We start from the raw sequence: 144,179 nt of genomic DNA, 5'->3' as shown, positions 1-144,179 counted from the left end.
GAGGCAGAAAAATGATTCAGCCGCAACATTTCCCTTCCATCTGGAGCTCTTTCAGAGTGTGATATAAAGCTTGATATTCAGGTCATGTCTGCAGGGGCTTCTGGGCTGGCAATTTGGACTAATTTGAGAATCCATCAGAACTGTTATCAAAAAATTGATTTTCTTAAACTAAGAGAACTAGAATAGTTACTGCTTTTGAGAAAGAAAGAAGAAACTGACACTCATGAGCTTTGTCTCCGTGGCAAGGATAACAGTAAAAATTGGGAAAACATGTGGGACTGGTAACACATCATCTGAGGTAAAATTCTAGTGCAGTGTGAGGCGTGAATCTGGCAAGTCAAGAGCAAGCTCATTGGGCGGGACCAGGACAGCGTCGTCACCCCAGTGACCAGATGGGAGGACCACAGCTTCAGGCCACACACAGGACTGGGACAGGACTGGGAGGGGTACCTACAGGTGTGGGGTACAGGCTGGGGGATACCCAGAGGGCTGGTGTCTGTGAGTGAGTCTCTGGGATAGACCAGCGTGTGAGTCAATAACTGAGCAAGGAGCCCAGGCGATTGCTCAACAGAGAAACAGGAGTGCTGGCGTTTCTCACATACACACCCAGTGATGCCCAGACCCAGGCCGGGCCTGGGGAGAAATGCTGTGGTCTGGAAGCATTTTGTTGAACCTTCTGTAGTGAGAACTCAAGGCAGTGCCAGGGTCAGAATGTGCAGAGCGTGACTGAGGGCCATGGAGCCAAATGCTGAGACGCTAGTGAAGCCTTTTACAAAATGCTGCATTTTCAGAAATCTTGATGACAGAAAACAATGGTTTGTGGCAAATTAGGGGCGTTCGTGAGTCTGAGTTAAGATTCAGAAAAGGCGGATTCTGTGAAGACATTCTAAGGGGAGAGCCTTTGTCAATGTGTGATTATTACACATATGCACATATATGTGCAAAGAGCTGTGTGGATTACAGACTTGTATCTACACAGCTTTTAAGAGCTCTTCAGAAGGTTCAAATTAGAATTTGGGGAGTTCTCATCGATATTTTCAAAATTAAATACTTGCTTGGTGGGTTTATCTTAGTCTCTGAAAAAAAAATTAAGCCTAAACAAATCCAGCTTCAGGCATAGGAGAGGAGACTCTCAAATGGATGGAACTCGCCCACTTGTAAAGTCAGTTCTGTAAGTCGGTGCTTATTCAAACACCATAGAAATCAGCCTTTCTGTTGATAAATATGGATTGTGTGTCTCCTACTTGACTCGGATAGACTCCTAGTCATATCAAGATGATTTGTGGAGATAAGTTTTAAATGCTCTTCTGGGTATTAGAAGTATTGACTTAGAATTTATGGTAAGACAGAAATCAGCTTATAAAAAATATATAAGAACTGTCATATCCAGGAATTAAATGAATCCACTGATAAATAAAAAGTTATTGACATCCACCTACTAGAAAAGAGACACTCAGGCCCTTTCTTATCAACACAGATACCAGAGAGGCTCTAACAAAAATGTTTTCTGTAGCCAAACGCTGTGCTTCAGGGAAAAGGGAAACAAATCTCATTTATACCTAATATTTCATGATTCACAATTAAGAAGCTTGCTAAATAGTCTTTCCCCCATTTCTTTAAATACCTGAGTTGTGCTTTAAGATTGAAAGTATTGGAGTTCCCTTGTGGCACAGTGGAAATGAAGCCATGAGGATGTGGGTTCGATCCCTAGCGTCTCTCAGTGGATTAAGGATCCGGCTTTGCTGTGAGCTGTGGTGTAGGTCACAGACGCCGCTCAGATCCCCCGTTTATGTGGCTGTGTTGTAGGCTGGCAGCTGTAGCTCTGATTGGACCCCTAACCTGTGAACCTCTATATGCTGTGGGTACAGCCCTAAAAGCATAAAAAAAAAAAAAAGATTGCAAGTATTTTAGCTCCTTCTTTATTTAGGATGCTCCGTGTATGGCCTAATTCTTGAGTACAGTTGTCAAACAATGCTTCCCGTAAAATGTCAATATCTATGTCTGGCTCAAAACAAAACTATGAACAGGGACAACTCCTGCCTGACATCCTGGTGCTGCCCTTTTTTTAACTGAGTTAACAGTCACACCCAGGACCCGAGTCTTCCCATACTGTCCCTCCTGCACACACGTGCACTTGGTCTCCTCGTCAGAGCTGGCCTGGCTTGTGTCCTACCAGTCCGGCCCCCCCCTCCCTGCCTAGGTCATCCATGAGAGTGGCTGATTTCTAACTCACACAAGCGTTTCTCCTCCCGAGATGTGTGTGTGCATCCTTTCATGGGCCTCTGGATCATCCAAGTCATAGGGACCCTAAGAGAAGTCCCACAACCTTCAAGTCAAACTACGTAAGGCTCTGCCTACTCTAAACTTATTAGGAATGATCAAGAATTCAACTCAATTCTAATTCACTCCAGTGTCAGCCTTCTGAAATGTCATTTACTCGCAAAAAAAAAACCCCAAAAAACAAACCAAAAAACCCCTACATTTCTAAGATCAAACAAGCTTTCCCTGGGGCTGCACGTCCATGTATGTAAATGACAAATTTCTTTTGCCCTTGCAAATTGATCCATCAGAAATATTTATCATTCCAATCAATAGCAAGCTTGTGCAGTAAAACAAAGTGCCACAATTTATATTCCTTGTCAAAAATGGGCTGCTCGAACCTGGTGCAAATGTAGAATGGTCTAGCCATTGTGTAAAAGAGCATGGAGGTGCCTCAGAAAACTCAAATTACCATATGATCCAACAGTTTCATTTCTGGGTGTGTATCCAGAAGAATTCAAAGAAGGATCTAGAAGACACATTGCAGCCTCATGCTCACAGCAACACTATTCTCAACAGCCCGGAGGTGGGAGCAAGATAGATGTCCATCAACAGATGAATGGGTAAAGAACACATGGTCTAGCTACACAACAGAATAGTACGCAGCCTTAAAAAAGAAGGAAATCTTGTCACAGGGTACAACACGGATGAACCTTGCGGACGTTATGCTGAGTGAGATAAACTGGTCACAAAAGGGAAAATGCTATGGCCCCCACTGTTATGAAGCACCTGAAATAGATGAGTTCGTAGAGACAGGAGGCAGATAGTGGACACCTGGGGCTGGGAGGGGATAAAAGAGGATTTGTGCTTAGTAGGGAAAGAGCGTCAGTGTTGCAGGATCAAAGAGTTTTCGAGATCTGTCTTGCAACAGCGGAAATGTACTTAATTAACAGTACTGAGCGGTGCACTTGAAAGTAGTTATGTTGGTAAATTGAATGTTATGTGCTTGTCACAATTTTTTTAAAATGTGCTAGTTTAGATCTTATCCATAAAAGTAGCAACTCATATTTAGAGACTAACATCAGTATTTGAGGTCTGGTGAACTCAGGGTTAAAAAGCTGGAAATTGGGAAGAGCCAGCCATTTATCAGAGCCCCTTTTTAAAAGTAAGCTGCATAAGCTGTCATTCTTTACGGGACTTTTTTTTTATTCCCCTTAAGCATGGCCTTGAAATTGGGTGTGTGGAAGAATATATGAATATTGAATCAAGGATGCGTTGCTGGCATATTTTATGAAGATTCCCTACAATCTACCACAAAAGCACCACCAGGGAAAAAAAAAATCACTTTTGTTCAGCCTGACATGAAATTCCACAGCAGAGCTTTCAGTCAAAATGGACATTGTTAGAAAATGTCATGATTCTAGTCCAACATTCCCTCCTGTTTCCAGAATTTCTACAAAGATACTGCTCTAGAAGTCACAATGCTACCTGCCTTCCAGGTAGGATGAGCCGAGCTGTTTGTAAGTTAAAGTGATGGAAGATGAAGTCCCATTTAGACAGCACAGCCACCTGGGCTTGGAGAATAGATATTACATTCCGTGAGCCCTTATGAGCACTAAATATTCATACAATGAGAGCACAGGAGCCTCCTCAGTTACTGTGGCCTCCAAATTTTTGAACAGAGAACAGTCAGAAGATCGGCTTTAGGATATGACTGATCATCCACTGCAAAGCGCAGGTGGAGCTTCTGTGGACCAGGGTGGGACACCAAATAGGAGGAGATGGGGGTCCCTGCATCACCCAGACAGGCAGTGAGGGTGACGCCTGACCTGTAGTTAAATTATGGGAGAATATGCTAAAAAGAATGTGGAATGGGAGGCCTGTCTTAGCCTGGGGGTCAGGAAGGACCCTGGGGTGTTGTTGAATCTGAGATGAGCAGAAGCAAGTCCTACTGAGTTGGAGTCAGGGAGGGAAGGCACGGGCCTGGGCATCAGGTCCTTGAGGGTGACCTGAGAAGCTGAAGGCAGGGCTGGGAGAGACACAGCTGGGGAGGCTGCCAGGGCTCTGCAGGGGTTTCAGGTGTGTTAAGGGACCTGGATGCTTCCCAAGGGCAGTGAAAGTTAAGGAACAATTTTCACATAAAGCCATTATTAAACGACCATTTTCAAAGGGGCCCCTGCTTGTGGTGTGAAAACTCATGAGAGGGGCTGGGATCAAATGCAGTGACAGAGGTGAGCCCTGGAAGTGCCCATGTGAGGGGAGCCCAGCTGGTGTGCAGGGACCATCCCTCAGCGAGAGTGGGCAGTACAGCAGCTGGGAAACCTCCAATGCCCATGACTGTGGGGCTGGAGAGTGGGAACTTCAGCTCAGGGAGAAGCAAACCTGGACCCAGGTGACAAATACAAAAAGTTAGTGGGGTCAGCATGGATCTTTCTAAGCCCGTCCAGAAGACACCTGCCACTTGGGATTCCTTTCACATCCAACACAAGGACCTCTGATGCTGAATGAAATACGGAGCATACGAATAGGATGGAAACACACATAGCCCACAGAGAATGTGGGGATCTACCCTTGGGTGCCCTGTGGGGTTCCCCTGCCTCCTGCTCCTGGTTATACTGATCTTAGAACGCTGGTCCCTCTTCTTCCTCCACTTCCCACATCCACCCAAACCTTAGCTCCCAATGAGACCCACTCCAAGGGGCTCCCCAGACACCACCTCGGCCTCCTGCATCCCCGGACATCACACATCCTTCATGGGTCGTGAACCTGACCAGGTTGTTTCCAGTGGCTCATGCGCACATGCCTTTCCAAAGCAGGAGGAACTCCTGGGTGTCCCCCCTCCCTGGGGCTCCGTGTCTGTCCTCGCCCCTCCATCACTGTCCCAAGCCCAGAGCCAGGCACTTCTCAGCCCAGAATAAGTTCTTCCCAGGACACCCTTCTGTCCCCACGGAAAAGGGCAGGTCCCACGTGCTCAGTCAGCTTGGGCACCACCTCCCTGCATCCTGTATGGTCAGCATGATCAAGGGACGTAGGCTGGCAACCCAAGCCCGTTTCTCACCAGCCTTCAGGCTGTTGTTAAAATTCTGCTTCTGTTCCAAGGAAATGCCCCAGATAGGTTTCAGACAGACTGCTTCACTGTTGTCTGTTTTGCACAAGTGGCTACAAGCCAGGCTCTGCCAGCAGATTAAGGGACCCACCTTCTAAAGGAAAAAGGCCTTCCCCACAACCAGGAGGGGTTACCAGACATGGGCTCCACATGGAGGCTGCCCAAGTGTGTCCCCTTACTTGCTGTGACTCCTGGCTCTGGCATTAACCTGGCCCTGTAGCCTACAGGGCCCGCATGCTTCAGTTGGAAGGAGCTGTGGTCTTGCCTCCAGGAGGATGCATCCAGCAGAGCAGTGCCTCTTGCTGGTAGCCTGGCCTCAGTTCCCTCTTTGTCAGAAAGAGTCACCATGGGAGAGGAGCCCCAGGCTGGGGTGGACATGTTCCTAAGATCAGGGATCCCATGGCCCCCTATCTCAAGTGATCAGGAAGAATTCTTGGTCCAGAAGGTCAGTCCTCTGGGAGCAGCAGCAGGACAGCTGGCACTTTGTGGGGATGCCCTGCAGCTAATGGACAAGAGACAGAGGGGGCGGCTCCCTCGGCCCTTCAGCTTCTGCAGCAAGCACAGGCCCTCAGTCAAGCTGGGCAAAGGCCACTGTGCATGTCCCCAGGGGTGGGACTTTGTCACAGGTCTGCAGGCATCACAGACAGCCTTTCTGCACCGAGAAGGCACTGGCAATGGCAGCTCAGTTACGAGAGATACCACACACCTTTCACATCCAACTACTTCCCTCGAGTGGAAAGAACAAACGACAGATGGGTCCCTGTCTTCCCACAGCCACATCCACGAACAGACCACATGTACTCTGCTACCTCCACTGGCCCTTCCCTGACCCCCTGCATCAACCAGGCTCCCCTCATGCCCTCCCTCCTCTCCCCCAGCCTCTATGCCCAACGCTGCCTCCCACCCACATGGCCAGGCTGAGGGCGGAGACCTGTGTGTGTATATGCACTCGTGTGTGTGTGTGTGTGTGCGTGCGCATGAATGTGCACCTGTGTGTACCTGTGTGTATATGTGTGCTGAATCATCAGTAAGCTGTCAGCTGCCCTGCTGGTCCACCGCCTGCGCCATGAGCTGCCCAGTGCCAGGCTGGTGACTCTGTTTTTGCATCACCTTCAACACCCAGCCGCTCGAACCCAGCCAGCATCCAGTGAATCTGCCTTGAGCAAAAGCAAAGAGCCCAAGTGTCCAGACAACACAGAAACTCCCACCAACCCCTGTGCCCAGATGCAGAGGACTCATCAACCTCCCTAAGCCCCGCACCCCCTGTCAAGAAGCACCAGCGTTGCTTCCCTTTCACCTACAACGCAATGGCTGCTCGGCTGCTAAGGATTTCTCAGCAAAAATCGGAACATCCAGGGGAAGCGAGAGATCTCCAGAGCTTGCTCCTCATACCACATGGTTTTGCTCACCTGTGAATTGGAGCCGAAAGCCCACCTTGACCTCTTTCTAGTAGCCCAGCCTCAGTTTCCTTATCTGTGAAACGGGCTGGCGGGGGCCACCCTCACAGGGCTAATCCAAGAGCAGTGAATTGGTATGAGGGACAGAATCCAAAACCTGTTTAGGACAAGACACCCCTCTGTGCTTCACCCTAATATCCCCCACGCTGTGCGTATCCCTTAGAGGGATAGCAGGTCAGGAGCATCATTAAAGAAGAACAGGCCTCTTTATCTATCAAAGGCAATGGATCCTTATCTCAGAGAGCATTCTGCTCCCAGATTCCCCACAGCATCACTCACAACATCCAGGATTAGGGAGGCAACTTCAGGGTCCGTTGGTGGGCGAATAGGTAAAGAAGATGTGGCCTCGATACAGAGGAGTATTATTCAGCCATAAGGAGGAGGAAATCCTGCTGTCAGACTTGGAGGGCATTATGCTGAGTGAGATAGTCCAGACACAGAAAGACAAACTGCGTGGTATCCCTTACACGTGGAATCCAAAAAATCAGACTCAGAGAGAGGAAAGAAGCAGAGGGTGGAAAGTTGGTTATCTGGGGCTGGAGGCAGGAAATGAGGAGAGGTTTGTCCAAAAGTGTAAACCCACAGCTCTAAGATGAGTAAGTCTTCTGCAGGATGCAACATCCAGCATGAGGCCCGTAGTTCCTAATACTGTGTTGAGTCCTTGGAATTGCTTAGAATGGCACTATAGTGTTTCCATCACAGAAGTCATCGTGTGAGTGATGGATTTTTTAACCAGTGTCTTTGTGGTGCTGGTTTCTTAACGTCCACATATATCAGAGCATCACACTGTCCACCTTAAAAAAATGCATGTGTTATTTGTCAAACAAGCCTCAATACAAGTGGAATATGTTTAAAAAAAAATTTTTTTTTTGGCTTTTGTCTTTTTAGGGCCACACTCACAGCATATGAAGATTCCTAGGCTAGGGGTCTAATCAGAGCTACCGGTGCTGGCCTACACCACAGCCATAGCAAAGCCAGATCTGAGCCGGGTCTGCAACCTATACCACAGCTCATGGCAATGCCAGATCCTCAACCCACTGAGCAAGGCCAGGAATCGAACCCGCAACCTCATGGTTCCCAGTCAGATTCGTTTCCACTGCACCATAACAGGAACTCCTAAAAATTTTATTAATAATAAAAAGCAATAACATAGGTAAAAAAAATTTGCAAGCATAATTGATCAATTTTGAATGCTTTTCAAACATAGCAGTAAGTGGATTATTTATAGAAATGCCAATAAACTGCTTTATCTTTAAAAAAAATAAAAAGGTAAAAAAGAAGGAGGTCCCTTTACCGGATGATGAGAATTTCTAGTGTTGACATGGCCCAAAGGTGAGAGAGTGGTCCCAGCAAGAGAGGCATCCTGGGTGGGCAGGTTTTCTGCAGGCCTCCAGGAGCCTGGTCAAGCTGATGGGATTCTGCCCACATGACCGAAGTTTGCAGGCAAGGGAGGGGAGGCGGAAAGGCTGCCTGAACGGCCTGTTTGCATTCCAGCCAAATTATAATTCCACACAGAGGTGAAGGTGGGATCCAGCTAAAGCCTTGGGACCGCAGACCTGGGAAGAGCAAAACATGTCTGTTATTGTCTGGTCTGATCTAAAGAAAGCTCTAAATAGAGGCCCAGACCCCATCTGGGCTGAGCATGTGTCCTGACGTCTTGCTGTGGATGAAGTGGTGGTGGCTGGGTGCCCTGGACCCGGCTGGCTCCCAAAGCACATCCCAGACTGCCCCGGAGGCCTCAGTACTCCCTGCTGATCAGTTGCATCATGTGTGTCCATTAGCAGAACTGAAAGCATCTGCGCACATCAAGGATCACAGATAAGACACTGTGAACAGGAAGGAGGAGGATGGCACTCCCTGCACCCTGGAAACAGCTGCAGCAAACGAAGCCCAATTGAACAAGGGTACGTTTGCATGAAGCTTAGGGCAGCAGGTGGAGGAGGCGGCAGCGACACTGAGCACCTGGGCAGAGCATTTTGAGAACGTGCCAGAGTTGCTCACACACACACAGCTACATGCATCAGAAAGCTGCCATTCACAGCTGTCAGCACCCATCTACACAGAGCAGAAAGTCAGCAGGTAATTCCTCCTGGGACACAGCATTAGCTGGATTTGATCCCCACTGGTACTATACGTAGGAAGTTGGCACATGCATGGTTATAGCCAAGCTGGGCACAGCCTCGCCAGGCACGTGAGTGCACCAGGTAACAGCAATAGAGCTAGAGTCGGGGAGCACGTTTAAGTCTATTTTTGGTGCTGGGATAGGAGTGTCATGTGATTATAGAGGGGACTCGGTCCTCCCGGCCCAGCCTCCCAGAGGATAAATTGACTGTGCTGTGTCCACAGGGATGGATAAGAGGCAGCTGGGCCAGAGCGAAGGATCAAGAAGGAGTAGGACTAGTGACCTCTATGAGTCATTGCCTCTACTGATGACATTTGCAGTAGCAGAAGGTTCGAGAGGGACCAAGGGCCCCACAGCCCTCTCGCTCTGTGCACAGAGGAGCCAGCAGGCTAGGCTGGGGGTTGGGGACATCCTCCCTCCCAAGCTCAGTCCCCTGCTTCCTGTTGAGTGTCCTCATGACTGTCATCGCTCTGGGTTTTTAACTTGGTATCTGAGAAGTGACATTTCATCAGTGTTTGCAATGGGACTGAAAACAGCATCAACCACAGAAGTGAAAATGGGCCTGAATGCCTTGCTCCAGCTCTGAAAGCCAGCGGATCTGCACCGCTGGTCCTGGGGGAGGGGATGAGCATGGCTCGGAGCCCCACTGCACCTCTGGAAGAGGCCTTGGGGTCTGCTCCTGGCCCAGCCCGGCGGCAGGAGAGTCAAGTCTGCCACAGCCCAGAACCCCTTCACCGTCCTCCCCAGGGGTCACCACCAGGGAGAAAGCAGCCCCATTTTAGCCTGTGGAAGGTGACAGGGCCCAGCAGGACTTGGACAGGACCTGCCTTCTGCTCCTCTTCTCAGAGGTCACTGAGAACCAGCCATAGGCCAGGCCTGTTGAGGACATGGACAGGGGTGTGATGTCTGCCCGCCAGGCTCTCAGCCTCACAGAAGCAGTGAGACTCATCCTGTCCCAGTGTCACCACCAGGAGCCAGCCCTCCTCCAGGGTCTGGGATGTGCCCAAGTCTATGGACTAGGCTGTGCATGGTCATTGTAATCCACAGGGAAGCTTCTGTTCACACCTCCAGACCCGGGGACCCTGAGGGCCAGGCCTCCCCACCAGGCAAGTGGCAGGAGCCCTGGTGCATGTCACCTACCAGTCTGGAGAAGACTTGGGGGTGGGGGACCTTTGCTCCAGGACTGGCTCCAGCCTCAGCAAACTGCGTGGCCAAGTCCAGCCTCCAAATGGCAAGAAAGAGAAACACAGCCAGGCTCCCGATGGCTGGTGAGACATGCCAGCACCAAGACCCAGCTTCCAGTGGGTGAGGCACACCACTCTGGAGACCTGGGCACCAGAGGCCAGTGTCTCCTCCCTTCCTCTGTAGCTAGTGAGCTTCAGGCTCCTCCCTCTCCTGGACACAGCCACAGAGTCTGCAAAACATCAGACGCCCTGAGCCATGGGCTCCAAAGGTGCCAGGGAGGACAGGCAGCTCCCAGGAACCACACTGGGCATCTCTGAGGTCTTGAGGGGTACTGTGAGCAGGAGGCTCCAGAGTGACCCCACCCTGGTCCAAAGGGTGGATCCTGACCAAGTGATTCCATAACTAAGGCAAAAAGTCTAACCTGCAACTCCCTTGAAACTTACCCACAGTGTGCAGGGTTCTTAGAGAAACTCATTTACAGAAGCAAAGGCAACAGAGGATCCTGTGGGGCAATTTTATCCCAGTGAGCAGTCCCCTCACCGCTTAACCTGCGGGTGACCCAGGAAGCCTCCCCCAAGAAATGCTGAGTTGCCAGCCTTGCCTCCCTGCTTGTCTCACAGAAAAGAACTGTGTTTACAGCATTACCCGTTTTGACTGAGGACTTAACTAGTGCACAGTAAACCCACATAAGTCCCCAGGCTGATGATACGTAATTCTGCTTATTAGATGCTGGTCGCCTTTGGGGGGAGAGCAGGGGACTCTCTCAAACATCCATTTATGCACAATGCCTTGAAATCCTGGGGTTTGCTTAAATTTCATCAAAGAAAGTGTTCTTTCTCAAAGACCCATTTAAATACATAGATAAAAAGAAGAAATGCTTTATCCCTTAATACGCAGAAAGCAAAAACTTAGCACATGCTTCTCCTTCCTGAACACCCAAGTATTCCAAAACGCATAGACTCGTCTGAATATCTGTGTTGTGTAACTGAAGCCCCTCGTGCTGCTCAACAGACAAGCGTGTCCCACTGAACGCCCCTGGCCAGAGTTGCAGGGGTTAAAAATAAGATGCCTGCTTGACACAGAAGCTGCCTGGATCCAAAGCTCCGCCCAGCCGGGCCGGCGAGGCCGAGAACGCGGAACAAGACCGTCACCTAGTGGCTGCATCAGTTGTTGCCGCGGTTGTTGTCAAGGTTCCGTCCTGTCCCTTTGGTGGCCATTTCTCTTTCTCCACTCTGCAACCTACACCACAGGCCATCCACATGTGGTACCTCAGGATGATGGTGCTGCGGCTCCAGCCCCACCCACCCTACACACTCTCCACTCTTCAAATTACGTTCCTCACTCTTGTGCTACCACGCATTATTCTAACCCGTTACACAAAAGGTCAGAAACCTTTTGCGTGGTGTTGCCTCCTTTCATTTATCTAAAGTGAGCACCTTGCTGAAGGGCCTGGTGTTGCTCAAAGACAACCCACACCTGTGTCCTCCTGCCCTGATTTCTACACACCGTTTCTCTTTTAGTCCAAAGAATACATCACAGATAATGCAAAACTCAAAGCCGGCAGGTCTAGTTATAAAATTCCACGGAAACACTTGAATACATTTCCATCGTGTTTTATCCAAACTCTTCTCAACACTGGAAGGATATTCTAGGCATTGATGTCTTCGTTTTTTAGATATTTATAGGCTGATTTCTCCCAATGGTCCATCACCTTCTCTCGACAGTGTATCAGGACTGTATTATCTTTTTATCCTAATAAAACATCAGGGTAAATAGCAGCGGTCATTCATTAACTCTTCACTCTGTGCCAGGAACGGTGCTACTTTATTTTGGTTTTCTGGGCCCTGAGATGCAGCACAGTTGTTGGTCTCATTTCAACAATTTGGCTCAGAAGCTCGGGCCAGAATCACTGTCCAAGACCCCAGGCCCAGGAGAACCAGGCTGGACTTCCTCCCACCTGCCCTCCCAACCATATACCGGACACTGTGCGGGCTGCCCAACAGGCTGAATTTGAATAATACAGAGGGCTCTTACATGGAAGAGGGATTGTTGTACTTGTGTGTTATTCTGGAAGACAGGCCAGACTGAGGGTGGAAATTGTAGAATGGCAGGTTTCTCTCACTGTCAGATACTTTCCAGTTCCTCAAAATCTCCTGGTCACAAACTCATCTTCATCTTTGTGGCTGTCCCCAAACTCACATTGTTGGCATCTGTGTTCTAGATTCAGTCTGACCAGCCCAGAGACCAGGGGCTCACATATTCAGTCCCCTGACACCAGCAGATTTATGAGATGCCATGTATAACCGTGGGGTGAGGAGTGAGTGAAACTGCAGACAGTTGCTTTTCCATGAGTGGAGCTCATGGTCTTCTGATCATTTTTTAGTTAAAATTATTAAACCATATCATAAATATCTGCCTTTGAGCTGCATAATGGGCCTAAACTTGTACTTCTTTTGAGAACTTTCCCATTTAACTCATAATACGAGTTGCTAATTAGCACAATAAAAACACAAGCCATATAGGTGAGCTGAAAGTTCACAGTCATAACAGCAAGCAGTGTTTCATCATTTATTTTACATTTTCCAGATCATGTTTAATTGAAGTAGCCACACTTATTAGGAAGAAAACTGTGCCAACTATCCAGTCACCAGCATCCTTTCATCAAATATGGCCATGCCAGGACACACATTGATGCAAATGTCCCAGGGCTATAAAGTTTACTGGATGCTGTGTTACTGTAGCTGAGGAGAAAACTGCTCCAGAGGAGGGTCCCAGGCATCAGGAAAACCTCCCCCTACCCCACCCCCACCTGCACAGGCTGGACTTCAGTGCCGCTGTGCATTGCATGTTCCCAGTGCATATTGGCTTTAAAACGCAAAGTCAATCAGTTTGTCTGCCTATCACAGTGCTCTGTAGGTAACTCATGAAATCACCTGAATGATTGAATCAACCCAAGAAAATAAACAGGACACGGTTCTTGGCACAGGCTGGTGGCCCCGCCCCTGACAGATGCCCTCCCACACTGCTGGCGAGGGGGTGGGGTGTGAATCCTGCTGTAATTGGATTCTCCATTTCATTTAACCTGATTTCCAGGAATCAAATTCCTGGAAATCAGCTGTCCTTCAGGTTCCAATCTTGACATTGATCACTTTTGCTTTGCTGTATGGAGTTTAATTCTATCAAGATTTATTGGAAGAGTCCCTGAAAATGAATGTTTTAGAGAAGCCAACAACCTAGGTGGCTTTGGAAGATGCTGGGGGCAGGGCAGGGCTGTGTCTTTCCACGTCCTTGCTTCAGCCACCTGCTTCTCTTTTGTTTCATTTGAGGGGACATTTGTAGACTCTGCACAATGACTAGGCAGCCTCTGCTTTTCAGGAAAATAGCTTTCCCAGGCAGTGACCCGGGTCCTGGGTACATGTGAAGTCCCACTGGATGCCCTGCGGCTGAAGGGTAGGCCGGCAGGGCCTTCCATGGGGAAGGTCCCCAGAGGGAAGGGTTTTACATGAGGGGCGTCACCCCGAACCCTCCATGGTCTGAGGGGTGGCAGGTGGGGCCTATATGTTTGTTGGGGTGAAGTGCATGGGAAGGTGTGGGGAGGCCTTGGTCACCCTACGTAGATCCTGGTACCCTTCTGTGACCTGTCCCTGCTGTGGTCAGGAATCCACTGGCTCAGCTGGGATCTGTGACATTGAGGAAGAGCAGCAGGGCACATTCAGACCTCCGCCAGCATCCACCCTGCCACTGTCGAGATCCACCCCAGATCCTGGGGCAGCCCCAGTGAGCCCCGGACAAGGTAGAGCACTTCTTCAAGGTCAGCATTTGTTTGAGGAGTGAACAAGTGTCCTGGCCCATCAATGTTCCCAAGCTAGAGAGAAGGCTGGTCCTGCTTCACAGTCTGCAGGGCTGTCTGCCACGGGCACCCACCTGCACAGAGAGCATCTGAGACGCATGGGGCCGTCGGCTCTCCTGCTCTTTGCTGGGCTCATCCAGGTATCCAGGGTCAGTTGGCAGATCCCCTAGGACAGTGGGCAGGTGGCAGTCCATCAGCTGCTCTGGATCAACACCCTCACGATCCCTAGCCACTCTTGTCCCTCTGGCTAAAGTCCAGTAGACTCCTTCACAGAAGTCTCACGGCCATGCCCTTGATCCCAGGTCCTACCCAGTTTTCTGTTTTGCTTTGGTTTCTATACTTTACTCCATAGGGAGACTAAAAGCCACTTTTCTCCTACAGCCCAACAGGTATTGGACTCTCTAGGTTCCCTCTAGGCTCTGCCTGTTGGTCACACACCACTGTCCTCTGCTGACATCGTCCAGAACTCATGGTGCCAGTGAAGGTCACAGGTTCATTCTCTCCTCCCAGCCCCCACTGTTTGGGACAGTGCAGTCCTCAGCCTTTTCCTCCAGGTCCCCATCACAATATTTCTGATGTCTGCTCACCTCATGGCCTTCTTGACAGCTTCCTGCAGCCCTGCCCCAAAGCCAATCCCAGACACATATTTTGGGTTCTGTTGGGACCGTCCCCCCTTCAAGTGCCAGTCTCTATGTCAGTGTGTTGCCATTATTCAAAAATCACCCAGGAGCACTTACCCTGCCTGGCCTGCAAGCTCCGCAAGACCAGGGGTGTGCCTGCCATCCCCCATCGTGTGTCTCAGGGACCTGTCAAGGAACCCAATGCACACAAGGTGACACCAGTGGACACTCCATGAATATCGCATGAGGGAACCATGCATGGATTTAAATACAGAAACAAGCCTCCAGTGATGTTTGGAATTTGCACAATCCTATCAATATCAGCAGGTTCCAGACCATAATTCAGATCAGCAAATGTCCCCTGCAATGAAAGTCTAAACACAAAAATGCCTGCTCTGGAAAGACCATTAACCTTCCAATATGCTTTGCTATTTGTACGTATTGGGAAGAAAGAAGACAGACATGTGATCAAGTGTTTTGCAATAATTTTTCTAATCTCATAAAAGAAAGACACGTTAACATGTGACCTCTGTCAATTTTGTTTTCTTAAAAATGAAACTTCAAATAAATTATTGAGAAGGGGAAAAATAAAATCTCTGAAAGCACACAATTTTTTAAGAATGTGGCCTTAGAATTATGCACGTGTGTCTGCCTGTGGGAGGAGCTGCAGGGGGGATGTGATTTAGGAATGTGTCTCCAGTAATGGGAAACAACCAACTGATGATGCAGTTAAGAGAAGAGATCCTATTTTCTGCAGTTTGTAAGATATATGCCACCTGCTGTGATCAAAGTCTCTATCATCTCTCCCTTGGGGTAAACACCCTGCCCCCCCCCACACTGTCTCCCCATCTTCTCTGAAGGTGGACGGGATCCAGGTGGATGGGACAAGATTTCCTGAGCATTGAAAGCAGACTCTGGGAGAATAAAGAGAAGTCAGACATAACGGTTTTGGCTGCACCTATAAGATAAAAGGGGTTTTACTCTTACTTGCTTGGAAGGGACTTGGGGAGAAGCTAGGCTGAGTGGAGGGGGAGGAAATCAAGAGAATGCTTCTGGGCTCCCTAAGTGCAAGGTGGACTTAGATATTCAGGGTGAAAATGTTCAGCAGGCACTCGAATACCTGAGTCTCAGTTTCGCTAACAAGTTCAAGAGCAGCGTCCTCGGCAGACGCAAGGCACTCAAAGGCACAGAACTCTGTAAGGTCACCCATCTGTGGCTTTAAAAGAAAAGTTCCCAGCACAGGCCACACCACAGCTTTTAGTAGGAGGACTGGGAAGTTCTGGGCGGCAGTCAGGTCTTGGAAGAGAGGAGGTTCCAGCCCTCAAATGTCAAGGGGCTGTTGAGGTCCTTACCAAGACCAGGGACCAGCTGATGGCACCGAGGAAGGGAGGGGAGCCTGCTGAGCCAAACGGCTTTTCAAGAAGGAAAAAAGCATCAGTAAGGGCTCAGAATAATTCAAGAAAGGAGCTCCTAGGCACTCACAGAAATGTGTCCTTAAGGAAGAGAAGGAGCAACACCCTAGAACAGCACAGAGGGAACTGTGGTCCCATTTACTGAGAGAGGATGTGAACCCCTTGACCAATGGGATCGTGGAGGGATGGTGATGCTCAAACCAAACTGAGGTCCCTGAACATGGTCAGGAAATCCAGAGGAAAAAAGCCATAGACTCCCTGCTTGAATAGCTAATGGGATGTTGATGGATCCAAAGTGATGATAAAACTCTGCGGCTAACACTGGGCTTCAGTGATCTTGGTAAAGAAAGGCATCCTTCCCCTCCAACGAGCCACAGTGAGGAGGAAGCCTTATCTGCCACGATTTAGGGCCCAGAAGACCTGTGCTCTGAGTAAACTAGAGGATGTCTAGAGAAATTTCTGGGGACACTGGGCAAACGTGGGGCCCTGGGGGGAGTCACCCCCACAGGGATCTCAGTTTCCCCCTGATGCCAACACGCTATCTGGGCAGCAGGTGTGTGACAGGTGTGATGTGGGCCCTGGAAAATTATTGCCCAACAATGCAGACACAGGAAACAGGGAGGCCTTGGAAGGGAGCAGAGCCCTGGATGCCCCAACACACCCCGTGCACCTCATCCTACTCCATGACCCCAATTCTAGCTGTGTCCAGTTGCATCTGAGGACGCTCATGAGAAGGTGATCTTATGTTCACCACACACACCTCCTCCTGCCCCAGCTGGTCAGAGTCCACGGCTGCAGCCATGCTGTCCCACAGCAGTGCCCCCCATGACCTGCGCCCCGCTCCTGGAGGGGTACCCCATAAAACCACCCCCTGCAAAGTAGTGAGTACTTGGCTTCCAGAAGTCCAGGTTTCAGAGACATCAAAATGGCATCGATGGCTGTGGACGTCATCCGGAAGGGTCCTCACCCTTGAAGGACCCTCCGTGACCCTTTATCCACATCCCATACCTAGCGTCTTCCTCCCTCCAGTCCACCACATTCATGAAAGTCCCTCCTCTGACTACAAACAAACCTTCCTTCTTCATATTCTTACAGTCATCACAGTGGGCTCAAGAAGTGAGTCCTTTGTAAGTGAGTGGAAATGTTTTGTGATGTTATCCAAAGCTTGCTGTGGTTGCTGTTGTTGTTGGATTTGGAGGTAGAAATTTTAGAGTGGAGGAGAGTTTAGTACCTTAAAAATTTACCTCTGAAGCCAAGCTTTCTGTCCTGGCTCTGCCACAGACTAGTTTTTTTTCTTGGGCAAAATAATCTGTTTGTGGCTTAATGTCCCCAGCTATTACAGAGGATGCTGTTAGCGCTGCTTCTTTCATGAAGGCCATAGTTTGAGAACGAAGTAAGCTAATGCAGCGAAGTGTCTGATACACGTTACTAAGTTAATGTTAAATGTGATCTGGGAGAAAAGCAGGATGGCAAGGTTTTCACAGTAAAGCAAAACTCAAAACAGCTTTCTTTTTACCACCGGCGTGTGAATCCCATGTAGACTATGCCAGGGCCGTCCTGCGTCTACACAAACCTCTCTGGGTTTCAAATAGGTTTGTAGAATGTAATAAAAGCAAATAGAATTGCCATAAAGTTTACTACAAATACATGATACAACCATATTAAATTGCTTTTTATTTAAAAATCTATAGAAACATGAAAAATGACTCCCAAGACAAGCAGTAAATTCTGGTCCAGGGAAATAGTGTTAAATAAGAAACTGTAACACTTACTGTTAGAAAGTTACAGGTGGTTACACAAACAAATGTGCACACACACCTATTTATTTAAAAGTTAGCATTTTAAATACCTGCCCTTGTAATCTTAGATGCAATGATAATTAAAATACGAGTCATAGATGACAACTCCATAGATTAGAGAAACAACATCTGACACTTTTACCATTTTCTCAGTTAAAGTACCTAATAATGAATGCCACCTCTGTTGTTTCTGGACTCTGGTATTTCCATGATGTGATAGAAAGGTGAAGAGCTTCTTTAAAGGGGAGTTTTGTATCCTCATTAAGAGCCAGCTAAGAAGGCTCACTCCATTCTTGATTTGATGAAATCGTTTGATATTTAGACCCTGGTGATCCCCTTCAAGCCACTAAACAACCTAGTTTCAAAGCAAAATGATAAGGAGTTCTGGCCATGGCTTAGCAGTAATGAACCCGACTAGTATCCATGAGGATGTGGGTTCAATCCCTGGCTTTGCTCAGTGGGTTAAGGATCCAGTGTTGCCATGAGCTGTGGTGTAGGTCACACAAGCAACTTGGATCCCACATTGCCATGGCTGTGGCGTAGGCCGGCAGCTGTAGTTCTGATTTGACCTCTAGCCTGGGAACTTCCATATGCCATGGGTGTAGCCCTAAAAAGACAAAAAAAAAAGTAAAAGTAAAACAATGAATCTGTAAGGCAGTTCCTGTTATTCAGAACTAATGGCTGTGATTATGTTGTGCGTTTTACGCCACCTGTGACACACAGATCTTTCCTGAAAGACACGTGCCCTGCCCAGAGAGCACAGCTCTCAAAATGTGTGGTGTGCATACATGTACACACCCATAGGCATGCATACACATATAGACACACTAACATTTACACACACAAGTACTGACTCACACCATTCCGACAGTGGGGTACGTCTCCTCATCTTTTCTGCGTAGCATTTGTTTTAGCAGCAGGTATAATGAACCTCAGGGCAGCCACCTGGAAGGTTCTATCTAAAGCAGAGATGGTCCATTATGAGAATTGTGAAGTAAGCTCGAGGGCCTTAAATCACCTATAGGCAGCTGTCACATCTCACCTTTCTATGTAATTGTATAGAATATAATGTATAGTGACATACCTTAATTTGTATCCATTACTACACTCCTGGATTTCCAAAGTATATCCTGGTGATAAGGATACTGAAAGCAACAAAGTGTAAGAGAGAAACCACGATCTGTAACAAGTAACAAGTAAAGGCTGGGCCCATAGACTCACGTGTAGTCTTATTTTTCTAAGAGCACAGCTTCTTTTTAAAGTCAAGTAAAAATGCTTCCTGGAACACAGCACAAATGCATCCATTATAATTCAGTTGCCTTTTCGTATATGTTTGTAGACCATTATTTATTCCCATCTGTAAGAAAAAAAATAATAATTTCAAAAAATTTTATAATCTAGAAAATAATCATAGATATTAATTCAGTGCATAAATGTAATGAGTTAATTATACAAAGGGATGTTCCAAAGTCCACTTACTATATTTTTGATAAAGTGCATTCTAACCTCTCTTCAGCTGTAACACCTTCTTCTTAACAGGTGTGATATTTCTTTTTTTTTTGCTTTTTTTTTTTTTTGGTCTTCTTTAGGGCCACACCAAAGCATATGGAAGTTCCCAAGCTACAGGTGGAACTGGAGCTGCAGCTGCCAGCCACAGCCACAGCAACACAGGATCTGAGCCGCATCTGTGACCTACAACACAGCTCACAGCAACACTGGATCCTGAACCCACTGAGCGAGGCCAGGGATCAAACCTGCCTCATGGATACTAGTTGACTTCATTACTGCTGAGCCACAATGGGAACTCCCCAGGTGTGATATTTCTAATGGGTGATAAAGGGGTTTGGTTAGGTTTGACCTCATAATGTGGTTTTTAAGCTGTTCCCAGTGCATGAGCCTGGAATCTGTCATCTGTCCCTTTTTTTCTTTTTCTTTCTTTGTTTTTGTTTTGTTTTGTTTTGTTTTTTTGATGGTCGAACCAAGGACTGAATCTGAGCCACAGCTACAAGCCTACGCCACTGTGGCAATGCCAGATACTTTAACCCACAGTGCCGGAGCCGGGGATCCAACTGGTGCCCCCACAGCAACTTGAGCCACAGCAATCGAATTCTTAACCCACGACAGCAACTCCTGTCATCTGTTCTCGATCACCTCGGTCTTCGTGGGGCCACAGGGTGATCAGAGTCAATCCCCAGTGCCCCCTCACACTGTCCCCCTCAAGGTTAAGAGGCATCTTAGGAACTGGCATCTGTTCAGCTGTTCTTTAAAAGTTAACGTTGATCAAGCATCCATCTGGTGACAGGCAGTTTCCAGGCACTGGAGCTACTAAGATACAATAGTCAGTGGAAACAGAAACAATCCCTCACCCCTGAACCTTCAGTCTGGAAGAAAACAAATATATTTATCACAATATCTATAACAGAAAAAAGTTACAAGCCATCACTCTTGGCTGTGAAACTGCAATGCACCATGAGCGCATCCGTCCTTCTAGTAACTTTATCCAGGAGAAAAGCTACACACACAGACATGAAATGATCCAGATCCAAGTTTATGCCAAATGGTTGCTTCCTGCTCCAGACACAGATCCTTGATGCAGTAAGAATTTTTAAAACTACTGATCTGGGAGTTCCCGTTGTGGCTCAGTGGGTTAAGAACCCAACTAGTATCCGGGAGGGTGCAGGTTTGATTCCTGGCCTTGCTCAGTGGGTTAAGGATCCAGCATTGCCATGAGCTGTGGTGTAGGTTGAAGACGTGGCTTGGATCCCATGTGGCTGTGGCTGCCATGCTCTGGGGCCACATCTATTCTGTGGTTCCTTTGCTCTCGTGCGGTCACCAGGCTTGGAGGTCAAAACCACAGGAGATTCCTTCTTGGACTCCACTGGATTCTCCATGTTCAGATTGTATAAATTTAAATTAGGAGACTTCTTAGTGGACAAAAGCAAGATTAATAATAATGTAGCCCAATAGTAATCACTGCAGTTATTCTGTTTAAGGCTATGGGCCTTCACTTGGTGTATTTTTTGGAAAACCTCCGAAAGTATTGTTTTTCTGGAATAAAATTAGGCAGGAAACTTCTTACTCTAATGAATTGGATTTTCACCTGGAAAATTCTTTTTTGATAAAAAGGAAAAAGCACGAAAGAACGAGATTCCCAGCTAGAAACTCTCTGATACAGTTTTGCTCAGCTAACGTCTGCTGAGATGTTTCCTACAGACGTGTGTTTCCGCGGGGATTGTCTCTCTGGTTTGCAGCGCCCCACTGGGCCCAGTCTCCTGTCTGTCCTCACCATCTGTTGAAAATTCCCACCATCACTGCTGGTCACACAGGTCAGGCAGTAAATGCCAGGCAACAGCAAATAGTTTCTTCTCTGTGCTGCAGTTTTTTCCCCTGGGAAATGGTTGGGCAGATGCTGCAGCCCCTTCTCCACACATGATCACTTGAGTCTCCTTTTCAACAAGAAAAATAAAGCATTGACATTTTCAGGCTGTTAGATTTGTGATGGTTTATGACAGCAGAGCCCGACACACTCCCACTGCCACTTCTCTTATTCCAGAAGCTCTTTGGGGTCAAGTCAACCCAGTGATCTGTGTACCTGAGGGGATGTCACGAGGGACGTAGTTCCTCCATAGTGACCACTGCCCAGGACTAGCCAGGCCACGGAGAGCCTTTGGTTTGCAGGTGAGCAGAAGCCCTGACTTCGGGATAAGGAGGCTCGGGGCGGGGCACGTGAAGTGCGTCATCCTTAAGCTCTGAAACGGAAGATCCTAGGCTCTGAGACAAGAGTGAGAACAATATCTTCCTCTCAGAGATCACCTGCCTTGGGATTCAAACCAAATAACGTATGTGCATCCCAGAGCCAGAAGGGGGCGATGGTTTCATGGATCAGATGCCGGAGCCCAGGAGGCCTAGTAACTTGTTTAAAACAACAAAAAGAGCTCCACAAACATCTTAGCCCTGGACCAAAACCCAGGGGCACAGGAAAGGGAACCTGAGTTTTGTGGGGGAGTTTTCTGCTGAAACCTAACTTGGTTTCTATTTTGCTATTTATTAGTTTCTTCTAGAACTGTTTCTGGCGTGTCTATGATCTCTTTGGCACAGTTCTAGACTTTCCAAGAAAAGAGACAGAGCCCCAACTTCTGGAGAGAGCCTGTGGTCACAAGATACGGGCTGTGGCCCCGTGATACAGCAAGTGCAGCCTGCAGCACATAGGCGGCCACTCAGGAGAAAATACAGCCACAGCTTCAGGGGAGGCCGGGGCCCTAGGGATGCTGAGGGTCAGAGCTGTTGACAGAGTGGACAGAAGAGACTCAGCACAAAACTTCAAAAATGAGTAAATTGTGACCACAAAGCTCCCTTTCTGGCAAGCAAATAAGTAGAGGTCGTTGGAAACAGCATGGGAGCTGCTCAGTTTAAGGTGTGAGTGTTGCTGCAGAGAACTTAGGAGAGCTGCCACAGGGACCGGGCTTTGAGCTGGGTTTCAAAGGATGCTCGAGGGATTGCCAAGTGAAGGAAGAAAGGGATGATGTTCCAGGTAAGGGTTAGCTTGGCGTCCACCCCGCCTGCTCGCATTAAGCCCTGGGTGGGGGGTCCCCCAACCAAGGGGGAGTTCCAAGCCAGACCCCTGAGAAGAAGAACTGGGCATGTCCTCCAGCAGAGGCAAGGATGCTCTCTCAAGGAGCAGAGATGCATTCAGCTTATCTTAAACATGAAGGACTTATTTTAAACACAAAGAAGTTGTCAGCAGACAGGAACCTGAATTGCAAAGGAAATCTTCCAAATTTATGACAAAACAAGGCATTGCTGCTGTGGCCAGACCTCAGGGTGGGGGATATTCCCTCTGAAGCCCATGCTTGGAGACTGGTGCTCTGTAGGGCAGAGGTGGCAACCGCCCTGGAGATAGTTCACCCCTAGTGACGCTTCAGCATCGCGGTCACCACCAAGGTTACTGCAGGTCAGATGCCAGTCCCCACCCACAGGTGTGGCCTACTCATCAGGGAACACAAAGGCAGTTTATGGATTGAAAAAATAAAAAGCATAAAGCTGGATTCCAACAGAGAGAGCTTTTCACATAGGACAGCTCTCAGAGAAGGGACTTGGGGCAGGTCGGCCTCAGAGGGGACAAAATTCAAAATTCAAAACAGATTCTTGAGCTTTTCTACACTTAGAAAAAAGTGATAGAAAAAAGATTTTGGCCTCTATACTTCTCTGACAATTTTATTTTTTTGCCTCTATTTATTTAATTTAGAGGCATGCTTTTTAAAATTACAATTTAATGAATATGCCCAGATGTAAAGGTTTTGTTGTTATTTTTCTTTATTGCTTCAAACAATTGGTTTGTATTTCTCTGTGCTTCAAAGTTTTATTTTTTGTTAATTTTCCATCCCTATCCTATTAACTCTTTCGATCTGACATGGTTTGCAGGTATTTCCCCCCTTTTGTTATTTTCCATGCAAAATTATTGCACTTTTTTTTGGTTTGCTTTTTGGTTTTGGGGGGGTTTGGGGGATTGTTTGTTTGTTTGTTTGTTTGTTTTTTGCTTTCTAGGGCCAAATCCATGGCATATGAAGTTCCCCGGCTAGGGATCGAATTGGAGCTGCAGCTGCTGGCCTACACCACGGCCACAGCAATGGCAGATCCCAACCACATCTGCAGCCTACACCACAGCTCTCGGGAACACCGAATCCTTAAGATTCATTTCTGCAGAGCCACAGACTGGAACTCCTTATGCTGTATTTTTGATAGCATTATTTTTAGAATAATTTTATCAGACTTTCTCTATAGCTGCAGGAGTTTGTGTCTGTACACTTAGAAAACTTTCCCCCTCTGACCTTATAAATGACATGTCCTCTGGTTTCTTCCAGCCCTTGTATGTTTTTTATTGTTTTTTTACATCAAAACCATGAATCTGTTGGTACCAGATTCTAGTCCTAGTGGTGAGGTTTGGCTTCAACTTTTTCCAGATGGCTGTTGAAATGTCCCATGTCACCTGCTTCTGGTCACAATGTAGAGGGAAGGACCAAATGGACCTCAAGTCCAGGGTCAGCATTGATGGCTCATACTTTGACTGACTATTATGATAAAAATGTTTTTACTTTCCTTTATCCCTTTTCACCAAGTTATGTTCCAATAGCACCCATATAGGATCTGCACTGCTCCAACCCTTTGCCTGAAGGTGGGCTTTTTCAATTCACTTCACTTCCAATTCATCATTAACTTGATAGCAATTGAGGTGAACAGCAAAGGGTTGCCTGGTATTCGTAAATTCTAAAAGTTCTGCAAGCAGAAATGGTTACAAGGCAGAAGATGGTGAGATATATGTTGTGTATGTATGTACATGTACGTTTCTTTGGGACAATACTGTGAATTTGAGGTAGGTAACCTACAATGGCAGTCCTCTTCCTTTGTTTGGGACCTAGAGGTGCAGTCTTTCTCTACTGCTCTGTAGGGTTCAACAAGGGTAACTGCTGAACCCAGAGGGGCTTTAAGGAAGTGGGGGCAGACACATTGTCAAGCTCTACAGCGGGTCTTTTGCACCCTGTACACAGAGGACTGCCTCAGTCTGTTCCTCCCACGAGCCTCCCCTGATGAGAGAACTGTCCCCTGGTAGGGATGGGAAAGCTCAGGTTCCAAGTAAACAATCCTCCTGAAGGATTCCTGCTACACCTGCTCCGAGAATTACACTCCCTCCGGGAAGACCTCCCCAACAGACTGGACAGGCAAGGAATAGCGAGGTTCAAAACACTGCCTTGGAGTTCCGTCGTAGCTCAGCAGAAACGAATCTGACTAGCATCAGACACAGGTTTGATCCCTGGCCTCACTCAGTGGGTTAAGGATCCGGCATTGCCGTGAGCTGTGGTGTATGTGATGTGGTGTAGGTCACGGACGTAGTCTGGATCCCGCATTACTGTGGCTGTGGTGTAGGCCAGAAGTTGTAGCTCCAATTCGACCCCTAGCCTGGGAACCTCCATATGCTGCAGGTGCGGCCCTAAAAAGAAAAAGACAAAACAAAACATTGCCTCATCTTAGCACCAGCAACACTTAGCAGAATCCCAGCAGACTCAGTTCTAGCACAAGCCTAGGGTTCCAACCTAGACCAGTGTGATGATGGATTGTACACATCAACATGGCTGGTCTAGCACTATTCCGGGTGTGTCCGTGAGGGTGTTTGGATGAGCTAAACATCTGAATTGGTGGATCTAGAAAACTCTGGGCCCAGCAGTGCCCACCCACCAGCACTGCAGCCCAGGGAGCGTCTGACCCATGGGTAGCGGCTCCTGGCCAGAGAGGCCCTCTGGAGGCAGGGACGCCAAGACTGGATGCCGGCAGCACAGACTCTTGCCGTGAGCAAAGCCCTGCCTCTGTCCTGGCTGGGCCATTGAAGGGGAAGGCGCAGATGCAGGGCCAGATGAGAGACACAGAGACTGAGAACTCTGGTGGCTGGAAGGGCCGGGGTTCCCCTCAGGCTACTTCAGCCCTTGCTACTAAGCCTGGGAGGAGGAGTGCCTGCCAAGTGATTCCTTTGCTGCTGCTTTCTTTGCTGGTGTTAATTCTCAAACGTCTCCTGGAAGGTCTTTGCTGTCTCTCCCAGGTGTCACCTATTTCAGCTCCTGGGCACATCCCTGTGGGTGGTAACTGCTGCGAGGTCAGTGCTGGGTTGTGACAGGCATTCATGCCACCTTCTTAGCTTGTGGTCCCCAGGCACCAGCAAGCACTGTCCCTGTATCCAATCCGATTTGAGTAATTTGCTCCCACATCATCATCTCAGGTGTTACTCTGTTTTTTCCATAAAAAGGCATTACCTTCCCATAGTTCACAAATAAGGAAGTATTACTGCCTCATATAAGCATAAGAAATTTCACACTAAGAGTCTGTAAGAACCACATCTCTAAACATGTGTCAACTTTATTCCTAGAAGTCCTACAGAATTCGCAGTGCGATCATCACAACTGTGTTGTCATTCTCTGGAGGCTTCGTGGCACATCTGGTGAAGAAGATGCCACAAACCATTTGGTCTTGTCACTCAGGGAGGCAGAAGCCCAAGAACTGCCTTCCTGTGACGTCTGAGTCGTGGCTAACACCACGCATGTCCTCACTTGTCTTCTTCCTTGCAAGCAGCAGGTCACTGTGTTCAAATGGACTGCTACTGGGGTATGGAAGAGGCGACCCCAGGATGGGCCTGGTTCTCACCAGGAGTCAGGCTTGGGAGGCAGACCACCACCCACTCACCCAGGGCTGAGCCAAAGAGGTCCTTCAGAAACCCCAGGACGCTCCGGAGCAGATGTTGAAATTAGTGCTTAAATAAAAAACCTGAACTTGACAGAGGAGGAAAGTAAGGGGCAGAAAGACAGCCAGTTCACCTGGGGCTCAGTTCACAGCCTCAGCTAGAACCACCCTGCTCTGTGTGGTCCCCAAACATCCATGTGACCAGGAGCTGTCTGCTTAGCAGACAGAGGGTTGCTGTTCTGCAGATGTGGCGCCACTGGTGCAGGCCCATGAGGCTGGCGGAGGTTGGCTTTGGGTGCAGGACGCCCCTGCCCAGGCTGCCCCTCCCTGGAGCATCATTACATCCCCATTCAAGGAAAGCCAGCAGGGAGCGCTTTCCTCACCTAGACCAGACCCCTCGGCCCTGGCCACTCAGAGATGAGCATGCCCAGCCCAGAGGGAAGGCAGTCACTGTGAGACCCCCCCCTGTGGCTTGGGTCTCCTGGGTTCTTTTCAAGAACAGAAACCTAAGGGTTTGGTCATAATCAAGTCGATGTCTTAGAAAAGCACCAGGATTCATCTTAAGCCTCATCTGCACAGACACTGCCTCTTCACCAGCCAGGCTTTAAGGTTCCCATAGAACGTATTCATGTCAAGGAGTTTCATAAGGTTGAAGAATTTTTTATTACAAATAAATAAACCCGTGTTGTCTCTTGTATGTCCTCAGTATATTAAAGAAATTGCTTACTGTATCAACCAAATGATTCTGAGTCATCACCAGTTAATACGAAATCTAGAAAACACGTCATAGAAGACCCATTAAGAAAGGGAGAAGAATTAAAGAAAATTAAAGAAAACATAAAAATAACAAACCCTCGAAGATGTTCGGCTCAAACATAAACAGGTTCGCTTCATTATATGATTTGGAGTAAGTCTTTTTTTTAATAAACACAGGAAATATGCCTCATGAATCACACAGCAAATTGTTATTATAACTGAGTCATTCTTAAGTAGCAGAATAATTAACACAAGGCCTCTCTCTCTCTAGTGTTCCCCGTGTTGATGGTTTCTTCAGAGTACACAGCGTAAAAAGCAATAACTTGCTGTTAAAACTCAAGGAATTAAATGCCACGTAAGACAGATGACTTTTGACAGGCGATTCTCAACCGCGGAGGAGATGTCAACGTTGCACAGAAACGTGATGAAAGCCTCGGGGGTGTCACACTCCAGTCCGAGGGTGTTTCCTCACCACCTCCTCCACCAGGACTGAGCTCCTGCTTCTGGAAACGACACATTCACAACACAGTCAAGCGGTCCAAGTGCCAGGTAGGGTGTCTTACTAGCAAGAGGTAGTGCAGAAATGGTAACATGATCTAAGATACAGGTGTCTTGTTGGAAATAGCCTAAAATAAAAAAATTAAATTCTTTTTCTAATTTAGAATTCCACTGAAACTAGAATCAGGTGGTTCATAAAGGGGAAGCATTCAGAGTGTTCGTAGACTTTTCCTTTAAATTTCTGAAGATTTTTAATACATAAAAGGAGGTTATTTAGCAATAAATATAAGATGGCAGAAAAATGATTAAACTTCCACTTAAGAGAGCAAATTATTTCCAAACACTTATTTTAAAGTTCTGATTTGCATAAAAGCAATTAATATGTTAATTATAGACAAATCCCATCCACATATTAACTTAAACCTTACACACACTTAACCTACTTCAGACCTTCAGTGTAGAGAACTTATAATACCTCCCCTTTGTGCTCCTCTCAATCCTGACTAGTATGTCTTAGTGATGATGACAGAGAGTGGGACCAGCAGTAATTAAACAGGGCGTGGAATGCATGCAGCACCTATAAGCATCTCACTGCAGCTGTATGGTCCTTCACTCAACAAACAAACATCAGGGCCCTCTGTTCTAGGTGCTGGTGATAAGAGCTGATGGTAAAACAGTGACCTGAGTGGATGTGGGCTGCCTTCACAGAACTTACAATGAGGCATAAGAAGGAAGACAAGCACACAGATAAAGACATAAAACACATAGTGTGATAAGTGGGGGACAGTTATTGTGTCTGCTTTATAAAGGCAGGATCTGGAATTAAAGTGGCTTGTTCCAGGACACAGTGCCCTAGAGCTGAATCCAGAACCAAATTCATTAAATCCACAGTTTGTCAAATTCTTTAGCCCAAAATCTTCATCAATGTGTGTTATTACCTTACCATGACTTGTGCAAAGTAAATGTATATATATCTGGGCTTGATCTCTATTGATTGGGATAGAATGATTAACCAATTCATTCAAAGACCTGATTGAGCACCTGTGATGGGTAAGACATTGGGAATCCAGAAATGGAAAGGTATGGGCTTGGCCTTCTTGGGGCTCATCCCCAATAGAGAAGAAGAAGAAGAAGAAGAAGAAGAAGAAAGAGGAGGAGAAAGGGGAGAAGGGGAGGGGGAGAGGAGGGGGGAGGGGGAGGGAAGGGGGAGGGGAAGTGGAAGGGGAGGGGGAGGGGGATTCGTCCCAGGTAGTTATCAGGACGGAAGTGGAAGTGTAAATGGGAGAGAAGCGGAAACACAGAGACAGGACTGACAGTCCTGACCAAGCTCTCCTGTTTCACCAGGCCTCCCTCACTCCATCACCACAGTTATTTAAATGTCTGATGAGCAAATTGGACCAAACAGCTTCTGCAAGAGTAAGTAAAAGAAACATTAGTCACCAATAAAAGAACATCGTAGGCACACAACGTGTTCTTACACATGATTATTAGTTATATCTGTCCCTGGAGTAGGGATGTGACGAGGGGAAGGGGAGATGGGCTGGCCATACTTCTGGGGCCTGGCAGTCTCCTCTCTTTCATTCAGTCAGATACCTTTTCCCTTCCCGCTTTGCAGTCTCCAAGTTCACTACTATAAAAATACCCCTAAACTGCCACTGCAGCCCCCAAGAGCACACAATGGCTTTCAGGTCTGTCTAAATAAAGATGATTTGTATAAAGATGTGCATAAATGTCTCATTTGTCCTTTCAGCCCCATTGCCTGCTAATAATTATTAAAAAAAAAAAAAGACAAGACAATGTAATCGTTTACAAACGCATTTTAAATTCCCCATGCCAGCTCGACTTTTAATTAATCCCTTCTCCTCCCTGGCCTCTGCCGCTCAGCTTCACCTCCTGAGATATGTCTGCTCAGAGCTGTGTTTTTAAAGCAGGGAACATTCTTCTTATTTTAATCTCCCGTCCTCCCCATTCCTTACTTGCACTGTTTGGATAAATAACTTCAGCTTGGAGAGGACGATAAACATGGATCAAAAACAACAAAGGAAGCAAATTACTTCCCACCTACAATGCAGCATAATAGAACTAATAATTTCCAGAGACATCCACCTGATTTACAGATGCAGAAACTGCCTGCCTCGGGATATGCTTCCTTCTCAAAGGTGCGGGAACACTGAATACAAAGGAAATTAACGTCACTTAAAATGCAGCCCTCTCCCAGCCTGCAGGAGGGATGAGTGAGCAGAGGGATGGCCTGAGTGGCCTGGGAAGGGCTCGGAGCTGCACAGGGGCTGTGGCCACAGCCAGGCAGTCCAATGGGCCCCAACTGAAGGGCTGAGCCACCAGCCCACCCCAACCAGGGGCTGGAACCACCACACGGTCAGTTCTTCGTGGACTTCGGGAGATTTCCTTCCTGACTTTCCATCACCTGGGTGTGGACAAGGACACGTGAACATTAAAATGACTCCTGGGGAGTTCCCATGGTGGCTCAGAGATTACAAACCCGACTAACATCTATAAGGATATAGGTTCAATCCCTAGCCCTGCTCAGTGGATTAAGGATCCAGCGTTGCTGTGAGCTATGGTGTAGGTTGCAGATGTGGCTTGGATCCCTGCATTGCTGTGTCTCTGGCATAGGCTTGTGGCTACAGCTCTGATTGGAACCCTAGCCTGGGAACCTCCATGTGCTGTGGGAGTGGCCCAAGAAATGGCCAAAAGACCAAAAAAAAAAAAAAAAAAGAAAGAAAGAAAATCATGGACTTGCAGGATAGACTTGTGACTGCCAAGGGGGAGAGGGAGGGAGTGGGGTGATTGGGGAGCTTGGGGTTAATAGATATAAACTATTGCCTTAGGCATGGATTAGCAATGAGATCCTGCTGTGTAGCACTGGGAACTATGTCTAGTCACTTATGATGGAGCATGATAATGTGCAAAAATAGAATGTGTACATGTATGTGTAACTGGGTCACCATGCTGTACAGTAGAAAAAAATTGTATTGGGGAAATAACTATTAAAAAATTTAATAAATTTTTAAAAAGTGTCTAAGGCAGAATCCAAGGGTAAGGCCAGCTGGAGGAAATATTCTCACCTCATCTCTGTAAATGAAGCAAAAACACTCCATTAAATTGTCTCCAAATTCTGTGTTATCTGCCAAAAATATCTCCATGTCTTTCTATGCTTGAGCCAAAAGTGGCCACCACCTGGCTGGGCTAATCCCTACACCTGCACTGCTGATTCTGCTCTGCCTTCCATCTTTCATTTTGTAAAAATACTTCCCAGTTTAGACCATTTGTCGGTTCATGATAAAACTGAGAAGAAGGTAGAGGATTTCCACATACCGCTTCCCTCCACAGCCTCCCCATCAGCAGCATCCCCACCAGGCGGTACCTGTGTTACAATTGATGCACCTATGTGGACACATCACCATCACCCAGAGTCCCTGGTTTGCATCGGGCTTCACTCTTGGGGTTGTGCCTTCTGCGGGTTTGGACAATATATAATGACAAGCACCCACCATCATAGTGTCATGGAAAGTAGCTTCACCGTCCTTAAAATCCTCTGGGCTCTGCCTATTCATCCCTCACTCCCCCAACCCCTGGGAACCACTCATCATTTTACTGTCTTCACAGTTTTGCTTTTTCCAGAATGTCTTATAGTTGGAATCACACAGCTTATAGCCTTTTCAAATTGGCTTCTTTCACTTAGTAACTGCATTTAAGTTTCTGCCATATCTTTTCACAGCTTGAAGGTGCATTTGTTTTCAGTCCTGAATAATACTCCAGGGTCTGGATGCACCACAGTTTATTTATCCACCACCTACTGAAGGACATCTAGTTGCTCCCAAGGTTATTATGAGTAAACCTACTGTAAACACCTGTGTGCAGGGTTTTGTGTGGACATAAGTTTTGGACAAGACTTCTTTGGGAACATACCAAGGAGCGCGATTACTGGAGCGTACGGTGAGCATGTGTACAGCTTTATAAGAAAGAGCCCTTCTGTGTTCCCAGGTGGCGGCACCACTCTGCTCCCCACGGCAATGATTGCTGAGTTCCTGTGGCTCCACACCCACATCAGCGTTTGCCGTCTTCACTGTTGTGCTTGCAGCACTTCTCAGAAGTGTGTGGTAATACCTATATTTCGTTTTGAGGAATTTTTCAAGGAAGTCCCCCTCTTTGACTGTCCCTTCCTTTTCATCCATTTGACTGACTCAACTCGAGTCTCCTCTATGTGGAAAAATGCATTTTAAATCACTTTTCAAAAATCTGGTTTTAAAACCTCAAGCTTCCTATTATTCTCATGACATTTGAAATGGAAGGAAAAAATAATAGTGGCTAAGAGCCCATAATTTGGAGTCAGATTGCTAAGTTTACTGCCTATGAAGCTTCGACAAGTAGGCTCACTTCTCAAAGCTTCAACTTCCTGTGCAGTAAAACAGGGATTAAAATGGAACATATCTACTGGATGTGAAAATTAAAGGTGATAATACCTGCAGTTAGCTGAGCAGAGGTCCTAGTAAGTACATTCATTGCTCAGTAGATGGTTACAATAATAATGGTGCACAGGATCTTTGGCTTCTGCTTCCAGAAGTTCAACAACCTCCTACTTTCTTTCTTGAAACTTAATCTCTTCCTCTTTGTAGCTTGAAATGATCTTGGCTGCCCCCCCTCCCCCTTCCTCCCTCTCTCTCTCTCTTCCACCCTCTCTCCCCCATCTCACTTTCTTTCCCCCTCTCCCTCTCTCTTCCTCTCTCTCCCCTCTCTCCCCCCTCCCCCGTCTCCCCCCCTCCTCTTCCCTCTCCCATCTCTCTCCCCCATCTCTCTCTCTCTCATAATTTACCTCACAAATAGAATAAGGAAATCTTAATTTCAATCTACTGACCCAGCTATTACTTCTGAGTGTGTGGTTTCAAGGCAGATATAAATCCTCCTTCAACTTGAAACAAAGGGAAGCATTAACATAGTGTTCATACAGACTCACAACGAAAAACCAGGGGTGGATGAAAACATAAATTTTTGAAAACAAAGGACATTTCAGATTCAAATTTCAAAAGGAAAATACACTAAAATATTGTGGAGTCACAGGCATGGAAACATTATTTAGGAGGGAAAGACAGTAAACCCCACCCCACCAGACAAAACAGGGAGTTAAGTTATCTGACGTTAAGACACAGTGGAGCTGAAAGGGACCAGTTTCCGACGATGTGTTTGCCACATAAGGAGGGAGGCTTCTTGGCAGGAAGAAATGAAATGAGCAGATTTCTCTCATCCCAGCACCACCCTCAACGCCGGCCCTTCTGGCACAAATCTTTCCACCAGATTTTAAACCCAGCTTCTGCAGGTGCCACAAGATGGCAGTTCCTGGGGGATGGGGCTCCCGGTGGGAGTCAGCCTCAAGTCTCGCTGTTTGTCTCTTCCTTCTGCTTGAGATTCGGTTGTTCATTAGCCCAGTTGGAAAGGACACGGGGAGACAGAGCTTGAGCCAGCCCACTTTGCTGCCTGTCAGTGGTGCTCATCAAAGGCTCGCTACAGGGAAGGACAGAAATAAATGGGGCAAGGGGCTCGTGAGCTCTGTGGATTTCATTTTCTCCAGTCACCCCTGCAGCCATTTGTGCAGTAATTTAGAGCTGGCTGTGCACACTCCTCTGTAATCAGATCATCTGTGGGGAAGTGAGAATGTGACTCCTGCGTGTCACCATTTAGAAGCCTAGAAAGAGCCTCCTCAGAAGCATCGCGTGGCTTAATGCCGAGCCAACTAGGAGTGGAAGTGCGAGACACTAATGAAGACATTTGTTGGCTCGTTGGGGGAAAATTGCACTTAGCAGAGAATTGAAAGCAGGCAATTTTCCTGGTCTCAGGGAAGAGCCCAGGAGAAACAGAATGCATTTCCACGCTAACTAAAGAAATGTGAAAATCATAAATCCAGTACGAGATTCATTTACAACCTACTCAATGACATTTAATAGTTTAGGATTCAGTTCTCCTCCACATGGAGCCATGTGAATGTGTGGTACCGTGTGCCAGAGACCTGGGGGAACATAGGTGGTCTGTGTCTGTGACCCCAGACACTGCCTGTGCTGCAGAACTACCCTGAACTACTTTCATGCACAACCATGACCTGTGCTGGGGTTCTAGGAGGGCGTCCGAGAGGGTCCCATGTTCCCAGATGTTCCTTGAAGTTCTGGGCCTCAGCAGGAAGTGGCCCCTTCATCCCAGCAGCCACGCCCTCAGAATTAAGTGACTGATCGTCCTTCCAGCAGGAGCCACCTTCCAGTCCATCCCAGGGCCATGCAGATGTGGCAGGCCACCTGGGCCACCTGGAACAAGGCTGTGTCATCACCAGCCAATCCAGACTTGGGGGAGGGGGGCATGGTCAGGGAGGGGTATTTCCTCCCAGAAGAAAAAGGAAGAAAAGAGGAACAGATAAAATGGCAGGTATCGCCCAATTACTATTACCGTCTCTAAGAGCCCCACCAACTTAAAGATTCTATGACTTTATTAAGAAATAAGAATGCACATCTGCATACATACTGCATAAATCAGCTCTTTTACAGTTACTGAGGGAGAACAATAGCAGTGACATTCTTACTGGGGGGAATCTGGCAGGGTGGGGTAGGCTGATATAATGGCTCCTTTTAAACCCCAGCTCCCCCACCGAGGAAAGTCCCCCACAGCCCAGACCCTCCGCCCGCACCAAGCTCTCTGTCCCAGTGGATCCAGAAGCTGAACTAATGGCGGCACCATCTCACCCTGGTCTCCGTGGGCGGCTTCCGGGATGATGCTTAGCAACCCAGGTCTGCCTGCAGATCTTACAGAAGCCTCTGGATGCCCCCTACTACAGGCCCCTCCGCAGGAGAAGGAACAGTCATCAGACATGGGGGGGGGGGCAATGAAGCCCGGAGCTGAGGACTTGGGCTCCAGCCCTGCTTGTCTCACAAACAGTCTCACCTGTGCTTGTCTGAGTTTGAAGTGGGACCTTAAGGGCTGAAAAACAAACCCAAACTGCAGACAGAGCCTTAATGTTACAGCCCTGACTCATCCAGAAAGTCCCTCCACGTGACTCCACCTTAACAACATGATGCCATGTCTGTCAGGCCGAGAAGACTGGGGTGGGGGTGGAGGGGGTTGACTCTGCTTCCCCAGAGCTCAGCCTGCCCGATGGAGGGGTCAGGGCCACCTGTGAGTGAGCACAGGGACGTCAGCACATGCCCATCCTCAGCAACCCTGTCTCCTGCCAGAGCCTGGACTCCCCAGAACTTTCAGGGCTCCTGGGACCCTGGACTCAGCCTGGAGGGCCATAGCCAAATGCCCTCCTGAGTCCCCGCCCAACCTCCCAGGGTGATGATACCACTGTCTCCAGGACGTGGCCTGGGCACGGCTGCACCCACCGTGAACAAGCTCTCGGGTCATCTCTGTCTCGGGCGCCCACGGTTGAAAGAGAAACTGTAAACTCACCCGTGTGTGGCCTCACACCCTGCTATTTAAGTCAGGTTTGGACCATTTTAACCCCAGGTATGCATTTACACAGTCAGCATTCCTTATCCACCCCATGTGACAGAATCAGGCACATATGCTTGGTCTTTGTTTCCAGTTCCTGGCCCAGAGCCCCTAAAACCCTGGGAGTTTCCCAAGTGGTGGGTGAGAGGAGCATCCATTCTTGTTCATAACAAGCCCCTCTTGCCCACCAGAGTTTACACGAGGGGGTGGCTCCTGACCGGCCCTGGGGCCTCGGGACACCTGGGGCCAGAGAAATATGTGTGATTAGAGCAGGTGCGACCTGAGGTCTGGGTCCCCCTAGAATCCATATGCTGAGTCCTAACCCTCAGGTGATGGGGTAACAGCTGTGGGGGGCAATCTGGGAGGTGATGGGGCCTTGAGGGTAGAGCCCCATGAACACGACTAATGCACTGATAACCCCCAAGTGAGAAGTGAGGTCTCTGGTCTCAGTGGGAGCAGCCTGAGCCTGAGCAGGCTGACACTCCCAGCTCACCTACTAATTTACTCAGCAGATCCCTGAGTGCCTTTCAGGCACCTGACACTGTCTGGGTTTCTAGGAATCTGTGATGATTGGAAAAGATTAGCCAAAGGTCAGCTCCGGCTCACAGCAGCAACCAAAAGCCGAGAGGAGAGAATTCACATAGGGGGTCAGTGTGGAAGAGAGTTCAGGAACCAAGGGAGGTCACGCCGTCAAACCTTATTGAGTCCCACCTCTGCTTCTATGTAAAAAAAACAACCATTCCTGTTGTGGCTCAGCAGTAACGAACCTAACTATTATTCAGGAAGATGTAGGTTCAATCCCTGGCCTCACTCAGTGGGTTAAGGGCACAGCATTGCCATGAGCTATGTGTAGGCCGGCAGCTGTAGCTCAGATTCAACCCCTAGCCTAGGAACCTCCCAGAATTGGGATTCGCAGAAGTTCACCCTTCTGCACAGGGCCTAGAGGCAGAGGCGGACGGGGGCCCCATCACCCCAGTGCCCCATTCTGAGCTCTCCTCCCCCAAAGCAAGTGGATTTTCCAGGGGTTTGTGAGTCAGTTTATAACACATTTTGCTTTCAAAGCAGAGCACATAAAAGTGGAGATCAAAGGCACTGCCTGGTATCTGATACTGGGAACAAGAAAGAGGCCCCAAGAAGCCCAGCCCGGGAACATCATTGTTCTTTTGATGTTCATTCTTTCTGAAAGACTTTTTTCATCCTTTGAATAGACTCTAATGAGAAATGCATAGTTTTTAACTTCTCACTTCTTTAAACATCATTGGAAAAGACTAACTGGAAAAGATCAGGTCCTTTTAAGGGACACGTTTGTGTCTGGGTGATTTTGCTCTGTCTTAATTACAACATGCAAGGGTGTCAGAACTAAAAAACTGCAGATTACTGCTTCTGTTGCTTAATTTTTTTTATCTCTGAAACACATTGAGAATGTTTTCATTTCCATAATTGATCAATGTACTCATTAGACGTGCATTAAATAAAAGTATTCTAATCGATTTGCTTAGAAAATTTTAACACGCAGCCTGAGCTGCTCATGTGATCTCCATAGCAGCCAGGGCCCAAAATAGTGCTTCATCGTCATAAACCATTTATCATAAGCCACACTGGGAATGTTTTATTTCCATCATTGATCAGTTTATTGATCAGTCTCAAATTGGGTAAATGCCTTCTAACTGATTTGTAAAAAGTTTAGAAAACCTGAGGTGCAAGAGCGATTGCAAAATCAACAAAGCACCTGATATTCATAGAACTACTACCTGGAGTCACAGAATCGTTGGGCCAGAGGGTGGGGGATTTGCAGAGCCGTCTTCTTTACTACCCTCAACCTGGGAGAATTTAATAAGAGCCCTGTCCTGGGTGGGTCCTGTCCTCTTGAATCAGCTCATTTCATCCTGGTAATAACACTGTAGAGAAACACAGAGTGAGCAGGAGTTGGTGGGTGCAGGCACCTGGATCTGTGCCCCAGGTCAGGCCCTTCCTCGGCTGAGGGGCTCCCAGGCGGTGGTGAGAATAAGACCCTTCGCACAAGGCTGCAGGAGGGTCCCAGGAAAGCTGGCTTCCCCTAAAGAGTGGAAGCCTCTGGCAACACCAACACAATGAGAAGAAAACCAGTAAGAAACATAAATGCCTGTGGCTGAATAGCGCATATAAAGGGCTACGTGTGATTTAGCACACGTGAAAATATCACACGGATCATGCCATAGATATACATGGAGTAAGCACAGATCTGGGAGAAAATATTAATATTAGAAAGTGGTAGCCCAAAATGCATGGCCAAGGATACTGGCTTCAGCATTTTGATGATAAAAACACCAAGAACAATAACATTCCCAAGATCAGAGAAGTGGTTAAGAAACAGGCATATTTGATCCGCAGAAGAATTATTATGGCCTTCAAAGTGGTACTTCTGAGGACCACTAGCAACATTATAAAATTCTCACAAAATGAAATGGAAAGAGAATATAAAACTAGGGAAACCATCGCTATGACACTAGTCTACACACATGACACACAGAAAGGCTTCGGTTAGTTTGACTTCCCAGTATCCTCGTTTAAAATGGAATAAACTAAAGACCTAAATACGGATATTTTAAAGAGATGACTTAGGAGGACTGAGGGTAAGAGTGAACATGTAGAAACCTAAGAAATGGCTTTTATATTCATCAAAATAGGATCATTTTGACCTGCCCCAGGAGCGAGGGATTGCCATCTTATAGTTCCAAACTTCAGTCATTTTGGACCTGAACAATTGTGCCTCATTTATCGTGTCCTGTTCGTTAAAAACAGTGGAGGTTTTCCTTTACTGGGGTGTTAGTAAAATGTTTGTAAAGTTGCTTCGCAGCATGCTCGTCGGCGGAGGGAAAGACAGACCAGGATGCATGGTATGTCTGCAGGGGCAGAGTGGGGGCGTCTGTGAGAAGCAGCAGCCCAGAGGTCGCCCCAGAAGGGTGTTGCTGAGTACTGGGGCCCATTCTCATTTTACCATGAGAGAAATTCCGGATGCTCAGAGGTTTTACCGAGTCCTAACACCGTCGGGAGGAGGGGCCAGAATTCACATCAGGGCGTGTCAGGCCTCCAAGTTTGTGGAAACATTTGCCAAGGTTATCTTATCTCATTCTTAGAATGACATGGTCCTGGGTGAAATGGTCAGCTACTCCCAGTTTATACAGGGCTGGTAAAACAAAATTATTAAAATTGGGGAAAGTCAACCCTAAGTACAATATCATAATTATTTTAAATATACTCACTAGGAGCTCATTAGAGGTTACAGTATGTTCATTTCCAGCTGAATTTTATTTATTTATTTATGCATTTATTTACTGCATTTTAGAGCCATACCCGAAGCATATGGAGGTTCCCGGGCTAAAGGTCCAATCAGAGCTGCAGCTTCTGGCCTACACCACACCTCACAGCAGCACCAGATCCTTAAGCCACTAAGCAAGGCCAGGAATCGAACCTGCATCCTCATGGATACCAGTTGGGTTCATAATCTGCTGAACCAAAACAGAAACTCCTCACCCGAATTTTAAAGAGATTCCAATGCCCATATCTGATATTTTTATTTAAAATGTTTAAACAGCTTTCTGCTTCTCTAGAGTCTAAATCTTAATGATCTAAGAATCATAGATCCTCACAGATTCAGGACATAAGGCAAGATGAAATCTGCATCTTTTTAAAAATTTCGCACCAGTATCGCCACGTCAATGGCCAGGGCGCTTCCCTTACCAGTGACTAGTAACCCAGAAAAGCCATGACTTGGCCTCTTCTGGAAACGTCCAGGTTCAGAGGGGCCTTTCGGGGGTGGGCCTCAGCTGCCCTTCCTCGGTCATCTCAAACAGGATGACCCTGTGGGATTTCTCTTAGCAAAGCTGTTCCAAATAGCCCTTAGTGGAATCGTAACTGGATTTACAACTTTTTCAGTCTATCACAGTTTGGGAGCAGATATTTTCACCCAGCCATTTTTTTTCCCCCCTAACCATTTAATACCTAGGTTACTTACTGGGTCAGCAAAAGAGATATTATTGATGAGATGCTCCTGTAGTGCATCAGCTTGGGTCTGTCAGCTCAGTCAATAATTTATGCCCCAGGGCTAAATAAAAAGAGAGAAATTTTCGGGTTTTTATAGACTATCAAACTCCAAACTGCCAGCTCTTTCTGCTATATCAATCTAATTTAATTTCAGTTTCTTTTGAGACACTTCGCTTCCAAACTGCTGTACTTCAAGTGAAAAGGGGGATAGAAGAGGTCATACTGATAAAATACAATGCAGATAATTTGAGGGTGAACGATAATAAAGTTACTGGCCAACGGGAGGGGAAGATACTCAAGACACTTCTTGCTTCCCCAGGCTCACTGTTGTATTTCTATCTTCTCTAATAAATTACACGTGATGTTCTGGTGATGCTTCTGTGAATTCTTGAAAGCAGATGTGTGTCTTAGTGGTTAACTGGAGATCAATGCACAATAGAAACCACTGGTTTGGTTCTGGGCTCCAGCACAGCCTCTCTGTCCCCACGTCACAGTTTTCTCTGCTTTCCCCCTTGGTCAGCACAAGATAAATGTGCTCTGTCTGTAAGGTCAGATGGCAGCCGCAGAGAATCCCAGCAGCCCTTCCTCAGGGGTGGGGTATCCCCAAAGGAAAGTTTTTCATTGTAGTTCTGTGCTATGAAGTCCCCTTGAACACAGAGTCAGCAAATATGGAATCAGCCAATATGGAAGCACTCTCCTAGGGAAACACTGGTCACATTTGCACCAGTCAATCATACAGAACCTGGTTTTATGTGGGCTTATGGTCAAAGACGGCCTGTGTAAGACACAACGTTGATTCATCTATGTGAAATCACTGCTAACATTGCTCCATAAGCTGCACCCATGCTTACGTTTTTCCCGCAAGGGTGTCACCACCTTGTTCTCCTAAGCAGTGCTGGACATCACTGGAGCACAGTGCTTACAGGGCGTTGTGAACAGTGAAATCGCCCCAAAAAGCATAAGAATGAACAAAAGTTTGATACTAAACAGACCTCGAAAAGCACACCTGTGTACAGAAGGGGTGCCACCAGCGCTGAGTTTAGAGTCACGAATAAATGTGAGCAATTAAGCTGAAGTGGAAAAGCAGATGAGAAAGAAGTCAAGATGCCATCTTCGAAGGTACCTGCACACTCGAGGATGAGTTACAGATGTAAAAAGCATTCACCACAATTTTCAATAATCCTTCTGGATCGAAATCTACACATGATGTGTAAACCACCACTTGGGTTGTTTCATTAACATAAACAAACTGTGCACCTTCTTAAAAAGAGAATCAGAGAGGCGTTTCTTTAATTAGTCATATGCGTCGGGCCTCCTAAGTGGATCTGAGGCCTTTCCAAAAGAAAAGAAGGACTCAACATTGACAATTTAGATCTAAACAGGATGGGAACCATCTCAGAGAAGCAGAAGATGTGGCCGTCAGGAGGAGCCGTGACATCAGAGTTTGTAGAGGAATAAGGCACAGTTAGCCCAGGAGCATGGCAACGCTCACACGGGTGTAAACACGCTCACCAAGTTGTTCACGTTAGCGACCCGCAGCTTTTTATACGGCTGTTCCACCTCAGCAAAGCTGGAGGCAAAGCCTGCCATTCCCAAAGCATCTCTCCAGACACCTGATACACCTTCCCTGAAACCAAACCAAGGCCTCCAGCCCCCAAAACCAAAAGTGTGGCGTCTTTCCCAGCTTTCAGGGGTGGGACAGGAAACTACAGAAAGAACTCTCTCAGGGCTTTCTCTCAAATCGTTGATAACTGTTTCTTTTTATCTAGTATTAAAGATTAATATCAAAATAAGTCACAAATAAATGTCACCGCCAAAATGTGAAAATCTTTCATACTTGACTCTGTAGCTTGTTTTATTTATGTATTTTTTGTCTTTTGGGAAATGTGTGATCATATTAAGTTTATCTTGCATGTGTATGTGTGTGTATCTCACCAAATCATAATCTAAAATATAAAACTTAGCCATTACTTGAAAATGCAATTAAATACATCATTATTTTGGGATATTCAGCAAAAGCAGCTACTTTCCAGTTAGACTACTCCTTGAGTATGTTAAGAAAATGCTGGCTTCAATCCAACACTTTCACTCTACAGTTAGAGAAAAAAAGGCCCCACAAGTTAAACCACAGTCACTGGCCATTATAGGACCTGCTTCCTTTCCTTCACTCGGCACTGGGAGCACTTTCGTTCTGGGGACTGTCCTGGATGGACAGATGGAAGTGCTTGTAAGCAAGAGTGGACCATGAGCCTGACACCCTCGGCCCTTGAGAACCTATGCCAGTAGAGGCAGGGGTTTCTTGGTGACAGACACAGAGAGCCATGAGGTCAGTAGCGCAGAAAGACAGCCACAGACATGGCCCATCTCAGCCCGCGTGGGTATTTTATCCACCTGGACTGTGCAAGTTTTAGAGGCAAATTTACACTTACTATGCTTCAAACACAGACTTGGAAAGTATCATGCACCTCACTAAGCAAATAACCGGTTAGCTTATACTTGCTTTAATGACTCAAAGGGGCAGTTTGACAGAACCAACTAAATCCGTTAGCTTCTTCACCATCCACAATTCCTCCTGCCCCTCAGAATTGTATGAAAGTGTTTCTCTGCCGTTCAGATTCATATTCAATTAGCTCAATAGCCCTTGTTATCCCTCAAAGTTGTTTCAGTTGAAATGTAGGAAGAGATTATTTGTTCACAGTAATATTACAGATCTAAAGATGAGCAGAGGGGTGTCAGAAGATTCCGAGAGGAAAAGGATTAAAGTGAGTAGTTAATGACTTGGTCAGAGTCTGCCGATCTTCCTCCCCTGCAGATGCTTTAATGCATTTACGGGATCCAAGTAATGCGCTGGTGAAAGGCTGCTGAGCACCCAGGCACACGGCATAAGGAAGGATTAGCACCCTGCCTCTCTGGGTAAATGCGATGGTGTCATGGTCCCATTTTGTAAAGGATAAAGGCAGCCTGATTGCCAAAGCCATTTCCATGTTTCCAGGAGGCCAGGCAATCCCGGAGCTGGGCCACAGCCTCCATCCCTCAGAGCCGAAGTACAGGAGCTTTTGCCATGGTGCTCGCCTCTAAACACACAATGCTGCTCGGAAATTGAGGTCACACCTGCTGAAATTGCCAGTGGATGTGCAACCTGCAAGAAGCATCGTTAAAGCGGAGAGGAGGTAGGAAAGCTGGACCCAGTTTACGCTGCTGGGGCAGGGGCAGCTGGGAGGGAGGAGAGGGAGGAAAAACTCCTTGTCACAGACAGCTACCCATCCCTTCTTCAAGGGGTGGGAGGGAGTGGAAATGGGATCCTAATTGCCTGATAAAAAGCCACCTTTCATTTGTAAATTTTATTTTTGAAAAGGAGTATTGAACAGTGGTGTAAAAACAGGCCTTTGATTCCCCAGAAGCTGGTGAAGCAGAAGGAAATGAGTCTCCAGTCCCACCACACGAGTCAGAGTCTCAGACGTGTGTGCTAAGTGGTTTACCCCAAGTACACAGCACAGCACAGCTCAGTTGTGGTGAGGACATAGGCAGGCATCTAAGGCGACTTTGCAGAGAGGCTGTCCCCTGGACAAGGGGACACCACATGTGCGAAGGCTGCTGTGTGCACATCTGAGCTGACTCGAGTGGGGGCCGGAGTGGACCTTGAGTGGAGGGTGAGGGTCTGCAAGGCCAGGAGAGGAGGGGAGACCTGCTGACGCCCTGCCCCTGAGCCACATGCGTGCAGGCGGGAACACACAAGGTTCAAACACCTGGAGCTGCAGGAACCGCCTCGATGAGTCTGGGCAGTGACAGATAATTCTCTGTGTCGCTTTGACAGGGCTGAGGGACACCCAGAGAGCTGGGAAAACGGCATCTCTGGGCGTGTCTGTGAGGTCCAGTCTGGAACCTTGTGACTCAGGAAAGAGGGTCACCCTGCCCTCATCCAGGCCCTGAAGGTGACTGAGGAGGAAGACAGAGGGAGGGGGCACGCCCTGCTTTCTTGAGCTGGACATCTGCCTTCCGCCTACCATGGTCTCGGGCCTTTGGATTTGGGCTGAATTATGCCACTGACTTTTCTGGTTTTCTGGTTTGCAGTCGGTATATTCCAGCCTCCATTATCACGAGAGCCAGTTCATATAACAAATCTCTTATGTCCATGTCAGCTATTTATCTCGACCTATCCATCCTTCTATCCATCCTTCTATCTATACATCTATGCCTGCTGTCTATCTATCTATCTATCCACTTATCTATACCTATCTATCCATCCATCCATCCATCTTATTACTTCTCTTTCTCTAGGGAATATAAGACACTGGCCTTTGGTGTAACAGTGACCACGTAAAGAGACCAAATGGGAAACTTTTGAAACTGCCCCACACCCCTCAACCCAAATGTCAAATCAAAACCAATAGTGCATAGTGGCAGGGGCAGGGATGGGGTGGAGCTTACGGCTCTAATCACAGGGGTGAAGCAGGGCTGGCACACACAAACCTCCTTAGGGGAAGTGACCCAAGCCGGCCTGGCCTGAGTCTCCAAACCAGCATTACCTGGCATCAGAAAACCGCAGAGGCATCGTGGAACCTGGGAGAGCCCATGAGTCAGTTATGATGAGGGCAGGGGAGAGGCCCCAGTGTGGTGTTTATGTTGGGCAACAATTCAGCAGAGCTTTTTATTAACTACCTGAGTAAAGGCCAGGTTTAATATACTCTGGATCTGAAATAAAAATAAACTCGGCCTGGCAGGTGATAATAAACTGTGAGCCCAATAATGGGCTGTAATAGTTTTCTGAGTTCTCGGCACAGATCTGAGAGCTACACCAAGTGAAAAGAAACTTTTTTTTTTTTTTTGGTCTCTTTAGGGCCACACCTGTGGAATACGGAAGTTCCCAGGACAAGGGTCAAATCTGAGCTACAGCTGCCAGCCTACACCACAGCCACAGCAATGCCAGATCCAAGCTGCATCTGTGACCTACACTGCAGCTTACAGCAATGCTGCTGTAACCCACAGAGCGAGGCCAGGGATCCACCTCGCATCTTCATGGATGCTAGTCAGGTTCTTAACTGCCTGAACCACAATAGGAATTCCTGAAAAGGAGCTTTTATTTGGCCCTTGGAGAAGCTGGCTGCTGACGGGGTCATGGCTGCAGGCCCAGGAGTAGCCCAGGCAGCACTTGGTTCTGGAGCGTCAGCTCTGTGGACCTAGCCTGTCTTGGGTTTTCAGAGGAGCCAAGCCAGCCAAGGGTGCCCGGGAATTTCCTGAAATCTCCATCTGTCTCTGCTGTTACATCCCTCCCAGCCTTTCCCTTCCTCTGTTCTGTGCAGAACTTTCATGAGTGAACTCTAAAGCCCCAGAAATCTATGTCATGAAAATGTAGCCACTTTTGCTGATTTCATGTTATTTAACCATGGCTCATCATCTTCACTCTGGGAGCACAGTGGTCCAAGGCCACAGGTCTGCGTGAATCAGACGACTCCGAGGCTGCTTGGCCACTGCTGTCCATCACCACACACGCCCTCTGTGCCATCCCTGGGCAGGCCACCCCGGGATCCAATGTCCCCATCCCCCTCAGGTTTCCCAAGGAGGTGGCTGTGATGACCTCTGTGAAGTCTGGGCTACAGCATGAACCACTGTCTGCCCCCCAGTAATGACAACTTTGACATCCATACACAAGCACATCCCATCCTCCCCGTAAAACTCCATTCCATTACTGAGCATCTGCTATGTGCAAAAAAGGACTACCCTGAGCCTCAGTGTTATAGAAACAAGCAGGCTCTTCCTTGGGGACCATGACATGGAAAGAGGGGGTGCTGTGGGGCAGGGGGCTGTGGGGCAAGGAACCCCTATCATGATGTAACAGCAGGGGAATGGGGTGATGTGCATATGTTAACGAACTACAAAATTGTTACAACTTTTCTGTGAAGTCAAAACTATTCTAAAAATCAGGAGTTCCCATCATGGCTCAGTGGTTAACAAACCCAACTGGTATCCATGAGGATGCGGGTTCAATCCCTGGCCTCACTAGGTGGGTTAAGGATATGGCATTGCTGTGAGCTGTGGTGTAGGTCACAGATACGACTCGGATCTCGCACTGCTGTGGCTGTGGTATAGACTGGCAGCTGTAGCTCCAATCTGACCCCTAGTCTAGGACCTCCATATGCCGCAGGTGCAGCCCTAAATAGACAAAAGACAAAAAAAAAGTTCTAAAAATCAAATATTTATTTATAAAAAGTCAATAACATAAAAATATAAAGATTCCAGGTGTACATGAACTCCCAGGTTTCTGATAAATTATTTTGAAGGGAAAATATAATTTATAGTTAGAAAAGATGCTATGCCATCATTATTATTATGTAATTATATTGGAACCCTTAACTTAGCATGTAAGGTAAGCTGTGAGCTCGATTTCCAAAGTTGAAAACTAGCAGTCCCCATATCCTCTTCAACCCAGGAGGCCTCCACAGCCAGCTTCCCGTGCAGCATCTGGACCCCGGGGATGCACCAGCATCGGGGTCTGGCATCTCCCGACCCTGGCCAGGACAACCACCAAATCAACAACCTGAATACCTGGTCACCAGCAAACCAGGGGTTGGAGTGTGACACAAGGCCAGGCCTCCAGGAGACTCTGAAAACGTCATCATCAGTGTGTGTACATGCCTGCCCTTTTTTTTTTTTTTAACTCTGAGAGCTGAATTTCTGAGGTCTTGGAAGGAGGACAAGCCTAGGGGCAAAACTGCAAGGAATGGAAAATCCAAAGAGAAACCAAGATATAAAATGAAAATCATAAATGAGATACCCTGAATCAGTCAACAAATGTTCCTCCCAAATACAGATCAAATCATATTTCTGAAGCATTAATATCCCAATCACTTTGCAGCTAAAACAGGAAACCCTGGAGATATTCAGTTCGTGATGCCTCATTGCACCTGCATGAAGTTTCCAGTAGAGATGGCACAGTGGAAGCAGCTCCTGAGGAAGGTTCTCCCATGCTTGCTGGTCACCAGGAGACATGCAGGTCAAGATGGGGGTCCCACTGAAATTGTCATGCTGAGGGGCATCCCCAGGGGGACCCGAGCTCCCATCCAGCAGGAGAGGAGATCTTTGGATGCATTGTCTTTCATCTTCCTTGGCCTCCACAGGGAGAGGTGACCTTTCTGAATCTGAATGGTGGAGAATTTTATTACACCTGTCTGAAGTCCTGTCCTAAAGAGCATCACAATCTGGAGGGAGAGCGTTGCACACACTGAGGGCACTTCCTGTGACCCTCAGTAGGGACTCACCATTTCTGTTTAACTGAAATCAGGGGAAAAAATTATTTTCTCAATCAGCCTAGCTTCCTAGCATATTACTCCAATATTTCATTGCAAAAATAGCCTATAAATAGGAAGAGAAGTGGTACCGTTGAGAATGTTAAAAATTGTTCTGAGGGGTAATTCATGATTATTTCTATAGATAACAGATGTGATGCTGTTCAGATCTGGCTGAAATTACGGCATATGAACCATGGATGTGATTTGTGTGGCTATAATCTGCCCCACCTAGGAATCATGCAGCGTGATTTTTCCTGCAGATTGTCCTAGCTACAGCTCCAGAAATGAGCATAAATCTCAAAGGAGTAGCTGCACTTAAACAAGCTTAGTGTGATCGAGGAGAAATCGATGTATATTCATGAGAGAAAAGAATAAATAAGGAGGATGGAGAAACGTATGGATAAAAGTTGCAGAATGCCACAATGGCACATTCTGAATCACAGTGCCAGTAGCTAACTTTACACAGAGGTGCCCCTTGAATGGTGATTTGTTTTTAACTTAGTAATTAGCTGCTTTTCCCCTGCCTTTGTTTGCTTGTTTGTGCTCTGAAAAATCCTTATGCTAAGTAATTCCTGAAGGGTGGATTAGGATGCTGATCATAACTAATCCTTAGGACATCAAACCGGAGAGACATGGCATTTTTCCAAATATATACATGTATGTGGCTTTTGTCCTTTTAAAATTTTTTTTAACAAAATCCTGTATGTGTAACAAGTACTGTGCCCTCTATGGAGTGAGTTTGTTTTCCTTTTAGCATTACATCATGAGACAGCCCTAACTTTACATCCCCAAATTTCTGTGCCTGCTCCCATGGCCACGAACATGATTTTATGCCAATGGAGTCATATTACACATGCTATGCTGTATTTGTCCTGCATCTTTTGCTTGCCTTTTCTACCCCCCTCCACCCCTAAATCCACTGGTGTTCTTCATCACTGCCACCATCACGCAGGGACACACACATAGCTCCTCCAGGGCACTCGGGCTGCAACCTGGTGTGTGTTCATGCATAACTTACTTAGGTACTTAGTTCATTGCTTTTCCATAACTTCCTAGTCCACTGCTCAGATAACAGCTGGTCTTTGGCACAAGCCACCTCTCCATGGTGGGAGCCAATCCCACACCTGCTTCTTCTCACCTCAAGTGAGCGCCATTCCGAGTCCCTCACTTTCCTGTTAATGTGCCCAACACCACCTTTTCCTGAGGTTATGGGTTGTGCCCTCCCACAAAGTTCATATGTTAAAGCCGCACCCCCAGAGTGACTGTCCTTGGAGATGGGGCTTTAAGGGGGGATTTAAGTTAATGGAGCCAGAGGGTGGAGCCCTGATGCAGTGGGGCCAGTGTCCTTCTAAAAGGAGAGGACACCAAGGGATGTCCATGCACAGAGGGATGTCCATGAGGACACAGGGAGAAGGCGGCCACCTGCCCACTTCCAAGAGAGAAGTCTCTGGGAACCAGCCCTGCCACCCCGCCCCCAAATCTAGGACTTTAGCACGCAGAATCAGGGGAAATCAGTGTCTACCGTGTCAGCAGCCCACCTGCCTGCTGTGTTTTGTGATGACAGTGAGCAGACTGAGGCACTAAAAACGTTTGTGGAATATATGTTTGTATATAATGTTTGCTGTTACATTTATCTTCAAAGTTTCATACCAGACACACTTTGGGGCCTTCCTGTTTCACAGTGACATCATGGGCAGAGTTTCCCCTGGCGCTGCCCCTCCCCCCCACTGCCATGTATTCGGTCTCCTTACGCAGTGAGATCTGCGGTGTGGCCACAGCTTAGTTCACTGATCAATATGTTTGTTCTCAGGCCAGCGCTATAATGGGAGGTCACACTGACTTTGCACCATTTCTTGTCAAGCAGAGTTCCCTCCCAACCTCAATGGTAGTGCTTTTTAATTCTTTCTTGGCAAGTTTGGTATAGAATGTTTCAAATTATTTCTCAAAAAGTCCTAATAGGATTTTATTTCTGAATCAAATTAAACATGTAGGACTCTTGGAAGAATTTATTTTCTTTCTTTCTGTCCTAGCTTTCTTGAAGACTAATTGACAAAATTGTAATATATTTAACATGTCTCACAGTGAGTGATACACATACACATGAGATGAATACCACTGTACACTGAGTCCCCTGGAAATCTGCTCAGGGGTCACCCTGCCCAACGGAATGATAAGCAGGGATCTGCCTTTTACCCCAGAGGACTTGGGGCCCCACCTTTGCTGTAGGAATCTTCACCATCGATGAATGGCCAGGAGCTCAGGTTGATCCAGCTTTGATGAGCTGTTTGCAGCCCTTCTGGTTCACCACAGGGTGTTGTATCTCTGATTGCAAAGACCTCTACGCAAAGCAAAATTCTGCAGGAAGCTGCTTTTCCTTGACTCTTCCTGCCTTTTATGGTCTTTTTTTGAAAATACCAAGATGGAATTCCCATCATGGCTCAGTGGAAATGAACCCGACTAGTATCCATGAGGGCCCAGGTTCGATACCTGGCCTCTCACAGTAGGTTAAGGATCTAGCACTGCTGCGGCAGCTGCAGCTCCAATTCGACCCCTAGACTGGGTATTTCCATATGCCGCAGGTTCAGCCCTAAAAAATTAAATAAATAAATGAATAAATAAATAAATAAATAAATAAAATACCTAGATCTCAGGCTGCTTCTACCCACAGACACTTCAGTCTTAACGGGAAGGAGACTAATCATTCCCGCTCAGCCTGTGAGGATACAATGTGTGATTCTCTTTCTTATAATGAAAGATTTCTAGATCATTTTAATGGCATTTTAATCATTTTCTTCTGGCCTTTAATTCAGCCTATTAATTCCCAGGGTCATGCTGGCAGCATTTTAAGTCTCCATGAATTTAGAGGGAACATAAAACAGGCACTTCCATGACTCGTTAGGTTGAACCATGGAGCTGGGGAGACAGAACCAGGCGTGTGAGCCTGTAACGTGAAAATGCCTCTCATTTATTTCAGGGTCACCAAACAAGCAGCTTGATGAAGAGACAATTGTGACCTGTAATATTGTGTGCAGAAGAAATGAGGGGGTACAATGAGTATTTCATAGAATTTGTTTACGGGGCTGTCTGGCCATGACAGCAGCAGGTATGTTTGCTTTGGCTTGGATTTTGCAGAAATGATCCAGCAAGTGCTGAGAAATGCACAAACAAAGCAAAAAAAAACTTCAAAAAATAGCTTAAGAGGTAAGCGATGAAATCAGTAGTTCCTTGGGAGACTCTGGGGTGAACTTGAACCCTTATAGTGGGAGGCTCTCTGCCTGGATGAACTTCCTGGAAAGGGCAGCGAGTACAAAGGAAGGACTCCCTGCAGCTAGAGACTCTCACACTAAGTGAGGTCGGTCAGAAAGAGAGGGACAAACACCATATGATCTCACATGTGGAATCTAAAATATGGCACAGATAAGCCTCTCTGCCAAACGGAAACAGACTCACAGACATAGAGAACAGACTTGTGGGGCGGGAGGGAATTAAGGGTTAGTAGATGCAAACTATGACATTTAGAATGGAAAAGCAATGAGATCCCACTGTACAACACAGGGAACTATCCGATCTCTCAGGATATAATGTGATGGAAGATAAGAAAGGGAAAGTATATATATACACATACATATATGACTGGGTCAGTATGCTGTACAGTAGAAATTGGCACAGCATTGTAAATCAACTATAATAAAAAAAAAAAAAAAGGGAAAGGAAAGAAAGGCTCCAGATGGCAGGGCGATGGGGCCGAAATTAAGGCTCTCCTGCTCCTCAGCTTCTCGAAATATGTGAGTCTTCAGCTCTAAGGCGAGGCCTCCTCTTCCCTGAGCTTTGTGAGTATAAAGAAAGACATGAGTGTTTGCATATGGTCCCCAGTGTAACTTCGGAGAAACCCAGGGAAGAAATGAGGGAGAAAAGGAACCTCCTCCCTCCCTCCCCTGCCCCCTCCCGCTTCAGGAGGGGCACCCACGAGGGGTGAGAACAGTGGGGGCCATGAGCCCAGCTCATGGGGTACTGGCTAGTGGAGGACGTGGCTCCTGAGCTCTCCTGGCCTGAGCAGTGCCCTGCCCGGCCCTCCGGCAGCCTTGCACAGTTCCCATCTGCCCATTGTCCTCCATCCCCACAGAGCCAAAGTAACCAGAGTTTCCTGGTGTCATTGGATGAACAACACTTACTATCAGGTTAGTGCAGCCACCACATGCTCAAAGTATTGAATTTTTTAATGAAAATGCCCCTTTGCCCAAAGGGAAGTAATTTAAGTTTAAGACAAGGAGTTCCCATCGTGGCACAGCGGAAATGAATCCGACTAGGAACCATGAGGTTGTGAGTTCAATCCCTGGCTTCTCTCAGTGGGTTAAAGATCCGGCGTTGCTGTGAGCTATGGTGTAGGTTGCAGACGTGGCTCAGATCCCGCGTTGCTGTGGCTCTGGCGTAGGCTGGCAGCTACAGCTCCGATTAGACCCCTAGCCTGGGAACCTCCATATGCCACAGATGCGGCCCTCAAAAGACAAAAGACAAAAAAATAAATAAATGTAAGACAAGTGAGTAAATGAACACTTTTCGGGGTGTTGGAGGGGATCCCTTATCAGAGAAACAAATACACAAAAATTCTCCTGGAGCCTGGAAGAGGGAGCAAGTTGACTCCAGACAAGCCCATCTGGTTTTTAGGTTGTCTTGATAAATGAAGTCAGTAAAGGTTAATGACAACGGGCTCCCAAGTGCTCATTCTCTCCCGGGAGTCCTCATTGCAGGGAGCTGCTACAATGAGCTAATTACTTACAACCCCAGTGATTCTTTTCATCTGTTGATGTGTCAAAATGCACAGCAATTGCCAGTTTTTAAAAATAAAGTATTGATTCTTAGATAATGAAAGTAACAGGAAATCAGCTGCTCCAGAAGGTCATTGCCAACATACTCACGGCCAGCTCCTTCCCAAGGACTGTGGCCACCCAGCCTCAGGGTGTACCCCTGTCCTTGGTAAGACCCTGGCTCCTCCAGTCGGCGGGGGGCCTGGAACTTGTCCTGTCCTTGGAAAGTGGAAGGCAGAATCTTACTTGGGAATCTCCTGCTTGGTGGTGGGCCTGGCCGAAGTGCCCCCAGCACCTTAAAGGAGCCACAGCTTGGTTCTCACGTGCCGCACACCCCACTGCCAGGCTCTGCCGGGGAGGCCCATCATCATCCCACATTCCTGCTCCTTCCAGCTGCACCATCAGGGCCCCAGAAGCTCTTGTGGTTTCCCTCATCTATCACCTGGGAATTCTGGCGTCTCCTGGCCAGTCCGCTCTGGTCCACCCTCCCTCCCGCATCTCTTAGCCTGCACCATCCAGACGCCCCAGGGGATATTTATGAGGCTAAAGGCTTCCCGGAACTGCCTCCACCTGGCCACACGTGGGCCACCCTTTCTGGCTCACAGGACCTGTCCTGCCTGATTAGACCATCATATCCCTTCCTCAGCAGTCGGTCTGTTCCCTGCAGCAGGGGATGAATTCTGAAGCCTGGCTTTTCGCGCCTGGCCCAGTGCTCGCAGGCAATTAATTCCTTCACACCTGACAGGATCACAAACCATGCTACAGCTGGATTTTGGGAAATCAATTTTGTGCATATTTTGGCATAACCTCTCATAAAGTTTGCAAGGTCAGAGCAGGGGTAGAAATGGAGATCCACGTGTCATATTAAAGTTAAAATCATGCTGAGTAGCATCAAGGTGGGATGTTCCGGACCCTCCCTTACAAGCATGCTCTCCTGATGTCTGGAAAGGTCTGGTTCTACCTGAGTGCTGCTGTCTTCTGGGAACTCTGCTATTCGAGGTGGGGGCTGCAAGGGGAGCTGGGTCCTGGCCACCCCCACGGCCCTACCTTCTGACCCCGGGTGTTCCCATGATGGAAGTGAAACCGCAAACAACAGTGTGGGTCCCCCCCACCCGCCCCGCCCTGCTCCATCCACCTGCCAGTACCTACAAACAGGGGTCTTCCGGATGCACACAGAATGAGCAGAAACGTCCCTCAGCCATGGAGCCTGGGGAAGAAGCCCAGCGCCCCCAGAACCAAGTCCAGGGCATTGGGGGCCCAGGGACTACATGCCCTTGGCTCTGCCACTGCTGCTGTCTCCTGCCTCCATCCTCCCAAAAAGAGGGGGGTAGTGGGCACCCCAGACCACCAACCTGAGTCACCAGGGCAGCAGCTTCCACTTGAAGGACAGTTGAGCCAGTGAGCAGAGCAGAGAACAAAAGCAGATGTGCTCAGAGGAAGGAAGAGTATTGGGAGTTCCTGTTGTGGCTCAGTGGTGACAAACCCAATTAACATCCATGAGGATGAAAGTTTAATCCCTAGCCCCACCCAGTGGGTTAAGGATCCGGCATTGCTGTGAGCTGTGGCATAAGTTGCAAACGCGGCTCAGATTTGGTGTTGCTGTGGCGTAGGCCTGCAGATGCAGCTCTGATTCAACCCCTTAGCCTGGGAACTTCTGTATGCTCTGGGTGTGGCCCTAAAAAGACAAAAGACAAAAAAAAATGAAGGAAGGAAGAGTGGGCCCCCTGGGCAAGGGGAAGGAAATGACAGTGTGGGTCCTGTACTGGGGGGGGGGGTACATCTAAACTGTAAGGAAGTGGACCTGGCAGTGGGGGAGGGGAGCATCTCGAGGAGCTGGCAGCTCAGGGGGCTCAGCTCAGGGAGACAGGCTTCTGCAGGCATCCACACTCACAAATGCAGACAATGCCCATTGTCCACCTTGCAGCAAAGCAGAGACTCTTGCTCAGGTACCCAGTTTCCCCCTAGATGTGTCTCATCAAAAGCCTCAAATTTGTCTCAAAGTTAGATAAATTACAAGGGACCTTGGGCACATACGTGCTGAACGTGAATCTGGCTGAGCTGTACACTTTCTGGAAGCATAGGGGTTTTTTTCCTTTTCTTTTGCTTTTCAATACTTGACCTTCACACAGAGGGCAGCATCTCTCGCACTCGGCCCTTGGAGATCAGCAGCAGTAAGGCTGGGAGGAAGCCTCAGGACACTGCTGGCGACCTGGCCTGCAGCAAGAGTTTGTACAGATGCCCCGGTGGTTGACTTACTCAGGCCTGGTACCAGGCTCCCTGCCACCACCTGAAAAGATGCTATTCAAGAACCCAGGAGAAATGAATGTGTTGTTGTTGTTGTTGTTGTTGTTGTTGTTGTTGTTGTTGTTGTCTTTCTGCCATTTCCGGGGCCACTCCCGAGGCATATGAAGGTTCCCAGGCTAGGCATTGAATCGGAGCTGTAGCCACCAGCCTACACCAGAGCCACAGCAATGCAGGATCCGAGCCGCATCTTTGACTTACACCACAGCTCACGGCAACACTGGATCCTTAACCCACTGAGCAAGGCCAGGGATCGAACCCACTACCTCATGGTTCCTAGTCGGATTCGTTACCACTGAGCCACAATGGGAACTCCATGAATGTATATTTATAAATAGATAAAAGAACGACACAGCCCAGCACCACGCCAAGTGAGCTGAAACTTGGGCTTCCACCGGTACTTCATGTTTCTATGGCCAACGATTCACTCAGTATGTAGTTTAGGGCACTTAGAATATGTTTGAAGGAAATCACAGTCTGATGGTTTTACTGTGTGTGTGTGTGTGTGTGTGTGTGTGTGTGGATGTTTGTTTAATTAAACATATATTAAGCCTTTTAAGATTGAAGCTGTTTTCCCTTTGTTACCTTTCCCTGGACATCAAAGAATTCAACATCCGCAGAACTGCCTCAGTTTTCCTAAGACTTGCTCAAGTTCGCTTATTGTCTTTGGTGCTACCGAGCTCTGAAATAAATTATTTCTATATTTAATCATTGCATAGGTTCTCACCACAGCACACACTTCTGTGTGCTAATGTTTTAACCTTAGTATGCCCTTTTTATTCTCTTTTTGCCCTAACTTCCCCTCATTTTGTCATTGTACTGTATACATTTTTGTAAATTATCTCTAAATGGTTTTGAAATGAGGGACAGGATAGACTGACTGACTAGCTGGTTATATAATAGGTAGATGATCAGTTGATAGATCAGATGGATGGATGAACAGATAGATAGAACATAGAATGATAGCCAGCATAGATAGATAGATAGATAGTTAGATAGATAGATAGATAGATAGATAGATAGATAGATAGATAGATAGATAGATAGATAGATAACAGGTGATGGAATAATGACAGAATAATTTAAGATGTTATTAATCCTCTACACCTACATGGAAGAACATAAATCAAATTCTTAGCACTGATTACCAGTTTGAGGGTTGAGGAGGGTGCTCAAGAGAGGAAACTGAAATAAAAGGGAGCAAGGATTTATTTCCCTTTTACAACTTTCCACTCTGTATTTTTACAATGAGCACTTACTACCTTCAATAGTTTAAAAATGCAAAGCAATATAAATAAATGTACTCTACAAAAATAAATGCTGCATAAATAAAATATTAGAAACATAAAATGAGATAAAACAAATATAGGGTCGACATGTAATATATCTTTAAATGCTACATATAAGATGCCATGAAGGCTGCACCGATTTACATTTCTGCCATAGTGTGCAAGGTTTCCCTTCTCTCCTCATCCTCACCAACTCTCGTTGATAACCTAATTCCTGATCTATTCTAGGGTACCTCAAGGACACCTTCATTACATACGCACTTTATATTTGGAAGATGGAAACACAAATGAATTATCTAAGACTGGAGGCAGAGCAAGAAGAGACTTACTTACACTGATGTTTAACTCATGCTCCACAAAAGAATTTAAGGCTATGTATTTTCCAGTAAATTTATAGCAGAACATTAACCACATAATCATTAACTTTTTTTTTTTCCTTGTAGGGCCACTGCGGCATATGGAAGTTCCCAGGCTAGGGGTCCAATCGGAGCTACAGTGGCCGGCCTATGTCGCAGGCACAGCAAGGCGGGCTCCAAGCTGCATCAGTGACCTACACCACAGCTCATGGCAACGCCAGATCCTTGACCCAATGAGCAAGGTCGGGAATCAAATCTGTGTCCTCATGGACACTAGTTGGGTTTGTTTCCACTGCACCACAATGGGAACTCCAATCATTAACTATTTTTATTAAATGATTTTATTTTTGTTTGCTTAGTAGATAAGATTTCATGGTAAATTAAATAGAGTGAAGAGATGTTTTTAATTAAATATATTAATCATTTAGAAATAGACATTTATGTATTTGGTGGATATTTTTATTTTTCAATAATGAAGAATAATGAAATCCAGAGGAAATTTTTGATCCACACAAAACATAACATTGAATCTAAAAATGGTATACACACACATCTACATACACACATAAATATACACAAATGTGCACACCCAATACACATATAGACACTCACATACACACACACACTTCTCACATCCTTCTTCTTTTCTCCTAATGTCTCCACCTGCGCAAACTTTTTGGATAAAGTTGGTTTAAAATGTTATTTGAATTTCAGTAACAAAATATTTTTTAGAGAATCATTTTTACAGCAACTAAACAATCTGTCAAAGCAGTCCTTTAAGGAGCAGGAGTTACACTGAGTTGCGAAGAGCAGCACAGGAGAAAGGCATGTGATTATTATTATTATTTATTCTTTTTTTTTAGATCTGCACCTGAGGCATATGGAGGTTTCCAGGCTAGGGGTCTAATCAGAGCTGTAGCCACCGGGCTACGCCACAGCCACAGCAACGTGGGATCCAAGCCGAGTTTTCGACCTACACCACATATCACAGCAACGCTGGATCCTTAACCCACTGAGCAAGGCCAGGGATCGAACCCGCAACCTCATGGTTCCTGGTCAGATTCGTTAACCACTGAGCCACGACGGGAACTCAAGGCATGTGATTTTTAAGGGGAGATTATCCCAATGTTCTGAGGCCAAGACAGGGTCCTGCCCCACTGAGTTAGAGAACTCAACTCGGGCTCTGTGGATCCACCCAGGACAGAGGATTATTTATAGCCTGATGAGTTACATAAGCCACACAAATATAAATTCCATTAGGAAAGAACGCTGACGGGTGCATTCCGTCCCTGGAATTAGGCAGGACACCTGGTGTGAGTGAGGGTGGTGTGTGCCCTGTTGCATAATTTCCTGCTAAAATTGTCAACCACACCCTCCACCCTCCTCATCACTGGCAGAAAGTTGGCACAAATTGTCCCGTGTACAGCAGTCTCTTCATTATCCTTCACAGGCCGGGACTGTTGCTGCTCTAAAAATAAAGCTCTTCTCCTTTGCTTTCTGAAATAGGCAATGACAACACTGGATAAAAATGGCCAACGTTTTCAAAAAGACAGAAATTGTACTCCCTTGAAAAGGGATGGATGTCTGCCCTTGTGCTTCCCTGTCTGACTTGGAAAATTGAATTAAGATGTCAGCTCCCTGCTAAGTGTCAATTTCTTACAAATGTGTGTAGCAGAGCTCAGTGAATTTGTTGAATCTGAAGTTGACAAAGTTTGAAAATTCACAGGTGGTGAGGTCTGCGTGAACGAGAGATAGAGAGGGGCAAAGCCATTGGTTTCAAGACCACACAGGCCAGCCCTGCTCTGTTAAAAGGCAAGTTGTTTTCCAACCTCATAATAACCCTGGAGAGCGTTACTGTCTCGATTTTACAAATGGAGCGAGGAAGACAGGGGAGACAGAGGTGATTCACTTCAAGACCCTGGCACCTTGATGAGGAAACGACTGCTTCCAGCTGAGGTCATTTTTACTATTAACATATACTGTGATGAAAATAAACAAGGGATTAATGATTCCTGCTGAACGTTCCACATCTGGAACCTGAAGCAGCAAACTGCCGACGAGAGCAGAAGTTAGTCCCCTGGGATGGCTTCTCTGTCCACCAAGCAACCAGATGTTGTCAAGGTGAAGATAGACCATGGTCTTTCAGGAGGTTGAGAAGCAGTCCCCTCTGACGGGACACAACTGAATCCTGCTCCCCAAGTCGAGTAGGTGGTGGAGGACAGCCACCCCTTTGCAACATCACTGCGTAACCACTTCCTATCACCACCCAAGACAAGGTGCAGGAGAGGCTGCAGGTCTGTTAGAAGAGGTAGCACTGAGCCCCCTGATCTGGGAAGAAGCCAGGAGAAGAAAACGGTCAGAGAGCCTTTCCAGTGGGCATCGGCACGTTTGCTGAGTGAGGGGTGGTACCAACTTGGACAGCAGAGGAACCAGCTCTCATTTTCCTTATCCCTGGAAAAGTCAGACTCTATGACACACAGGCCATGCTATCCCTTTTAGAAATGTAACAGCTCTTCCAATAGCTGTATGCAGGTGATAAAAAATCTATTAGCAGATGCCAACTATAACATTCGGAATGGATAAACAATGAGGTCCCGCTGTTCAGCACAGAGAACTCTATCCAATCTCCCAGGATAGACCCCGATGGAAGATAATATAAGAAAGGGAATGGAGTTCCCATGGTGGCTCAGTGGAAACGAATCTGACCAGCATCCATGAGGATGCAGGTTCAATCCCTGGCTTTGTTCAGTGGGTTAAGGATCCAGCATTGCCGATATCTGTGGTGTAGGTCACCGACACGGTTTGGATCCCACGTTGCTGTGGTTGTGGTGTAGACCGGCAGCTACAACTCTGATTCAACCCCTAACCTGGGAATCTCGGTATGCTGTGGGTGTGGCTTTAAAAAAGACAAAAGACCAAAAAAAAAAAAAAAGAAGAAGAAGAAGAACAAGAAAGAAAGGGAATGTATATGTGTATGTGCGTATGACTGGGTCACTTTGCTGTACTGCAGAAATTGGCACAACACTGTAAATCAACTATACTTTAAAAATAATAAATAAATAAAATCTGTTAACTCTCTTTTGCTTGTGTTATTCTGCACAGAGCTATAATACATTCAAGTCAATCACTTTAAACTGTATTTTCAATGACAGAAGAAATGTTTTTGTTGATTTTAAGTCTCCAGTTTTACCTAAGATCACGTCCTTCGCCTGTCCACTTTTCATTTTATTTTCCACGTGAAAGCTGCACAGGGTCCAAAAAGGACACAAATTACATTTCTCTAAATGTCTGCAAACTTAAAATGATATTAAGCTTCTTTACCTTAAAAAGCAAACAAATAAGAGCACTTTTTAATATGATGACAACAAAATCATTAACTGATCACGTTTTCTCATTTTGTAAAAACCAGTATCTCAACAATGGGAACTCCGTAGGTTATGGTATTTGGTTGAAGAGATCAGGTGAAATACCTTGATGGCTGTGTTTCAGTCCATGAAATGGGAAGGTTCTAAGCACCTTTTTTCTTTTTCTTTTTTTTTTTTTTGTCTCTTTGCCATTTCTTGGGCCACTCCCGCAGTATATGGAGGTTCCCAGGCTGGGGGTCCAGTCGGAGCTGTAGCCACCGGCCTACACCAGAGCCACAGCAACATGGAATCCAAGCCACATCTGCAACCTACACCACAGCTCACAGCAATGCCGGATCCTTAACCCACTGAGCAAGGCCAGGGATCGAACCCGAAATCTCATGGTTCCTAGTCGGATCTGTTATCCACTGCGCCACGATGGGAACTCCTAAGCAGCTTTTTTTGTTGCCTGCATATTCGGTGGTTTTGTTTCTGTTTGTATTTTGTTTTCTTTCTGTTAAGCCGGGTGATTCAGCCTTGGCAAAGCCACCTGCTATACCTGCCTTGTGCCCAAGACTGCTAATCACCTTCTCACCCTTTCTCAGAAGTGGTGTTTCTTTGCTACAAGAAACGGCAAAACTCATCCCCTCATTGTTCTCTTGATGGACGACTTATTTACAGCAGCAAGCTGTGTTACACGTATTTCTCTTCTGCTGGTAAAAACATCCAGGGAAAAAAAAAGCAAACTTTTCTCCATAACCCTGAGGCCTAATCTGTTTCCAGGTAAGCAGTGGGTGTCCTGGGAGACCCCCTCCCTACTATCGAAAAGGGAAATGGGATTTGCTGTTTCTTGTATGTGATAACTCGGTGTTAAGAGTAACATACAAGGGAACATATATTATTTGCATTGGTTTCAGAAATCTGTCCACCATAAACTCCAGTGCCCACCCTAATTTATTTCCCTGAGGCCAAGGAGGGCAGCTTTATTCTAGAGCAGAGGAAGGGCCTGACTTTCCCCGTCCCCACACTCTGCTGACCATGAAAGGGCAGGGTGGGCGCCCGGGGCGTGATGCTCTCCCACAGAGCCCTCAGTCCCCCAGTTCCTCGCAAGCACAGGGGCGAGCAGAGCCCATGTCATGGAGTCCTGGGCCTCAGCCTGAGCGGTGACCTTATTTCCAAGACCAGCTTCCGAGGCCCAGCCCTTCCCGCAGGACCAGGCAGGCTCCCTGGAGGAAGCTGGGCATCCATCGGTCCAGCCACGCTGCCCAGGGGCCTTTGCCCATTCCTTTTTGTTATATTCACCAGTTTGTAGTATTTTTTAGATTCCACATAGAAGTGATAGTATACAATATTCATCTTTGTCTGATTCCTTTCATTTGGCCTGATACCCTCCCAGCCCATCCATGTGGCTGCAAATGGCATAATTTCATTCTTATTTTATGGCTGAGTAGAAAAGCAGAAGCTTGCTTTATCGGTGCATTGGTTTCAGGAGATTAATTGGGCAGCAAGCGGCAGCCAGGTGGAAGGATGAGGCCTGGAGAAGAAGGCAGGAAGTGTTTTGGTCAGAGGGCCTGGAATGGCACAAAAGGACGGGAAAAGGGAATGTGGATTAAATACAATGAGATATTCCCACTGCCCTGTGTTATCTGCCTCTCACAGAATGCCAGCTCTCCACTGTGGAATATATCACAGCTTCAGGAAGAGAGAGCCTTTCAAAAATGGTACCCATCATCATGAAGTAAACACCAAAACAGAGACTGACTAACAGGTGAAATCGTTTAGTTAAAGAGCATAACATTTAATAAATTAAAACAATTTCTTGGAGTTCCCACCAAGGAACTGCAGGAATCCATCTGCAGCAGCTCAGGTCGCTGCAGAGGTGTGGGTTCAGTCCCTGGCCCAGCACAGTGAGTTAAAGGATCCAGCTGAGGCTCGGATTCAGTCCCTGGCCTGTGAACATCCATATGCTGAAGGTGCTGCCATTTAGAAAAAAAAAATCTCTGCAGAAAATGCCACTCATCCTTAAGTCCTGTCTCAGACACATCTCGGTGTTCAAGAAAGCTTGAGGCAGACAACAAGATGAGAAACCATGTTTGTGGCCTAGGACATTGCTTAAAATTACCTGGAGGGCCGCAAACACATAGGGAGGAAGGAACCGGCGTGCCCGAGTGCCCTCCCCAGCTTTACCCTCAAAGCCACAACGTACTTAAAACACAACTTCACAAACTGGTTTTATATAAACGAGCCCTGAGGCTGCCTGCTTGAGAAACACAGCAACCAAGGATAATGGGAAAGATGCCTCCTACCCAGAAGTGCTGTTACTGATTTTTTTTTCCTTTTAAAGGACTGTGAAGTCCCTAGTGGCACAAGCAGAGGGGCTCCCAGGAGAGACAGAGCTGGGAATACTGGCCCGGCTTCCCCACCTGGGAAGATGACCGAGATGCACCGGAGCTCAGGCTCAAGAATGAACTGGAAAAAATACAAAGTCCTCGCCCTTTATTGCTTTATGCAAATGTCCAGTGAGCATGATCCTGTGCGCTGACCTGGGGTGGAGGAGCGTGAGGCCCGCTGGCCCCAGGGCAGAGCGAGGGAGTGAACTGGATCTGGAGACTTGGAGGGAGGCCGGACAGATTACGTTTTCAAAAGACCATAAGGCAGGTAGCAATGGTGGAGTGGTGGGAAATAGTTAAAAAGCATCCCTTTACTTAGGTGGCCTCGGTGACAAACAGGAGCACTGTTCTTTTTTTTCTTCTCAATCTTTAAAAGTGAAAACATGGAAGCAGATTCCTGCGCATTTCTTCCATTCAGCAAAAAAAAAAAAAGGGGGCATCTAAAAAACAACCACTCTAGCCACTAGGTGACAGCCTTGAGGCCTGTGTTGAAGGGGCAGAGGTCCAGTCCTCCCACTGCAGGAGACCCCAAGGTCCAGGCCACCTGGTATGGTAAGCATCACGCCTAGACCCACCTGCAGGAGCAGGTGCCGCCCACTTTAAAACAGGCCACGCCCACCTCCTGGAGGCGGCCCCCACCCACCTGATGGAGTAGGTCTGGCCCCTAGGCTCCGCCTCCGCTCAGCCAGAGGGCTGAGCTGTCTGGCACCCGCATGCTCGGATTTGTACCTGGACTCCAGGTACTTTGTAGCCCCTTTGTCCCCTTGGTCCTGACACTGCCCGGCAAGTAAACGCTCTGCTGACCCTCTAGTGTGCTCCATCCCTTCTGAGCTGGGTTTCTGCAGGTGGTAGGTGGGCTCAAAGGTGACCTGCTTCTCTATTTCTCACCTGGTGGGCTCTGGGTTGGCCGTCCTTTACCAAGTGGTGACCTGTTTCTTTAAACGCTCTCAGTTGTTGGATTAGGAAATGGGAACAAAGCCAAAAGCATGAACAGCCTGGGTGGACGAGCAGTCCCTGAACCCCGAACAACCCTGCTGGTGCCCAGATGCTGCCACTCCTCCTGCAGCGCTTGTGCATCCGCCCAGCCCACCCACACCTGCCCCACGGTATCTTTTTAAAAATCAAGAAGCAAAACAACCATTGAAAAAATACTCAAGGACAAACAAGGACACAGTGCGTGAACACAGCTCCCCAGAGATCGAGAAACCTGCCTGTTCAGATCCTATACCCCCACCGAGAGCCCTGCACCATCATATGTTTAATGTGAAAACTTCCAAGGCTGTAATTTACTGCTTTGAAAAATGAAGGAGCCTGCTGCGTTTGACATGCCTTTTTGAAACATGGAATAGTTAAAATTCATACCCCAAACTTAATGTATAGATAGATCACATATTTTTATGACTTCCCTGATGTAATAAGAGCCTTGTAATATCTCACAAGGTATGTTTTATTCCTTCTAATGTGTATCATGTGAAGATTAAGAGGCTATGCTATTGCCTCAAAATGACCTGCTATTTCCTAGAAATAGTAATTTGCCGGACCTGTCCTTGTCACTGGGGTAAGTATAATGCCTTTAATAATCTCCCATTCACTAAGTGATGTGTTTGCATCAAAGAGATGGATCTGGTGTGGCCACAGGCGGACTCTGGGTACCTGGTCTCCCAGTGCCACCTAGAGGCTTCAGGGCCCGGCACACAAGCCCCTGGGAGGACTTCCTCTGCCTCATAACAGAGCACAAAGGGTTTTCCTCGAGGCTGAGGACTGGTATCTCTAACTTCACTCCAGGTGAGAGCTGCGGCTAACAGCAGAGAGTGCAGCACAGGAAAGGGGCTGAATGGCCTGGGTCTGGGGCAGATTTGCAGTGAGGACAAAGGACACTGTTTAAAGCCACCAGTGCTCATTTGAGATTGAAACCCAAAGCTGTTGGGAAGCTGGCCTTGGAAAGGCTGTTATACCACCTTGTCTGACAAACGAGGTGCACATCAGAAGGGATTCGAGGGAAGCAAATACTTTTATAAAAACCCTGCAGAAAGCCCAGCCCAGCCTTTCAGCCCTACCTGTCTTCTTAAGTGACCAGCCATCCTCCAGTCAAGCTGCACATAGGTGGCCAAGCTGTGGCTGGAGAAGCCAAAGGACAGGTGAGCTGCTGTAGCATTGCTGCCGGGCCTGGAGAGACGACATATAGCCAGGCCAGTATGTGAGGCTGAGCCCCGTCCTGTGTCTTGTGTTTGCAGTGGAGGTGAGGTTGTGTGTATGTCCCAACTTTATACTGGAGTATTTTTTTTTGTCTTTTTGTCTTTTTTTTTAGGGCTGTACCCACAGCATATGGAGGTTCCCAGGCTAGGGGTCGAATCGGAGCTGTAGCTGCCAGCCTACACCAGAGCCCCAGCAATGCCAGAACCGAGCCACATCTGCGACATACACTGCGGTGGCTCATGGCAAAGCTGAGCGAGGTCAGGAATCGAACCCACAACTTCATGGTTCCTAGTAGGATTTATTTCCACTGCGCCATGATGGGAACTCCTATACCGGAGTCTTTTTGTGTGTGTGTGTGTGTCTTTTTGCTATTTCTTTGGGCCGCTCCCACGGCATATGGAGGTTCCTAGGCTAGGGGTCGATCGGAGCTGTAGCCACCGGCCTACGCCAGAGCCACAGCAACGCAGGATCCGAGCCGCATCCGCAACCTACACCACAGCTCACGGCAACGCCGGATCGTTAACCCACTGAGTAAGGGCAGGAACCAAACCCGCAACCTCATGGTTCCTAGTCGGATTCGTTATCCACTGCACCACGAGGGGAACTCTGATACCGGAGTCTTAAGTGTCACCTGCCCCTCTTCCGAAAGTCCGTGATGGCAAAGCATGTTTGCCCAGCCCTCTTATTTAAACACCACCACTAGTGTATCCAGAGTTTCCCTTTTTACTGCTAGGGCAGCAAAGGCACCTCCTGGCAGCTCCCCTACAGCCTTAGTCTAGATGTGAATGTTTAGGAAGCTCGAGGACAGAAAGGAGGGCATCCTCCAGCAGCCCCTCAGCCCCACCCGGTCAAGGCTGGGGAGGTGCCGGACTCCATGTTAAAATGTCCTGGAAGATAAACCATGAAGAACGGCCTCAGGTTGTAAATGAAATCACCACAAAGATGGCTGAGAAAAAGCCACAAAGTGTGGATGAGGACAAAGAGAAAACAAATCAAGAGGCAGATAATCTGGGTTAAATAGTAAGTATTAAGTAATCACACTAGTTATGATGGCCATTATCGTAGCGACACACTGCAGCCCAGGCTGTGTTCCAGACCCTGACCTGGGCACCTGTCTGTGCTCATAGTGGGAACACCAAGCTTCCACATGGAGCCTGGGGGACAGGCCAACTGTTGTCCCCACTTACAGCTGGGGACTGAGCACAGAGCCAGTGATATTCCTAATGCCGATGGTGTGGACAGCAGAGCTGGCATCTGAACAGCAGTCAGGCCCCTGGGTCCTGTGGCCCCCTCAGTACAGAGGGGCCAGGAAATGAAACAGGGACATGGGGAGGAGGCAGGAGAGGAAGAAGAGGGACCCTTATTCTGAAGAATAAACTGACTGGCCGTCAGTCCGCCTAAACATCCCGCAGGCTACAAGGGCAGCTGGTCCCTGTGGCGGGGCTCTGGTTGCCACTGGGTGCTCACCGGTGGGGCACCCGGATCCCCACAAGGACCGAGGAGTGGGGCCCTGTACTCCTGGGGGTCACGTCTTGAGTGGCTCCTGGGTCTGGGCGGTGAGGCGGGCAAGAGGCCAGAATGTGAGTCCAAGGCGCAAGTCAGGGGCAGCCTGAGGGCTCACTCAGAGCTGACACTTCTAAAGAGTGTACCAGCCACGGGCCCTATGGACAGGACTCCAGTGGCAGGACCTTCTTCTCACGCTGCCTGGCTACCTGCTTGGGACCTGCTGTCCCAGCCTCTGCAGTGAGACTGGACCAAGTTCGCCTGCAAGGCCTCGATTCCCAGTGTCCTGGAGAAAAGCAGGAGAACCACACTGTCTGACCTCTGACCATGAAATCTGAGAATACTAAGCACTCGGCCCCCTCTGTCCCTGATCACGCTCCTAACTCACCTCCTCCACTTGCTGGAAACAAACCCGTCTTAACAGAACCCTACGTGTCAGCGCCAGTCTAGAACCCCAAATGTGAGAAACCACTTTCTGTGATGTGGAAACAAAGCCTTAGCTCTCCCAATACGGACTTTCCTCTTTTGAGATACACACAGTCTTACCTTCATTTAGTTGTTTTTTTTTTTTTTTTTAAGTGTGAATCAATTTTTTTTACGACCACTTTCATAAATATCCACTCACTAATGAAACAGCCATAGTCCCTTCTGTCACAAATATGCATCTTCTCGTTTGTTTCATTAATGCAGGGGCACTTTATGAAATGCAATTTCTTGATCCACTCAGCAGTTGTACATTTTCTAAGTCATTAATGTGCACATGTGGATTCCCACTGCACACCTGGGTCAAAACCATTCCTAGAAAAAAACGCATGTTTGTTGAAAGCAGACATTTGTCACCCTCTGGATGAGGCAGGCTTATTAAATTCAAGCCCTGTCAATGGCTGTTTTCACAGTGTCTGCCATGGATGGAAATATCCAGAACAGGCCTCCTTTCTTGCAAACAGAGATGCAGCTGGGATGCAGCGTAAGGACTGGGCTTCAATTTCATGTTTACTGGCTAGAGGAAGTCGCAGATGCTTTTAGGAAGGGCATACGTTCCCCTCACTTATCTGCAGTGTTAGATATTCAGGATTCATTTGAGGGGAGGGGAGTTACGGAATCCTACAAAATAAGCAGGACCTCCCTGATCCTGGGCGCTCTGCCTGCAAGAAGCTCTGCCTTGGCCAAAATGCCCTTCTGATGCTTGGAAAAACAGAATTCCGAGAAAAGAATCTCCAGCTCACTTTCTCAGCTCACACAACCTCATTTTGGCCTGGGGGCCCAAGGGGTAGACCTGAACGAAGAGGTATCAAAATTATCTCTTAAAAATCGTATTTGACATAGTGGAAGACAGTATAAAAAAAAGAATGTATATGTATGTATGTATGACTGAGTCACTGATGTACAGCAGAAATTGAAGGAACATTGTAAAATAACTGTAATAAAATTCTTTAAAAAATAATAATAAGATAAAATGTAAAAAAAAAAACCTAAGAAAATAATATTCACCTTGTTTTCTAATCTTTTTTTTTTTTTTTGTCTTTTTAGGGCCATACCCGCAGCACATGGAGGTTCCCAGGCTGAGGTCGAATCCAAGCTGCAGCTGCTGGCCTGCACCACAGCCACAGCAACACCGGATCTGAGCCGCGTCTGCGACCTACACCACAGCTCATGGCAACGCTGGATCCTTAACCTGCTGAGCAAGGCCAGGAATAGAACCTGCATCCTCATGGATGCTAGTCAGATTCATTTCTGCTGAGCCACAACAGGAACTCCAATGTTCACTTTTGAAGATACAAAATCTGCATATTTCCCATGAGAGCTGAACAAGTTAACATGAACCTTTTCCCCTAAGTTTACTGAGGTATGATGGATGTGTTAACACTGCATAGGTTTCAGAGGCAGGACAGGTTTCAAAGAAAGGATATGTTCATCCTAAACATGTTCAAAATCTTCACCAAGAGACCTTCTGTGATCTGCCAAGTTTCATCCTTTCCCCATGACAATGACTGTTATGTTTCAAATGAGGGTTTACTCCCCTTAGAAATGCCTTAATTAGCCCACTCAAAAGAACATGGCCATCTAGGCCTCATGTTTTTCCTACAGAGATGTTACACCCAGTGGACATTCCTAGGCCGGTAGAGAACATTACCTTCCTAGGAATTCTGATCTGTGGGTGCCTCTCCTGGCCAGCCCAGTAGCCCTGTCCCCACGCCCTGCTGGGGAAGCTATGGGGGGCAGCTGTGTCGGGGGTCTGGTTCCCCTGGCTCCTGGCTTGGGGCGTGTCACCCGTCGGCTCAGCTGTAAGGTTGTACCGTGTCCCGTCATTAAACAAGCCAGGAGAGAGCAGGCAAGTATGTTGGGAAGGAGTTGGCACAGAAGAGCCACCAAAAGTTGCCTTTTAAAGTTTTATTCGTCTGAAGCAAGAGAAAGCAGAGAATAAGGAGGCACACAGGTTCACAGCTCCCCCAGCGGCACGTCAGAGGCCCTAGACCTTCACACCGGAGCACACGACCCCAATATGGACAGCACCCCGCAAGGCCCAAAGAAAGGTCAGCTCTCCTCCAACCCACCCGCAGGCACCTGCAGATGCAGCTGCCCAGCCTCCTGAGAACACTCAATTTTCCCCTCAGAAAGACAGAAGCTACTAACAGCCAAAGGCCACGATTAAAACCATAACTTATGATGGACTACCAGCCGAACGCAAGGTCACAGGCCCTTGTCACGGGCTGGACGCCATCTGGCTCCAGATCGCCCCTCACTCAGAGGCAGATGCGGGGATGAGCTTGGGCTTGGCCTGCTGAGGGAGCACCACGTCAGGGATCTGCTCCCCGTGCTTGTAGACGCTCACAGTCACGTCGATCTTCTCACCCCCGTACTTGTTCTTCACGTGGATGCTATACTTGCCCGAGTCCTCGGAGGTCACGCCCTTGATGGTCATGCTGACGTACTTGGCCTGCTCCACCTTGACTGAGAAGTGTTCACTCAGCTCAATGTCCTTGTCGTTCTTGAACCACACCACTTCCGGGTCAGGGTTCCCGAACACCGTGCAGGTCAGGTTCAAGGTCTTTGGTGGGGAGGGTGGGCAGAGAGGGGAAGTTAGAGAAAGAAAAGCCAGGCGGCCTCTGAGCAGGATGGGCCCTCTGCCCACTCAGATGTTTACCTGCCCTTCACATCTTTATTAATCAACATGCTCTTTATATATGTAGGCACCATGCTAGACACCAGGAAGGCAAAAGGAGAGAGAGGCAAGGAGGTTCACAGTGTCATGGGAGAGCTTGGAAGAAAAATCAATAGTAATCTTTTATATTTATTCCCAGGTTTAATTTATAGTGTAAGTTGATTAAAGAATGTGAAGGTTTTCAAGTTCTGTGTTTTCCAGTAAATAGTTTTAGGCTGTTTCTATATTTCCTTTATAGTCAGACTTATGGATTCACTTGACCGGTTGCTCTGGAAAATCAGAGACCATATTGTCTTATGGTAAAAAACACTGTGGACACATAAGAAAACATGCTTTCAGCCCCCAGGATAAAAGCAAACTGGTGCCAATTCTCAGTCCATGACCACCAGCCACAGCTCCCAGGCTTTATTTAACTGCTAAAGAAAAAGGCTATGAATTTTTGTACTTTAGCCTCATAAAAATTCTCTCAAGTATCTATGTCCCCATGACACTGAGATGGAACCACTCAAGCGCCCAGAGAAGTACCAATTACATATCAGTAATTCCACTGACAGGTGACGGATTAAAATTCCAATAAATCATTTCCATTATACATCCCAAAATGACCTTGAAAACTGGAGCAGAGGTTTTTTTTCTTACTTCACACTCAACAAGGTGCCTCCCACCTTCCATGGGGTGCAGTGGGGGTGGGTCATATGGGTGTGGGCGTGGCCCACCTACTCCTTCAGTTACGCACTTGAATGGCCCCAGGACACCTGGTATCAGAGCCAGGTGGGCACCCAGGGCTGGGAACACCAGGTGCCTCAAACAGAGATGTGCAACGTGTTCCAGATCTCACATGATCATAAAGCTTCCCATGATCGTAAAGGATTCGGAAGGTTAAACTACTTTGTCCATTGAGGACTCAGGGTCCTCAGAGGCAGCCTGGGGCCATCAGAGTGACAGGGACTCGGGATGCACTGGAGGCTGAGCAGCACATGGTCACCCCCGCACCCCCCAGTCCCTGTGCTGGGCCCGCTTTAGAGCCCCCACCGCCATCCACACCACATCCCTGGCCTGCTCCTACCTTGCCTTCCATTATGGTCACCACGTCAGGTAAGCCACCAATCACCTTGCCACGATCTACAACAGGAGAGCAACCGGGATGAGAAAACTGGCCATAGGACGTTCCTGTGGGTCAGGCTCCAGGCTGAGCACGAGGGGCAGGAACCGAGCTTGAGGGGCTGTGCTTTCCTGGGAGATGACCCAGGATAAGGCCCAGCAGTGGGGATCCGGGACAAGGCCCAGGGGAGGGGGATGTAAGTGACCCCGCAGGTAGTAGGGGGTCGTGAAACACTCTAGAGGAAGAGCAGGCTATGAGTAGGGCTCTGAGGACGAGGATTCCACCTCGGACTGAACCCAGGCAAAGCATGTCCTCTGAGATTCACCAGGAAGCTGGGGCCTGGCGTCTGCAGAGGGGGTTGTGCAGGGTTGTGTGGGATATGTGTAGTTTGTAGTTTTCTGCCAGTTGTGATGTTCTGACATCTTAAACCTCCTGGCTGGGGTGGGACCATCCCTCCCAACCAGCAGCCCCCCAATGACACATGCCAACCACCAGCCAGGCCAGGCCTCCCCCGCCCCTCCTTCCTCCTGAGAGGTGACATTCCTCTGCCCGAATGAATCCCCCAGGGCAGGTGCCAGGCAGCTTGAGCCCAGAGCCCAACAAAACCATTAAAACTAGTCGGTCTTACATGTTCCCCTGCCCTACATGTCCCTTGGAGACCCCAGTAAAGGCTGGGGCCTCAACCCACCCATGTTCTGCCTTCTGCCTCCCCCTCCCACCCCCAACCCCGACCCCTAGCACTTCCCCTCATGGCCCTGTCCCAGGACATGGGAGCATAACAAGCTGGCCTTCCTGAGCCTGTCCTGCGTCTCCTCTGGCGACTGCTGGGAGAGGGGGCTAGAAAGGGTCAGGCAGGGAGCAGGGGATGGGGGGTGCAGGCAGCAGGTGGGTGTGGATACTGTGAGGGTTTCCAAGCCGGCAAGACGATTTGCTGCTTATTACTTAATGCATGAAGTGAACACTCTAAAGCACGGACCCTTTTGTTCCACCCAAGTTAATATGTTGTGCTTGCGATTATCTAACATTACTTACTTTTCTCTGCAAAAGCAGCTGCCCTAAAAATTCAAAGGGGCAGAGAGGAGAGAATGAAAGAGTTGTGAGAAAGTGCTGTCAGCCAGAGATCACATATTTGAGAAGTTTGCAAGCAATGACGCCAAAGGAGGAGCACATTCAGGTCACGGGGTCTGAGGACCTCCAGTGTGACTTTCCCTGACATCCCTGCACCTCCTGTCTGGGAAGGGGGTGCCCTGTCTTCCAGTTTGCTAAAACCCACAGCAAAGTTTACCATTCAGACTCTTTTTTCACCAGATTCACCAGGTTGTAGTGGAGATTTTTAGACATGTTTAAAAACAGTGGTTTCTCATTTACCTTAGTCATCCATTCATTCATTTACTGAATAACCTACTCTGGGACAACAAGCATTCTCAGTTTGGGATGCTCCAAAATTTACATACATGTTTAGAGGTCCCCCGTGATTCTTTAAAAAGTTGCTCTGAACAATGGGATATTATTCAGCACTCAAAAGAAATGAGCTAACAAGCCATGAAAAGACTTGGGAAATGATTAGGTGTATCTCACTAAGTGAAAGAAGCTGGTCTGAAAAGGCTGCAGACTGTGTTTAAGGGTCCAACAGTGGACCCTTAAACAATGCCAGGCTTAGGAAAATTCTCACGGAACTTACAGCTGGCCCTCAACACCCATGGCTCCCCATTCACAGATTCAACCCACTGCCGGCCACACTGTCGTATTTACCACCAAAAAAAAAAAATCACGTATAAGTGGAGCCAGGAAGTTCAAAACCAGTGTCGTCCCAGGGTCAACTGTACATGACATTCTGGAAAAGGCAAGACTAGGTAAGACGATGAGTGGCTGCCCCTCTCCCTTGGGGAGGGAGAGATGACTGGTGGGCACAGGGGATTTTTAGGGCCATGAAACTTCTTTGTAAGACACTGTAACGGTGGATACATGTCATTATATACATTTGTCCAAACCCACAGAATACCCAACACCAAGCGTGAATCCATTGCAAACCATGGACTCTGGATGATGATGACGCGTCCATGTAGGGTCATCGGTGGTACCACAGGGACCATCTGGTGGGGGGGGGGGATGCTGGTAGGGAGGGAGGCTGAGCATGTGGGTAAAGGAGCATAGGGGAATTTTCTGTACCTTCAACTTACTCTTGCTGGGAACCTAAAACTGCCCTAAAAACATAAAGTCTTTAAAAAGAACCTAAATATATAACATTTAAAAAATGGTTCTGTGGGATGTGTTGCTATAATTATAACTAGTTCAGAAATTCAGCATTTTAATCATTTAACTTAACCCAGGGTGATGATAACTCTAAAATTAATTTATAGATACATTTATAGTTTAGAAGGAAGTCTTCTTCTACATATCCCATGACTTAAATTGCCATTCTCATCCCATTTCCTAGGAGCATCATTTTCCCTGGGCCAGCGAGGCATCCTGAGATGTCCCCACTCAGTCACAATGACACCACATCAACTGTACCCCAGATGGAAGAGTAATAATCAGACATGCAAATCTTACTTGAGCTGCTGGAATTCTGCAAATGCTTCATCAAAAGCTGCAAAGAAATATTTCATACATTATTAACCACTTCGATGTATTCAGCATTTAGTCATTCACTTGGCTGCTCTGCTACCCGTGGGTTTGCTTAATGAAAACTGACCAAGAGCCAAGGAACAAAGTGGTGATTCAGAAGTAATCTCTGAATGGAAATCATAGAATCAGATGCTCTTCCTCAATCACTAAGGGAATCACTGAGTAAAAAATTATTAGGTCCTAGAGAACAATGGCCTTACCTTGACCGGATAGGTCCAGTGAGCGTTGATGGTTATTTTTGCCGTCGAAAATCTCAAAAGTGTATTTGCCTTTATCCTTCTCGGTGGGCTCACAAATCTGCAGCCAGGCCATCTCCTCACTCCCTCCAATCCTCATGTGCTCACTTGATGCAATCTTAGCATCCCTTTAAAAGCCACAGGAACACATTTCAATTCAGAATCTGTTACACAAGAAGTGCCTCTGGGATGATCAGACACATGTTTCAGTGGGCGCCTCTAGCTTGCTAGACCTGATGCCACCACAGATTTTTCTGGATGTTATACATTTATTAACTACATCATTAGCTCAGCTCTGAAAACCTTCCAAAAAAACCAAATCCGATGCTTCATTTTAAAGATACACTGTGATTTAACACCTGCCTGTTGGCCACATATCATAGACTATCAGATACGCTACAGAGGATGGCATTTTTCTGCTGAAAACATTAAAAATAGAATCACTATATGATCCAGTGGTTGCACTCTGGATATACACCAAAAAGAATTGAAAGCAGGGACTCGAACAAACATTTGGATACCCGTGTTCATAACAGCGTTACTCACAATAGCCAGAAGCTGGGACCATCAATAGACAAACACACTGCAGTCCACCCACACAGTAGAATATTGTTGAGCCTTAAAAAGGGGGGAAATTCTGACACAGGCTGCAACATGGATGGACCTTGAGGACACTGCGTTGAGGGAAATAATCCAGCCACAAAAGGAGAATTACACTCAGCCTCAACTCAGCAGTGATGAAGGGTTATAGACATGCCTCAGAGCAGGGGGAGGCCACAAAAAGCCAAACCACACATCGCCACCCTGTGCCCTTCTCGGACCCCTGCTTCCTCTGAACTGGTCAACTTCGAAGAAGCCAAACAAGTCCTGGTAGCAAAACACGGCCGCCGGCAGCACCTAATTCCTTATCCTGTTACTCTCCTAGACAAGCCTTGGGCTGAAAGGATTCTCCGTTATTGTCCGGGGGACTTACAGGGGCCAAATCTGAAAAAAACCTCTTCCTTGGTTTTATTCTTGAATCACAAAACATGATCAAATTACTGCATTCTCAACTAAATTTAAAACGTCTTACATTAAAGTAAGGAAGAATAGGATATAAGAAAGCCTTCATGTGTCTGCTCATTTGTGCAAAAGAAACCCAGGAGATTGGTCACTGCAGTGGGGGGGGGGGGCTGGGAGAGGGGCTGGGAAGGGGAGTCTCCCCTCCCCCAAAGAGCTCAAGGCTTTGGCAGAGATTTCAGGCGCCTCTGGGATTAAGTAGCTGTAATTGTTTTCTTATATAAAGAGGCCTTGCAGCGTCTTCAGTGGCCGAGATGCGTCTAAGTTCTCAGTGGTCAATAATACTTAGTGATTTGAGGTCTAGCCCTTTCTAAATGACATAGTAATTTCATCTTTGAGCCAGAGAAGAAAATCCTTTTGTAAAAGGACATTTTTGCTGAGTTCCACTCTGCTTGCTTGTAACTCATCCAGAATGGTTTTAGCCGGGCCTGTAAGTGGCCCTGGATGCCTTACTCAGCATTTTTGTCAAAGAAAACTGGCCTTGCTTCTGCCCACATTTTACAAAATCACCCTCGTTCATCGATTTCTTGTCCCCTGTGGACAAAGAATGTTGGGGCCCACGGCACCCATCTCCCCCAAGACCCCCTTAGGCATCTGACTGCTAAATGGGCCATTTAGCCTCAAACAGCAGATTATCCTTCAACAAATGCTATTATTCTCTATTTTCCCAATTTTGTCTAATAAGAACTGATGTAATAGTCAAATATAATTTTGGTTATATTTCTGTGGTAGACTTTAACTGCAAAATAAAGCTTAATATAGAATTTAATACTATTTAGTATTTAGGAGTTAAGGAAGGAGTTCCCATTGTGGCTCAGAGGGTTAGGAATCTGACTAGTATACATGTGGATGCGGGCTCAATCCCTGGTCTTGTTCAGTGGGTTGAGGATCTGGCTTCACTGTGGCTGTGATGTGGGCCAGCAGCTACAGTTCCAATTTGACCCCTAGCCTGGAAACTTCCATATGCCTTGGGTGCGCCCTCCCCCCAAAAAAAGAGTCAAGTAGTAAAAAAACAACTAACAACTAAAGGTAATTCTTTCCTGAAGAAGTACTTGTTTTGTTGAGATTTTGTTTGGAGAAGAAAAAGCATGGAAACAAGCCATGTTTATGAGTCCATGGAAATTTCCAACACATTCCTGGCTCTACTCTGTTGGTCTCTAGGGATCATTTCATCTGAGACAACTTCATCGAGGAGTCAGACACATAATCTGAGCCCTTATCTCTCAGTCTGTCTGTCTGTCTCCTTCCACCAGGCTAGACGGCCCTCAGCACAGTGGTGGCCAGAATCAGACCAATGAGTATTTAATACTTGCTCTTTCACTTAACTAGTTGTGGGACTTTGAACAAAATGATTTATGTTCCTCTTTCTAAACTTCAGTTTCCACATCTGTAAGGTGGGAGTATTAATACTGAACTCCTAGGGCTTTTGTGAGGGTAAGTGAAATCACGTATGTTAAGTGTTTACCACATATAACTGCTCACACAACATCTGTGCACCCATGTGCCTGGGCGTGCGTTCCCACAGGGTGTGGTGTGTTTAACCCCTGCATGCCCAGTGCCCAGCACAGAGTGAGCCACTTCCCAGGAGGCAGGGCTGGAGGGGAGCAGTCTGTGTCAAGGAAGGACGCAAAGCATTTACAGGGAAGCTGGAGCACTCATGACAACCACCCACGATGACTGTACTGCAGGTAGTGACAGAGGCACAGAGAAGGAAGTGATTCATTCTTCTCCATGGGAAGGTTTGATCCAGCTGGAAGTGGAGATTGACTCACTGGACCTCAAAAATAAATCTTATAAACAATCACACCACAAAAATACACCAGAGTTTCCATCTCAAAGGACCCATTATAGGAATCCTTTACAAGAAGACACTTCCCCCACAAACCCCTTAGCTTGGGTCTGCACTGACTCCACCTGGTACAGGGGTCCACACTCCCCAAAGACAGAAAGGCCAGGTTCCAAGCACAGAGGCACTAAGACGACTGCACATCTTATTTTACGAGTCTGGTCGTGACAGCTAAGCCAACAGCAGAGGGTGTCCAAATTTCAATATGAAAAAAATCCTGGGACTTTTGTCCTTTAAGCATTTCTATTTCCTGGGAGTTCCTGTTGTGGCTCAGCAGTTAACGAACCCAACTAGTATCCACGGGGAGGCAGGTTCCATCCCTGGCCTCGCTCAGTGGGTTAAGGATCCAGCATTGCTGTGCGCTGTGGTGTAGGTCACAGACGTGGCTCAGATCTGGCATTGCTGTGGCTGTGGTGTAGGCCAGCAGCAACAGCTCCAATTTGACCCCTAGCCTGGGGACCCCTGTGTGCCACATGTGCGACCCTAAAAAAAAAGAAAAAATGACATTTCTGTTTCCTCATGAGAAGTTTCACCTAAATAAGTCTTCCACAAGTAAAATAATCATAACCATGGAGTCTTCCTTGTGAAATGTTAATTAGGGGAAATAACATCTAAAGCATGAGGCAGACACTCTGGGGTAGAGTCCATTGAGGAGCTAAGATGTTGATATACTGACATCATTGAAAACGTGGCCCCAAAACGGTGCCCATGTCCTCAGGTTAGAGCAGAAATGGCCACAGAGGCCCGGCCCCACCTGCCCCATCTGAAGTCGTCCATCAGAGGCCAGGCCCTAGTGGGCAGTGACCTGATTCCGCCCTGCTTCCTCACACTCACGCTGCAAGCCTGGCAGGGGTGGGAAGGACAGACTCCAAGGGGCTGAGGGGACAGGCACTCGCCCATGTGTGGTGACCCCTGGGAAAGTCTGGAGCGTGTTAACAGTGAACACACCACCTGAACAGGCAACAGAACAGCAAACATGAAACACGGGAAAACCCAATGTTTGTAGGGTTTCATCTCATTTGCTTTCCTCTTTTCATTTATTCAGCTTGTTTGTGTCCTTTTCTTTCAAATCAGTCCATGGGAAAACCAACCGACTAGACATCTGGAGGGTGGTGTCTGACTATTCTTTCTCCATCAGCTCTGCTAGATTCTGGATGGCATGTGCGTCACTGGGAAAAGCCCCTTTGTCAACCTCGCCTCCCGCACCTTCAGGTGCTTCTTTATCTTTCTCCTTCTCCCCCCCATTTCCATGACGGTCCCCGCCCCAAGCCAAAGGCCATCATCATTTCCCAAATCTATAGAGTCTCGTAGGATTTAGCCACAAGCGCCGGTGAGCCCAGCACCGCCCGGTCAATGGCACGGCCACATCCACAACCATGGTCCACTTACTTGTGATACCAGTTCACTTTCATTTCTTCCGTAAAGTATTTCATGAAACACTGCAGCCTTATTCCTTCTGGGGTGCAGAGTACTTTGAGTGGAGAAGCAGATGCTCCTGCAGAAAATAAAACACACTCAGACCCAAGGAAAGCTGTCTGTGCCGTGAGGGTGGGAGGCTTGTGGCCAGAGGCCCCTCCCCCATCCCGCATCCACATCCAGACATTCCACATCCATCAGCCACAAACTCTCCCAATTTCACTCCAGAACATAGTGGTTCATTAAATAAGTATTTGCCACCCTGAAAGCATCTGCAAATCTCTTTGACAATGGCATCAAGGAGCTCAGATGGCCCCAAGAAGATGTTCCTTAAGGGGACTTGCCACATCCCTGACCCTTCCATCCAGTCATTGCTATACTAACTCAAGACGATGTGTAAGTCAGATCCTGCGCCACCTTCTCAGACATGGGATGGGACTCCATGCTGGGTGGTCTGCTCTACCTGCAAGATTGTTCCCACCTCCTTCACGCTCTCCCTATTCCTGGCATTTGCTAACCTTGCCCTGAAGGCACTGGAACCTCCAGGCACTCAATGCCCAATAGTGCTTTTTGGAAAGTCCACATAAATGATCCAGGGATGGGGGTCCCCTTACATGGCCAGAGCCCGGCTACAGAATGCTTACCCCCCTCCCCCAGCCCCTGTAGTCATCTTCCTCTCTGCCCCAAAGATAAAGGGCAGAAAATGATTTTTCCAACCCCCTTCCTCTGCTTTGCTTCTCATCACAGCAAGTAGAATGGTAGGCTGGCCAGACACTGAGGGTAATTAACCACACATCCTCCCACACAAAATACGGGAACGCCGTAATTTTTAAAAAACCTAATGGCTCACAGTTGAGGGTCATTTTTCCAACTACAATTCAGTGGATAAAGGATAGTGAGTCCAGAAATTTTCCTAATGGAAAAGAGAGGAGGGAAAGGTACCACCCAGGAAACGGACAGCCAGAGGGAGACCGATTCTAGGAAATCTCTCAGCTCAAATGCAAGGACCACACCTGGCGCTTTCCCTCAACACTGATGATCAAGCCCTGACATGGAGTCCACTTTGCCCTCTGGGCCAGACAGCAGGCTGACCAGCAGGCAGGTCAGCAGACAGTGAACCGGCCCAGCCCAGGGAGGAGGTAGGATGCATGCTCCAGGTAATAAGATTATAAGAGCCTGATTTCCAGAAGAATTCTGACCCAGGCAACATTGCCTAGGAAACATTGCCTAGGAAGCCCTTTCCCTGTTTTCTGGTTTTATACCAACTGTATCCTTACTGAGCCTTGATTTTGAAGGTTTAAGGAGCATTTATATCTTACTATACAAAATGCACCCAAATAGGTATGTAATCTATGCAGTCACCACAACACAAGTAAGTTCTGCCACTGGTGTTTCTGTTTCACAATTGACTCGAAGTTATCTGATTGGACATTTCAGAGTTCTATCAAGCATTTTTTTTTTCTTTTTAGGGCTGTACCTGCAGCATACAGAAGTTCCCAGGCTAGGGGTCGACTCGGAGCTGCAGCTGCTGGCCCCTACACCACAGCCACAGCAAAGCCAGATCCTTTACCCACTGAGCGATGATGCCAGGGATTGAACATGTATCCTCATGGATACTAGCTGCGTTCTTGACCACTGAGCCACAATGGGAACTCCCATGTTCTGTAAGTACTAAAAATCAAGGTTTATACTTTAAGTTTAGCCCCCTTTTGGTAATAATACACTTGTATATTTCTACAAAATGAGAGGATTACCAAAGTTCAAAGCACTGGATGAGGAACATCTTAGATATTCGTCTCATGATAAGGAAGGATGTTCCACGTGCCTTCGGAGGATGCTGACCCCTAACCTAGGGACATGGGAAGGTTTAGGTCCTCCCAGTACTCTGCTGATAATGAACTGAGTGACCTGGGGAGGATCACTCACCATCTCGGCGACCAGAGCTCTCATCTAAAGGCTTCATGGATCTCCTCTAAGATTCTGCAAAAATACATGCCCCCCGCCACAGCGCAACCTGTTGGCAGTTGATGGAGATGTCGAAAATGTAACTGAGGAGCTGGAGCCTCCAGTTCTGCTTTCTGCATCTCCAAAGTGCACAGAGAAACGTGCAGGAAAGTCAAAGCTATGTTCGCACACACACAGAAGCACGCACACTGGAACTCTGGCCTCAATTCTCCTAACAGGTGTGTTTGCATCCACAGAACCACAGACCTTGACATCTGCATAAGCGTCTGGATGTCCCCTTGTCCAAATTCCTCACAATGAGGATGAGGATGGGGACCCTAACCTCTCTGTATTGATGATAACACATTTGCTTTACAGCCAAGCTCATCCTTTAACCTGTGGAACACTAAGACAAACCGCTTTGCTCTGTGGCCCATTAGCTGTCGGGGCAGGAAAGCCTCCTTTGCTTTGTGTCACACAGACCACTGCAGGGTCCTCTGTATGGGTTCAGGGTCCAGAGGGTGAAGCTCACTCAGGAGGCTGGGTGAGGATCCCATTTTTATCCAAAGCCTCTAATCAGCCCTGAAATCCTAACAAAATTTTGGGGGCCCAGAAGAGCCACTGGTTGCTCCCCAGGATGCAAACCCTGGGGGGCTGCTTGGTCTTAGAAGCTCCAGGGACACTATCTCCCCACCCTCACCAGCACATGAAGGGAAACTTGGTTTAAAAGCCAAGAAAACTATTAAGGAAACATTTCCATGCTCCGGAGAACATGAAATTGGTATTTTGACAACTCTCTGTTTGAAAGTGGTTCTCCTTACATGACACCAGTATTACCCCAGATGCTCTGCATGGAAGGATAGAATTTGACCCAAAATGCCTCTCCCGGGTAGAGTTAGACCTCGTTCAACAAGGCAGAGGCCACCAAGGATCTTACACATGTGGCTCAACCATGACTCCACCAGCGTCCACGTAACAGTCTGCAGAGCACAGAAGGCGGGCCCCCACCTTCTCTCCTGATATTTCAGCTCTGTCTGTGATCAGTGAGTCTATATAAAGTCTATAAAGCCACTGACTGGGGGGACAGGAGCCCACTAGAACCCAGACAGGAATCGTGGCATTTGCAAGCCTTCAGACTCCTTCTGGGGGCTCTGAGCCGCAGTGATGATGGCCACACATCAGCCACCCAGGGTGTATGGGGACCAGGCCGTCTGCTGTCACCTGGACCATAGGCCACCTCCATTCGAGAAATGCTGGAGGTACAGGAGGCAGGTGAGAGTAATGGTGAATGTGCAGGGATATGCGACTGTGTACATGTTAGCACGTCTGAGCGTGTGCAGGTGTGATGGCACCACCAGTGCCCTCAGAAGGAGGCAGACGCGGTTTCCCTGAGAATGGAGGATAGAGGTCAGAGGATGCAGGTGACTACAAACCAAGGTCACAGAAGATCGGACAGCACGCGGGGACAGGTCCCTGATGGATGTGGGAGCCACAGATGTCGCTTGGAGACAAGACAAGACCAACACCACAAGCTGCAGGGAAATGTCACTATAGGAGGACCCGGCAGCTCTGGGCTAAGGGGCCAGGCATGGGAGCTGCAGGAAAATCCTGTCTGCTACCAACACATCCACGTCTAGTTCACATAACATCAGCTCTGCTCCTGCTGCAACAGCATAGAATGCACCCCTGCAAATGCAGGACAGAGGCTGAAATGAGTGATGCATGCCCTCCGGTGCCTTGTCTCTGCCCTGACTCACTCAGGACACCACATTACAGGGCACGTGGTGTTTTAGTGCAATGTCATTCCCCGGAGCCTAAGAGGGAAGCCACCTTTCAAAAGGTTGAATTTACCTTCACAAAGTGCCCTGCACACCACGGAGCAGGATATGGCCCGCTAACAATCATCAAGGCCAAAACTCACTCAAAATGTGGTCATGCATATGACAAGCAAAAGCAAAAAGGAACAAAGTCTACCCTACGGAGTTGTTTTGAAGAAGCAATGAAAAAAGAAACGTCAGAAGTTTTCCAGAAGAATGTGGAAAACCCTCGAGAGGCCTCAGATGAGCTGGGAACTGGGAGAGTGTTAGGGTCTGGCTGGAGCCCTGACTCAGGCTGGAAGGCCCCTCCAGTTAAGCCCTTACCTGCTGCAGGCCTTGGGTAAGTGAACTGAAGAGACAAGTTAGGTGATCTCTGGAAAGCCCACAGTCACACAATTTTGTAATTCTCCACATAAAGCCTTATACAAATATAAGCTATTATTATCAAATCAATAACCAATACCTTTAGTCTCACAGTTTCCATAGAAGGGCAAATAGAGAGGAAGAATTTATTTGCAGAGCTAAGAACTGGGTTTGTACATATCAAACCAGGCACAAACTAGAGGCTTCAAAATTCACTGGTGCCATTCAGCATTTGTAATGAAGACACTGAGAGCAATTCCGCACAAAGCGATCAGCACTGACCTAAGGCAAACTGTGAGAAGCCGCTGGTGGTCAGGAAGTCCAAACCAAACTTGTTTTGCCTTTTTTTTTTAAAGGAAAACATAGGCTACGTGTAATGCTGAAAATCCCCTTTAAAAAAGCAGTTCCCCTGGCTGTGGAAAACGTCTTGCTCAGGAAATGGTGATTTTAGGACCCAAAATGACTTGAAAATTAGAAGACGTTTACTTACCACAGACTCTGCTCATTGCCAAAATCATATCCTCGTACACTGAAAGGAAGGAGGAAATGGACCATTACGATGGATAATTTCATCAGCAGTATTTTCATGTTTAATTAAATTGATACAGGAAACCAAGACGTTCATTTGAAAAATGAAACATTAAAATGGCAGTATTTATCCATAAAAGGCTGATGTGCAGTGATAAATCCTTCTAACCTATTCCCTTTTAAAACAAGGAACAAGAACATTTTGCTCAACATAAATCCAACCATACATTTAATTGAACCACTTCATCACTGTTTCAGTCATTTTAACTACATTCGTCACAGGAGAGAACTTGGGTCCTGCAGAAGGACTCAGATGGCCTTTCAGAGAAGCCTAGAATAATATCAGACCTTTTTCTAAAATACAAACAGTTTTGAATGAAGCTCAAGTACAAATCTATTTTCTTCTACTGTGCTCACATAACAGAAACAATATGTAGCTAAGGATACAGATGGCTATGCCTTTGTCACACAGCTCATCCCCCTGGCTGAGTGGATACCTTTTAGCAGAAGGGAGGAGGTTTTATCCTACCTTTGCCAGCTATCTCAAGGATAGACACATCTTGACCTCTCTCGTCTTTCAAGGTCGCCTTATATTCACCATGGTCCTTCTTTGACAGCTGCAAATAAAACACATCCCACAAGTAGGTAAAACCAGTGCCATGATAGAAAATGAACTACATGCCAATATGTTTTCTTTGCAAACCATGGTAATTCAGGATGCAAACTGGGAGATCATGCAGAATTCACAAGTCATTTGAAAGACCTTGTTTGTCATGCTTTTCTCTGCTTTCCTTACTACAGGGTACCTTTGGTATAAGCAGTTCACAGACTCCCTTCTCCAGATCAGGCAACTTTTCAGTTTCATACAGAACATCATCCTTCAGCCATTTGAAAACCGTTTCTTTCTTGGTGTTTGCTACCTACAAGACAGGAATCTTTTGTTTAGTGTGTGAATCGCTGTGGATCATAAGAAAAAAATCTATTTTGGTTTTAAATCCCAGACCTAAAAAAAAAAATCAGCACATATGGAAGCCAAGTTCCTGTTTCTCCCACTGCCATTGTGAGCATGTGCTGAAAGCCCCCGGTCAGAATAAAGAGCAAACTGACTCTCCACAGTTCCCTGCCTTCACTGACACTTGCCATCGTGTACACGGTATAATGTCCACAACTTGATACACAAATATACTGCAAAATGATGCCCATAATGAGATTAATTAACACATCCTTCCCCTCGCAGTTACCAGTGTGTGTGTGTGTGTGTGTGTGTGTGTGTGTGTGTGTGTGTGTGTGGCGGGAACGCTGAAGATCTGCCTCTTAGCAACTTTCACATATATAACACAGCGTTTATTAACCTTAGTCACCAGGCAAGACATTGGGTCCCGGAGCATATTCCTTTTATAACTGATACTTTGTACCCTCTGACCAACCTCTCCTCCACCACTCCACTCCTTGCTCCTGAACTTGGCTTTTTTCTGATTCCACATATAACTGAGATCACATAGGATTTGTCTTTCTCTGACTGGCTTATTTCACTGAGTATGACGCCCTCAAGCCCCACCCAGGTTGCTGCAAATGGCAGAATTCCATTTTTTATGGCCGAATATTATTGTATGTGTATCTCACATCTTTTCTCGTTCACTCTTCAGCAGACATGTGGGTTGATTCCGAGTCCTGGCCATTGGGAGCAACGCTGCTGTGAACACAGGAGGCAGGTATCTGCCCACAACCATGATATCATCTCCACTGGATGTTCACCCAGGCGTGGGATTGTTGGATCCCATAGTGGTTCTAGTTTTAAAATTCTGAGGAACCCCCAGGCTGTTTCCCATGAGGCTTCACCAATTTACATCCCCCCAACAATGCACAGGGGTTTTTTGTTCTCCATATTTTTGGCAACACTTGTCATTTCTTGTCTTTTTTATGATGGCCTTCACCCTTATCTTCTGTTTTTCTGCTCAGCCTCTAAATATAACTGGATGTCCCCATCCTAAAAGAAGCAGGAAAAAGCCCTGACCCCATTGTGCCAGCTATGACTCTCAGGATGTGTACAGCACAACTGTACAGGTTTAAGAGGACAAACGACGCTTGTTTCCCATTACATACTTACTCCTCCTCCCCTCCCCCAGCCCCTGGCACCCTCCGTCCTACTTTCTGTCTATTTCTGCTTTGACTGCCTTGGGGACTTCATGTAAGAAGAATCTTACAATATTTTTGCATCAGGCTTCTCTCACCTAAGGCCCATCCATGCTGTAACAAGCACGTAACAAGATTCCTTGCTTTCTAAGGCTGAAGGACATTCCGTGGACTGACTGTGTCCATTTCTTCATCCATCGATGGACACTTGGCTTCTTCCACACTTGGTTACTGGGGACATGCTGCCATCAACGTGGGTGTACACGCGCCTACTTGAACTCCTGCTTTCGACCCCGTTCTGTGCTGGACCATGTGGTGAGTCCACGTGTAACTTTCCAGGAGCAGCCGTACTATTCCCCACAGCGACCTGCCCCATAATTTACACTCTAGGACTTTGGCTTCCTGTTTCCCATGCACTGTTTCACAGCAGAGACTGTGTGAGCTGCTTCCTGACCGTCCCCACCCGTCTTGAGAATGCAGACCACCCGTGTCCTCCCCAGCCATCCCCACACTCAGCTCAGGAACCATCGCTCTGCTGAGCTGGCCGTTTACTTTCCTCTCTTATCCACCAGACCCAGCAGCTGGTAAAGATAAGCAACGTATTATTGATCTCTCCCCACAGCCTCTTCTACAGGGATGGTCATATAGGAGGTGCTCCTTAAAGTTTATCCCCCAAATTCAGGTTTTTATAGTTAGTAGTAACTAAGGCTTTCTTTATTACCGAATTGTTCAAGCAAAAACTTAAGAAGCCTCTTATTCCCAAAACACACATTTTATTTCCTAAAGAAATCATATGAGCAGCATAGAACCTTCCAGATAAATGTCATCCCAGCCTACTTTCTCATCGAAGCACTTATTAAAACCATAAATAAATGGTTTATAAACCATCTCCTCCTTGGAGTTCCCGTCATGGCGCAGTGGTTAACGAATCTGACTAGGAACCATGAGGTTACAGGTTCGATCTCTGGCCTCGTTCAGTGGGTTAAGGATCCGGCATTGCCGTGAGCTGTGATGTAGGTCACAGACTCGGCTTGGATCCCGCGTTGCTGTGGCTCTGGCGTAGGCCAGTGGCGACAGCTCCGATTTGACCCCTAGCCTGGGAACCTCCATGTGCCATGTTGGGTGCAGCCCTAGAAAAGACAAAAAGACAAAAAAACAAACAAGCAAAAACCATCTCCTCAAATCTTCATTTCCATGCCACTTGGTTGCTAAGGATCACAGACAAGACTGAGGGTCAGAGCCCCCCACCCCGTCACCACCGCAGGGTATGGCCTGACATTAGCTGCTTCCTGATCGTCCCCACCCGTCTTGAGAATGCGGTCCCTGGTTTCCGCTAAGAACCAAGTCCTCACCTTACAGACAAGTCGAACTTCACACTCTTCAGTAACATCCCAATGAAGATACTCAGAGAAATGAGGGCCTGAGGGAGGAGGAGGGAAAAAGTTCAAAAAAGGGGGGAAAAAATACGTATACATACACATACATGTATTTGGGGCAGAAGAAAGTAGTTGTTCTGTCTGAAACCAAGGTAAGTCCTTTTCTGGGCTCTGAAGCCAGTGTGCACAATACGGATACTGCATCTAGAGGAAGATGTCTGATGGCTCCTGCTCGTGCTCTTTAGAGCTCATGCTCTTTAGAAAGAAGAGTAATGAAATATTGCATTTCCCTCTCGAGGCATGTGTCTCCCAGAAGACCCAATGGCACAGTACATGCACACGTTAAAAGAAGAGAACTGGGGCAGGTAAGATGAAGAAAAGGCAGTGTGACCCAGCAATTATGTCAGCTCATCATAGCTTGTTTATATAACAGTTGAAATCAAAGAAGAATTTGTATCACTTTCAAACATATTATTACTTAAAATAAATGTAGGTCATATGCTAATAACATATTGAACACAAAAATATAAAACAGATTCAGAAAGCATTTATTGCTTTCTTCCATATAAATACATACTACAAAGTTAAAAATCATATTGTAGAAATGAATACAATAAACATTTTTGACTATTAAAAATAAAAATAGGGGGGTTCCCGCTGTGGCACAGTGGGTTAAGAGTCTGACTGCAGGGGGTTCAATCCCTGGCCCAGCACAGTGGGTTAGGAAACCAGAGCTGCTGCAGCTGTGGCATAGACTGCAGCTATAGCTCAGATTCAATCCCTGGCCAGGGAACTTCAATATGTGGCAGGTATGGCCATAAAAGAAAATATAATAAAATCAAAATAAAATAATAAAAATCAAAAAACAATAAAATAACAATAACAAAAAAATAAAACCAATGTCTTGACTTTATACTTTAAAGCCCATATTCTATTTTTTTTTTCAAAAAGCAGAGAAATCTCACATAAAAAAATGTTTTTCAAATAAACCCTTGGGTTATATTTCAGATTTGAAAACTTACCCATTTTCCTTTATATCTAGTTAATATGCATTTTTACAAAAGTATATTTAAATGTATTTTTTATAATTAAATAGTTAAAACATCTAAAAGTTGAAAAGGTCACATGATTTTGAGTAAAATAAGTTCCTGGCAGTGGGAATTACTTCTGCTGCCCTCTCTCCCTTTCTTTTAATGCCCTCAACCCACCCACTCTTGCTTTTTATTCTTTTTTGTCACAATCGCTGGACTCCATCTGACCATTTAATGGAGATACTCTTTCCTTATCAGTGCAGGAAAATATGAACACTAAACAATAGATTCCAGGGCTTTTCAAGAAGCAAGAAAAAAATACAGATGAAATAAAAGAAAAGGTCAAAGAACAGAAAAATATCCAAATCTCTACAGATAGGAAGTAGTCTGACTTTTTGATCATTTAAAATCGCAATTAGAGTCATCTGCCATTAAGTAGGATCCACTCCAAGCAAACACTCAAACCTTTGTCTTAGACTAGTGGTAGGGAAGACAGTCAACTACCTACCTTGTTTCCTGAGAAATTCCTTTCTTTGAAATTCAGCCTCTTCTAGGACAGCCTTGAATGCTAAATTCAATAAATAACAACAACAATAAAAAACAGAAATGAGACACGTTTTGCTTCTCTCCAGTCCAAAGAATTTTCTTTGACTTTTCTCTCAAGGGCGTATATGCATACCATCTCCAATAAGGACCAGAGAAGACTGATTTTTAGCTTTTCCATCGTGAATCTGCACAGTGTAGGTGCCTTCGTTTTCGACGGTGAACCGATCCATCACCATCTCAACAATGCCGGTTGACTTGTCACACTTGATTCTGTGTGTCTGGGAGCAAAGAGGGGAGGGGAGAATTCCACGGTGAAACTCCGCCTCCACTTCTCCCTCTGACGCCTAAATGGTGGTGGCATCAACTATCATATCTTAAGGGGCTGTGACTCACATACAAAAACACAAAACCAAATGCCATCCACTGAACCTCTTGGTGAACCAAAGACCTCTCTGAGGTCCCAAGGGTTAAGGCGCAATGCCTCTGCTTCTGTTCGATCAAACAGGACTTTCAGGTTTTAAGGGACTAAATCCCACTCCTACCCTAGGCCTTAACTTCCTGGAAACATTGAAAAAAAATCACCTGGACAATTGGAAAATCCAACATTGCTTCACATAAATGTGTCCTTGTATAAGATCGCTTAGTTTTTTTCTCAATGGGAAATTGGTATATAAATTGAGAAAGAGAGAGGAATGAATGAGAAAGCATGAGCTGGGATCACTTTTTGAGCGAGAGGTCATTTCAGGAGACAGTACTGATTCCAGGAGGCACAGGGGACACTGTCTCCACCCCCGAGACTCAAGTAGCTGTGGGGGAACGGCACGGGGCCAGGGCAACAGTCAGCAGTGTGAGGGCTATATGCACCACGCCTCAACATGGTCCTTGCATTTCTTTGTAGTTTTGAGTGTTTACTTTTGAGAGCATATTTCAGGTTGACCAGACAAGGTGCTGCTCTGATCTGTAGGATGCTAGTTGGCTTCAAACATGGAAAGCAGAGGACTCGGGGACCCTCGTCTGATGAGGGCTGAGAAGCGGAAAGGTACCACTCCCGACAGCGGATTCCTAATGGTACAGAGCGCTCTCCATTTACTCAGTGTCTGCACTGCGGTGTCTGGGCAGGTTTGAGAAAATAATTAGGTGCCTAGCAATTGCCATTATGCAGCAAGATGAAGTTCAATGATTTTATGGGGGCCGTAAATACAGGCTTTTATGTGACTTTCACAAAAGAGCATCAATCTCCACATGGAAAAGTCACCTGTGGATGTCTCATTAAGGAGGTAAAATAGTACAGCCGTATTCCAGAAGATGAGCCGTGCAGCAAAGACATCCGTTTTTAAAGCTAGCTCTCTACAGCAGGTAGGAGATGTTAATCAAAAGATGTTCTACAAATAAGTGTAATTACACTAAATTCCATTGCATGCCATAGCATGAGCTCTGCTCAAAGAAAACGTCTCCAATTACCTGGATCGTGCAATGGTCTCCCGCAGAAAACTCCTGTACTGTGGGCTTTTTTGCAGACAGGAAGAAACTACATGCTTTCTACCTACTAGCCAAACCCCCAGTTTGTACAGTTCTTCAGGTATGTCACTGATCCCATGGGGAAGATGGACCAGATAAGGAAGCTCACATGCTCTTTGTCCATGCATGATTTCTTCCCGAGAAGCGTTCACCTAACCACACTATCCTAAATACCCATCAGACACCAAGGCCAGATAGGGACCAGAAGCTCAGCTAGAGGAACAGTGAGTGGGCCGCCAATGGCATGAGCTACCGGTTAATATTTGTGCTGTGGACAAAGGATTGTGGCAGTTAGGACCTGGTAGGGCAGCTAAAGTGACCCCCCACACTGGTGTCAAGGAAAAGAGAACAGAGGAAGGAAAGATGGTAGACCCCGCCCGAGGGGACCACCGAACATAGAAAAAGCCTCCATCATGTAGCTTGGCTTTGAACTGGGTTCTTAGATATGCTGCAATTATTAGATGAGGGGAAACTCTGGAAACATAGTCAGTGGTCCACAGCCAAAAAAAGAAGGCTTTATAATACTTGCAAGCTTCATTCTATACAGTTAAAAGTAGAAGAAGGGCAAGTGTTAGTATCATGGTATGCCGCGTATCTTTCTTTGCCTGGACTTGCCACGCCAGGGGAGCAGCCTGAAAGCTCAGGGAAGGTGCAGAAATTAATTTCCCAGCTGATGGCTTCCATGGGGTGCTGTCCTTGGGAGGGGGAGCCTTAGGGAGGCATTGCTCACCCTCAGAGCAAAAATCCATGCCTTCCAAACCCTTATCAAAGATAAATAAACTGACCCACCGAGAACCCCCCCCATCCCATGTAACCCGAACCTTTTTACAATCCCACACCCCATGCCTCTGAAACATAGTCTGTTATTGTTTAGCTCCAACAGGCTTGGATTTAAAGGGCTCCTGATCTCTTATCTAATCCAGACCAAATCTCTGAGTGTTTCAAGAATCCACCATCTCCCATTCATCTTGTCAACCTCCCGCACCCCAATTTCTACAGCTCAAAAAGGGATAAAAACAAAAACCGAAGATTGATTTTCAGGGACTGACCTCCCAGAAATACTTGGCTGCTCCAAAGCCAGAGGCCACACACCCGTGAACTCACCTCGCTGTCAGGGACTTCTTTGTCGTTAATAACAAAGCGGTAGCTGGCGTCTGGAGATAGGTGTTCAGCCTGGAGCCAGAAGCGAACCTGGCCCTTATCAAAAATCTCATAAGCTAATTCTGACTTCAGAGGAATCGCTGTAGGAAGGAAAGGAAGCATAAGTCAGTAATTCATGAACCCTTGTGACAAAGAACAGCTACAGGAAAACAGCAATCCTCGTTGTTAAACTGTTTTGAGAATGTGAAGCCCCGCAGTACTGAATTGGATCATGAAAACCAAAACTAAGCAATGAAACTCTAGTGAGTCTGGTGTTGCACTTGAAGTCTCCTGCCCTGCGCGTCCCAGGGCCCCTGGTCTGCCTTCTTGACAGCCCAGCGGTAGCAGACGGCAGCATCCTTTCTGAATTTGGGATAAACCAATAACCGAGGAGCCCATTTCATACAATTCTCACCTGGATTGAACAGCCACACTAAAGCCCAAATTCAAAAACTCTCTATGCAATGAAAATGTCTGCAAGTTACAAGATTAGCTGACATGTGTTCTGGGTGAATTGTTGAGCAGCTGGGAGCATGACCTGAGTCCATCCTCTCCCCAGGGTGTCCCTTCTTGAGCTGCACGTGGTAGCGAACCCAGTCCTGCCAGGTTCAAGCCTGCACTCAGAGTTCCAGGCTCACTTACTGGGATTTTTTATCTCATTGCTCAGCGCCATCAAACGTTCCAGCTCTAAAATTAAGAAAAACAGAGTCACTGGTTTTGACCTGTACGTTCGAAAGTTTTAAGCAAAAGCAAGGCTAGACAAAGCAGAGATCTGACATCACCAAGATTTGATCTGAGGCTGTGAAAGAAACCTGAACTGGGGGTGAAAGGGAGGTGGGGGGTAACTTCAATTCTGAATACTCCCTCCAGTAAGTTAGTGGTCCCTGCTGCTAAGATCCTCACCATTCAGGGGAGTTCCCATCATGGCTCAGCCAAAACAAATCTGACTCGTATCCATGAGGACACAGGTTGGATCCCTGACCTCGCTCAGTGGGCTAAGGATCCAATGCCATGTGCTGTGGTGTAGGTCACAGACATAGCTCAGATCCGACATTGCTGTGGCTGTGGTGTAGGCCAGGAGCTGCAGCTCCGATTTGACCCCTAGCCTTGGAACTTCCATATGCCACTGGTGCGGGCCTGAAAAAAAAAAAAAAAAAAAAAAGACAAAAGATCCTCACCATTTAAACACCCACTTACTAGAGGGACTGGTCAGAGCTGTTTAGGGCAGGGGTACTGGCGAATGTGGGGGCTGGAGGCAGGGAAGGTACAGTCCTGGAAGAGGGAGGTCTTGCAGGGGGGAGATGCCTTGATCCACTTGCAGACCCTCTAATTCCACATGAACTCTTTCCTAAAATTGGTCTGGCTGGCTGAGAATATGGGTGGTCTCTGATTTTCCTTCTCCTTTCGAAGTGTCCTGCTTCAACATCCCTCTCACTTACCCAGAACGTCACTGTGGTGTATTATCATGAGTTTAAAATAATAAAAATAAAGCAAAAAATAAAAAACCAGATTGCATTGCTCCTGAGAATTCCAAGGGTAAGTTAAAAAAAAAAAAACTGACGGTTCTAAACCATTTTTTTCTTTCCTTTCCCTCCCCTCCTTCCTTCCTCCCTCCTTCCCTTCCTTTCTTCTTTCTTAAAATTAGAATTTGAGAATGACATCATGCTCACAAAGGTGTGAATGCACCTGTTCATTTAAACTGAACAATGAAGCTGACTTTCTGTGACCCAAATGCGTCCAGCCTAGATGAGTGAATGAGGCAAAGACTGACTCTCCCCACCAGGTCTCACGGTCAGAACCTCAACAGATCAAATGAGCTAAAGTTGCAGCCTCCAGGTTTTGCCTAAAATATACTTGAGGTCCATATGCAATATAAAATATGCTGAAAAATTCATCTCTGGAAATGATTTAAAATTAAGGCGAGGAGGGCCCATTGTGGTTCAGTGGTTAACGAATCTGACTAGGAACCATGAGGTTGCGGGTTCGATCCCTGGCCTCACTCAGTAGGTTAAGAATCCGGCGCTGCTGTGAGCTGTGGTGTAGGTCACAGATGCGGCTCGGATCTTGTGCCATGCTGTGGCTGTGGCGTAGGCCCTCGGATACAGCTCTGATTAGACCCCTAGCCTGGGAACCTCTATATGCCACGAGTGCGGCCCTAGAAAAAACAAGACAAAAAATTTAAAAAAATTAAAAAATGAAATTAAGGCAAAAGCGTCATCTGCACACTTTCATATGGAGCAGAGAACTGCATGGCTTTTCAGAATTCTTTAAGGATGCTTTGCGAGCAAAAAGCTATTTGAGGATCACTGAGTGAAGGTCCAAAAGGGCAGCTTAAAAAGATACAAGCGGATTCTGGTGTGTTCCTGCCCCATCTGTGAGCAGTGGGCTCAAAAGGGACCACAAAAAGCAGAGACGGTGCAGCCCTCCACTGTTCTGCTGGTCCTGGGAAACATACAAGGGTTCAGCCCCATTTACCTGCGGACGCAGTCTCCCAGGTGGGATGCTGGGCCCTCACCACCTGTCCTAGGCACACTCCTGTGTCCCCCTCCTCGAGATAACACCCTTAGCGGGCAGCCAACCAAGATGCCACTGATAAGGAAGGGATCCCCTTATCAAGGTTAAAGCATTTTGATGGTTTATTTGTTCGTTTATTTTGTAGGGGCTTTTTTTAGCCTCTCCCACTGCATGTGGAAATTTCCAGACCAGGTGTTAAACACGCACCACAGCAGCAACTCAAGCATCGGCAGTGACAACACGGGATCCTTAATCCACTGTGCCACCAGGGAGCTCCAGAATTTTGCCTGAGGATTCTCAGAGACTCCTAAGCCTTTAGAGACCTGACAACATGCAGACCTGAGGATCCTGTCCAGCGCTGCCCACCACTGACTAATGACACACCTGTACAGCTGACTCTGAGCTGCAGGTAGGGTGGGGAAGGGCTGGATACAAATAAACACAAACCCAGGTAGGGGAAGAAACCCCCTCTCGAGGCCAGTTCACTACCTGATGGACTCAGATCTGGGGACCCTCCTAAGAGAAACCACTACTCTTCCCTGGGGAGCATGAGCTGACATTTTTCCCCTCTCCCTGCCATATCCTAAGAGACCAAGAGATTTTAACTATGGTAATTAAATATTATTTCACGCACCTAAAAATATATATATCCACGCATGTGCATGTGGGTTTTTTTTAATCTTCCCATTACTCGGCTATTCAATGTTGGGACCAAATGGAGGCCTCCCATCTGTGTGTCTCTCATTAATTTCAAGGACTTATTTGGTAATATGCTACTTGCCAGACTACAGACATATAACTAAAACCCATCTCTGAAAGTATAAAAGGAAGGCTAGATAAGCAATGTAGAGCAATAAATAAAACCCTCCGGGACCAGCGATTCATTTAGTAGATACAGTGCACACTGTAGAGTCTGTTTAATTTCCAAAGTAATCGGGGGCTGTTAATAAAGATTTCCCAACCCCAGCCTCCCACAAACACACTCCCTTTTCCTAAGCAAATGTCTTTTTCTGTTAGTGTCAATCCTTGAAGGTGCTTTATGTAAAACCCCAAAAGGCCAGCTTCTGTCCTACAGGTGTTACCTTCCTCATCCAAGACAAAGCTGGAGGACACGCCATCTGTGTCACTGACGGACACAGAGTAAGTCCCTAAGTCCACTTTATCCGGATGCTTAAAGTACAGCTTTGAGCTGAAAGGGAAGAAAAACGAGGGACGTTAATCACTGTGTTTGCAGGCAATCTGAAGGGTCACAGCTGCCAGCTCCAGGGTGGAACTTACTGGTCCCCCACAGTCTCGACCTTGAACCTCTCATCATCTGCAATGTCTTCGTAGGATTTGCACCAGGTGAAGTGAGAGGCATCCGTCATCTCCTGGCAGTCAAAGCTCAAGTAGATGTTGCCCTCCTCGTCTACCCCCGCACTGATCTCCTTCGTGCCTGTGGAACGAGAACACCGGGAGCCTTCAGGAGCTGGCTGGGTCCTGCTGAGTCTTTTTTTGGAGTGTGGGGGGGGTGGCCTGGGTGGAGGGCTTGTTTTACATCGAGTCATCACTTTCCGCCTACCGTCCACCTACACTGGGGAGCGGACAGAGGGCAGAGAGGTTCAGGGCTTCATTTAAGTCATCACATTTCTGTGCACTTCCTTTCCTGCACCCAGTACACTGGAGAAAACCCTTCGGGCTGCGGTCCAGCCATAAGGATCTTTCTTCTCTGGGATTTGACCCTCCCTGATCCTGAGGTCCCAGCAGGTGTGGTTACAGCACCTGTTTCACCCACCCCAGGCTCCACTTCCTCCACTTTTTCCTCTTAGGGGGGACTGTTTGCTTGTTGCTTTTTGACAAAATGGGCCCTGGCCCACACAGGCCATTTGGGATCCATCCCTCAGGATTCAGGGACAGGAAGAAACACGCCAGCCTGAGCCAGGGCCCCAGAGTATCCACCCCAAGACAGTTTCAGGTTCTATCACCTGAGAGTCAGGGACCCTCCTCTGCCCGCACCCTCTGAGCTCACCTCCCACCCTTAGCAGCACCTCCCTGCCAAGGTCTCTCACTGGCCTCTTACTACCTGCAACCAGGAAAACTGCTATTGGCTTCATAATTTCTGGTCAAAACTCTACAACAACATAAAAGCCATGCAACATAGACTCCCCTGCACACGGTCCTACTGCTGCCAATAAAGACCCCGCCAGCCACACAGTGTGGCCCCACCAGCCCAGGAGGTCAGGGCAGGCAGTGTGTCTTTGAAGACTTGTTCTACTACGTTCATCAATCCAACTCCTTTAGGAAATGTGACAGGGCACCAGAGATTTTCTGTGATGCAGGACTTCTGGCGATGTTGAAAGACATGTTTACAGAGCTTTAGTAAATTATCTCTCTAGTGCTTTCAAAACTTTCCATTTCAAAAGTCACTTCATTATATGTAGTTTGAGGCCAAACATTTATATTCAGTTGAATATAAAATGAATATCTACCTATCGTTCAAAAAGCAAACAAAACTAAAGTCAACAATATTAAAAAAAAAAGTTTTTCAAAATGTGACAGAGCCACTGTCCATTGGTCCCCCCATCCATGCCCATGTGCACGGCTCTCGTGAGGTTTTGCCAGTTGAGCACCCGAACAGGCAGGTCTCACCTGGCCTGGCCTCCACCAGCACTGGCTCCGATGTGTCCGAGGGCTTCCCCACCCCGTTTGCGTTTACTGCCCTGACGCGGAAGACATAGGTTTTTCCTTGGTGCAGGTCACAGACCTTGAGAGACAGAGGAAACGTCACACGTGAACAGATAAATGAAAATGACGACACTATTCATCACATTTTATTAAAATTGTACTCTCTTTTTACAAATAGCTTATTCTTCCAGCTGGAACAGCCACACAGAAGAAGCCAGAAGAACAGGAGGGAAAGGGAGCCACAGGCATCACTGCCTTACTTTGCAAGAATAAACAGCTTTGCTACTGTTTTGATATAGTCTCTCCTTTGTACTTTGCAGATTTTAAAGCAGAATTAAAATCCTATGATCTAGTTTGCAACCTAGTGTTAATATTTAAAATAATGCTATAGGACTAAATATCATTTTACGTGTGATTTTTTACATAAAATGTCCCATCATTGAGGCATATCAAAGTCAAGCCCATATTGGGAGTTCCTTTGTGGTGCAGTGGGTTAAGGATCCTGTGTTGTCACTGCAGTGACTCAGGTCGATGCTGTGACATGGGTTCAATCCCTGGGTCAGGAACTTCCACATTCTGCAGGCGTGGCCAAAACCAAAATAAAACCTGTATTTCCTATGTGCAAATGATGTATATTTAATCTGCATGGATAACAAAAATAAAATAGGTATTAGCTAATTTCTAACTAACTCATTTAGCTGGATTCTGTTCATTCAGGAGACACTGATCTTGCTCCATGATGTCCCATTGCTTTCAGAGGCTATGGCTCACATAGATGTCTCTCAGCACACAGCTGAGTGGATACTCAGAAATGGCCTTTCCTTAAGGATGCCAGTCACCTCTCTGTCTGAACCACACTGCAGAGCCTACAATCTAGAGATGAAAGCCTCTGACGAGAGGGGAGGGCCTCTGGGTCTAAGGACTACTGTCCCCACTAACCTGACCCAGTTGACTGTGAACTGCAGGTACTAAAGACAGAAATACCTGGAGAAAGAGAAACTTCCTCATTATAATTCTGTCAAATGTATTCATACTGTGTATGCAGGTGTGTGTTTATCAGACATCCACCAGTGATCACGTGAATGAAGTAAACTAAATAAGGGCTTGGTGTGAAAAGACATGATACAGTCGTGACTGTGGAAGGTGCATCAGCACAGCTGTGACCGTGAGGTCTCAGCACTATCAGGGGTTGTAAGATAGCAGGAGGGGGAGGAAATAGGCCTTCCAGATGGCCCACACACACAGTCGCCCCCCATGTCCTCCGAGGGCCAGGTGCCCTTGAACCACCTACAATGACCCAGGTGCACAGCTCCCAGGGGGAGCTTCTAGCTAGACCCCCACAGGGACGAGCTACTTCCCCCGGAAGGCAAACCTAAGAAGGAACACTCACCTTTTATTTTATTTTTTTCCCCTTTTTAGGGCCGCATACGCGGCATATGGAGGTTCCCAGGCCAGGGGTTGAATCAGAGATACGGCTGCCGGCCTTCTCCACAGCCACAGCCAGGCCAGATCCGAGCTGTGTCTGTGACCTACAACACAGCTCACGCAACACCAGATCCTTAACCCCCTGAGCAAGGCCAGGAATTGAACCTACAACCTCATGGTTCCTAGGTGGATTCGTTTCTGCTGTGCTACGAGGGAAACTCCAGAACACTCACCTTTAAGTAACGATTTGCAGTGGCAACTTCATTGACGGTGTTCCACTCTCCGGAATCCTCCTCCTTAAAATCCACAAAGTAGCCAGAGACAGGGCTGCTACCGGAATACACGGGAGCTTTCCAGAGCATGACCAGGGACGTGTCCCGGACCTCACAGAACGTCAGGTCATAGGCAGGACCTGAGCAATGGAGTCAAGTCTGTGTAGGCACCCATGCAGGCAGCCCCTAGGCCGCCCCAGACATACCGCCTGCTAGTAGAGCCTGCACACCTGCTCATTGACAGGTGGTCATGGACACCCCTCCCTCCAGGGACTCATGGGGAGCAGTGCTGAGCATGGTCCTGGGAGCTGGGGAAAACCTGCCTCATCAACCAGGCATGTAGGTGCCTGCAACACACCTGGAATAATTCATGAGTCCCCGTGCTCACCCGAACCCAGCAGGTACCTCCTGTAGAGAGAAAGTAGTACAAGAAAGAACCCCAGGGTACCTACCCAGCCACTGGTGGGAACCTGGGCATCACAGGACTGTCACTCAGAGCATCTGACCACCTGTAACTGGCTTACCTGCTCCGCCTCCATAGTACCCCAGCCCCGCTCTCCACAGACACCTGAGCAACCCTAGGGATGAGGGCTGACTATCCCCAGGTCCAGAGGGGCCTTGAGCAGTAGGAGGGGAGCAGCAGCCCCCCAACACTAACTAGTCTGCAGCCTTGGAGGCTGCTAAGCCCCCAAAAGGCACTGGGAACTTCTACAGCTTTTCCTTCCATTGACTTGTCTAAGGTGCAAACTAATTTCCTTAAAACAAACACTCCCACAAAAAGGAAAGAAGAAAAGCACTATAATCTGGCCACAAAATTGAAAAAAAAAAATCATCTGAATTTTGAGCTTTTCAGCTCCAACTGAAGGTCTGCTATCTCGTCTTGCTTTGCTTTGTTCCAAGTGTGAGCATAATATTCATTGCATTCCACATTGTTGAAGCGGATACAGAGAAGCAATGCCCAGTTCTTGCAAATTGTGAAACGGAGCCCTGAGTTGATGCAAACTCTGACAATGATGCATTGCAGAACCAGCAGCCCCATGGTCCGCGAGGAGACCTGAGCTAATACACAGCTCATAGCATCCTGCTGTCCCTGTGGAGCTGGTCCATGCCCCTCTCCTGGGATCGGCCTCCCTCTGCGCCTCAGAGAAAAGATCTTCTGGAGGAAGTTGCCCTGGACCAGCCTCCAGCCACAGCGTCCTGGATGTGGGGGAGCCGTGCAGACCCTGTATCCCAGGGGGTGTCTCCCTACAACTGTCTCAGACTTCAGCTCCAATCACTCCACACTTGTCACCATCTTATCTATGCATCCACAGCCCAGATCACACAGAGGGTCAGGCTAACGCCGTGCCCAGTGCCTGGTACCTGGTAGTGATGCCAGAGTCTGTACAAAGTGGCTGAAGGTCTGCTGGTGCTGAGGCCAATGGGGGTGGGGCTGGCACACGGAAAGCCACATCTCCCCCAGCCCTGTGAGTACAGCGCTTCACACAGCGTGTGTCCACAAGAGACCATCTTACCTGGCTCAGGCGCTGTCCAGGCCTCACACTTGAAGAGCTCACTGGGATCCGAGGGCAGCCCAATCCCCACCAGGTTGGCGGCAGCAATTTTGAATTCATACGTCGAGCCTTCTGTCAAGCCCTCCACCTATTGAGTATCTTACGTTAACAGGTGAAACAACAGCTGCACTACAGCCCATGGGGGAAGGGGGGGTTGATGGCTGATTTACAGATGGAATACAAGCAGGGGGGGCCCTTGCCAGTGAGTCAACCACGTGTTTCTGGAAGGTTATTCATATGCCTGCTGCCATCATCATGTTCAACCTGACACGGTTTGCCTCATCTTCTCCGTAGACCCTCCTCAGGGGAATGAAAGGAGGACCTTTTGGCGGGTGGGAAACCCAGGCTGAGAGAGACGAGAACCAGGAGGACCCAGGGGGATTGCAGTCGGGGGGCGGGGGGGGGCCTGCCCTCAATCCCAGGCTCCCCCCCTCCCCTCAACATCACATGTGGGGTGTCAAGAACCAGGGACAAGAAGCATCCTCGCTGAGGGGTGTGGCCTGTCCCCTCCCCACACACTGTCTGGACATCCCTAAGGGACCATTCTGCCTGGTCTGTGCCACAAAAGATGAAGGGAAGGCCTTGGACCAGAACCACTAGCCCTGCCTCACACTCCGGCCACTGGCGCGAATGCAGATCTGCAGGATATTGCGTCTCCCAAAGCAAGTGTGTTTGCAGTCAAACTGCTACACGTCCTGCATGCAGGTCTGCGCTCCTTGTGGAGGAGCTAACACTGCACAAGCAGCATTTCCTTGTGACTTTGGGACCTGACAAAAAACAGTACAGTGTCTGAGGATAAGCGCGGACAAACCAGCAAGCCTGAACTTCTGCAATAGGTGTCATAATAGACACGCGTGAAACCCACGGTAAAGACATATCCTATACATTCAGATATTAACACAAAACCTTCCACAGACAGAGCTAGACCTTCTAAGAGCCTCCTCCCCCAAAACCCTCATTTTGTAGCAAGAGTGACTTCTGCACAATAGGTAGCCATGCCACCCTGGGAACGGCAGTCACTCCCTTCATGCACACAGGGACCCTGTTAAACAAACTCTCTGTCACTGGTCTTTCTCAGAGAAACCCTGTTCGGGGGGCTTTTGAGGAGCGGCTCAGGGAGGTGGAGCCATTGCCTGTGGCTGCTGAGGGTTTGCACAGGGACTTGATTCCAGGCCTTTATTACTCTAAGTCCACATGCCTACTCCTGCCACCTGGGCATACCATGCACTTGGGGAAGTGACTGCCTGGGAGGCTCGAACACAGGGCCTTCTCGGGAAATGGGGACAAGGGAGCAGAAGCATCATTCTTCTCTGTTCCATTCTTCTCGCCTCAGGAGGAGACCTGCCGCCAGCCACCGGGGCCGAGCACTCACTGCAGCACCTGGCCACCAGCCCACCTGCCCGCTTCTCAGAAAGAAAACGCTTCCTATGAGCCCACATGCTCATGATGCCATGAACTTTTAATCTATTTTTGTTTGTGTATCAAATTATCTAATGTCGCTGAACTCTGAAACACTGGATGGAGGACTGAGCCCCAAATGAGAAAAATCACCCTGATAAAGTAAACAAACCCGCAGACACCCACCGTGAGGATCCTCTCTTTGAGAGGTGAAGAGTTGACCTCGTGCCAGTTTTTGTGGTGGCCCTCCCGCTTGTCCACGTAGTACCCAATGATGGGTGAGCCCCCACTGAACTTGGGCACCTTCCAGCCGAGGGTCATGGAGTGGCCGTCACAGTTCAGAAGCGTGATTCCGTAAGGGTGGGATGGCACGGCTGCAGGAAACAGTGGGAAGGCACCCGGATCTTAGCACAATAATCCTCAGCATTTGAAAGGGACAGGGAGCAGGCACCCCTGTCCTGGTCCCCCCATCCACCTTCTTCCCTTGCTTTTGTCTCTTGTTTTAAAGAGAGCAAGTTTTATTTGTTTGTTTTTTTAGGTCTGCACCCATGGCATATGGAAGTTCCCAGGCTAGGGGTCTAATCAGAACTGTAGCGGCCGGCCTGCCTCACAGCCACAGCAACGCCAGATCCGAGCCTCATCCACGACCTACACCACAGCTCACGGCAACGCTGGATCTTTAACCACTAAGTGAGGCCAGGGATTGAACCTGGATCCTCATGGTTCCTAGTCGGAATCGTTTCCTCTGTACCACAACGGGAACTCCGAGAGTAAGTTTTTAAGTTTCTTTCATATGTGTTTGCTGCAATTTCCTAATAATCTTCCAATACATATATACATATATATTCCAATATTTCAATCATCCAAGGGCAGTGAATTATTTAAATCTGGCCTAGACATTGGAATAGACACCCCCCCCCCAGAAGGAAACTTTGAGAGAGAAGCTTTCTCACCATGCCTGTGAAGACCGGCAACCTCACCGCTCATGACCAGCAATGACCAATACATTTAGGCCAGTGAATCTCAATCTCCTACATAGTTACAGATGAACTCAGATGAGTAGGAACTCAGATGAATATGAATACAGGCTTCCCTTTTAAATGCCGGATTCGGAAGTGGATTATTTTTTCCAAACAGATGGAAGAGGATGTGTCTCTGCTGCACCTCCCCCCCGCCCCCAGTCCAGTTCTAAGCAACCTGTATCCCATTGTCCTCGGTTACCTGAGACACAGGTAACTGGGAACAAGCTACTGTCATTTCAGAATTAAAACATAACTGATTGGTAGGAATGGCTTGAAGAGGCCAATGCTAATGTTTGAAAGTCCCTCCTGGGAAAAATGGATAGATTAGAATAATGACTTTAAGAGAATAATTGCTGTTTTGCTATATTGCCCAAGTATTATTAGGTTTGACATTTCTTGGAAATTCCAGTAACATTATTTTATTTATGGCTAGAAATCATAATTTTTGAAGATGCTTTTGGATTTAGTTGCAGACAAAAATCATTAAAGAGCAACACATTTCTCCCAGAAGTGAAAAGATAATACTATGATTCAAACTGTGTATATGAGATGTTCATATTTGAAGATATTCCTGAATCCATTTAAGTCGTGGGGTGCATTTTATACTAAATAACCAGAGCATCATCATAAAACACAGAGCTGTACAGATCAAGTTTTTCTTGGGACCATCACACAAGTTAGGATCCAAACTGTTCAGTGTAATCAAAACAATAATTTTTAAAGATCACTAGTTATGAACAAAGCCACAAAGTTACACAAACGTTTGAAATTCTCTGGAATGATGTATTAAAGCTCCTTGAACTAAAAACAGAAAGGCCACTGACGTGCTAGTTTCACATCTGTTTTAAAAAGAGTTGGTCATACCCCACAGCATACATTTTAATGTGGGTATGTGCACATGGAAACAAAAGTGACCTCCAATAGCATTTTCTATTTTTAATTTGCATTTTATTAGCACATTATCAATTCTCCCGTCACCCTGGCATGTCCGAGACAAGTAGCCAATTGATGAGAAGTTTCCACAGAATTATGTGTTCTCTGTTCATCAATTTACATCCCCTTTCCCCTCCGGTTATATTCTAAATGAATCACAAATGTTTTCTCATGCAGAAATTAAAATGCAGCAGAGAACCAAACACTGGCTCAGAGCCGCCCGTGAATCACTTACTGAGGGCAGCCTGGACTTTGATGACATCAGACTCCTGTGAGTTCTCGCTCGTCCCCACTGCATTCACAGCTTTAACTCGGAAGATGTATTGCTCGCCAGTCGTTAGGCCGTGCACCACGAACCTGAGGAAGACACGAATCGAGGGTGTGACTACAGGGGTCAACGTTTTTCCTCTCACGACAGACAGACATCATTATGAACGTGCCGTAAAATCTTCACCAGAGCTAAAGGGAAGTTTACTTCTTTGAGTGCCTCGTGTGTGCACAACATACATCCATTTTTCACTTGCAAGTTTAGTTCATTAATTGGAATCAACAGGCTGGGTCCAAAAGTAAGGCAGGAACACCCAAAGACACAGGGGCTGACAGCAGGTGGGCCCCGAGGGGTGGACCACTAGTTGCTGGATGCGGTCTGGGGGCAGGAAGCACAGTCCTGAGTGGGTCATGCAGTGTCAAAGCCCCTCACTCTGTGGCTCCCCCTTCATTTCTGAATCTCCTGGGCTTTGTCTGGATAAGGGTTCTAATATAAGGTAGGCTGCCGCTCCTTACCTAAAAGAACACACGGATGTAGAACTGAGTGAGAAGGAGTTAAACCACAAGGCCTAAGGATTTAGACCAAGGCCGGGTTAGGCTTGGAGACGGCTTGGACACTTGACAGATTTTATGTCCTCAGCCAGGTTACCTAACCTTGGAAAGACTTTGTTTTCCCATCTGTACTAAGGGATAATGGTCCCTACTGCTCAGCACAGCCGCCTTGCTGGTGCTAAGTGCTCAGTAACCGTGAGCAATGGTTACTCATCTCAGAGTATACAAACATTTCTCAGCCATTTGTGAAAATCCTGTGCTAGTGATATTTTAAGTTTTCTGTCCTGAGAGCTCTCCCTGCATTTACTGGCAGGACTGTGAAAACATCTAACCTCGTTCTCAGTTATGTCTCTTTTTTCCTGGCTACAGCTTTTTCCAATTTTTGTTGTTGTTGTTGTTGTTGTTGCTATTTCTTGGGCCGCTCCCGCGGCATATGGAGGTTCCCAGGCTAGGGGTTGAATCGGAGCTGTAGCCACCGGCCTACGCCAGAGCCACAGCAACGCGGGATCCGAGCCGCGTCTGCAACCTACATCACAGCTCACGGCAACGCCGGATCATTAACCCACTGAGCAAGGGCAGGGATCGAACCCGCAACCTCATGGTTCCTAGTCGGATTCGTTAACCACTGCGCCACAACGGGAACTCCCAATTTATTTTTTTTTTAAAGAGTGAAGAGGGCACAGTGTCTGAGCCATAACAGACAACCAGTCACAGTGGGGATCAGACGGCTACCTCCACTGTCCTGAGTGCACATCCTGGAGAAAAGCCTGAGGCCCCAGGCCATCCCCACAGGCTCAGCAAGAGGCAGGAGCAAGTCAGCGCCAGAGGAGACGCTGGGACCACTGCAGATGGGGCCATGTCGCCCCTGCAAGTGGGCAGGGCTGCCCTCCACCAGCTTTGTGCAACTGGTGTCTGGAGAAGAGGCCTGTCAGCTGTGTAAACAAAGCAATATTTTTTCTTTTTATTTTAGGGCCACACCCACAGCATATGGAAGTTCCCGGGCTAGGGGTGGAATTAGAGCTGCAGCTGATGGCCTATGCCACAGCCACAGCAACGCAGGAACCTATGCTGCATCTTGTGGCAACCCCAGATCCTTAACCCACTGAGTGAGGCAGGGGATTGAACCCACACCCTCAAGGACACTATGACGGGTTTTTAACTCACTGAGTCACAGCAGGAACTCCGACAAAGCAGTTTTTAAAGTTCAAAAAATCAATACAGAAAAACAAGACACCTTTCCCATCCCAGTGGCTGCTTTAACTCTCCTATTCAGGAAAAGTCTTAAAGGCTAATCACGTCAGAGGGGACACGCTCTGGGGCTCTTCCTCCATCAGCAGACAACTCGCTTCAGCCAGGTGGTAGAACTAGCTCACCAGCTGTAAAGCACGTAGCCCTCGTGTGCAGGTGAGAACACAGACTCATGGTGTAGACCACACAGGTGTCCCTCCCTGGCACCTGCTCCTGTGGGCCCCATGGGTTGTGGTTCTTGTACTTCACTAGGGAGCAGGGGCATTGGCCGAGGGGTGAGGGGAGGGGCCCGGGCAGTAGCACCTGTTGTAGCCAATGGGCTTGTGGTTACAAGGCTCCCAGACATTGGAGCCAGCCACGCAGCAGTCCACGTAGTAGCCGAGCAGGTCCTCCCCATGCTTCGGCTGGTCCCACTGCACCACCACCGAGGTCCTGGTGTTCCGGGATGCAAGCACGCGGCCGGGGGCCGAGGGGACCACTTGGCAGAGAGATACGGACACAGGGTCAGTCACATCGGAGTTTGGGTGACACCCCCCTCAGGCCCTTTGTCCACAGGGCTTGGTTTTAGAGGAGAGGTGGGCAAGGAGGGCGGCACAGGGAAACAAGGGACCCAAGTGGTGCTCAGCGGACCCCTACCCCTGTCCCCAGGTCCCTGCCTGGCTCCCAAAAGGAATTCCCATCAGAGTTATGCCCCTCTCTCCCCCAGAAGTAACCCTTCTGCAAAGCTCCTCAGTAACACATGGGCTTTGCTAACCAGGAAGAAGACATGTAGGATGTAAAATTACCCATTTTGAGAAAATAACACCATTTCTATCAGATTAGAGGGACTCTGGGGAGCTCAAAATCCGGCCATGATTGGACCATGGATTTCTCCCCTCCTGCAGTTCAGAATTTCTATAAGCCTTACCTGACATCTCCAGGGAGGGAACTTCAGCCAAGAAGTCCTAGTGCGTTTAGGGCTAGGTTTGGGGGATGGGGGTTGTTTCTCATTTTTTGTTTTTTGTTTTTTTAAGTGGCCATTGCCCAAAAATATTTCTAACCCGTTTACACGGGTCATAAAAAGATGGAAGTTGGGAGAGATGATGACCACATCAAGGCAGAGAGATCTGCATCGCTTGCCAAACGGAGGATCAAGGTGATGTGAATTATAACTCATGGCGACTTTTAAGGTCTTTATCAACACAAGATAATGGCTGTCCCACAGCTTGTCCTACAGGGGCCTGTCCTACAGTCTGGCCACTGGCTGTGACAACTCACCGATGGTATCTTGGGCCTGGATGGGGGACGTGATTTCCGACGGGTCGCTCAGGCCGTGCTTATTTGCTGACAAAACTCGGAACACGTATGATTTCCCCTCTGCCAGATCGAAGACGGCGTATCTTGGGGACCTGACGGCCGTCTGGGCGTTCTCCCGCTGCCAGGTCCCACTGCCGACCACAGACTGCAAAGACAGGGGACCGTGTCAAGGCCTGAGCTCCCCAATGTGCATCGAGGGACTGCTCCGGTCCAGTTCCCAAATTACCCTGTAGGGACCACACATCCAGGGCCATCCATACCTCAGTTCTGAATTTTAGGGAAAGGGAGCCGATTTAGAGAGTAGGTAAGAAATTATTTCCAAAGTTGGGAACGTTACCAGTGACAATTTTTAACATAAAAGCCAATAAACTATGGAAAACTTCAGGGAATCAGTGCATAGGTTGTGGCTTTAGTAAAGATGAAGTGAAATCTAAACAATGAGGTGATTAAGCAGGAGAGGCAGAGAATTCCATCACAACTGCTCCATTTCAGTTTAAAACATTCACATTTCGTAGCTATTATGGTAGTAACACAGCAACCTAACTAACCAGCAGTTGGGCAGATATGTTATGATCCAATATGATACATTAATACTACATGTGTCCATTTAAGTTACTATATAAAGATGTTTATTCAGACAAGAACTGGATCATTCTGTTAAATATAATGCAGGGAGTTCCCACCGTGGCTCACTGGTTAACGAATCCGACTAGGAACCATGAGGTTGCCAGTTTGATCCCTGGCCTTGCTCGGTGGGTTAAGGATCTGGCATTGCTGTGAGCTGTGGTGTAGGTGGCAGACGCGGCTCGGATCCCGCGTTGCTGTGGCTCTGGTGTAGGCAGGAAATCACGTCCCCCATCCAGGCCCGATTGGACCCCCAGCCTAGGGACCTCCATATGCTGTGGGAGCAGCCCTAGAAAAGGCAAAAAGACAAAAAAAAATGTATATAATGCAGGATGCAGATTGTATCTATGATATATCTAGACTTAAATACCTATACAGAAAAAAACATATGCACCACATGTTAATAATGACGGCTTTGCATTATCAAATTATTGATTTTCATTTTATTCTACATACCACCTATGCATTTTCCAAATTTTCTATACTGCGTGTTTAATTTTTATCATTGATAATTACTTTTAAAACCATGATTACATGTCTAATTTAATTTTTTTCCATGATAGATAAACCCTCTTTTGAAAAGAATCCTGAGGCAGTAAAAGTGGGGTGTGCACTGATCCTGCTAAATGCCACCAAAAAGGACAATGAAAGCATATTGAACACCCCAGGCTCCTAGACATTAGAGTCACACTTAGAAAAGTTTTCCGTTTTCAGCAAAAGTGACATTGCATTCTTGGGCTGACACAAGCGTCCATGGTGCCTGTTTTCTGGCTGGGAAGCCCTGGGAACACTTAGCTGGGCTGATCAGAGGAGAGGACCCCATTGTTGGAGTGGGAACAGGGAGTGAGTGGGGAAAACGCTGCCAGGGTCCTATGGCCAAGCTTCTAGAAGAGCCTGGGAGGCAAAGCTGAGTCAGGAAAGGAGGAGCAGAAGCTGGAGGAGACTGTGGGTCCAGGGCCCTTGGTGGGGCTGCCCGGGCATCAGAAGGACTGCAGGTGCCACTGCCTCCATTACAGCCAGACCCAGGTACCCCTCAGCTGCCAGATGCCGTGCCCAAGAACTGCAGGTACCACTACCTCCACCACAGCCAGACCCAGGCCACCTCTTGGCCACCAGATGCTGAGCTCATGGCCATGAGGCATCCCAGCGTCCACACAAAGAGCCTTGGGTTGTGGCTACGGGTGGGATTTCCAGGCAGAGCTCTAAGGCCCCAGTAGTTGAATTTCTTTTTTCTTTTTTTGTCTTTTTAGGGCCCTCACCCACAGCATATGGAGGTTCCCAGACTAGGGATCAAATTAGAGCTGTAGCTGCCAGCCTGCGCCACAGCCACAGCAACACCAAATATGAGCCAAATATGAGCCGCATCTCCGACCTACACCACATCTCACGGCAATGCCGGATCCTCAACCCGCTGGGCAAAGCCAGGGATCGAATCTGCAACCTCATGGTTCCTAGTTGGATTCGTTTCTGCTGTGCCTTGACAGGAACTCCCCCAACCAGCATTTTTGGTGCCATAGGCCAGACCAAAGCAGGAGAAAACGCATAGCATGGAGTAACGGTATTGTGTTTGAAATTTTGTTGGCTATGTACATGTATGGTGCGCACGTGCTGCAACACACAATCTATTTCTTTATACCCGTCCAGATCTAAAAAGTCTCCAAATCAATGATTCTGCGTAACCCTTCGCCACCTGGAGTGTGAATTCCTCTACAAGATCGCCACCAAGTGGCCACTCGGCTTATGCACAAACTGAGAGCAGGGGCCTCCTGTCTGGAGATCCTCACAGCCTAGAATACTCCAGCAGGAAGAAAGCTGACAGAGCCCTCAGGGCAGGGGGATCCATGAATGGCAGCACAGCCATTGCTGGGACACAAGGCCCAAAGCCACTTCCTTTTCAGAATTCTCCACATGTTCAGCCAGAGCCTACAGCTTCATATGAAATAATAGTGTGAAGTCTCTGAGATGATTCATCTGGTGGCTGCTCATCCTTAAAACATGAAATAACACAACACGAAATCCTACAGAGACCTGCTGCTTCAGGACACCAGCCAGTGAATACCTTCTCAATGAAATACATCAGCGGCTCCTTGCCACGGGGAGTAGGTGGGTCCCAGCTGAGGACAACATACGTTCTGCTGATTTCCGAGGCGTGCACATTGGTGGGAGGTCTTGGAATCTGAACTTCGCCTGGAGGAGGAATAAAGTCAGTCAGTCCAGAGGAACATGGCTCAGGACCCTGCCCCCCACCCCCATCTGCAGAGCCCTGTCCCTCTGCTGCTTTACAGGCATAAAGCACTCACATATCGATGTCATCTTTGGCTTCATTTCTATTTTGGGAAAGTAAGCAAACTGCAAGGACTATTTTTCCAGAGCCAAAGCATAATGAGCTGGTAAAGATCATCCAACTACTTTTGTTTCCAATATAAGCCAGTTGGTAAGAAAAGAATCGAATGCAGAATTCATCCAGAACTGCAGCGGGAGGTGGGGGAGGGATTTACCCAGAAGAAACGGCATTTAAGCAGAAATGGAGCTGTGCCTTTTCGGGGCATCTGTGCAGAGAAGGCATTAGCGACCGTGCTCTGCAGTAGGGAAGCCTTTAGAGGCGTGATTTATTTTCTCTAAGGGCCTCTCTGGTGGTTTTCCTCTTATTAGGCTGCTGAAGCACCAAAACTATGTTATCAACTTGCAGAGCACACAGCTTCCCTTCACAGGTAGACCTGCTCCACATTCACAAGCACTGGCATGGATGTCTCTCTATGGGGAATTCTGGAGTGACCTCAGTAAGTCTTCTGCATGTAACTATGACAGAACATTTGCATCAGAGATGCCCACTCTTCTGACATACGTCCCTTTTTAACAAAATGTTAGGTGTCAGGGGTGTTATGTTTGGATGAGGTAACTTTTCATAAGGGGTGGAGGTTTTCCAGACCCACAGTCCCAGTAATTGCGGTACAAAATATTATGAGCTTCCAATTAGATTAGCACATGATTAAAATGGTTCAAACGTCCCCAGGACATCTTTGAGCCCTGCTCAATATCCAATTGCTCCCTCTGGACTCTGCTACGGGCGACGAATGGAATATCTGCGTGGAAACTGCACAAACAAGCCTGGGTTTCATTTCATCAGAGTCCTGTTACCGAGCTCATCACATTTTACAAGCCATGGGGGCATGGGCGCGTAGCCGTGGCCTTATCCAGGAGCGTACTGGTGAGTGGGTTGGATTTCAGACAAGGAGCCAGAGTGTCTCCAGAAAAGTGCCAAGTGTGCCGGGCGAGCGGGCCCCAGAGCACCCAGCACCTTCTCCGGATCTGCCTACGGCTTCCGCAGCTGAAGAGATCCAGGGAGAGGCTCTTAAGAGGGACAACACGGAACACCCACCCAGGGCCACGCCAGTCTTCCAAACTGAGTCATGGTTCATTTCAGAGGCACTAGAGGACACAGGACAGACCAAGGGGACAGAGGGAGCAGCGGGTGAGGGGCAACACATGAACACAGAATTGCCTTCCCTGTGCTGTCGGTTCTAAATGCCTCGCTGATTTCAGAACTGGCACATAACATCTAGGCTCAGAGGAGAATGGAGTAAGAAGCACTTTATTTGAGGCCAAGGCAAGAAGGAAGGATCCAGCTTTTCTCAGCAGGGAATCCCCAATCAGGGTGAGATGCTTGTGTCACCCAGACTCTCAGCACCCCAGGGGCTGGTCACGAGGGGGCCTTGGAGCTCTTTCTGCAGGTGACCCCAGCCCTGGACAGAAGAGGAGGGGATTCAAAATGGCACCAGGAGCCAAGAGGAGGGCCGAGAAAATAAGCTGACATCTGTTACTGACCCCCTGACAGCCAAAGGAGCATCTGAGAGGAAGAGCAAAGGAAGACAAAAGAGAATGAGAGGGAACAGCTTCACCAGGTGTGCTCACCACGGCCCTTGTTCCCACCCTCAGCATCACAGTGCTCCTCTTGAGCCCTATTCTAATGAGTCGCATGCATACCAGATGGAAGTGTAACTCAGGAATGAGCTTCCCTAGGGTCACAGAGCAGGGAGTGTTGAGTTGGGGTCCAAGCCCAGATCTTCTGATTCAAAATCTGGCTTTTTGTTCTATCAACCCAAGGAAGGAATCAGCCTCCACCACCTGCCAAGAGGCTCCACTTTATCTGGAATTTTTAGAACGCCCAAGAAGACAGAATTCAAGAGAATGAACACATGAATTTTCGGCAAAATGATGAAATCAATGCATTAACTGCAAAATGATGTTGTTCAAGACAGTGCAGTGAATGCTTGGACCTATAATTACTAGAACAGAAACATCTCAGTATTTCTATAAGATCCTATTCTGGCCTTTCCAAGAATGGAGTGTCCATTTTTCCACGGAGAAACTCAAGAAAGATTGGAAAAGTTGGATGGTATTAACAGAAAAGAGCAGGAATATTAATTTATGTTTACAGGAATATACAAACCAATATTAAAATGACTGGGAAAACATAGCAAAAAAAAAAAAACCTGAAATGACAGAGGAGCAATTTTTCAGGCAACAAAAGTAAAGTTTCTTTTGCATTAAAACAAATGGCATTTGCCAGTTCTTTTCTAGCTAAAACAATGCTAAGGGAGAAAGTTCAGCTTAGGTGAAGAAAAGAGATGTGGGTAGAAAAGGAAGAAATTCCTAACAGCACATTTTGAATCCAGAAATGCTTTCCTTGAAAGCTTTACAGAGTTCCTTTCTCTGTCTAAAGATTGTCACAGATTGGAAGAGGTATTCATTGATTAAAGTGAGTAAAGAAAAGAGATGAACTTTCCAATCCCTATATTTGTGTGCAAGGTTTTTGTTTCATACCTGGTTTGTTCTAGACCATGGATACCACCTGTTCCTGCACACAAAGCCTCACACTGAGACCTGAAGCCCTACGAGGCTGAACGCAGGCTATTATCAACATCCCAAATCAAAGGATTTTCCATCCGAGAGCCTTAGCTTGGGCACTTCCTCACCAGCTATGTAAACAAAGCGTCAGAGAGTGTTCCCGTCATGGCTCAGTGGAAGGGAATCTGACAGGTATCCACGAGGACACAGGTTTGATCCCTGGCCTCGCTCAGTGGGTTGGGGATCTGGCATTGCTGTGAGCTGTGGTGTAGGTCTCCGATGTGGCTTGGATCCGCATCACTGTGGCTGTGGTGTAGGCCGGCAACAACAGCTCCAATTAGACCCCTAGCCTGGGAACTTCCATGTGCCATGAGTGTGGCCCTCAAAAGATAAAAAAAAAAAAAAAACCAAAGCCTCAGAAATATCTCCCCGACTATGAATAATACATGAACAGGTTCAGGAAACCATCAAATAGAAGGCACAGCCCAGGCCACCAGAAACCCCGATTTCTTACAAGAAAGGAAATGGGAGGTGGAACGTGAAATGTTATCTGCGACTTTATTCCAGTTGGAAATAAGACCTATTGTGTCTGTGAAACAAAGTTCCACGGAATCCACTGGAAAACCAGGTCTTGGAAAATGAACTATTTCTTGACTTGGCATATAATGAATGGCTGACTATTTATACCCCAGCACATCCACATCTACATATAAAAGGTAGCTGTTCTCCCCAAGGGGGCATCGTCCTACCTTGAAAGCTGTATTAGGTGATGTGACTTCATACCCCTTGCTTTTCACAGTGACCTTCACACAATGCAGATTTCATCATGGATGTGTGGCATTTGTATAGCAATTTACATCTTCACATTTTAAGTAGTTTTTACCCAATTTGAACTCCGACAAGCCCACTCAGGATAATTAAGATCACTTCTCTCCTTACTGACTGATCTGCCTATTAGGGGTGAAAAAAACCTCTTTCTCCTCTCTCGTGTCAAAAATGCATATTTTCTACAGGCTGGCCTCCCACAGCAATATCTGTTCCAATATAAATGCGGTCATTTTTTATTCATTCAAACATTTATATTTTAATCAGTGGTTTAGGAAGTCATAATATCAATGACTTGATAACAGTCCTCTAAACTGTTTTCTTTTGTTTCTTACTTATTGGGCATCTTTCCCAGTTTCAGATTTTTTCTGGAAGTGGAGGTTTTAACTAGGACTATAACAGTTACCATGGAATTAATCAAAACTCTTGAAGGCTGTTCCTCTGAGAATAACGTCTTTCTTCTTGTTGAGAAACTAGAGACAAATCTTTATGGGGCAGAAGATACAGGGTTTGGATATTATCTGGGCAAATGACAGAGTCAACCTCTGCCCTTCTGACTGTGCAGCTCTCTGGGGAGGAACACCTGGATCAGCTGCCACTTTTAAAAACAGCTCAAAAGTACATCTCCTGGGACCATGGCTCCAAATTAAGTCATTTCTTAATTCTTATTTCTCACTCATTGTTCTCTAATTATAATTCCAGTTAAAATCTTTGGATTTCTGGTTAATGATACTATACTCTCCCCAGCTATCTATCAATCACAGGAAGGAATATTAAGGACAAGTGATCATAAAATCCAATATAAAAAAGGAAATGCAAACTTTCAAACCACAGGGATGCTATTTGGTAAGGGAAAAAAAAACCATTTTAATTAAAATGTTAGAAAGGAAATTTTTGCTTTAAAAAATTTGAACAAAACACTGTCTGTCACAGAGTCTGGGAGAAAGGACCCCCAGGCTCGGCCAGGAATCAGGTTTCAGATTGGGTCTGGCTACTTCTCTGTAGGTCCCTGGGGATGTGCGAGACCTCAGATGCAGCCCCAACTCCACCAACCTCCTTACTTTCACTCCTGCCTCTGCCCTGCTGATTTTGTTGACTTCAACAGCCCTTAATCATGACCCACAATTTTTATTTTCACACATGAAAAGTGTATTCACCACACAGGTGTTTTTACCTCTGTTTCCCTCGTCTCTAATCACAACCCGAATTCCCAGGGTATAAGCAGCAGAGAGGGGATGGTGAGGAATTCCTTACCTTCAAGGTCATCCTGATAGATCACGATGTCTTTATCGCCCTCCCAATGGACCCCTGCAGAGAGAAAGGTTGCTGCTGAATGTGACTCCACGCTTTCCTCCAGATTGCACTGGTTTCTCGGAGCCCCCTTTGCCTGCACTGAGAGGGCACGCACGCCTCTCAAGTGATCAGAGGTGACATTTTGGAAGTGGTGCTAAGATATCCAGTGCTTCTCAGCTCTTTGTATTGGATCCAAAAGGCCACATGGGTAAGGAAGATGCAGTGACTCACTTAAAACCGTAATTAAGGGCCCAATCCCAGAGAGGAATCTGTGTCGTGTGAAATTAAAATTCAGAAGGGCTTGGTTTCAACATCTTCTAAGATGCATTAGGCGTTGAAATTACATCAGTGGACTAAGAAAAGTTTGGTTCTGAACTGGTTTAACTGGATTTCAGGGAAGAGCCATAGGAAGATGAAACACCTTCATTTCAAGGTGGAAAAGTCAGCCAGGTGTCCCCACCCTTAACATGACCTTGATGGCTACTCAGAGCCCATGAGATTCAGCCATGCCACATAGTCCTAAAGATGGTCTCAAGGCTCTGATACAAGTTGGGGGTGGGGAGAAGAGACGAAACAAATCACATGAGACCGATGGACCTTGAGATCTGAGTGACCTACCTTGTAACCGTTTGAGGTCAAGAGGGTCAAGGGCAGCCACAGCCTCGGAGGCTCTGGAAGGCCTGCTGACCCCTGCGCTGTTGACAGCTCGCACACGGAACGTGTAAGACCTTCCTTCAACAAGCCCCGTCACGGGGTATTTACAGATCTTCACAGGGGCGTCATTGCATTGAACCCAGTTGTCAGTCCCCACCTCACACCTTCAAGTTATAGAAAGAGTAGAGAATAGCAAATATATCAGTCTAAGAAGTATATACAGGTGTATACATACATTATGCATGTATATTACATATAGAAAACAGTTATGAGAACATTTCCCATTGGTAAAAATTGATGCTGTTGAAATATTAATTTACACAAACAGTAGTAGAAATAAACTTTTTAAAAATTTTTTTTATTATAGTTGATTAATACTTTAAAAGACAGAGCTATTTAGGAAATGTCATGTATATACATACATCTCCCTGAGCCTTTATAACTTATAGCTGAAGCTTAATTTCTGACTTCAAACACATTTAGGCAAAATCTTCCCCAAAGGTTATTTCAGATCTATCCCCAATAGTTCTCTTCCAGGTTACACCATAAAATCCCGGTGCCGTGCAGTCCCCAGCTCATCTGCTGCTGCGGCTCAGGAAACAGACACCCTTCATTCCCAAGATGCATCTTTCTCTCCAGAGCCACGGAGTAAATCCTCACTGCAAGGCTCCCATCTACTTCCATCACGTTAAGATGTTTCTTTCTAGATAGAACCCTTCTCGTAGAATTTAGAAGTTTGGGGAGGGGGGTTGTTTTTTGTTTGATTGTTTGTTTTGTTTTGTTTTGTTTTGAAAACATCAAATTCTGATCAGAAACCTGGAAATATGGAAAAGACTAACCTCTTTTCGGTGGCCGCACCCATGGCATATGGAAGTTCCCAGGCCAGGGACTGAATATGAACCTCAGCTGCAACCTGCGCTGCAGCTACAGCAACCCCAGATCCTTTAACCCACTGCACTTGGCCGGCATTGAACCTGTGCCTCTGCAGGGACCTGGACAGCTGCAGTCAGGTTCTTCACCCACTGTGCCACAGTGGGAACTCCTATCCTCCACACTTGACAGATTGAGAAATTTCAGTATAGAAATTTCTCATCAATTTCCAGGGAGAAAGAGCAAGTTCAGAAAATCCATCTTTCTGAGTGGTCTAGCCCTGGGGTTGTGCCTGCACTTCAAGAAGAATCAACCCTCTTTTCTCCTGACTATTCAGGATTTTTCATGAATGTTCTCGGACTGCCTGTGCTGACCTGCTTCAGCCAGTCTGATGTGGTCAAGACTGAGGCTGGCGGGGGGCAGAGTTGCCAGGGAACAGCTCAGGTCAACACCCCACCTGGCAAGTTACCAGGACAGGAGGGCATCAGAAAAGGAACTTCTGGATCCAGGAGGTTCTTTTTAGGGCTGCACCCACAGCATGTGGAGGTTCCCAGGCTAGGGGTCGAATCAGAGCTGTTGAGCCACAGCAACACCAGATCTGAGCCGTGTCTGCGATCTACACCACAGCTCACAGCAACACCAGATCCTCAACCCACTGAGGGAGGCCAGAGATCGAACCCACAACCTCATGGTTCCTAGTCAGATTTGTTTCTGCTGCACCATGACGGGAACTCCTGCTATTGTCTTTTTAATGAGGGAGAGAGGAGACTGGAATATTAACTGAGAAAGTACCCGAAATCCAAATGGTTGGAAGAATGATCAAATATCGAAGGAGAATAGAAAATAGCTTTTGTTTTGCTTTTTGTTTTTTAATTCAAGGTAAACCCTGAACAATGTAAATCAAATTCTAGCCTATCAAATAGTGCCTTGGTTGTGAGTATTTTATCTAAGCACATAGCTTTGTTGCATGGCGAATAGAATTTAATCAATGCAAAAAACAAACAAAAAGAACTAGAATGATAGTTTTTTCTGAAATAACTACCCTATCTTATTGTGTTTTACACAAATAAAATAATGACTCCCTACCCAGACCCACCCTCTTATTCCTCAATAGCTTATACCATTCTGTCTTACTTCTAAGTGCATTTTCTTCAACTATATTTCTATCAGTGATTAAAATATGTTTTTGAAGCATAAACTGCATATCCAATAAATTCACAACTCTGTTCAGTTTCCTTCCCAGGATCTGAGCACTATCCTAAGCAAAGGAACATGAAAGAGTTAAAACTCCTTTGGGTTTAATGATGATCTGCATTTACATTATTACTCAAAGAAAAAGTCCAAAATTTTGTTCCTTGAAACATCATATATTTTACTTTGAAACAAAAACACATTATTTAACAGAGAAGTTTGGGCTTTGGGTAGTAATGAGCTGGTGTCCTCAGCTGGATGTCGCCATGCCCCAGCCCTGGTTGTCAGAGGAAGGAACAGGGCTAGGCGAGGGTCTCCTGGCCAGAGCCCATCCCCAGCCTCAGGGGGGAACTTCAGGAAAGCCTGGAGAAGCACGGCGGGATTAAAGGAATCAACTGTGATTACATGAGGCCCCACCCTCTGGTGATACTTTCCCATGCCCTAGTCAGGGGCATTAGATAACCAGGTTCTTGTACCTATAGCCCATCAAAAACATTGTCTTGAACTTGAGTTTAGACAAATATCCACATTCGCTGTCCAGAGTAACACAGGTAACTCTTGTTTCAGGAACATTTCCATCCTCTGAGGGATCAATGGACACTCACCGATCAATGAAATAGCCAAGAACCGGGCTCTCCTTGGTCGTATTGGGTGGCTTCCAGGTCACGATGACATAATCCCGGTTGGCATCGTGGCAGTGCACATCCATGGGCGCACCCGGTGCCCCCATGACCAGGGGGTCAGCATCTGGGGGAGGGGAGGCATGCACCAAGGGAGGGGTGGTGACAACGACTTTAAACTCAGAATCTGTTCTCCCTGGTCCTGCTCAACCCTCACGTCCACATGACTCAACCGTGATGGATGGTGACGAGAGACTAAACGCACAAGGTCCTATTCTCTACTGCACACCCAAGTCTATGGTTTTTCATAATTGAATCCAAAACTGAAGTGCATCTTCTGCTGTTGGCACGCTGTCACCTAATGTCATGTCGATGTCACACTGGCACCTAATGTCATGCCCTCAAAAACTGACCGATGAAAGGATGATAATAATGAGGACTTTGAACACCCAAGACACATTACCTTAGGCCCTCAAATGCTTCAGGATCCTCAAAAGATTTGAGGATTACATTTTTTTCTAGCAAGTTGTGAGCAAATATTGGGTCCGCTCCACAGCCTGGTTACAATCACAGTGCAATTAAATCTGTTTTCCTATTTTAGTTACAGCGGCACTGAAGGCTGACAGAGCTATTTAGAAAGTTAACATACTGAACGATTAATTTCCTTATCTAAAATGTGTCTTTATTCAGTCACCACAGCCGCTGGGCTGTCTCAGCTGCATAAGCACACAGTACAGTTAGTTCCTTGCTCCTGTCTCCTCAGCATATTAACAGCTAAGGCTTCCTTGACACAGAGCCAAATATTTTCTCTCCTATCCAAAATCTTCAAAAAGTCATGGGAACAAACTCCTCTGAATATGCATTATTTCCTTCTTGTTGGCAGCTGGGTATAAGCCAGGCAATTCAGCTGCATTGTACTCATTGCGCTTTGATGGGGCAAAGCCCTTGCTGGAAGGCATGCTCAGAGATGGCAGGGACATTTTAATGCCAGCCTCATAAAAATGGTAAAACTTTGTGGAAGTGTCTAAACCTTGCAAGTTTATGCTGTCCAGTGGGAGTGGGGAGGGTGGGTGTGTACTTGTTTTGCATTTGTCCTTTTTTTTAAGTTAAAATATTCCCCAATGATAAAACCCTTGATTCAGTTCAGAAAAAATAATATGCTGACAGTGCTAATCCAGGCACATATGATCTGGAGCCCAAGGTGGGCAGGAAGGAGCAGGAACACAGAGCACAGGGCAGGTAAGGCCGGGGGTGGGGTGGTGTGGGGGCAGAGGGCAGAGCAGCCAGGATGGGGAGGGGAGGGAGTTGGGGGCTCCAGGGTCAGGACGGGCACCAGCCTCGCAGAACAGACTGTGCCAGTGTCCTGGGGTTGGGGGGGGGGGGGGGTGTCAGCTGTGCCTTGACCAGGAGGGGCCTCTGTGCCTGAGGTCACCGCACAGCCAGGACACACACAGGGAAGGGCTCGGCCAGGGGGAGGTGCTGGCCCCAAACACAGGGTTGCAGCTTCCAGGGGGACCTGCTCGGGCTTCTAGTGCCTCCCTCTAGGGAAAGGCCCAGGCCTCTGAGCCTCCACACTTCCATTTGAAAAGGAGAGAATATTTTCCTACAAAACTGTTGTAGGAATTTTAGATTTTATATACATATGTGAATATCTGTGTGTGTATATACACACATATGTATACATTTACCTGTACGTATACACATACATACATGTACATTATATATTATATATCATTTTACCCATTTCACATACGTTTTATGACATGCTGGCACATTATTCCAGGCACATATGACCTGGAGCCCGAGGTAGGCAGGAAGGAGCAGGGACACAGAGCACAGGGCAGGTAAGGTCGTGTGTGTATGTGACACACCATATATACATACGCCTATGACTATATACACCTATAAGCCTGTATACCTTAGGCTCGTGAGGGATAATGCATAAATTTAAGTGTGATGTGTATATACAAGTACATCTATGTAATACATGGAAAACATCCAACACTGTGCCTGGCTATTGTGAACTCTGCCCTCCTTCACGGGCAGGATGATTCGAGCTCTCCTGGGGGCTCGCATGAGGATGAAGCTGCCTGACATAAACCTCGGAGGTGTGGCCCTCTTGTTCTTGTCTTAAACATACATAGAATCGAAGGAGTGGTAATGACAGTGGCCATCGCCCCAGCCGTCGCCCCCCCTCCTGTTATAAAGTTTCGGGTGGGAGAGGTGAGGGGGACCCAAGGGGCCCGGTTCCAGCCTTGGACCCTCCAGAAGAACAGTGCTCTGTGGTCACTCTGGGAGTCAGGCTATAAATTCCAGCAATGCAGCACTGAGACAAAAAGCTCTCCTTCTGACCCACCCTAATGATGCCTGCTTATGTCATGCACGTGGTGGGATGAGCCCAGAAACCCCTCCTGGCTGCAGGCCAACTTCTAGCAGTGCCCACTTTGCCTACACCTGCCCGCCAGAGCCGCGCACCTCGGACAAACAGGAAGGCGCTGTGGTCACTGATGCCGCCTCTGGACACGATCCTCAGGGTGTAGAGGCCCTCGTCGTCCTTGTTGAGGTGGCTGAAGGACAGTGAGGCCTGGCCTTCTCCAAAGAACATCTTCGTCCACTTGGACTCCTTCAGCAGCACATCTGGACGGGGGTCAAGGACAGTGGTGCTCAGGAGCGCCCAGGACCAGAGAGCACAGAGGACAGACATGCCAGCCTGACCTGGGGCTCACGCCCAACCAGGGCGGGTAAAACAGCCTTCACGGCCCAGACTGGATCAGCCCTGGAGGGGGAAGGCGAGACTCTGAAATGGGCCCTGCTGAGCCTTCAAAGGCGCTCACCCTCCACACTGGTACCAGGAAGCCCCCACCAGCTGGCCTTAGACATAAATAGCAAGGTGTCCTCCAGGGGACACAGACCTAAACCATACTGGATGTTACATCACATAAACCCAGAGGCTGTAGCAAATGCTCAAAAACAAAAAGCCTGAAAACATTTTTTGATATACTATTGATCAGAGTATTAGGGATTTTCTCAACAGTCCTATCCTTTTATTTGTCTTATTTGTGATAAGATCTGACTTGTAAACCTTAACTCAATGGAAAAATACCCCAATTTCACAAAATTCATCCAATTTTTTTTTGGCTTTTTAGGGCCACATCTGTGGCATATGGAAGTTCCCAGGTTCAGGGTCATATCAGAGATGTAGCTGCCAGCCTACGCCACAGCCACAGCAATGTGGGATCCAAGCTGTGTCTATGACCTACACCACAGCTCACAGCAATGCCGGATCCCTGACTCACTGAGCGAGGCCAGGGATCAAACCCGCATCTTCATGGGTACTAGTCGGATTTGTTTCCACTCTGCCAGGATGGGAACGCCCATCCTACTTCTCTGGGTAAGGACTTGTTGGAGACCACTGAACTGCTGAATTCTGCAGGAGGTAAGTATCTGCTGACGCAGAGTTCTAAAGTACAGGATCTCCTTCAAAGACAACATAAGAGAGTCACGTATAAACCGTGCTATTCTACAAGCGGCCGCACTATGCCCTAGAGGTAATTCACCAGTGCTAATCCTTTCCTTTGTTATTCACTAAGAGGTGCTTTGTCATTGCCTATGCCTGATTGTGCTCACTAACCTACACAGGTCACCTTCCTTAATAAAAGGCACAAGGGCCAAAGCCTAGGTGCCTCCTGGTCCCCCACTTTCTAAATGTAAAAGAGTCTTGTGTGTTTGGTTATACCTTGCCGTCCTTCTTCCAGAATCTCCCGTTGCCGTGTTGCACTGGACGCGGCAAGGACTGACATAGCCTCTCAGCATAGATGGATGTATACTTTAAAATATTAGATCTGAAAGCCTAGTTATCGAACTCATTCTCTCCATTTGATCCCAATTTTTTAAATGTTAACACACTTCGCCTTAGTATGCTGTAGTCTTAAAGACTGGATTATCTTCCAGGTAAATGAATGTTCATGCATTTAATTAATCCGTGTAATATTGAAGATACACCCCATGCAACCAGCAGGCACATGGAGATGGGATATTTCCATGTCAGCAATACCTGGACTTTGATGCCTGAATAAAGGATGCTGGAACTGACATCCTAGTGTCCAAAGCTGTCCACAATCCAAGCCCAGATCACCCTCTCAAGGGTACTTTCCACCTGTCCCCTTCCAGGCAGATCCTGCTGCTCATCCTCTGGAAATGCTCAAGTTGTGGAGGTTTTTACTACCACTTCCCCCTCCCCTTTGTATCTCAGAGGCACTCAGAATTGTTTCCTAATGAGGATCATCTGGAAAATCCTAAAAATGCAGAACCACAAGGAGCCAGACTCTCAGGCTGACCCCAAGCACTGGGCTTATTTCAAGCCTCCCCAGTGATCCCTGTGTGCTCTCAGGATTCAAACCTGGGCATCCTTGCCTCCTCTCCTCCAGCCAAGGCTCAGGGAAGATCTTTTGAGGGTGCTGAAGCAGCATCAAGACATCAGCTCGGCACTCAGGCTGCCTCCTGACCCCATGCCTAGTGCCCCAGCTCAAAAAATTCACACGTGGCTATTTAGTCCTATTCCAGGTAAGCACTTCCTTCCTTTACCCTGTGTCTGAAGGTCTGTAACTTCCTAGGGAACCTAGAAAACCTCCCTAGAGATGCAGATCTCACGGCTGGACCCTAGCCTCTGCCACTATCCACAGTGGACGCTGCCATGCCCTGCCCGCCCCAGGGACCCCATAGCTGCTTTGCTGTGACCATCAGATGAAGCCACTACACACCCTGATGATACCCATTCTCAGGGGAGCCCAAGCTGTCTGGCTAGCAGCCCTCGTGGTCTGGCCAAGCCCTGAAGCCCACTATTTAGATGGTTCCCTCTAAAGAGGAGAGCAGTGGCTGTGGATCTCCCAGCAGGTGACATGCCAGAACAGCATTCAGGTGAGCACAGCTTTGGGGGTGAATTTAGAAATGACAAGAACTTCCAAAATAACACCAGATGCAATGGACTGAGCTGTGACCCTCCCCAAATTCATAGGTTGAATCCTAACCCTACACGGGATGACGTTTAGGAGTGGGGGCCTTTGGGGGTGACTACGGTTGGTGATGCCATGCAGGTGGGGCCACTGTGATGGCACTGTTGTCCTTCTAAGAAGAGAAAGGACCAACCCCTGCCATGTGAGGACACAGGGAGAAGGCAGCCGCACATGTGAGGACACAGGGAGAAGGCCAGGAAGCACCTCTCACCGGGAATGGATCTGCGGGCACCTTGACCCTGGTGTTGAGCCTGCAGAACCACAAGAACTAGACTATTGTTTAAGCCTCTGTCTGTGGTGTGTTTTGTTATCATATCCTGAATGAAGACATGGGGATTATTCAGAGCAGGGACTACCCTGGCTCATGTGCCAGAGAAGCTGAAAGGTGTCTGAAAATTGATCAGACCAGACAGGTGGCACGTTCACACACAGGAATGTAAATAACAGAACAGGCCCCTCAGCTGCCCCCCGCACACAGGGGCTGCAGCACACATGGCTGGCATGGAGCCCACCCCCTCACTGGCCCCATAACCTCATCGTGACTTAGTACATTGCCCTCAAGAGTAAATCACACCTGGAGTGGTCTCAGGTTTATTGCCAGGAGCAGGGGTTTCCCGGTCAGTGATCCCTCTAGAACCCTAGCCCATCTTTAAACTGTGTCAGTGCATTTCCCGGACCAGCAGAGGGGTGTCATTTCATAGACTGGGGCCTTGGGCTTACAAGCCACAGGCGGCTCACAGCTCATTAACTTTAAAGAGTATAAAGCATCTCTTTGCATCTTAATTCCAGAAGGAAGCTGCAGAGGATGGTCTCCACTGGTTCCACAGAAGTAAACCTGTGGAGGTCTGGTCATGACCAACAGCGTGGCGCTCTCTTGGCTCAGCCTCCTGACCACTGTCCGGCTCCCTGTGGAGGCCGGCTGTCAGACGCCACTTTGAACCTACCTTTCCGTTCTGATCAGTCAAGACTGAAACCAGGTCTCCCCAGAATTTCAGGTACTTTCTAGTCACAAGAAAACCTCAAATCAATGCAAACACTCTCTGGGAACCAGCAGAACGCTCCTCAAATCTATTCCAGAACTCTCCTCAAAGCTATCTCCAGAAAGGGCAAACTAGAACCTTAGAACATCTATGAGATCTTAACCTAGAACCACAAAAGTAAATGAAATCTCCACTACGAAGGTAAATGAAATCTCCTTTGCCATCACAGACTCCCCCTCCCTCCACGTCCCCTCCTCTGCCTTGTGGACCATGAAAATCAGACATGATCCCATCACGGGTCTCAGGCCTCCAAGCCAGCAGTGCACACCGGGCGGCCAAGGGCAAGGTCACGGCAGCTCCTCTGGCCTCGGGCACGTTCTGCTGTCCCCTGCCCTGTGCTTGGGCACAGGGGCCCTCCCTCTTCACCAGTTCAGAGCCTTCTCATCTTTCAACAACCTATTTTTTCTTTCCATAAGGCTCTCCATCATCACGGCAAACATGCTTTCTTGGCTAACCTGGACAGTATGCGGGGCCAGTACCACGGCTTTGACAAACTGTCACACCCTGTTCTGGGACAGTTCTTATACTTCAAAAAGACACTGCTTTGCCATTTTGTGTATTTTCCACAACTAGATTATAAATATCTTATAGTATATGATTCTTTGTAATATTTTGCATGGTGTTAGATCCTGACTAAGTATGGGCAGAACACTCTGTGACTGAATCCACAGAAACGAGCTCCTTTTAGAAGCTTCCTTCTGGAGTCTGCATGCACCTGGCTGGGCAGGGTTCGAGTCCCAACCCTGCCACTTCCTGGGGTTGGGGGTGGGGGCTGAGGAAGTTCTTGTCCAGCTGCTCACCTATGAGGTTAACTCATATCCCTCTCACAGTCCTTACGAAAACCATGTAGGTTATCAGGCCCAGACAGGGTCAGGACATAATAACTAATAAATTTGAGCTGTTGTTTCGGCCAACGGAAAACGTAAAGAAACAGACACCCCACTCAGGCTTCCCCACCACAGAGAGATGCTGTCTATGGGGCCATAACCACCCCTGATGCCTCAGTGCCCCCTACCCCGGGCTCCCTGTTAACCACAGTCCCTGGGGAAGCTCAAGGTCAAGCAGGTCCCCAGTCTCACTCACTTTGCAACCCGAAGCTCTCATGGACATGGAAATAACGCCAGTCACACGGAGTTTCAAAACACACTTTTACCCCCGTGTGCCCCAGATCCAAGCCAGAGCAAGGCAGGCGTCACCTGTGTCTGTGGCCATGGCCATGGCACTCACCGTCCCGGTACCACTCAGCCCGTGGCTGCACCCGCTTAAGGTCTGGCGTCACCAGCAGCGTGCATTTGAGAGTCAAGGTCTCGCCTTCCCTTCGGAAGGTGACCCCGAATTTCTCCAGAAACTGGACGTCGAAGTGCGTGTACGGAATCACGGACGACAAGGGCACTGCACAGAGCAAAGGAATGCAGTCTCAGCAGGAGGGGCTGGTGGACGTAGCCAGCCAGCCCTGCAAAGCCTGTTTCCTCACCGCCTCCTGTGCTCAGGTCCTCAAATGAGCTGTGCTGTGGGTGGGATGTCTGATCCCCCGGCTTTTGTGCTAAAGCCCTGACCCTGGTGTGATGATGTTAGGAGGGGGGCCTGTGGGTGACTAGGTTGGATGAGGTCCTGAGGGTGGGGCCCCGAGTTAGGATTAGTGTCCTTGGAGAAAGAGGAAGGGACCAGAGCCCTCTCTGCTCCTTGGTGAGGACACATGAGACGATGGCATCTGCAAGCTGGGACTCAGGCTCATCACTTGTGGGCACCTTGGACCTTGGGCCTCCAGCCACCAGAGCTGAGGTCAGTAACTGACTGATGTTCAAGCCCTGAATATGGTGTTTGTTACAGGGCCCAAGCTGACTCAGCCACTTCTGAAGAACCAGAAAGCCAGCCGTGAAGTCATATCTGGTCCTTTGTGCCCAAGGAGGATGGAGGGGCAGGGTGTGCAGGAGGCCATCTGCATAGGGACCATGTGCAGAGAGTAAAGGGTTTAAATCCGGCATCAGCCCCAAGACCCCTGACTCCCACCAAGTCCCATCACTCTGAGCTCCCAAATCCATGGCAATAGACTATCGGCACACAGACCATGGCCAGGAGAAAGGGTCTTTTGAAATATGGCTTTTAAAAAAGATTTGATGCTTAGAAAGTATCTTTTTAGTTATGCGCTATGTCAGTACACATTCTTCTGCACGAAAAGACAAATAATCAACTTACATCTGATCGGGAGTCCCACGGAATAGAAGGGCTCCTCGTCGCCATGGAACCCTGTGAGACAGTTGAGTGGTCACGGTCACGGTCACGGTGAAGAAAGAGGGTGGGGAGACACCCCTCCTCCCATGAGAGCAAACTCACTTCTCACCACCACCGCCGCGTTGGTGGACACCTGTCCGTGCACATTGGTTGCCACCGCCGAGTAGGTTGCAGTGTCGTCAAAGTCCGCCCTTGGAAGGAAAGAGCAAGACCATGTCTGAACTAGCCCAACTGTCCTGGTCTCTGAATGCCGGTGACCTGGATGGGAGCACGGCCTTCCTCGAAAGCAGCTCGTGTGACCTGGATCCCTTGTTCAGGAGTGATTTGTTTAAGAACAATGCCAGCTCTGTCCTCGGAACGAGGTCTTAATTATAGACACGGGTGAGCTCTGATCCTGGACAAGGCCTTGGCTTTGGCTTTGAGGGGCAAAGAATGTACTGGCGCTTCTGAAAATCCTTCATTTCACCTCAAGGAGAAGCCTGTATTCCCTCTGGTTCTGTTTATCTACCTCGCAGAAGCCGTGGTTTTATCTTGTCCTTAGGTGGTTCCAATCCACCTCCAGGAGAATGAACCCCAACCCTCCCCCACCGGGGGTTCCCTGCACAGACCGTCAGACAGGTAGCACCTGTTAGATGGACCCACCTGAGACTCTACCTGGAGAGTCTTGGGGAGGCATGTTCTCACCCAGAAAGGACAATGACCCAGGAACCCAGACCCCGTTTCTCAAGGTGGGGCTCCTCCCCCTCCCCACATCCATCTCACAGAAGTTGAAGCTAATTTTCTCTGCAATGAACTGTCTGCCCCCCAGCTTACCCCAGAGTGTCACTGAGACAAGAGGATGTGAGAGGGGTGGAGCTCCAGCTCTGCTGGTAACCACACACTGGCAGCTTTGTACAAACGTCTCAGGGCTCAGCAGGGTAGTGCTGCCACCCTATTAACATGGGGAGAAACTTCTTCTTTAAGAAGAAGACTGCAGCTTTCTGCACCTGCTGTGCCTGCTGCTGCCTCTCCAAGGGTGAGCATCACGGGCATAATAACAAAAAACAGGCAGAGTTTACCCCAACCTCACTTCTAAATGCTTTAAGCAGGCAGTGTCCCCAGAGACAAACCCGTTACTCAGAGGCCCTGAATAATTTTATTGTCTTTTCTATTCCACTTGGAGCTGAAAATTGCTTCTTTGACCAAAAAATACACAGCATTTCCAGTAAAAGAGAGAGAACATTCAGACACCTAGGCTACCCGTGCCACAAGCTCCCAATGCAGTTCCGGCGTGTCCTGCAATGCAGTTCTGCTTGGCTTCCTCCAACTGCCACAGCTCGGGGCAGGGGAATGCGGGGGTCACACAGACAGAGTCTGCCCCCATTGATGTCCAGACTGACGCATCAGCTCAGGATCACCAACCACAAAGCCCGTCAACGAAGCAGCAGTTCTAGCCTAAACTCATCAGCGCTACTGCAGTGGCAGCCATATCCCCAGGGCAGAGTGACAGTGACTGTGAAACACATAAAAACCCCTTAACCTAGAAGCGCTCTCCATTGCTCTGCATTCAGTCTGTGCTAATCCACCCAGATAAGTATCCCGCAGATGCCCCACTGAGCACAGGCCCTGGGAGCTGCCTCTGGGACACAGCTGGGTCTAGGGTCTAGGGTGGAAGGAAGAATTACTTCTCTTCCATAACCTTAGGCACTGCATAATTTTTTTTTTTTTTTTTTTTTGCCGCACTTGCAGCCATGGAATGTCCCGGTTCAAGGACCTACACCATAGCTGCAGCAGCACCAGGTCCTTAACTCACTACACTAGGCTGGGGACTGAACCCATGAACATGCCTCAGCAGCAACCCAAGCCGCTGCAGGGACTACCCCAGTCCTTGACCCACTGCACTACAGAGAGAACTCATGCTTGAATTATTTTTTAATCTCTCACTTGGGTGATTTCTTCTAAACAATGAAACCACTGTATTTTCCCAAATGCATTCTCCAAACAGGAAGCATTCTGAGATTAGCCCTACACCTTTCCCTACAGAGACCCCGCCCCCACTAGCAGTAACAGCAGACTAGAGAAAAGGGGCTGGGCTGGGGCCCCCATGGGTGTGGGCTGGGGAATCCAGAGGCCCCAGCAAAGCAGGAGAAGCAAAGGCTCCCATACAAACTGCCTTGTCCAAGTTCCCAGCCATGGAGGCTGGGATGGATCCACACGTGACAGGGACTCAGAAGTCAGAGCCACGAGGTGGAAGCAAACACCCCACCCTGCATGGAGAAATGGGGCCAGCCCAGCGCAGGTAGTGACCCACCCCTGCTGGACCAGGACAAAGACTGTCCCCAGCCCAACTGATCAGCATCCCTACCAGCTCCTGAGTGAGCAGCCATCAGTGCTTGAACCATGCGAGTCCTGGAGAAGACTGTGTACAGACATTACTTAGAATGTGGCTAGCATCACCAGAAACCTTTCCTTAACTCGAATGCCTCCCTCAAAAGCCCTCCTGGATATTGTGTAGCATCAGTGGTCTCCAAACTGTGTCCCACGGTTTTCAAACCAAATCTCCCAAATGAGCTACCCACTTCTCCTTCAATATGGATTTTTAGCAGTTTTTAAAAGTGTAGTAGAAACACACCCTGGAAGCATCACGGAGTGGTCACAGGCTGGAGCCTGGACTCAGAGTTGTGCTGCACTTTGTGTAGTAGTCCCTCAGGCTGGACTACTCACACCGTCTCTGCTTAACTGAATTCTATTCTGAGAATTCAAGGTCAAACTTAATGTTCCCTCTCACAACTACTTATCTCTGTGAATCAGGATTTTCTTCAATATTGCGCAATCAGAATAAACTCTGGAGGAAAAACGGTTGCTGAGACTATTATAAGCCTGCAGCCATTGCCACTGGGTCTTATTTCAGGTCTGTGCCCTCATTAGACCAGCCTAATAAGCCTCATCTATTGACTTTATAAGAAATAAATACTACGTATTTTAAACTTCTCCAAGGCATTTATTGAACACCTATACTTTACTTGGGGGACACTTAACGATTAACTAAAACAATGCACTTGAAAACACGTTGCAAGTTTCTAGTACCATATTACCTGTGTATATTATTAATTAAACTGTATTGGGAGTTCCTGCTGTATTAGGAGTTCCCGCTGGCACAACGGGACCAGCAGCATCTTGGGAGAGCTGGGATGCAGGTTCAATCCCCACCCTGGCATAATTGGGCAAAGGATCCAGCCTTGCCGCAGCTGCGGCTTAGACCATGACTGTGGCTCGGATCTGATCCCTGGCCCAGGAGCTCCATGCCACAGGGCTGCCAAAAAAATAACATGAATAAATAAAAAATCAACTGTATTAGCTGGACTCCTGGACCAAGTTCAAAGGAGGTTTCCTTTCCCTCCTTCACGAAGCCCCTCCTCTCTGCTTACATCCCAACAAAGCAGCACATATTTCTGTGCGTTTTTAGGACTACAATGAATTGCCTTCCAATGAGCTTTAGTGAAAGAGGCTTGCAGGGAACAGAGGGGGCAAGCAGAGCCCCAGGCGCCAGGCCCACCTGGAGAACAGCTTCTCCTATGGGGTCTGAGCTGTTCATCAGTTGACTCACGGAATTAGGACCCCGGGGGGAGAGCTACCTAGCACATTAGCACTGCCGGCTGGTTGCTGCTCGAGCAACCTGTTAGCACCTGGTACATGGAGGAAGGGCAGGGGCGGGGAGAGGGCACCTCGCTGACAGGACCTCAGTACACAAACACACACATACCTGCCCACGTGCTCTTCTCCAGAGGAGATGATCCACAGGAGTCATCCGATTTGCAAAGAAGCCCATGCCCCTGAAGATATTCAGACCCCCGATTTACTGCACCAGACCCCAGTGGGCCGAGGGAGTGTGCAGGGACAGTTAGAACTTCTGGCTGCCTGTATCCACTTCCTTTTCACTTCTCTTTTGTGAATATTTTACATCATATCAAATACATAGATATAAATAAACACACATGCATGCTTTGGGGGGGACCTGTGTGCTTTGGGGGGCAGGGATCACAGACATCAGTCGGCCGCTGGTGCAGGGGTTGAGCTGCAGGAAGCCTGGCACCTGGGGGCTCCGGGCGGAGGGGACAGCTGGGGCTGGGTAGGCAAGACTTGGCAGACTCGGAGGAGAGAGTGCCCAACTTAAGAATTTGTCCACAGGTCACTTGAGACCCACAGGCCTGACCACAGCCCAGGGAGCTCCAACCTTTCTCTCCCTCCCAAGGCCACAAAAGGAGAAGCACTTCACTAGCCCACAGGGCCTAATTTGAGCCTTTACTTCATGCTCTCAGAAACTGTAAGCAAGTGATTAAGGGGCAAAAGGGTTTATTTTCTATTTGGACAGGATCCCTGGATAGGTCTCGTTTCCTTTGCTCTCAATTGTTACAAACTTCTATGAGGCACTTTATATCCCAAAGCCTGGATGGAAGTGACCCCAAAACCACTCGGGGGAGAAACTAATGCTGCTCCATCTGTTTTAAAGAAGGGAGACATACCCTGTGTCCTTAAAGAGGGGAGATGCGTTAAGTGGCACAGGAATCTCTCCTGGGTAGTCAGGCCACGTGTCCTCAAACTCTCAGCGGTGTTGACATGGGATTTAAAATTTAACTCAAAGTAGAATTTGAATATCAAAGTCTAAAAATAAAGTGCAAAAAGAGGTTTAGCCCTGGAGTCACCCTGCAAGGCGTGGGGCCTATAGAGCAGGGACATTGGAATAAAACATGAGATAAGAGGTTCTAAACACCTTTATAAAAACACGACAGCAGCATAAAATTCTTTGAAGAAACAGCACTCACGCTCTGGTTCCCAAGAGACAATCTTATGAGCATATAAAATAGTGTCAATTTCAGCTTATATTCGAACAGCCCCAAAGGGAACCAAGCTTCCTTTTCGGCAGTTCAAGAATTTGGCAACAGCAGCCAAAGAATATTCATAGAAATAAATGTCACTCTTGTAACAGAAGGAGGAGCCCCTGAACCCGGGCAGAGCAGGGGCCAGCACATTCCTCACCACTCAAGTGGCCGCAGATCAGATGATGGAAAGTCAGCAGTTTGGAATGAACAGCTGAGGTCAGCTGTAACCTGTGGGCTTCCCCACGGCTCTTTTCCTGAAGAATATTCACATTTCATCTGCTAAGAATGTCCCAATGTGGGTAAGAATACTGAGAGAAAAGTTAGCCTTGAGAGTTTGCTTTTCCCAATTCCTTGAAGATGTGCAGGTGGACTCAACTCCAGGTCCCTCTAAGGACACCTGGATATCCCGGGGCCTCACTGATTCTGTCCCCTGACAGAATGGTGCAAAGCCGTCCCTGTTCCCAGCACAAATGTGAAAGTGGCCAACACTACTGTGAACAGGACTTTCTCATACGTGAGAAAGGGAATTCATTTTTCCTATGAACACAATGACTCAAATAGAGCCAGAAAACAAACCAGTTGCTATGAGGGTAGTTTGACAAGCAGTCATGGGGCCCCCAGATTAGAAAAACATCATCCCCCCCCATAAAAACGCACTTCAAAATGAAGGCAAATGGCCTCTTTCTAGATAGTCTGGCTTTCTGCCTGTGGAAGTGTCTGGAAATGTGGGGACTCAAAGGTGGTGGCTGCCTAGACCCCCCATTCCTCAAGCTCCCCATCCCAGATGATGCAGGAGTCCCAAGGAACACCACAAGGAAGTGCCCAGTGTCACACCTGGAGTCTGGGCACCGGTGCAGTGAACACTCACACCTGGACACTGCCCTCCTTTCTTAAGCCATTTGTTCCCTTTGTTCCCAGAACCACTGAATTCACTGAATTCCCTCTGGCCTGACACCAAGGTAACAAAGGGACGCTTCTCCAATCAACTGCATGAACCCAGGCATGTGGGGGTGGGATGCGGGTGTGGTGTGAGGACCTGGTTCCTCCTCTGTGTGTGAAGGACGGATGCTGGGGGTGCACCAGACCCATCCCTTACCTGTTGATCTCCAGGGTGTGCACGCCATACTTGCTCTCAATCCTGTACTTGCCCGGCTCCCCCGCCTGGCAGATCAAGCTGCCGTCTTTATACCTGAAGGAGGTAACACTCGTCTGAGCACAAAGGTAGGCTCAGGTTTGCATGGGCCCCATCTTCCTTACCACCCCCGAGCACGTCGTCTCTGCCCTGCCCTTCACCTCTCAGATCACAGAGGTTCAGAGCCACCCTCAGCTATCTAAGCAGAGAGCAGCTCTTGCAGGACTCACACTGTCTGGGCCATCCTCCACCTGTGACAGAGAATGGGCCATAGGTCCCCTTGAACTTGTTAGGAGGCAGGATATCACATCCCCAGGAAAAATGTAACCAGTGTTGGTTAGGCCCCAGAACAGCCCCTGGGGGCCATATGTCAGAAAGACAACTCCCCACCCCCAAGGAAGCTGGCCTTGGCGAACCTCAGGACAGCAGGCCTGTGGCTCCCCCAGACCAAGGGTGGGTGGCTCTCAGCCTCCTCACCCACCATGTGAGCAGCCTGAGGATCCAGGCACTGTTTCTCTGCTCTGCACTGGGAGCTCCAGCCAGCACCCAAGTCATATGTCTGTGGTTTTGTGACCAAGAAGAGGCTCTTGGTCTCCAGTCTCACACCAGCAGGTGGGGACACAAGGAAATATGCAGGTTAGTTGCAGCCACACAGAAAGTGTTGGTGGGGCTTAGAGATTCGATTCTTGGACCTCATGAGGCTTGAGGAACCCTCACCTGGAGCTCAGGCTTTCCTCCTACATGAGTAAAATCAGAGCCGCAAGTATAAACTCAGGTCATTTCAGGGAGCCTGTTTTTAAATAAAAGTCCTCTGGAACATCAGTTGGGTCAACATCATTAAAATGAAAACACCCACCTAGGGTTTCTAACGCCCCCTCTATGCAGTTCACAAACATTTCCTGTGGGCGCCAAGCATACTGGTCTGGGGAGTGGGTGCCATGCACATGCATGCCCTGCTGGTGGGTCTCCTCCAGCCGTCAGGTGAGCCCATCGCCCACCACACACCCTTCCAAGGGAGTGTGAAGGGCCCCCACTCACCATTGCACCACAGGGGTGGGGAAGCCCTGTACTGTGAAGCACAGCTTGACCGACATCCGTTCCCAGACGGTGTGTGACCTCAGCCGCACCAGGATCTCAGGCGCCCTGCTTATCCGCTCCTCAAATGAGTGCCTCTCCCAGGCCAGCCTGTCGCCCACCTGCGGCGGAAAGTGCGGCAATCAGGGCTCGGAAGGCACAGGGCCTGCCCTCAGGCCCCTAGCCTGGCGCTGACACAGCCGCACCCCAGTTCCACCCACCCCTACCGCATGCCGCAGGGCATGTGTGTCCACGTGCTGCAGCGCGAATCTATCCAGCTTGTCCCGGGCGTGGGTGCGGGCCAGGTGAACATCCTCTTCCAGCTGGGCCAGCTCGCTGAGGTAGCGCTCCCGCTTGGCCTCCCCATAGGCAGCCAGCAGCGAATGGTACCTGCAGGAACCAAGAGGCGCATCACGCTCGCCACACTGCAGTGGACGGCCATGTCATCCTCACCACACCTGCAGGGGGCAGGTGGCCACCGAAGGTCTGGCACCAGACATGCTCCCCAGGATGTCCCAGGTGGACGTAGGAAAAAAGTGGGAGAGATGCTACTGCTGCTCATTTTTGTTTCTTTCAAGAGGGCACCTTAGTGCAAGTCCCAGGTAAGGAGTTGTAAGGAAGGGCAGGTGCAGGATTTATAAAGGAGACAAATCTGGGAGCTGCCCGCCCCAGGGTCCTCTCACAGAGGCCAGTGGGCTCCACTTCATCTCGCCACCAGCAGTCCCTACGCCCGTACTCCCTGCTGGACACATCTGGTATTGGAAGTGACCCCGCATGGGGTGGGACATGACAAAAGGCAGGTAGAGGGCCAGGCTGATAGTGGGTCTGAGACACCCTGCAAACAGGACTTGCTTTCCCTGTTGTCCACATGGCAACTCACAGACAGCAGGTGCTCAATAAAGACCAAGCAGCCATGGGCAAATCACTGAACTTGCCAGGACTCAGTCTCCCATTTGCAAAGCCAGGACCTGGGCTGCCTCAGGGCTATGAGAGGCCTGAGGCCTGGGTCCTGCGGGTGAGGAGCTGTTTCCAGTCGGGTCTGACATATGAGGATTTAAGGAAAGTCTGGGCCGGAGTTCAAGCTCACCTCTGCCTGGCAGCACACCAAGGACACTTGTTTTCCTGGGGTGGGGTGGGGGAGGACTGCCATTTCTTTAGGACAGAAGTAACACCTCCTGAACTAACAGACTCAGATCAGAAATGTGCATATTTTAGAAAAATTAAAAGGATTCAATCACCAACACAGCTCTGGATCTGCAGGGTCAGAGAAAGGAGGGCACAATCTTTCTGGCCTGAGGACCATCTCTGAGAGCCCCACTGATCACACCTGACACTGCCGGCCCAGCCGTGCAGCCACTCCCCAAGCCTGAGCCAGCTGCCCTGTCCTTGTCCCCCGCCACACCTCCTCCTGACCGCATTCCCGAGAGGCACTGCCTGGGGAGGGAAAGCGAAGAACCAGCATCTCCTGCGGCAGTTGGCAGGGGCAGGGCTAGTGCTCTCATCCACAATGGTGGGTGTCAGCCCTGAGAGACGATCTGCTTCACGGGGTCCGTGGTGTCAGGAGAGCAGAAAAGCCCCAGCTCAGGGTGAGGGAGCTGTGCGGGCCCCTTCCCGCACACCCACCCCAGCACTGACCATCACACCTCTCTTCCCCAGACGGAGCGCAAGCTGAGGCCCGGGGCTCATGTCTGGGGATTTGGAGATCAGATACAGAGTTGCAGAAAATTCTGCAGCTTCTTCAGACAGAACCATGGATTGAAGAACTAAAAACTAAACAGGCAAGTGCTGATTAAGCTTCTTTTCACTCCTGACCAACCAGCCCTGTTCACACCTGTCTGTGCCACTAGGACACACAGGCTTCTGCCACTATCTCAGGCCATCTCTTCACACCTCAGGCCTTTCCCACCCTCTGCTCACGGTGATTCCCCCCCGGAGAAGAACAGGCTTCGGTGTTCCAGCATCACCACCCCACCTCCTGACCCCCCACTCCCTGCACTCTGGGTGCCAGGGACACAGAAGCGGCTCTGTGGGTCCGTGTGGAGGAACAGCAAGCACCTTGCTAAGAGGACCTGCAGGACACAAGGCTTCTCTTCTGCAGAGAGCCTCACAATGACAGTGACAGCAAAAACAAATCTTTGTTCCTGCCACAAACAATCATGATAGCTTAAAGGGTCAGATGTCTCACTGTGCCCTCGTTGAACACATCCATGTGCACTGGACTTGTCAGTTGCACCACCATCCCATAATGTTCGTAATAAATATTACAAATGGAATTGCTCCCCCTACCCCACCCCAAACACTGTGATTTGGGACACGGAGAAAGTATTCCTACTACTCTCTAACAAGGTGAACGTGACTCTGGCTGCCTTGTGCAGAATGATGTCACTCACTATGCATCTGCCGGAATGACAAGCCCCTCAGACAGCTGCACAGTGCTCAGAGGTCTGTTTCTCACAGGACAGAAGCAGAGACATCAAAGGGACATTTCTAACCCACTGTAGCTCCCTGAGGGATTGCTGGACCCCTCAGGGCACCAATGCCTCCTTGGTATTTATTTTACATGAAGACAGAACTTAATTCAAATGGACAGAACCACAACTTCATCTTTCACAAAGGACTGATTTGTCCTGTAAGTTAAACTAATATCTGCCACAGGAGGCAAAGAATAATAAGTGCTTCCAATAATGCTGAAGGCCAGCCAGAGTAGTGAATTTGCATAATAGGGACTGGAATTCATGAATTCCTCAAATCGCCCTATACCTAGCTCCCCTACATGAACAGAGCAGGAATTGCAATAAAATCTCCATTAATTGGTGTTCCCATTGTGGCTCAGTAGTAATGAACCCAACTGGCATCCACGAGGCCACAGGTTCGATCCCTGGCCTCACTCAATGGATTAAGGATCCAGCATTGCCATGGAGCTGTGGTGTAGATTGCAGATGAAGCTCAGATCCCCTGTGCTGCAGCTGTGACATAGGCCTCCAGCTGCAGCTCCGATTCAACCCCTAGCCTGGGAACTCCCATATGCTGCAGGTATAGCCCTAAAAAGCAAAGCAAAACAAACAAACAAACAAATAAACCCTGGCCTGGGAACTTCCATTTGAAGCGGGTGTGGCCCTAAAAAGACAAAAAAAAAGTCTCCATTAACTCTGGCCCCATCCATCAAAATTTCCAACTACTTAAGATTTAAAGGAGGAAAGACCTAATTTCAGTAAGATCTTTCACATGGAAGATATGCACATGGGCTGTGAGAATAAATCATGATGAGGGTCCTAAAATGCAGAGTCCCAAAGCCTGGGAGTGGGGCCCTGGGGAGCATCAGCACAACCCTGACCTGCATCCACTGTGCTTGCCTGGAGGGTCTGATGTCTGTCACCAATGATCAAAGTATAGTCAGATCTGCTCTTGCAAGAGCACAGCTCTCTGTGTCTTAGGAAGGTTTCCAAGAGCTGGGATGGTCACAAAAGGCATTTTCTGCTGCAACTCATGAATCACAGTAACCCACTCTTTGACTGTCCAAATTAATACAAGCTTACTTTCCCCATTCCTTTCATCCCAGGAAACTGAGGAGTAGGATATTATGTGATAAGGTCACATCAAGGTGTAACTGATTAAAATAAAGTTATAAAGCTCTAGTTTTCTTACTCCCTGTGCCCAACCCTTATGTATCATAGAATCCTTTCTTAGATAATTCAATACATAAAAATCCATTTTCTCAATGTACACATTTTGAAATGATGCTTTTACAAAAGAAGACTTCACTTGACAATAAAATTAATTTACAGGGCAAAATTCCCATAAGGTGTTTACAGGATAATTCAAAATTTTTAAAATAAAGGCTAATCTTTTCAGCTATATAGTATTTTCATTAGACAGATTCCTTAGTCATAGAGCAATGTTCAGACTAAAGCATGTTTTACCCCAAACTCATTTTTCCTTCCAGTTCAGGCTGAGTGATAGAGTGAAAATTTTCTAGAAATAAATAGTAGGAGCAGGCGAGGAAAGAAAGAGACCAGGTGCAAAACGAAGCATCATGAGAGTTTAACTACTTTGGTCTTAGAAGATCAACGTAAGTTGACCACCTGTTCTCTGGGATCTGGGAACAGTTTTAAGACCAACATTCTTATGACTTCACCTCATTCCTGTGACATGTTCCCCAGGAGCTGAGTCCATGGGAATGAGGAGCATGAGGGGCTACAGAACGCCATCCACTCTCCACACAGCCATCTGGCCGGAAGGAATCCCAGCCCCCTTCTTGAGTCTAAAGTCTCACCCTCCCGGCTGTCCTATAACAGCCCAAGAAGTTCTCAGTGGAAAACTTCAAACCATTAGGTCTTTCCACGCTTCTGAATGTAACAATCCTATTCTCTAGGGAGAGGTATTGAGTCTGGGGGGAGAGGACAGGCCTGAGGCCAAACCCAGCTGCACAGGGTGAGAAGCGTGTGGCCCCAGACAGTGGCCGAGAGGCCTCCAGATTACAGTCTGCACAAGGAGGCAGAAAATCCATCCAAGTCATTTCCTCATCAGGATTAAGTGAGAGGATGCTGGAGGGGACTAAGAACAGGCTGAAAATAGCCGCTCATGGCTTATATTGCCCCAAGTGCTGCCATCCGACTAGGTCCCCCAGCCCTTTTGCTCTGCCCCGCAACACCCCGACCCAGAGCCCAGGTCCCTGCAGCGGGGTCTGGCCTGGCACAGGCAGAGGGCACGGAGGCTTACCTGCGCTTCCTCTCCTGCTCTTCCTCTTCTAGTGCTGTGCTCACCCTCTTCGCGCAGAGCCTACAGGTGGTCCCTCCCAGCGAGGTCTGGCTGGACGCCCTCTCGGATGATGACTCTCTCTGGGACGATGACTCCTGAGTGACAGACTTCTGGGAAGATGACTGGGTGGAAGCTCGCCTTGATGAGCATTGAAAAAAATCACATGTTAGAGAAGTTTAGCAAACATACATAACATACCTAACAAACTACAATATTCCTTCATGCACTCCAAACCATCCTTGAAATGAACAGGCACTCACACCAGCGCGTGCGCGGGCACACACACACACATACACACACGCTCATGCACACGCGTGCAGGCAAGCCTGTGTGCACGTGCTTACCTGTACATGTGAACACACACACATATCCCTGTACACGGCCTCTCCATGCCCCTCCCGTGTGCCCCTCCCTCCCAACTCAGCCCCTTGGGGCCAGCAGTGCTTTCTGCCCCCCTTTTTGGCCTGAGGCCACAACTATGTATAACTTAAGGGATTTGAAGCCCGTGCAGCAGCTGGGAGGGGCCACAAGTATTTGGCTCTGTTTGTTCCAGGGATGGCAACCGGGCACAAGGACCACAGGCACTTCTAAATATGGGTGCTGGGGACATGTGCAATGCCACGCCTGCTGTCACCCTCCCAAACCAAAGTTGCAGAGACACGGCAGCCAGGCCCCCTTGGACGCTGGGCCTCAGAAACAGATGAGTCTGGGGCTGGACCCCAGCCTTTTGGGCTCTGAGTACATCTCTGTTTGCTGCATTCACAGTTAATGCAGCAAAACTAACCCTGAGATCGGCTTCCATCTGATCTTTACTTGGCCCCATTAACTCCTGTCGCCCCAATCTTCATTCCCATTGGGTTCCTTCTCTTGTCCTTGTTTTTGGTGACCTTTTGATCTAGTTCTGGGAGGTGTGTGAAGAGGAGTGAAGTCAAGGAGCATTCACTGAAGGTCCTTGCCTCATGATCTAATCCAGAGGCTCAGAGCCAGTCTGCCAGGATCTCTCAGGGCCTGCCAGAAACTGCCAGATCTATCAGGATCTTCTAGGATCTATCAAGACCTGCCAGGATCTGCCAGGATCTGGCACAATGCAATGTAATACAATGCTCCACACCCAGTTTGTGGTGCAGCCAGGTCAGCCACTTTCCCCCTCTGGCGCTGCACATGGGCATCTGGAAGTATTGCCCTCCCCAGCCCCTCCCAAACCAGTTCATCTCCAGGCTTCTGGGGACTGGATAAAGCTTCCTGCCCTGAAAGTCCTACAAAGCTCATAATCAAGGATCAGCCAGGTAATCAGTGAATTTCAACTTACTTTTTCGCAGCATATTCATCCAGAAGATACCTTGTTTGAATATTCCGGTAGGACTGGTCAAAGTGTCTGTGTCTCTTTTGGTAGAAGGGCACGGCGACAAGCGACATCTTTGTGTATACCTACCAGTAAAGTGTGACAAATGGAGCTGAGACCCTGACACTTCAAAAGTACTCAGGTCCCTGCAATTTCCACACCAACATGCTGCATTGTTCCCAAGGGCAAATCAACTCCAATTAATACAACCCTTCTGGGGGGAGGGGGTTAAAGAAAGATTCTATCAGAAGAAGTCATCTTGGACACCTAGTAAGTTCCCTGGGACCTGATTTCTTGTTTGCTTCCGTAACAATTACAACACTGGGTTACACGTTTCACTTAACTCTAAACTCAACCGCTATCTGTGGAATAGTTTGTTTGAGGCAACTCCAAGAGCAGTGTGGGTGATAAGGATAAAAATAATGAAAACAGAGCTCAGAGAAGTAAACAAACACTTAGAATCCAAGCGAAGAGGAGATAAGGGCACAGAGACACGAAACACCCTGGGGGTGAGAGGGGAGCCCATGGCAGCCAGCAGCCCTGCAGCAGGTGGCGTTTGAGAAGAGTCCTGAGAGACGGGAGGTGACAGGTGGGCACAGGGGTGGCAGAGGGCATCCCAGGAGTACAGCAGGAGGCAGGGAAGTACAGGAGCCCAGGGTTTGAAGGAGGAGACGGGACAAGTGGCTCTGGAAAATAGCAGCCTTGTAGGGAGAAGATGTGCCAGCTTTCTGCCTAGAAGGGGGACCTGGAAAAGGACGTATGCCCAGGAGGCCTTCCAGCCCCACTTGGAGAATCACGCCTCATAGGTGACTTGCCCACTTGCTTGGCTGGGAGGGGCGGGGGTGGGGACTGAGCCCAGCAGGAGAGACTTGGGGCTGTGGGGAAGTGAGCACCTTTTGGTTAAATTCCCCCCAAACAAGAAGTGGTTGAGACCCATCCTGCAGTGGGGACGTGGGGATCTGAGGCGGCGCAGGCGTTAGATGGCCATTTAGATGGTCACAGTACACACATTCACACCAACTTGCTCTCTACAAAGGAGCCTTACCGGGCCCCTTGCTCTCTACAAAGGCGCACAGACAGTGTCCCCAAGTGTCCGTGACCATAAACCTCCCGGACAAAGGGGCACAGGAACTTCTCCAAACCCGAGCTCCTTTTTTGCCGTCTGTGCCAAAACTGAAATAATTTGCCCCAATTTAAAGAAGAGAGCCTTAGGAGGCCCCACCATAGCCCCCAGGAGACATGAGCGTGGCCCTGTGGTGATCTGCAAAGATCTGAGTAGATGTTAGAACACCTACCAAACATAATGTGCTCCAAGTCTATGCGTCATGATCAGTCCCTTTAGACTGATTTCTGAGAGTCCCAGGACTATAGAGCTTGGAAAGATCCTCAGAGATTACCCAAACCCCTCTTCTACAGGAGAGAATGGGTGGGGCAGGGGACTCAGCAGCTGGAGAGGAGAAATGATTTTCCCAAAACATACAGAAGGGGTACGCCCATCCAGAGGCCATCAGATGTCCACTTCCTGGCCTTTTACACTTTCCACACTAACTCATCTCAAAATTCCCTTAAAAAACAACCAACCGCCTCATATCTATTGAGGGTCCAGCAGGTGTCTGGTGGCAAGCTGGCATGGGCTTGATTATAAATATATAATAGGATGTTGCCCCTAATGGAACACAATAAAAATACACCCCCTCTTTCCCACCTGTTTTGAAAGAGGTACCATAATGCTGAGGTCAAGGGCACAGGTTCTGACCTCTGATAGACCTGAGATGGACTTCTGACTCTAGCACTCGGACAGGGCCTTGGGCTAACTTCTCATTTCGCTAACTCTGATATTCCACCAAATCTGTACAATGTTGGCACTGGGCTTGGTAGGGAAGAACAAACAATGGAATCGGTAACTGAACCTAGTGAACTATTATTGTTTGTTGCTGTTGTTAACTTGAATTCTGTAGATAGGAGAGGGTATCTGAAGACACACTCATCACTTTAATATTTGCAGTATCCTCAACCTCATCTCAGTGGGGTCTTCCAAGGAGTCACTCAAGGTGAGTCTTCAAAAAACGCTTCCCAGGAGTTCCCGTCATGGTGCAGTGGTTAACGAATCCAACTAGGAACCATGAGGTTGCGGGTTCGATTCCCTGCCCTTGCTCAGTGGGTTAACAATCCAGCGTTGCCGTGAGCTGTGGTGTAGGTTGCAGACGCAGCTTGGATCCTGCGTTGCTGTGGCTCTGGTGTAGGCTGGTGGCTACAGCTCCAGTTAGACCCCTAGCCTGGGAACCTCCATATGCCACGGGAGCAGCCCTAGAAATGCCAAAAAGACCAAAAAAAAAAAAAAAAAAAAAAAAGCTTCCCGTCCACAATGGCACACATCCCATTGCAGGGCAAAGTACACTGAACTGACGTGTCACAGCTTGGAACCAATTTTGTCCCTGCAACATTGTCTCCCGTCACCCCTGCACATGTGGAGGAAAATTCTGCTGCTTTGGAAAAACCCAGAACAACCCTGCAGCTGCTGCTACACAGCAGTCCCTTCCCATGACAACATTTACTTCCATCTGTGCCCAGTTCCCCCTCAAAGTGGATGTACTTCTTGGCAGAGGGATGAGTCCAAAAACAGCCCAGGCACCAGAAGAGGATAAGCTGTCCTTTTTTTTTTTTTTTTTTTGTCTTTTGTCTTTTGTCCTTTTTTAGGGCCGCACCTGCAATATATGGAGGTTCCCAGGCTAGGTGTCTAATTGGAGCTGTAGCCACTGGCCTACCCCAGAGCCACAGCAACGCCAGATCCGAACCATGTCTGTGACCTACACCACAGCTCACAGCAACGCCGGATCCTCAACCTGCTGAGTGAGGCCAGGAATCGAACCCACAACCTCATGGTTCCTAGGTGGTTTCATTACCACTGTGCCACGACAGGAACTCCGGATAAGCTATCTTGACATGTGCAAAGTGTGGCCGTGGGCACCCCCAACAGGGGCCCACACTTGCTGGGCCCCTGTTCATAGCCAGTGACCCATGGCCTTGAACCTGTCTGCACTGCACAGATCAATGCTCTGTGCTCAGCCAGAGCCCCACGCATCCTGAATTGAGGGACCCAAGTTGTGTGGCTGCGAGGCTCAAACTCCCTCAGGAGCAGACATCCTACAGCAATTGGGGGCACCCACCCAAGTCAGGGGCATACGGTCCCCGAGGTCCTCATCCAACTGCAGACTCAATGGCGTCAACCCAAGGATGTCGAGGGTTCTCGGCAGCAGCCGGCACTTGGCCCTCGATACTCTGAGGCTCAGGACTGGGAGCCAGGAGGCTTCAAGGGCACGGCACTTATACTCACTGTCCACCCCGCACATCTGGGGCACCTGGCCCGAGCCAGTCAGGCCTGGATGGGGATCCCCAAATCCATGGAGCCCATCTTCTATGCATATGCCCCTGTGCCCTCACTGACCTCCACAGGCCTCAAGCCTAGCCCAGGCGCCAGCGGGACAACCCACAGCCCCCACCACTACCCAGCCACCATTTGGGCCCTGCTCCATGGACCTCAAATTCCAGAACCTGCCCATCTGTCCCAACCCCTTGGAAGTGAGTTCCCCTGCAGACACAGCACATGGCCTGGGGTCTCAAGGCAGCCAGAGGGGTCCCAGAGATGTGGCCAGCTGTGTTCACCCACACTAGCAAGAGGAGAGAGTGAGGGGCAGGCTGCAGAGACCTCCCTCCACAATCTCCTTTTCAGGAAAATGACCCCCACCCGACACCCCAAAAGGCAATGAGAACAGCCATCCCCAGCACAGCTTGGGGTGAGTCTTAGGTAGAAGGCGTGGGGACCGGATTCCAGTGCTGACCTTGCCATCCATCCAGCTCTTGGGCCTCAGTTGGCTTCGTGGAGGGGCCAGAGAGGGGCAGGGACATTCCTTCAGTGCCAGCCATGCCTGCCTCTGAGGCTGCCTTTAAAGATAGCCTGCTCTGAGCACTGGCATTCGTGGATGACGAAGACTCAGAATCCACAGTAGACGAAGCACACAGGTTTGGGTATGAATTTTCAACAACTGCAACTGAGTCTACACAACCTTGAGCTGCACCATCACATTCTATCCTGGTTTGAATATCAGCCTTTCCCACCAGGAAACTGAGTCTCAGAAGGTGAAAATAACCCTCTGGTCACCGGCTCCCAGTGACGGGGCCCAATGCCTAGCCCAGCATCTGCCCAGCACCGGCCTGCTCTCCACCCACAGCCACTCCTGACATGGGTGGGAATCGGGACAGTGAAGTGAAACCCAAGCTGTCCCCAAGTACAGGGGCTGTGTGTCTGTGACAGCCTCAGTCCTAAGCCCCTCCTGCCAGGCCTCATTGGAACCACACCTCGTGTCACCCAAGAGGGCTTTTATTTGTGAAAACATTTCAGCTAAAACACATTCACTTCCATTTAATCCAAGGATTGGTGGCCTGCAGCAGATGCTGTGCAGGCCCCTCTGCACACAGGTAAAGTCCTCGCAGAGCAGAGAGGACAATTGGGCCATGCCCCACGCAACCACCCCCGCAGTTTCCACTGGCCCTGCGAACACCGTTCCCCAACGTTTTTCCAAATTACTCCACTCCACCAGCAAATAGAACTGGGAACAGAATGATCTTAAATCATCATCACCCAGCGTGGCCTGGCATCGAAGGTCTGGCAGCCAATTTCCCAAGTGTTCCCCCAAATAACCTTTCAGATGCAGGACTAGGTGTCACCGCCGTTCACCCGCTGCCTCTCCCTGCAACTGCAGTTCCTCAGCTCCCGGGAACCTGACCCTTTCAGGCCCAGCACTTAAGCAGGATCAAATTAGACGGAGAAACAAGAGAATGTGCTGCTTCCTGCCCAGGAGAACTTTCCAGCCACCCAGCCAGTTGCCACAGTTTTTTCACAGATCAAGAGAATTACAAACCAAACAACAGTTATACAAATACTTCAGCCCATCAAATTCTACCCCCAGGTTCTCCTTGTTTCGTCAAGAACAGGCCCTTGGGGGAAGGCACCTGATTTTTTTTTTTTTTGTCTTTTTTCTAGGGCCGCTCCTATGGCATATGGAGGTTCCCAGGTTAGGGGTCTAATTGGAGCTGTAGCCGCCGACCTACGCCAGGGCCACAACAACGCAGGATCCAAGCTGCGTCTGTGACCTACACCACAGCTCACGGCAATGCCAGATCCTTAACCCACTGAGTGAGACCAGGGATCGAACCCGCAACCTCATGGTTCCTAGTCAGATTGGTTAACCACTCTGCCACGATGGGAACTTCTGAAGGCCCCTGATTGTGAGTTTCCTGTAGATTCCCTGCACAGATGACCCAGACTCAGCTTATTAAATAATTCCACAAAATGATCTGCGCTCCACGTGCTCTGTGAGTGAGGACCGTGAGATCAGAAAAGTGAAGCACTTCCAACTCCCAAAGACCCTGTCTCTGCCTCACTGCCAAGTGCAGACATCCAGCTGCACTATCCTTGGGGGCCGAGTTTCAAGAGCAGGACCAGAGAGAGCTCACACGCTGGGGGTAGCTGAGCCGGAAAACTCTACAGGATCACAAGGCATCATGGACACGGGAGAAGACATCGTTTTCAGGTGAGAACATAGAAACAGTGACAAGAAATAGAGCTGTCCCTCCCCTCTGCTTATCCAAGTCGAAGGTGAATGGCCCTGGTTTCTTTCTTTTCTTTTTTTTTTTCTCTTGAAAAATGATCTCATTTTATTTCACACCATTGCAACCCCGCCCTCTCCTCAGAGGCTCTCATTTCTGAGACTCTTGAAAACTGCAGAAGTGAACCCACTCAGAGAGCTGAAGATGCTGCAGCAGAAACTGGGGCTGAGGGACAGGAGGGTGGGAGGGGGCTGAGAGCATCCTAACAACAGGGAAGGATTCAAACCCAGTAAAGAAACACCACTGCTGATGTGATCACAGAGTGGAGAGCACGGGTCCACATTTCTCCCCCCGACACAGTCCACTCAGAAATCTGAGTGCAGCCAGCTTGGGCACACACAGCATTCTCTCCTCCAAAGCCTCAAATTAGAAAAGGAAAGAAGAGCAGGAAACTCACCAGAGAGAAGGGGAAGCGGCAAGGAAGAGTGGGCTCTGCCTCGAGGGCTCACCAGGCTGCAGGAGAACTTCTCCCTCCAAATGCCCGGCCTCCCTCCCATTTATGGCCAAGAAGATGCTATTTATAGGCATGGGAACTGCCCAGCCCCAGCTGATACCTGCATCATAAATCATCAGCCAAATCTTCAGAGGGAAAAGTCTAATATGAGTCGGAAAGATGGAAAAGTGAAAGGCATCCTTCCTGACTCACAAAGTACTCTTTTCTACCCAGGAAAGTGACCATGCAGCTACTGAACCAGAAAAAGAGGACAGGACCCCAACCTCCCACCCCTGCCCCGCACCTGCCCTCAATCCAGCTTCACACTAAAGCTAAATTTGCAGACCCTTTTGAGCTAAAGTTCCCCTAGCACATAAACAGACTCTTTGGGACAAATCTCAAACAAGGACGTCATTGTCATCAGCCTTTTTACCATTTTGGCACCAAACCCAAGAGCACAGTTAGCCGAGGGTGGAGGAACAATGGCCTTTTGGGGTTTTGGAGTTTGGGGTTGGTTTTTTAAGTGTATTTCAGAGACGGCTCTCGCTCTGACTTGGTTTCATCCTGGGGTTGATTTAGCCAGAATTTCTGCCTAAAAGAGGACCCGTGCCTACTCGGCAAGTTACGCCTTATTTATAGTTATTTCCACAGGCGTGAGTGGCATCTAAGCTGCCCAGGGTTGCTGGGGACCAGTGCTCTGCACAGCGTGTGGCCGAGTATAAATAACACACGACTGGCACAATCAACCCTGGGCTGTCACTGGGCGCCTGTCGCAGAGAGGAGGGCCGTGTGGGAACGCCCCATTTCAGGGACCAGGCCCAACGCAGCCCAGCAGGGACAGCTGGTCCACCTCCTAGTCGGCCCAGTTGTGCTGGGACTCTGCTTCCCCACCTCCAAAAGGTACATAAGAACTACCAGCTTTTACGGATGTTGCAAAAATTGGACTAATAAACAGGAATTGCCTGAAAGTCCCAAAACTCCCTGTTCCTACTTCTGCTTTCTCAGGAATGTAGCCAAGGACCAGCAACATATGGCAATGAATGAGATAAATGTCACAACAGCACACAGACAGGGACAAAAACCAAATGTCCATCTACATAGGAGTGGATACAGAAGATGCAGTACATATATACAATGGAATACTACTCAGCCATAAAAAAGAATGAAATAATGCCATTCGCAGCAATGTGGATGCAACTAGGGACGATCATATTACATCAAGTAAGTCAGACAGAGCGTGACAAATATCATATTATGGTCCTTCTATGTGTAATCTAAAATATGATGCAAATGAACTTATTTACAAAACACAAATAGACTCACAGAGAAAACAAAGTTTTGTATTAGGCGTCCGGATTAACAGATGCACACAACTGTGTATACAAAAGGACCTACCATAGAGCACAGGGAACTATATTCAACACCTTGTGATAATCTATAATGGAAAAGAATCTGGAAAAAGAACATGCGTGCATGCATGTGTGTGTGTGTGTGTGTGTGTGTGTGTGTGTAACTGAATCACTTTGCTGTGCACCCAAAACAAACACAATATTATAAATCAGCCATACTCCAATAAAAAAAAAATTACAAAGATGCAGAGTGAAAGTTCACTTCATCATCTGAGCATCCCTGCATCCTCTCTCTGTCCAGCTGTTCACTCTCCTCCCTAAAGTGCCATCACTGTTCCACATGTGGGCTGAACCCGGGGGCAGACAGGAGCCAAAGAGAAGAAACCCAGAGGACACGGTCAGAAATGTGATACGAGACCACTCTCCCTGGGCTTCCCAACCATGAACCAAAGATCCCTGCTTTACTGAAGCCACTTGGCATGGGGTGTCCACCACGTGGGACCCTAGGTTTTAGAAAGAGCACAAAGCACAGCATCAATCATGGTGGAGATGGCACTGCTGGTTAGTGGCCCAAGATTGTCTGAGCTGCACCACCTTGGGCCATGTGGCCTTCACATCTTCATCTCTACAAAGCCCCCCCAATCCAGAAAGCTGCCAGGTGGAGCGCCTGGAGAGCTGGGGCCCCTTAGCCCAAACACCCCATTCTTCCTCTAGACTGTTCATCTGTCTGATGTTGGGGGTTTCCCTTCTCAGCAAAGAATGAGATCCTAACACTCTTGCTGCAGTTCAATGGAGCCAACCCCTAGCCTAGCCCATCCTGAGCCTCTAGGCTGGACATGCTCCCTGCCCAGCTTACCCACTCTGCTCAGCAATCTTCAGATGACACTTGACCCTGACTGGCCTCAAGGGGGGCAGTGTCACACCCCCTCCATGAATCTCACTCCCTTAAGACTGATGGCTTCCTGCTTGGGGGCTTAAATCTGACCCCTGGACCCTGGGCCATGTCCACCCTTGACCCTGGACCCTTTCCCCCTTGACCCTACTTCCCCTGGACCACAATGGGGCAGGTGCACCACTGAGGCAGGAAAGCCCTAG

At 47.9% G+C, this 144,179-nt stretch overlaps 1 protein-coding gene across 1 annotated transcript; it reads right to left on the bottom strand.

Moving 5' to 3' along the window:
- Nucleotides 1-66,647: 66,647 nt before the first annotated feature.
- MYOM2 (myomesin 2) lies at nucleotides 66,648-141,806 on the bottom strand. Its single transcript, XM_047772240.1, has 37 exons — nucleotides 141,700-141,806; nucleotides 135,603-135,721; nucleotides 134,255-134,431; nucleotides 129,763-129,925; nucleotides 129,500-129,657; nucleotides 128,426-128,518; nucleotides 122,573-122,661; nucleotides 122,435-122,485; nucleotides 121,466-121,630; nucleotides 116,662-116,823; nucleotides 114,172-114,313; nucleotides 111,470-111,669; nucleotides 110,813-110,866; nucleotides 105,945-106,072; nucleotides 103,223-103,406; nucleotides 102,269-102,443; nucleotides 100,134-100,255; nucleotides 98,130-98,317; nucleotides 96,507-96,633; nucleotides 94,954-95,132; nucleotides 93,260-93,374; nucleotides 91,910-92,066; nucleotides 91,714-91,820; nucleotides 88,760-88,804; nucleotides 88,082-88,218; nucleotides 85,593-85,737; nucleotides 85,422-85,481; nucleotides 83,859-83,926; nucleotides 81,180-81,293; nucleotides 80,903-80,990; nucleotides 80,336-80,374; nucleotides 75,695-75,800; nucleotides 71,365-71,528; nucleotides 71,090-71,126; nucleotides 69,569-69,591; nucleotides 68,501-68,556; nucleotides 66,648-67,320 (listed from the first exon to the last, which is right to left on the bottom strand). Exons 2-37 carry the CDS (start codon nucleotides 135,707-135,709, stop codon nucleotides 67,012-67,014), a joined length of 4,434 nt encoding a protein of 1,477 aa, XP_047628196.1. The 5' UTR covers nucleotides 135,710-135,721; nucleotides 141,700-141,806; the 3' UTR covers nucleotides 66,648-67,011.
- Between the last annotated feature and the right edge of the window lie 2,373 nt (nucleotides 141,807-144,179).

This window comes from Phacochoerus africanus, chromosome 3, assembly GCF_016906955.1.
Source record: "Phacochoerus africanus isolate WHEZ1 chromosome 3, ROS_Pafr_v1, whole genome shotgun sequence".
Classification (NCBI taxonomy): Eukaryota; Metazoa; Chordata; class Mammalia; order Artiodactyla; family Suidae; genus Phacochoerus; species Phacochoerus africanus.
This window is presented reverse-complemented; position numbering and strand designations above follow the sequence as displayed.

Coding starts and splice junctions, on each gene's coding strand:
- MYOM2 (XM_047772240.1), bottom strand. CDS start 135,709: ATGTCGCTTGTCGCCGTGCCCTTCTACCAAAAGAGACACAGACACTTT. Junction 128,519..129,499: donor CCCACCCCTGTGGTGCAATG/GTGAGTGGGGGC, acceptor TACCTCCTTCAG/GTATAAAGACGGCAGCTTGA. Junction 92,067..93,259: donor GCTGGTGGAGGCCAGGCCAG/GTGAGACCTGCC, acceptor CTCGTTCCACAG/GCACGAAGGAGATCAGTGCG.